The 108,331-nt window shown below is 41.1% G+C and overlaps 3 protein-coding genes across 22 annotated transcripts; 2 read left to right on the top strand and 1 right to left on the bottom strand.

The window, feature by feature from the left end:
* The first annotated feature begins 1,233 nt into the window (after positions 1-1,233).
* On the top strand, positions 1,234-18,927 carry THUMPD2 (THUMP domain 2 tRNA and snRNA guanosine methyltransferase). 14 transcript variants are annotated; one of them, XM_083831714.1, is made up of 12 exons: positions 2,866-3,117; positions 8,371-8,977; positions 9,076-9,172; positions 9,876-10,008; positions 11,270-11,685; positions 12,902-12,979; positions 13,459-13,511; positions 13,798-13,885; positions 14,517-14,588; positions 15,209-15,323; positions 16,407-16,524; positions 18,080-18,927. In XM_083831714.1, exons 5-12 carry the CDS (start codon positions 11,428-11,430, stop codon positions 18,393-18,395), a joined length of 1,098 nt encoding a protein of 365 aa, XP_083687840.1. In that variant the 5' UTR covers positions 2,866-3,117; positions 8,371-8,977; positions 9,076-9,172; positions 9,876-10,008; positions 11,270-11,427; the 3' UTR covers positions 18,396-18,927. The 14 variants fall into 14 exon arrangements, with proteins under 14 accessions (XP_083687827.1, XP_083687840.1, XP_083687838.1 ...); XM_083831712.1 differs by having other exon boundaries at positions 9,076-9,344; XM_083831705.1 differs by lacking the exon at positions 8,371-8,977.
* A 2,681-nt stretch (positions 18,928-21,608) lies between these two features.
* On the bottom strand, positions 21,609-23,883 carry TMEM178A (transmembrane protein 178A; the record flags this gene model as incomplete). Its single annotated transcript, XM_083827642.1, is given in 3 exon segments — positions 21,609-21,695; positions 21,699-21,856; positions 23,078-23,883. Coding segments are annotated over 3 exon segments (348 nt in total). The 5' UTR covers positions 23,181-23,883.
* A 1,706-nt stretch (positions 23,884-25,589) lies between these two features.
* On the top strand, positions 25,590-108,022 carry MAP4K3 (mitogen-activated protein kinase kinase kinase kinase 3). Of its 7 annotated transcripts, none has more exons than XM_083831694.1 (34): positions 25,590-25,832; positions 35,584-35,641; positions 38,817-38,907; positions 46,905-46,969; positions 49,098-49,153; positions 51,815-51,862; positions 53,995-54,037; positions 54,537-54,609; positions 57,131-57,262; positions 57,549-57,611; positions 57,695-57,776; positions 57,889-57,999; positions 62,996-63,071; positions 64,045-64,103; positions 66,619-66,681; positions 73,561-73,619; positions 74,745-74,783; positions 75,068-75,121; positions 78,224-78,266; positions 79,103-79,265; positions 80,287-80,396; positions 82,159-82,200; positions 85,979-86,063; positions 87,091-87,170; positions 89,775-89,835; positions 89,924-90,035; positions 92,618-92,676; positions 95,141-95,244; positions 96,088-96,259; positions 98,828-98,896; positions 99,015-99,107; positions 100,952-101,022; positions 103,966-104,021; positions 106,514-108,022. In XM_083831694.1, exons 1-34 carry the CDS (start codon positions 25,713-25,715, stop codon positions 106,599-106,601), a joined length of 2,700 nt encoding a protein of 899 aa, XP_083687820.1. In that variant the 5' UTR covers positions 25,590-25,712; the 3' UTR covers positions 106,602-108,022. The 7 variants fall into 7 exon arrangements, with proteins under 7 accessions (XP_083687820.1, XP_083687819.1, XP_083687821.1 ...); XM_083831693.1 differs by having other exon boundaries at positions 89,918-90,035; XM_083831695.1 differs by lacking the exon at positions 74,745-74,783 and having other exon boundaries at positions 89,918-90,035.
* The last annotated feature ends 309 nt before the right edge of the window (positions 108,023-108,331 follow it).

Below are 108,331 nucleotides of genomic sequence, written 5' to 3'. Positions count from 1 at the left end.
TGTGTACTATATTCTTTATATACAGTCATTGCTACTTAGAACTGATTGTACAAAGAGTAAAGCCATTACAGATACATGCTTGAGCCTGCACCACTGAGCAGTTTGGAACAAACAGCTTGTTTCAATTTGCCTTGTACATTTTAGTATTTAAAGTTTGTCCTGCACAAACAGCACAGTCATGATTAGGTATCTGGAAGCTGTCTTTTATTAAAAAAAAAAAAAAATTCCAAGTGAGTGAGTTGTCTTTTTGGGAAGGAGGGAGGGAAGGAGCTCTGAACCTGATTTTTGACATCAACAATGATCGCCTGCAGCTGTTACCTGATAGAGCAAGTCCAGATTCCTCACTTGTCAATGTGTGTGATTAATTCTTAGTAGTTTATAATTTGTGTACCCCTGAGAACTTCTTTTGAAGGGTTTTGAGGACTTTCCCAACTAAGTGGCTGTGGCAGCTGCTCTTTTCCTGCATGGTAGCAGGTCACTAAGGTAAGTGTATGCCTGGAAAGGCAGCTGTTAGTTTTCCATTGGGCCAGTGTGTAAATCAATCTGATTTATGTTGTTTTATGCTTCCAAGTCCTCCAAAAGCTTAATCCTTTTTGACTCTCCTGCAGTTCACAGACATCAAAACAAAAATAGGTGAAGATAGCAGCTTTGTTGGGAGCACCTCTGTTTTCCAGGGTGTTTGAGTGTGGACAACCGCCTTCAGACAAAAACATGCTCAGCACCCACTATTTCAATAACTGAACTTGCTCTCTGCTTCCAGAAGTGTTGGCCTTGACTACTGGAGTCATATTGACGCAGGCCATTGCTGGGCTGGTGCTGCAGTGTGTTCTGATAGTGTTTGCTGTTCCTTAGCTGTGCTCTTGGCCACCAAGAGAGGAATAAAAAGCAGGAAAATCCCTTCAAACGGAGGGAACGGAATTAAGCAGCAAACGTTTTTAAGTCTGGATTTTCTGCTGGCATGTGGTAACCTCTGGCTGGTTAGGATCTGGCTGTATCTTGAGTGCTTTCTGGAGCCCAGTGTGGGCTGGAGCATAGCTTGTTGTTCCAGAAAACAGACTGCTACATTTTTTAAAAGGAATTTTGTTTTTAAATTAATCCAGAATTCTGTAAACTGTGGTAGATGAAAGAATTTCACTCCTACCTTTGGAGTTTCTTGTCTTTTGGTCTCAAAGGCTGGACTACATGACTCCTGACAGCTGTGTTACTTTGTACTCTGGCTCGGTTCCCCTTAAATAAGAGAGAAGGGAGAATGATGATGAAATTGCCCAATATGACAGAGTAGTTGGGAGAGAAAAAGTTCCCTGCATGCGAGTGCTTGGACAAGATATTTAATTGCTGTGACAAACTTCTGGTAAGGTTGAGACAAGGACAGGTCTGGGGAAGGGAGCTAACTTGTGTGTTGGATGTGTGTGAGGAGTGAAGCGCACCCACCCTCACACTCAACTTTCCTCTTGGCCAGGAGGACAGGATTTGTCCTTTGCAAACCTCTGCTGCAGTAGCAGTGTAGCAGTAGATTTGTCCCTGGGACGGTGGTTTACCCAGCAGCTAATGATGCAGGTGTGTTACCTGCTGCTGACCGATGTATTGGTGCTTGCGCTGCGTGCAGATCCCCTGTATTTGCATTCCCATTGACTGTTCTTTGTATTTCAAACCACTGTCCCCCAAGTGAACTATTGCAGGTGCTTCTGGAAGTGACAACACATGCATCCCTTTCTTTGTCCTTTGTTGTTTGTACTCAGATGCCAACAAAACAGCGACCTCTCACGCAGTTCCTGTTTGTTTTGTATGGGTATGTGTGTAAGCAGTTAACGTGACATTTATTTTGGACCAGGCTCAGTATTTCAGCTGACGGAAGCAAAACTCTCTGCTTGCCAGTCTTGTGTGCACCTCTTTTGTAGCATTTCCCATGTGAGAGAGTCGGGGGCTTGGCTTGGTTTCTGGCTGCTGATTTAACAAATGAACAGAAATATTCACTGGCATAATATAAAATAACATAAGACAAATAGAACGTAGACAAAACGTTGAGTCCATCTCCTTATGTTACCACTCATAATGGGTTTGTCTGGCCCACTTTAAAAGCAGCTGTACTGGAGATACCAAACTCTCTTCATTTGATCTTCCCTAGTGCTTTTAGATTTTCCTGATTTTTAACCCGAATCCCCAGTGCTACACTTCAAGGCCATGATTTCCTAGTTTACTCCCTGGAACCAGGGACCGTGTTCCTGCTGTCCTCTTGCGGGCAGACATATTTTTCTTTTGATTTATTTTATTTAGACTACACAGCCTCCTGAAAGTGAAAGCAGTAGATCAGGGTTTGGTTCCTGCTCTGTAATACATCCCTCTTGCTTTGGACAGGCACAGCCCAAGGTCTTTCAATAGCATTTTAAACACTGGTGGCAGTAAGTCTGTTCCTGCTGATCCTCTTGTTAGTGTTGGGGAGAATCGAATGGATGTTTTACTAATGTCTCTTAGGTGATGGGACATACAGTATAATTAAGCATTGCCAAATGTACTTACATTATCAATTAATCTATGTACACTGGAAACTTAGGGAGTACACTGAACATTTAAAGGAATCGTTGAAGGGGAACCCTGGGAGGGAACAGGTACAACCTGACCTTGGATAAGGGCCTGGAAATGCTGAAATGAGTTGAAGCAGAACCAAGGAGCGGAGGGAGCATGCGTCGAGTGAGAAAGGTGAAAGAGTTTAGCGGAGAGGAAGACTCCTTACTTCATCTGGACGACCACCAGAGTGCGCCACGCATGTGCAAAGGGGAGGGGAGCTAATTAGAATGGAATGCGAGGCTGATGTTGCAACCTGTAATGAATATGTATACCTTACGTAATGTTGAATGTATAAATAATGGCTGGGAAGTAATGGGACTTGAAGCCAGATTTGGGCACCTGCCCCGGCTTCCAGCGCTGAATAAAGCACCTTCATATAATCACTTGGTGGTTATGTGGTTGCTACGCTAACATTTTGGCGACCCAGATGGGACAGCGTGGGCACTGCTGAGGCGGATCGTGTCTCGGTTTCGCTCCAGCCGGCACCGAGGGATTCTCGGGGAGCAGTCGACCGCGGCCGACCTCCACTGCTCACGACGTACCACTGGAGTGGTAAGCAAAGGTGCTTTCAACTTTGGGTATTCGGTACTGATTTGGTTGGGAAAGCCTGCCGGTCCGACGCGGCGAAAGCCACGCTCGGTTGGGCAGGGAGCTCCCGGGGTAAGCCTAGGCGCCATCCATTAGACAGAGCGAAAGCTCTGCAGGTTCGGCATTGGTGGTTTGGTATTGGTAATTGTATTGGTTTGTGCTGAAGGGTCAGCACCTGGTATTATTGGTATGTGGTAAGCACGCTGCTGCTCCGGCAGCTTCTGGGAGAGCGTGCTGCTGCTCCAGCAGCTTCTGGGGGAGTGTGCTGCTGCTCCGGCAGCTTTTGGGTTTGTATCGTAAGCTCAAAATGAAAAAGATTAAAGGAATTCTGGGAAAAGATGTACCTATCCCGCGGACATCCCCACTGGGGTGTTTGCTAGCACATTGGAAAGAGGGAGGTTTTGGTCAAGAAATGCGGAAAGGAAAGCTGATTGATTATTGTAATATTTGGTGGCCACAGTATAAACTAGAGGACCAAGAAACTTGGCCTGAGAATGGAACATTGCAATATAATACAATTTTACAATTAATGCTATTTTGCAAGCGGGAAGGAAAATATGATGAACTGCCGTATGTGGAATTATTCTTTTATTTGCGCCGAAAGCCTGAATGGCAGCATGCTTGTGGAATAATGGTGCTTGAAGTTTCAACTGAGGAACGTTGTTGTGCATGTACTAGGGAGGGACGCTGTATACAGCATCAGGCAATAGAGAATAATAAGTATTATGGGGAAATGAATAATGGAAATATTGATTTGGAAGTTGCGCCGTCGGCTCCGTCGGGAAGAGCCAGGACAGGGAGGGAAAAGAGAAAAGGAAGATAGCAGTAGTGATGGAGAATCCCCGACTTTAGTCTCCCCTGTGTCACATAGGACCCGGCAACAGCGAAGGGCAGGAGAAATTATAAATGAACAGAGAGGGAAAATAATCGCTCCCCTCAGGCAAGGAGTGGGGACAGAAGGACCGGTATATGTTAAGGTGCCTTTTTCAGCTGGGGACTTAATGATATGGAAACAAGCAGCCGGCACCTACAGGGAAAACCCAGATAAAGTAGCCAGGGTAATGAAAATGATAATTAAAACCCAAAATCCCAATTGGGATGATCTCCAGGTGATCCTGGATACTTTGATGGACTCGACAGAAAAAGACATGGTATTGCGGGCAGCCAGAGAGAGAGCCCGAGAAGATATACGAAATGGATTAGTGCTTGGAAATCTAGATCAAAACTTCCCCACCGAGGATCCCCAATGGGATTATAACACAGGGGATGGAATAAGGAGGCTGAAGAGATATCAAGATTGGGTACAAGTCGGGGTACAGAATGCCATGCCCCGGACCATAAATTGGTCAAAATTGTATAATGTCAGGCAAGAAAAAGCGGAATCACCTTCCGCCTTTTTAGAGAGATTGAAAGAAACTGCTAAGAAATATACAGATTTAGACGTAGAGACTGAGCAAGCTAAAGCTCAATTAGCACTCATTTTCCTGGGACAAGCCCAAGAGGATATTAGGAAGAAATTGCAAAAGTTGGAAGGTGCAGATTTGAGAAATTTGGATAGGCTGTTGGAAATAGCCTGGAAAGTGTATAATAACAGAGAAAAGGAAACGACAAAAAGGCAACAACAGAACTTATTAGCAGTAATTCAAGGGAGAGAACATGCAGGATTAAGGGGCAGGGGAAGAGGAAATATTAACGGTCGAGGTAGAGGAACAGGGAGAGGCTACCCGAGCTCAGGGGGAAACCGGCTGGGTCTTAACCAATGTGCCCATTGTAAGGGGGAGGGTCATTGGAAAAACAAGTGCCCTCTCCGTGGACAGCTGATCGTTGGTGGGGGAAATTCGTTCCGAAACCAAGAAGCAGCTAAGGCGATGGTTCTGGGGGAGTATAGTAGCTGATTAGGAGATCCGGTAGCAGAAACTAAAGAGCACTTGGTAAAAATTCAAATAGGAAATAAGGAAGTAAAATTTTTAATTGATACAGGGGCCACATATTCAGTACTCAATAGATTAAGTGGTAAGATAGGGGAAAGGAAAACTACTATTGTAGGTGCCACCGGGAAGGAGGAAATACGGCCGTTCTTACAACCCCTTGATTTACGGTTTGGAGGTAAAGAAATTACGCATGAATTTTTATATGTACCAGAATGCCCTATTCCTCTTTTGGGACGGGATTTGCTAACTAAACTAAACGCTACCATAACATTTGAAGATGGAGAATTGATTATGAGAATCCCGGAATCAAAAGTGGGACAAATATTAATGATTAAAGAGAAGGCTGTTCCTCATATACCAAAAGAGGTAGAAAATGCAGTAATGCCTACGATTTGGGAAACGGACGTGCCCGGAAAATCAAAAGTAGCCCAGCCAGTAAAAATTGAACTTAAGGAAGGGGCCCGACCGGTACGGATTAAACAGTACCCATTGAAGCTAGAAGCTAGGCTAGGAATAGTAAAGATTATAGATAAATTTCTTAGCTACCACATTCTGGAGGAATGCAAATCTGAATATAATACCCCAATTTTCCCAGTAAAGAAACCTAATGGGGAATACAGGCTAGTGCAGGACCTTAGGGCAATAAACGAAATAACAAAAGATATTCACCCAGTGGTGGCTAATCCTTATACATTGTTAACATCTGTAAAAGAGAAATATAAGTGGTTTACGGTAATTGATTTAAAAGATGCCTTCTTCTGCATACCCATTGACAAGGATAGTAGAAAACTTTTTGCTTTTGAATGGGAAAATCCACGGAACAGACGAAAGATGCAACTAACCTGGACAAGGTTGCCTCAAGGATTCAAGAATAGCCCGACCCTCTTCGGCTGTCAACTAGCTAAAGAAATAGAAGATTGGATTAACCAAGGACAGATTCAGGTACCAAAGGATCGATACCTGCTGTTACAATATGTGGACGATATATTAATAGCTACCAAAGGAGAGTCAGAATGTATTCAGGTAACTATTGATATTTTGAATCAATTGGGACTAAATGGGTACAAGGTTTCTAAACAAAAGGCACAAATCGCGTGCACAACAGTAATTTATTTGGGATGTGAAATTTCTCAAGGACAAAGAAAATTGGGAGTTAACCGAATACAAGCTATTTGTGAAATCCCCGAGCCACGAAATTTGCATGAACTACGGGCTTTCCTAGGTATGGCCGGGTGGTGTAGACTGTGGGTAATGGACTATGGACTCATAGCAAAGCCCCTCTATGAAACCCAAAAGGCCTGTACGTTTACCTGGGGAAAGCCACAACAAGAGGCCTTTAAGAAATTAAAAGAAGCCCTGATAAAGGCGCCTGCCTTGGGCTTGCCGGACTTATCAAAGGACTTCCAGCTGTTTGTGCATGAGAGACAACGATTGGCATTAGGAGTACTGACCCAGCGACTTGGGAGCTGGAAAAGACCTGTGGGGTATTTTTCTAAACAATTGGATGCAGTAAGTGCTGGATGGCCCTCGTGTTTAAGGGCCGTGGCAGCCACAGTCCTTTTGATACAGGAAGCCAGGAAGCTCACATTAGGGAAACGAATTGAGGTGTTCGTGCCACATATGGTGACTACGGTATTGGAGCAAAAGGGGGGCCATCGGCTGTCACCCAGCCGAATGATGAAATATCAAGCTATACTAACTGAGCAAGATGATGTATTCTTAAGAACTACTAACTTATTGAACCCAGCAGTGTTTCTAGGAACAATTACGGAGGAAGGAGACCTCAGTCATGATTGCGTGGAGATCATCGAACATACCTATGCCAGCAGAACAGACTTAAAGGATCAGCCTCTGGGGAGACCGGATTGGGAACTTTTCACGGATGGAAGCAGCTTTGTGGAAAATGGGACTCGTTATGTAGGATACGCGGTAACTACATCAAAGGTAGTGATTGAGGTAAATTCCCTACCTCCGGGGACTTCAGCCCAACGAGCAGAAATAGTCGCCCTGACACGAGCCCTGGAACTAAGCGAGGGTAAGAACGTGAATATTTGGACAGATTCAAAATATGCATTCGGGGTAGTTCATGTACATGGGGCATTATGGAAAGAAAGGGAAATGCTATCCTCACAAGGGACTAATATAAAATACCAGGAAGAAATATTGAAATTAATAACAGCTGTACAGAAACCCCAACAGGTGGCCATAATGCATTGTAAAGCCCATCAAGGAGGGGTGTCAGAGATTGCAGAAGGTAACAGACTGGCAGATTTGACGGCCTGGAAGGTTGCGCGTGAATTATGGAAAGTAATGGCTCTAATTCCATCAAAGGTAGGCCTCTCTTGTTTTAAATTACCTAAAGACCCAAAGTATTCAGCAGAAGATGAGAGACTTGCAAATTTGATGAAGGCCCAGAAGAATCCTGACGGATGGTATGTGACTACGACAGGACAACTTATAGTGCCTCCTATAGTAATGCGAGAAATCTTACAAATAAAACATAATGAATGTCACTGGGGTGCAGGAGCAATGGTGACCTATTTGAAACGAGGTGTCATCTCGGTACACATGTTAACAATGGCAAAGTCAGTAATGTCAAAATGTGAGCTTTGCTTAAAGAATAATCCGGTAGCAAGGAAACATGCTGAGATAGGAAGAACTAGAGCTGGGATAGAGCCTGGAGATTACTGGCAAATAGACTTCGTGGAGCTGCCTAAAGCAAGAGGTTATAAATACCTATTGGTAGGGGTTGATACTTTTTCAGGATGGCCGGAGGCCCTTCCCTGTCGCACCAAGCAAGCAAAGGAAACGGTAAAATGGTTACTACAGGAAATAATCCCTAGATTTGGTGTACCATTGGGTATTTCTTCAGACAGGGGACCACATTTCATTGCCAATGTGGTTAAGGAGGTTAGTAGGTTACTGGGAATCACCCAGAACACCCTATCCCACTTACTCCACCCCCATCCTATAGTACTAGCGTTAACAAGCAGGCATAGAGGAATCAATAAGATAGTAGACTAACGAAGATGCATTAAGATTATACTTACTAATCTCTATATCAAGTTATACTCACTAACCTCTACTAACCTGATTCAACCTAATAGTAATGAAAATACTTGCTCTTGGTATGAGTGAAGTATTTTCAAAGGGGGGAAATGTTAGTGTTGGGGAGAATCGAATGGATGTTTTACTAATGTCTCTTAGGTGATGGGACATACAGTATAATTAAGCATTGCCAAATGTACTTACATTATCAATTAATCTATGTACACTGGAAACCTAGGGAGTACACTGAACATTTAAAGGAATCGTTGAAGGGGAACCCTGGGAGGGAACAGGTACAACCTGACCTTGGATAAGGGCCTGGAAATGCTGAAATGAGTTGAAGCAGAACCAAGGAGCGGAGGGAGCATGCGTCGAGTGAGAAAGGTGAAAGAGTTTAGCGGAGAGGAAGACTCCTTACTTCATCTGGACGACCACCTGGACGACCACCAGAGTGCGCCACGCATGTGCAAAGGGGAGGGGAGCTAATTAGAATGGAATGCGAGGCTGATGTTGCAACCTGTAATGAATATGTATACCTTACGTAATGTTGAATGTATAAATAATGGCTGGGAAGTAACAGGACTTGAAGCCAGATTTGGGCACCTGCCCCAGCTTCCAGCGCTGAATAAAGCACCTTCATATAATCACTTGGTGGTTATGTGGTTGCTACGCTAACACTCTCTTTGCCTGCTCACTTCTACAGAAATATTTGGGTGGCTTTGGTGCTTTTGGACTGCAGAGATGTGAGGTCATGGATGCTGCAGCATGTAAGGTTGTCGGTGCTGGGCCTGAACTGACGTCTTGCCATTTGTTCCTGAGCTGTGGGTGCTGAGTCATCCCAGGGGGTATCAGCAAATTTTCTTCCTAAGTTGTGTGGGCGTAGATATTATTTTAACATCTGCAGAAGGAGGAACGCTGCTATAATTCTCCCTCTCTTCATCAGCCTGGGCTGAAGAGATCATACAGTCTTCTGCCGAAGTACATGGAGCAACAGCTGCACTGGAACATTTGATCATCTCACATTTGATCATCTCGCTGAGGCAAGGATCAAAAGGGAGATGACGCTCCAGTGATGTGCCCTGGTGGCACGGGGGTCACACCAGCTCTCAAGAACCCGGTGTTTATGATTACGTTGACATGAAAAACTGTTCTGCCCGCTGTCACGTGTCAACAGCGCTGGAATAAAAAACTTGAAACAACCCCACTTTCTCGGTACTTCTTCCCTCCCTTAGCCCGTGTTGCTGCTCCTTCAGCCTGCCCCCTGGGCGGGGGCGGCCCGAAATGGCGGCGGGGGCGGGACAAGATGGCGGCGGGCGGGCGGTACTTCTGCACGGCGGGCCGCGGCCTCGAGCCTTTCCTGGCCCGGGAGCTGCGAGCGAGGCTCGGAGCCACGGAGGTGAGAAGCAGGCCTCGTTCGCTGCGAGTCCGTGCTAATTTCAATATATCGTGCGGTAAAATTAAATATTTCTTGTTGCGTTCGCCAAGGAGGTTCTAGGGAGTAAAATCATGACAGGACACCAGGAAGAAGCCGGCTCGTAGAGGCACTAAAATGATTTATTTCGCGAAACCGCGCTCCGCAGCTCTGAGGGCTGTGCTGACCAACATCTCCGTCCCCTCGCCACCCCTGGTTAGCTGTGCTTTGCTGGGTTCTTCTCGGTGCGAAGACGTGGTAGGGCACACGGTGGTGCTGTTGAGCCGCTGAAGCGCTCACAGAAAATATTCTTTTTTCCCCTTCCCTTTAAGGTGGACTATATTTCGGGAAAAGTCTTCTTCACCACTGACGCGGAGCCGAGCGAACTGAAGAAAATCAAGTCTGGAGAGAGGTTGTTTTTGCTGATTAAGAAACACGACCCGCTTCCCGTTTCAGGAAATAAAGGTACTGCGCTGACTGTTCCCCTCGAGTCATCCTGTTCTTTTTGCATGCAGGACATGGGTTCAAAAACTTCAAGTGTAAGCTCATGTCCTATTTGTAAAATTAACATTCGATCAATTTCATCATCTGTAGCTCTAACTGAGAAGAATCAACTCTGAAGTTGTGGTTTTTGACTTTCTTTTTGTTGTTTTTTACCCAACTATGCTTTCAAATATGTTTTTCTGTGCTGAAAACAGCTTAAAAATGTTTGAAATACACGTCTTACCAGCTGACGTTCTGCTGGCATAGTACGCATGTATATATGTATAACACCACTCCCACACCAAAAAAATTAACAAAACTGAAGTCCAATTCTGGACCCCTTGTATGTGTTTTAACAGTGAGTCATTTTTTTTTTTAGGTGATGTGGATCCATACATATTCTGCATCACTTAACTGTTCAGTATGCAGATTTCTTGTGAATTTCAAGTACTCGTGTCACTTTATCAGTGTTGAAATAAGAATTTTGAGTAAGATGGATTGATATTTGTATGGGGGTAGGGTTTTATTTGAAAGATTACAAGAGGCCTTTGGCTCTAAGGATCAAATTTAACTATGATTATGAAATTTAAAATGAGAAATAGAAATACTTAAATGTTTTTCCCTGACCAGAGTCAAGACTTTTATATGAATTGGCCTCTGTATTTCTTGTGCCTCTCTTGTCATAGTTAAGTCAACAGGACACACTACAGGTAGGTGTAAGTTTAGGTGTGTATTGGAGACTTTGCAGGATTGAAGGAAGAGTAATTAATAGCAAGGAGATATTTTTTTTAATAAAAGAATAAACTTGTGACTTTTATTCTGAGCCGAATCAAAGCCGTTCATGTTCATGTCTGTCAGTCCTGGAAAGTGTCCTGGATATCTAATCCTGAACCAAATGTTTTTCTGGACTAAGAGGACGACGATATGGTAGGCTGGTGCTCCATCCCTGGGAATGACTCTGAGGTAGTCTGGTTTTCTAGAGCTGCTGAACTTCTGCAGAATTCAAGCCCTGCAAGTTATTCTTGGTTCTGCAAAGCTTGTAATCAGATGGATGTGTGGGTCTTCAGCTGATAGGGTTTGTGGGTGTTGAGAGCTTGGCTGTGTCTGTGATGTATGCTGCTGCAGTTCGTGGATTCACACGTTATGGAGATCTAAACAAAGTCCCTGACAGATGTTCTCATTCTGTGGGAACATCAAATGCTGAGATTGAACTACTTAACCTGAAACTAGCTTTTTCTTCCAGGGAAAATACTGCATGAAATTAGAAGTCTTGTCATTGAGGAACCAAAGGATTGGCTGGATGTTATCGCTACTTGGAAAAACCTTCGTGGTTGTGAGGGGAAAAAAGATGGTGTCTCTCAGGAAAACCCATCACCTTGCAAGAGAAAATCAGAAGAAGAGATGAATGTTGTAACTAAAAGACAGAAAACAGAGCGAGTAAGAGAGATTGTGTCTGAGGAATGTCAAGCAGGAGCTGGAGAGAATGGTGTGGTACCAGACAGGAAGAGTGATGAGGAAGGCCAAACTGAAACCAAGGCTTCTTTAGAAGACTCTTCCAAAAGCAGTGGAGAGAAACCTGTTGAGAATGAGAAGCATAGCTTTAGCTTCCGAGTTTCTTGTCGCTGTAGTGGAGCAATTGCCAAAATACTTACTTCACAGGTATGCTAAAGTATCTGTGTTTTAAAAGGATGTAGTGAAAGTGAAAGGAGGCGTGTGGTTTATTTGCAATTTAATTTGTGTTTTGTATGTTTTGGAATAACAAACTGGTCTGAACTTTTTCTGTATCTTCAAAAAAAATTTTTGAAAAAACTCATAAAACTTGCATTTATGTTAAGCAAGTGGAAATACAAGTGCTGTTATTAATTTCAAGGCATGATTAGCCTGAACAGCTTTTTGAATCAATGTCTTTTAATGAGAATAAGTGAAGGTAAGAGGTCGAGTGGCTGGGCAGGTGAAACCTAGTCAAGTCTGAAGAGCAATCTGTGAGTGGCTTGCAGCTACTTCAAGGGTCGTAGCAAGGATAGCGGAGCCACGCTCCTCTCAGTTGAGGCAGACTGCGTAACAAGGGGCAAAAGCCAGAATATGCAGCTTGGAAGGGTGCTCTTTTGGGTATCATGAAGAAATTCCCAGAAGGGTGGTGGGTGGTGCAGCCCTGGGACACATCCTGGAGAGTGCATCTTGGTCCTTGGGGTGTCAGCACTCAGCCTTGAAGAGCCCCAACCATTCTGAGAGAGGTGGTGTAGAGATCTGTAGAGGCCCCTTCTGTCCAACACTGTTCTCATCTGCATTGTATTTTCACCATACGAAATGGAAATTAATGTGTAGCTGCAGTTTATTTAGGTTTCTCCTACCTGAAAACAACAAGTTAGATTTTTTTTCTCTCTACTAAAGCTGGTATCTTGGGAAGATGGGACACATGAGCCTGCCAGCACCAGCGTTTGTTTGAATTGGTTCTGTGCATTTGAATTCTTATGCTGAAGGTACAACTTTCCAGAGGTGATAAAAGCATTAAAACTGAGAGTTGCAGTTATGCATTGACAGGTTCCTTCAGGTGATCTAATTTACAGTCATCAGAAATACTTCACATGTGATACATAGTTCTAAAATGACTACAGCTGTTTGTTTTACCTTGGGTAGGACTTGAACTTCAGCCTCCCACACTCAAGGTGAGCAACAGTCATGTTATCCTGAGGTGTGTTTCTATCGCTCTGTCCTGGTACACCTCTTCTGGTCTTTGTATAAATTGTTCTCTAGCAGTAAAGAAAGACTTTTTCTTTTCCCAGGTACTTATGAGGGTTGTGTAATCAAGGTTGTGATCTGTAGTTTTCTTAATTCTTTTATTTTTAATGTCTTTTACTGGTCTTTCCCTTCACAGGAGATTGGAAGAGCAATTGGCATAGCGCTCATGAAGCAGTTTAGGTGGCGGGCTGATCTGCGGAACCCCGATCTAGAGGTAGTGGCACTTGTCTGCCAGGTGGCCTGTTGCTACTTCCAGAATTGCCCCAAAATATATATATATTTATATATGTCTGCCTTCCATGTAAAACACTTATTAATGGCACTGCTTTTTCTAGAGAAAAAAAAAAAAAGCTGAATACAAGTATACAGTGAACAATCTTCTGTTTAGAGTAAGTGGTTTTATAGTTAAAAATGTCAAGAAAATACTTCGTGGAGAAATTGAAGTGCTTGCTGATGGATCCCTGACTGACAAATCCCTTCCTAGTTTGCGTAAATCTTAAATCATCTTTAAACTGGCATTCAGATTATCAAGTGTGATTTCTTCCAAATAATCATAAATTTGTAGAGCATGTATTTTTGTTCTTAAATGGTATGATCGGAAGTTCATAGAAATATCTTCTGTCTGGTTTAAATGAGTTTAAGCTATTGTCATCTCAAGTTGAGAAATTCTAATGTTACTTTTCCCTCTTTCAGATCTTCGTACATCTTAATGACATGCACTCAGTTGTGGGGATTCCTCTTTTCAGGTAGGTGTTCTCATCACCAGATCTGTTTTGGCAGTACCAGAACAGGCACAATTTCTATATAGTCTTGCTGTCCACTGTATTTATCTTCTGGATTAATATTCACTGGACTGTTGTATTCGTCTGAAGGTAACCTGAGCACGTGTTCCAGACTTTGCAGTGAGTGGCTAAAAGCAGACTGTGGTTTCTGATTACAGATCTGGAAAGTTCAGTTCTTTTTGTATTTTATATTATGTAGGCTTTTCTATGTTGTTGTACCATTGTCTTACACTGATTTTGCTGTCTACAGGCTTCCATTGGCAAACAGAGAGTATATCAAAACAGCAGGGCTGCGGTCAACAATTGCGTGGGCCATGGCATCTCTGGCTGAAATCAGTGTAAGTGAATGTTCATGGCAAAGGTGTAGAGTCCTGAGTGAGTCCTTTGCTGCTCATCAAGGCTGAAGCTGGAAGCTTTGAAGCAGCGTGGTGATTTTAATTCTTCATGCTTTAATCCACATGGACAGAGCTGGAAATTTTTGTGTGGTTAGACTGCACTGTCACCTGGTGTTCAACCTCATATCTTCTTTAGTCCAAGGGCCTTCTAAGGATAGTTATTACTCTCTGTACAGATATATGGTTAAATTGCAGGGGTTTTGTCACTGTCCAGATGTCAAAGCTTGTTTGGGGTTGTTCTCCCAAGTAAAAACGGAAGCCAGTGTGATGTTTTTCACAGGTTAATTTGATGCCAGTATCTGTCTGCAGTCTAGTCATGTTTTTTTCCTAAATGTCACCTCAAGACTAGATGCAGTGATGCATTGTCTCTAGTAAAGCCATTTATGCTTTTTACAGTATTGTCATACTTCTTTACTGTATCATCTGCAAGTTTGGCCTGATAAAGCAGTGACTGTTTTTACCTGCTCTGGAGTCAGCGGGACTGTGCAGGTGATCAGTCCATGACTGAGTATGCTTTGTGTTGAGGGAGAAGTCTTACCTTGTTTGGGATGCGATAACCCCTTTCTTTTTGTAGGCAGGTGACTTTGTGCTAGATCCCATGTGTGGGCTAGGAACAATTCTGCTGGAAGCTGCCGCTGAGTGGCCCGTAAGTATCGCGGTCGTAATAGGTAGGAGCTTTGCAAGACTTCTTGTAGTTGTGCCAAGAAAAACATCTATGCCACAGTTATGATGACGTCCATTAATGGAACGCTGGAACCAAAATGGTCTTTATAGACAGTTGTTTAAAGTGCTTTAGTTCAGACATTCCTCCACAGGAATGCAAAATAAAGTCCTACATACCTGTGTGAGTGGGTGCTGGGAGCCCTGTGTTGATAGTGCAGGGTTTGTGTGAGGCAACCTTGGGCTTTCTTTTAAAATCGCCTGGGCTTATCCGGGAAGTGGAGGTGTCAGTGTGACAGTACAGTGAATTTCAGTATTAGAAAATTATTAGGCAGTGAGGCTGTTTGTAGACATCTGGGATCGTCTGTGAGGACATAGCCTCAATATTTCTGTGAAATAAAGGTGTCTTGAGTAGCCCAGAACACGAAAGGAGTGAAGATAGCAGAAACTTCTCCATTGCTCTGTCGTCTTAATCTACGTATTGCTCTACGTAGATGTCAAAGCAAGTGGTTTGTTTTGGAAGAGCTGTGCAGCAAGGCAAGTCTGTGAAGGTTTTGTTAAATAAATACACGTTTGTTAACTATTTTTTTCTTTTTCTCTGAACAGGAAGCCTGTTACTGGGGAACAGATATAAGTGATTCACAATTAGAGGGTGCAGATGTGAATATTAAGACTGCAGGTTTGATGGATAAGATTGAGTTACTTAAAGCTTCTGTGAAAGGTATGTCTGTAAGCTTTCAAGGTGAGGCATGTTTGAAGCCTTCCGTGGTTATACAGGTAGCGTAGGTACTCTTGAGTGGTCTGTAATAGAACGAACTCTAAATAAATAGCTGGCTGGTGACCGGGTAAGTTTGTTCCTCTCCCCCTCTGAACTTCGGCAAGAATAAGTTCAGCAGAAGACAATGAAAACAATAATTTTCAGACTTGGGCAGTAACTCTGTCTTAATGTTAAATTTACAACCACAAAATGGTCCAAGAAGCATCTCAAGCCAGTTCTGGTAAGGCTGGCATAGAATCACAGCAGGGTTTAGGTGGGAAGAGACTGCTGGAGGTCTTTAGTCCTGTTAATCTGCTTGGAGCAGGGCTAACCTCAAAGCAGGGTTCAGGTTGCTCACCTTATCCAGTCAAGTTCTGAGCATCCTGAGGGATGAAAACCCCATGGTCTTTTCCTTTCACATGTTGGTTTTACTCGGGCCAAGCCAGCCTGGTGTGTGGTTGTTCTTCATCACCACAAGGGTGCACTGCTGTGTCATAGTCAAAAAATATATATTCCCAGGATGCAGCAATATCGCGGAAATACTTCAAAGACGTGAGTTCCAACAGAATCCAAGTGATTCTGGCTGAAAGTTAAGTAGATTCTTGGGAAAAAGAGGGGGTGGAGGGGAATTTAACATGTGGCTCCTTGCCATTAATGTGTGTTCGTTTGAACATCTGTGCTAAGCAAAGTGCTTGCGAGCTCAGCTCTTCGTTTGCATTTTGCTTATAAAGTTTCACTTGTGTTCAGAAGCAGCAGTTTGGAACCGTGCAGTGCCCTGCTAGGAGAGTTTTGCTGTTGGAGCAAGCACAACACCAGTAACAGGGAAGATCACAAGCTAAGCTATGCTCTTACGGGTTTGTCTGTACCCAGTCTGCATTGGATTGGTAGCTTTGTGGTGTTATTTGTGAGGATATAGAGAGAAGGAGCTGTGAATCTGGGTGTGTAACCTGTGAAAGAGCTGGCAGGCAGTTTGGTAAGGCGAACGATGCAATGGCTGCTGTTCATTTTTCAGATAGTCAGGTGTAAAGACCTCCCTTTATTCTGCAGCATTGCCGTTGCCTTCAGAAAGTTTTGACGCCGTGATTTCGGATATTCCATTTGGGAAGAAGTTCAAGATCACAAAAGACGTACGATTCCTGCCAGATATTCTCCAGGAGATGGAGAGGTATGTGTGGCCTTTGATGTAAACGTAACGATGGTTTGTGATCTTAAGCGCTCAGTCAGCTCCAGGTTTGTTTTATTTGAAACACTCTCCAGCTCTGTAATCTGATGCTGCGCAGGCTGTGGAAGTCTGAGTCCTTTACCCGCCGGTTAGTGGCTGTTGTGACTTGTTTCACAAGCTGTGGAAGCGCTGATGGGAGTGCAAGCCAGCAAGGAATGAGCTTGTTGGCTGAACCACACTCAAAAATATTCTTTCCACAGCACGATGGTGAGAGAAAGAAGAAAGAGAAGAGGGTAACCTAGCCAAACTGAAGGCGTAGATAGGCAAATAAAGCAATAATCCTTTCTCAGTTAAGGTCTGCGTAAAATCATAGGCTTTCATTTTGGGTTCACAACCAAGCTTTTACCAGCCTCCCTTGGCAGGAGAGATCTCAGATGGGAAAATGGTGAAAGGCGTTCTCCTTTCTGGCAGTGTGCTGCAATAATCCAGCTAGCCACCTGGTCATCTTTTAGATGTCTCCTTTCATATCTCACTCTGTCATTTTGTGGCGGAGTGAAACCAAGCTAATAGCAGGCTGCTTCTAACGGGTGGTTCAAACTGTCCGTCTCCTTATTTGAGTTCTTTGCTGAAAACAAACCCTTTCTGTAGGACTGGACTTCGGTGGGTGTTGATCACACTCAGTGCAGGAATGTGGTGAGAAGATGGTAAAGGCGGCGAGGTGGCTCCCCAGAATGGCAGGGTAGTCTTACGCTGACCATCCCTCCTTTTGGCCTTGTTTGACATTCTTACCTTCTGGTCTCGTTTCCTCTGCTGGGGCATCCTAGGCAAAATATCTCCTTGGGAAGGTGGAGGTGAGGCAGGGACCATTATCACGAGAGCCCCACCAGTAAGACCCTTCAATGCACTTGCTGTGAGCACAGCCAGGATGGTCTTTTTTTTCCCTCTCTCAAAGCCAAGTGTAGCATTTCCTCCTGTACTAAGAAAAACTGAGTTACAAACAATGGTTAACTTTCCTTGGTTTCCTGTATTTGAGAGATTTCAAGGGTCACTGCAACGTGGAAAGGACAGACTTCTTAAAGCTTTCAAAGGGAAAGGCCAGCTTCAGCATTGCCTTACCAATGTGAAAAGCGCTCTCTCTTGCTGTGATGGGAAGCTGTTCCTTTGCATGCTGGTGGAGGCTTAGGGCTTGCTTCTCAGAGTGAGACTCAAAAATGGGTTTTGAAGCTGATGGTGCCCCTGGTCCTTGGAACAACACAAAAAGCAAAAAAGCTGAGTCCATCCTCACTGCTCAACAAATGGAGAACTCCTGAGGTCAGAAATGCGTGGAAGTCAATAAAGGGCCCATTTTTCCCAGTCAGCAAGAGTTACAAAGACGGGGAATTTAAATTCCCTTCGGAAATGTAGCTTACTGAGTTGAGCCATTACCCTTAACATGCTTAGGCGTTATACTGCGTGCAATTGGCACCTGAAGTATTGCTATTGTCGAGTTGTGCACGGATGAATGAATCCAGGCGGGATGAACGCCTAACCTTTATTTTTTTTTTCCTGCAATTGCCAGAGTGCTTCGTGTTGGAGGGACTATTGTATTGCTCTTGAGTCAAGATCTCCATAAGCGCATGGACAGCATTACCAAGAGTGGTGAAAACGAACCTCCTAATGCCATTCCTGATGGTGCAGGTGAAACGACCGCTGTGGAGACCTCGAGTAGTGATGGGAATTCTTCCTCCGTGGTGAAAGGTGTTGAAGAACCCGTTCTCAGCAGCAGACAGCCATGTTTTGGGTCGCTGGTGCCGGATGGCGTCTATGAAGTTAGCCTTGGAAAGACAGTTGCTTTCATATACAAATACAGGAAGATCTCTGCTGCTGGGAATTAGTAGCTTACGTGCACTGTCTAAGGTGTACGTGAATCCTGATACACTTGAAAGCAGCATGGCGGTGAACTGGTGGAACCCCGCTGATCCAAACCCTGTGCCATTTGTTGGCTCACTTCGCTTCGTATGGGTGAACGACGCTGTTGCTTTGCTCTTCGGTTTTCAGGAGAGGTGGAAGATACCAGCTAGAGTTTCAAACGTTTTTAATGTAAAATACTGTAATGAGGAAGAGTCCTCAAATCCTTGTTTAGGCAAAGCCTCTCAATATCGTGAGGAGTTTATTCAGGAGAGAAAGACTTCATTTGCCATACTGCAAAGATGTATATGGTAGTACTACATGTGAATGGTTTTTCACCTTCAGCAATGTTTTTCAGAAACACTTGTGAAGAAGTCTCCACCTCTTCTTCAGGACCTGATGGAGGGCTTTCCTACGTGTCTTGCAGTCTTGTATTATTTTAAAGCTAGTTTGTGATGAATGCGAAATGTCGCTATTCAGATATTTTTGGAGTGGAAAATAAATTATTTTTCGTATTAATTCCTTGCGGAGTGAGCGTGTTTCAATCGGGTGAGCTTTAGCTTTTTAGTGTGAAGACTTCTTTCTATAAAAATAATACTTTTCCTTGCTTGATAATGCTGCTTGAAGGGCACAGTGTGGCAAAAGGAAAAACTTGCAGACTGAGTGAACAATTAGAGCTGACTTCTGTCTGCAGAGAATCATATGGAAAAATTTTCCTGAAGAGGGAGAGGTCTTAATTCTTTCGGTCTATGCAAAAGGTATTTTGGGGGTGATAGTCTAATTCAAAGCTTTCCCAGGGTTGCTGAGCTGACAGTGAAGTATTTCTGTAGAGAATTATTGTAAATTGCTTTCAGATGGTATTTTGGACAAGCACTTGCAACTTGGCAAGCTGGGATGGACTCATGCATTGTGTTCCTCTGCTGTGAGGAGTATGGAGATAGAATTAGAAGTGTCTGTCTGGGTTTTCTGTATTTTTTTTTTCTTTTTCTTCTGGTACATTGGCTGGGAAAGGGAAAAAACTTGACTCTTCATGGTTAATTGCACTTGAGGAGAATAAATCTTACTGCTGTTGAGAGCTGCCTGTGCAGCTCGTGTCTTGTCTCGGCTCAAACCTCCCAGCCTGGCTGAATGCATGGGGTTTGGTTACCCCACGAGCAGAACTCTGCTCAACTCCTCCTCGAACGCTGTGAGGTCCCGCTTCTCAAGTTGGCTGCCACCCTTCTGGGTGGAAGTTGTGCCTTCTACCATGGCAGCCACCCCCCAGTTCAGTGTCACCCATGGATGTTTGTGCTCTTCACCCAAGGTAGAAACAATTTTTTCGTTAAACCTTCTCAGTGTTATATTAGGTGCACAAACCATTTTGAGAGAGTATTTCTGCACTCATCTGCTTATGGCAAGACAAACATGCAAGCAGGTAAGATCTGGCTCTAGCAGAACCTGACAGTGTTTGCTGAGAAACTGCTCTGTGCTCAGCGGTACGGCCAGGCACAGAGATGTGGGCAAGACTACCCCCAAAGCTGCGCTTAGCGCTGATGCTGGTTTGTCTTGTCATTGCTCCTGGCATCTTGATTGCTCTCAGACCAATTTATTGATATTGTTGAGTGTTAGTCTCCTTTACATGGCTCTGTTTCTTTTCCTGATTTCCATTGACTGTTTCTGTTATCATTTAATTGATGGTTCCTGCATTAAGCTGATGATTCTCTGTTCCACCACTCTTCTCTTTCACTTCCCCTTCTTTCCTCTCCCACCCCTTCGCTCTTCAAACAACCTTTCCGTCTCTCTCTCTTTTCCCTTCTTCTCTTCCAAACCCTGTGCTTACAATATTCACCCCTATCGTTCCTTTTTGTGTTCATCTTGTATTACCCAGCCTTACTGCTTCTCTGATTGCTCAGCTCCTTCGGTAGAGTTTGCTCAGCTCCTTCAGCAGCATCTGCTCAGTTCCTGACAGCCTGTGCCCTCTGCGAGGCAGCCTGAGGGACCTTACAGGTTTCCAGCCCACTCTTTCCTGTGCCTGGCAGGTGTGAAACACCTCTTCAGCAATGAATGCGTGGATGCTATGTATCAAGGACAACGCTGTCTTTTAGGTGATGGCAGAGGACAGTAGTTTTTGGATGAGTTGTGACAGATGCATCAACGTAGCACCAAAGTCCCTTAATTATGGGGACTAGCACTGTCAGCTTGAACGTTGCCTGACAGATTAGCGTGGTGATCTCATCAGTTAACTTGCATGTCACTTCTATTAAGTGCTGGAAAATGCGAGGCTGCTGCCCTTCTAGCACTCACTGCCCCTCTGTTGCTGTGAGTGGCTTCTTTGCCCAGACAGAGAGGTTCTCTGGGCTCTGACTTCCTGCTGCTTTGCTTGGTGTAAGCGCCAGGCTGTAACCCTTCTGGTTTATGAACTTTCTCTGCCTTGCAAGAGTGACCATTTCCAAGCTGTGAAACTGCAGTTGATGCAAATGATTTTGACAGAGGTGGGTATTTTACTAGATGTTGTAGCTTGACAAAGAGGCTAATGCCTCAGAAGCAGGAACGGACAGGAGTGGTTTAATCCTTCCCACAGTGTGGCTTGGGGGATCAGAATGGAAATTGTGGTTATTTACAAATTACACGGGACCTTCATGTACAAAGATTACACAAGTACATGCTGGTTTAAAAGAAAAAGGTGTGTTTGGGCCTTCAGAAGAGAAGGGGGGCACCAAAGCCTACCTTTAAAATCAAATGCAAAAGGTACTGAATCATGTCATTACACATGATGCCCTGGGGAAAGAAGTATAATTCTGTCTAGGATTCATTTGGCAACAGTGACTGTTCTTTAATTCCTTTATGTACGGATCCTTGAAAAATAGGAATAGCCCTAAATTCTTACACCAGCTTTCTTCCCCCTTTAGCCTTCTGTTGCAGATGTCTTGCTCCTCACAGATGTAGCGTGTTGAGCTGAAGCATCTGATTCTGTGCCATCTCTGTCCTCTGAGAGCTGTCTCCTTTTCAAATCTCTGCTGGGCAGCGTGGGACAACAGCTTGCTGAACCGGTAAAACGCGATGGTTGGATTTTGAAGAATCAGGCTTTTGTGCTCGGAATCCTGAATTTCGTTTTCCCTTCACTTCTGTTTCTTTTAGTAAGTCCTGAGGATGTTTTTCAGCCATCACTGGATGGTGTTGGCAGTGGGTGAGCAGTCACACAGAGGAGTCTCTGGTGTACTTCAGCTCCTGCTAATGAAAGGGTAAGCTGTGCAAAGACACCTGCCTGCGACTATAAATCCCCGACTGCACCAGGCACAAAATACAGACTAGCTGTGTCCATGTTCTGTGTCATGAGGAAGGCTATAGATGAACTTGGGGAAGTAGTTCAGGTCATACGCAACGCTGGCTGCGTAAGGGCACAGAGATACAGTGCAAAATATGCTTGCAAATGAAATAATTGTATTGGTGTTTTGGGATGTAGCATAGCGTGAATAACAAATTAAATGTTAAGCCTTACTAATCAAATAACTTGCACCCAGCTTTGTTGATATAAGTTATCTCGGGTAGCACACAGGTTATAATTGCTCTTATTCATGGAGTTACAATGTGTTACCCAATTACGCAAGACGAAGCTGTAGCTCTGTGGCTGTGAGTTATAATCTGTTAACTTGGTTTCTACTTTTAAGACTGAGGGAGTCTCCTCTGTGACTTCAGTCAAGCCTGGCCTTACAAACCAGGCAAAGTAGCCAAAGCTTCCATCTGTGATCAAACCTGATCCAAGTGGCAAAATCGGATCGAGCAAGCTGGAGCTGTAATGTGGAATCCCCTCTGCAGGAGCAGAGCCTGCTGCATGCCTCAGGGGAGCCAGGAAAAATTGTTTTGCATGTGCTGCACATAATCTGATCTGAAGGTTATAGAGCAGGTAATCTACCTTTGTGGGTGGCCCTCGGCAGCCTCCCACGGTGTAACTCTGCAGAGAACCACTGGGGCTAAGTCAGTCCCCAGCTGTCTGCAGGCACCCGTCTCCCTGCCTCGGGTTTCTGTCGGGTCACTCTTCATTAGGCATTTTTCATTAGGCTATGTTTTTCATTAGGCAGCTACATTAGCCATGCACAATGAGCCTTTCCTCAGGCCTGTGCTTTCCAAACTCAAAAAAAAAAAGTATGCTGTGCATTACAACTACTCAAACCAAAGTATTTCCTTTGGTATGAGGGAAAGCATTGTGCATAGTGTTGTGAGTCGGGATGGTTAAAACTTGCGTTGGTTTCTTGTTGGGGGATTTTACCTTTCCCTCTTTAAACAACCTTTAACTTTACAACTAAGATTTTTTTGTGAAAGTCTTCCCCTTTCCTATTTCAGCATTAAGTATTTAGTACAACACCAAGGTCTGCAAGTTGCAGACTGTTCAGCTCTGGAGAAGAGAGATCATTTCATATGTAAAGGGGAGGGAATGGTTGTTTTACCCCCATGGTCCTGTCCTGCTGCTGCATGAGGTCTAGAACACTTTTCAGTTTTGTTCTTTTTTTTTTTTTAATTACTGGTTATTCCACTTGTACAAGTAAATGACTCGCTTCACGCAAGGCACAATAACTGGAGATGAGAAGGAAAGGCGTGCTCCACTTACTGGCGTTGCACGGTGCCTACCCAAGGGAAACCTGATGAAGTCTTCACCTGTAATTAGCTCACTAGAACGAAGCATTACCATTACCTGTCATCAGGAACAGACAACCTGTGACGTGCTGGGTGAGGCTTTTCTCCCAAAAGAAGCTGACTGTGGCCACAATGCACCTGCAGAGAACAGCTGCAGCCATGCCCAGGAAACTTCTCAAGTCTGTTCCCACCAAAACTGAGAAAGAAAAGGCGTGTGTTACTGCCGACGTTCCTTCCCTCACAGGAAAAAGGGGAGGAACACTTAAAAAACAGGCACAAGCACAGCTGGCCTGTGCCAGGCAGACCCACAGTAGGAGGTAACCCCAGACCTACAAGTGCCTCTAAGTAGAAAGTGATCTCGCCATGATCAAACCAGTGAGGCTGGTGGTTTTGTAGCTGTGCTGTGAACTTCCCAGTATTACACGAGCCATTTAATCATACGGCTTTGGCCATGTAAGATTCAGGATGTGGGTGCAGCGTGGATTTATGCAGACACACCGTGATACACTTTGTTCTCTATTTCCTCCTAGAGTTAAATTTAAAGTAAGTTGGACAGACAGAAATGCTCCAGTTTCTAAATGCCTGGGAGTTTCCATTCAGACAGGTTCTGCCATAATTGTCTAGCGTGTAGCTTCTGACGTCAGCTCCTGAAACATCTGCTGCTGGATGTCCTCCAGAGACACCAGAAAGCACGTTTCCAACCCTAGGTCCGCAGACCCTTGCAGAAGCTAGGGAAAAGGCAACCAGCTTACATTCAACAAGCTTAAAAACACTTGTGTGTGGCCTACAAGTAGAAATGAGGGTGAGCACTGCTGACGGTGGGGCCCTGCTGGGACCTTGCCTCCTCAGCAAACTAGTGTCTCATTCCTGCCTTTTTCTTGTGAAGTGGAGAGCGTGGGCTGTGCTGATCACTTCTGGAGCAGATGCCATTTATTCTGCTGGATCATCTTTGTCAGGTTGATGAGGATGTTATGTAAGTGTATTGGCTGGGAGAAGTGGTACTCGATAGCAACACATCTCTGAGTGATGCCTGCTGGAGAGGAAGGTGAGCTGTTCCCAAACCAGGTAACAAAACAGCACTGGTCCCCCCTCTCCTGGTGCTCACCCTTGTTACACACCTTTGTCCTTCCCATCTCTTTGACACATGCTTACCTCTTGCCCACTCTTTCTTCTCTGTCCTGCTCATCCCAATCTCCCACATCCAGAGTCAACTAGGCCCTTGAAATAGCTTTGCTCTCTGTGCTTCCTCTGGGGCATGAAGTAGTATTTTGGATCCAAGTGGCAGATGGATGGATGGGCTGTGAGCACACACAGCCCCAGTCAGGTATCTTCTGTGGCCGCAGGGTGCTGCTGGCAGCAGGGAGGACTGATGACCCCTGGGGGCACCACAGAGATTCAACTGGGATAACTCCCAATGTAAGAGCTGTTTCCGTGTCTCCTGGTGTGTGTGAGCTTGACTGAAGCTGGTGGACATTGCAGGCAGGTTCTCCTCTTCCCTCCAGAAGCGTGCCCAGAGAAGGGCTATGAAGCTGCGGAAGAGCCTGGAGCACAAGTCCTGTGAGGAGCAGCTGAGGGAACTGGGGTTGTTTGGTCTGGAGAAGAGGAGGCTCAGGGGAGACTTTACTGACCTACCAGAGGGTAGGCAGATGGGCATGGGTCGATGGGCAGAGGCCAATGGGATGAGGTTCAACACAGCTAAGTGCCAGATCCTGTACTTTGGCCACAACAACCCCATGCAGTGCTACAGGACTGGGGGAGAGGGGCTCAAAAGCTGTGCAGAGGAAAAGGATCTGAGGGGTGGTAATCAATGCTCATATGAACATGAGCTGGCTGTGTGCCCAGGTGGCCAAGAAGGTCAACAGCACTCTGGCTTATATCAGGAATAGTGCAGCCAGCAGGTCCAGTGAGGTGATTGTCCCCCTGTACTCTGCTCTGGTGAGGCTGCACCTCAAAGACTGTGTTCAGCTTTGGCCTCTCAGTACAGGAAGGACATCGAGGCCCTGGAGTGTGTCCAGAGCAGGGCTACGGAGCTGGTGAAGGGCCTGGAACACAAGTCCTGTGAGGGGTGGCTGAGGGAACTAGGGTTGTTTGGTCTGGAGAAGAGGAGGCTTAGGGGAGGTCTTACTGCTCTCTACAGGTACCTGAAAGGACGGTGTGGGGAGCTGGGGTTGGCTTCTTCTCACAGGTAACTTGCGATAGGACTAGAGGGAAGGGCCTCGAGTTGCGCCAGGGGAGGTTCAGTTTGGAAATGAGGAGACATTTCTCCTCAGAAAGAGCAGTCAGGCACTGGGACGGGTTGCCCAGGGAGGTGGTGGAGTCACCGTCCCTGGGGGTGTTCGAGGAAAGGCTGGACGTGGTGCTTAGGGACATGGTTTAGTGGGTGACACTGGTGGTAGGGCGGTGGTTGGACCAGATGATCTGGGAGGTCTTCTCCAACCCCAACGACGCCATGACAGGGTGACAGTGCCCCCACACCTCCTCAGGCACCAACCCCCCCCTCAGTAACCCCCTTTCCCCGCGCATGCGCCTCCCGCCGGGGAGGAGCGGGGCGGGCGGGGGCTCGAGGCGGGGCGGCACGCAGGCGCGGTGTGGCGGCGCGGCGCCATGTTGCCGGAGCGGGGCAGGGGGCGGCGGTGAGCGCTGCGCGCCGGGCACCTCCCTCCGCCCTCACCCCCCCGGGGCCCCCGGGCACCATGAGCGGCGGTGGCGGCGGCGGTGGCGGCCGAGTGTGCGACCTGTCCCGGCGCAACCCCCAGGAGGACTTCGAGCTCATCCAGCGCATCGGCAGCGGCACCTACGGCGACGTCTACAAGGTAGCGGGGCGGGGGGCTCCGCGCTGCCGCCCCCCGGGGTGCGAGCGGCGGGGTCGCCCCTTTAAAGTCCGTGTTATTTTGGGGGGGGGGGGGGCGTTGGCGAGTGTTGTCCTGTTCTCTGTCACCATCCCAGTCCCCTCAGGAGGGTCCCCGAGGCAGCCCCCCCCCCCAGCCCCTTTCTCCCGGGAGACTGGGAGACGTGTACCCAAAAACGAGCAGGGCCGTGCATCCCCGCTGTCACGCTAATCCTTTATTTTACCTCGAAATGCCGCTTGTTCCCGCTTGTACCCCTACAGAAGGTGAGGCTGGACAACCTGTGGTGTCAGGGAAGGCATTGCTGAGGCTGCCTGGCATCAGCTCCCTCCATAACCCTGATCTCACAAACGTCGGAAAAGCAGAGCTAAAGCAAAGCACCCCAACACAACTTCGTCTTTCTTATTTTCCTCATATTCCTTGGTTTCCACTCAGCGGTGGTGTACCTTGGGTGAACTCTCGGCGGAGAGGATGCAGCTCCCTTGGGTGCCGGTGGTTACCTCGGGTGGCAGGGCAGAGGGGAGGACTGAGGTTCGTCGCCTGTGCAATCCCTTGGAAGCCTTGCTTCAACCGGGTGCTTCCCCAGTGTCTCTTGGTCGGGTTTTGTAATCCCAGTTTGTTTGCTTAAGGAAATGGGTATGCGTAGGCAGGACTGTGACAAAAGGTTTAGAGGTATTCCACAATTTGAGGTTCCGCTGCGTATAAAAGTAGCGCCGACGTTACCTCTGATTTGGAGTGAATGTGCCCAGAATGAAACCTTGTTTGGGCTGGGGCAATTTGGGTTTAATCTCGGCTCGCTTGAATGCTGTGTGAGTTTCAGGACCTCAATCCTCTTGTTATTGTGCCCTTTGAGCACTTACTCCCTACTTTATTAATTGCTTAACTGAAAAGATTTATTGTTTTCCTTTCCCTACCTTGCCAGCTTGCTCTGAGTATTTGTGTACGATGCTGCTGTTCTAATTATCCACGTCTGCTTGCTCCACTCTCCGGCTCTTGTTTTTCTGCAAGCTGTTGTCTCGATGCACTCAGCTTTCTTGCGGTTTAAAACTGGCCTGTTGACTCTGTGCTGTCTTATTGATCGCATCTTTTCAGTGCTCTGCATGTGACTTTGATGGATGCGAGTTAACTGTCGTCCGTGATTACAGCTTAATTTTAAGGATGTTACTTCTAACCACAGACTGAATATCTCCATTTGCGGTACCAGTATACATACCAAACCTGTTAATTTCCAATGCAATTGACAAGGTTTTCTCAGTGATTATCGTACTTACCTTGCTGTCACCTTCAGTTCACCGCTCGTTTGGCATTTATAACTTCTTGTTGGGGGCACAGAACATACAGCTCACGGCTGCATGTGGCAGCTGAGATGGAGGGAAATATATCGGAACAAGGATACGCTAGGCCAGCATTATAGTTATTTACTTCTTGATGAGAGAAGCCCTTCCTAGCTTTCTGATCAGGTTGTGGGCAGCGTAGGGAAAATGGGATGTGCTTTTCTCCTGGATGAATTACTGTGTGTTTCGTTTTGAGGCAAGGTGTTGCCCAAGGTGCCTTCAAAGAGGAGCGTGGAATTAGCCTGAAAATAATAATGCAAGCTGGTTGCTGGTAATGTCACAAAGAGGAAGTAATACAGCCGTATGTGTCATCTGCATGTGAGCATACTTGGGCTTTATCCTAAATTTGTGAGGAGTTTAATAAAGCCTTTTTGATTTGCTTCATCCTATCTTCCATAGCTGAATTTAGTGGCTGATGAAATAATTGGTTGAAGCGGAGATTAGCCGTGTGAACGTGGCACTCATCGGTGGTGGGATTTCAGCAGGTCTGATCCAAGTACTGGACGTACTCTGGCAGCTTCAAACTATTCTTTGTAACTTGTGGTTTTGCCCCCTTAGCAGGGAGAGAGAGCCTTGTAGGGAGGCATTTCTGCTGTTGGTAGGTAGGGATTATTGCCTTAGTAAGATGACAATCTTGTTATGTTGACATTCTTACTAAATGCTGACCTTTCTGTAACCTGCTTTCCTGGCAAAGTTCGGAGGAGCTGAAAGCTGAGCAGACTGGCATCTACTTCCTTGATCCTTTTTCGTTGAACTGAGCTACAGCAGTGCGTGGGCCTGCTATTATCTAGGTGAAACGCTTGATCTGCTGAAAAAATAACAAAACAGGTAGAGTATCTACTCCGAGGGTTTCAGATTTTAAACTCAGAGTGGGTGGTGTGGACTGAACTAAGGAAATTCAGTGGGAACGAGGATGTGTCGGGTTGTTACCGCCCCACTGGTGTGAGTCCTGCTGTTTGGGTGGTACCTGGAAACGTGCTAGTGCACGGCAAGTAGTAGATTTTTGACTTAAAACAGTGCTTTATAATTATCTGCCCTCTCACCGAAGTTCAGGTTTCCAAGAGGACTTGGAGAAGGTGACAGTGAGTTCATAGTAAGAAAAGTAACGGGGAGCTTTTTTGCGTGGTTAGTTCTTTATCAGATATGCATAGTCAACAATCTCTCTTCTAACCAACTCAAATTCATTGCGGGAGATGAAGTTTTACCTAGATTCCTGAATTATTAGTGTATCGCAGGCATGTAAGCACTGGACACAAGACTTTCTCAGTGAGGGTCCGGAATAGATCTAGAAGATTTTCTTTTTCGAAGTTTTCAGTGAAGATAGGTTACCATGACAGACAGGTAAAACGCTAACGTTACAAGCTCTCATTAGGTGTCTAAGTAAAACATACGACTTAAAATCTGTTCTCTTGTCAACAGCTGTCTCCTGTCAGGATTGGTAAAAGAAGTCAATGGTGAAATCAAGTTAATACCTTGGAGTTGGTGCATTTGTAACATAGCATAGATGATCTGCTAATAGAGCTTTCTTGGAGCTGAGTAGTCTTTAGTTTTGCATATCACATTTTCACTTCTGGTTTTGTTTCCTATGCCTCAATAAACTCCCTTGTCAAGTAATTTAGCTTCCTATGAAATATGGCTTAGAGACTGGCAGCATAATTACTTTTCTGATTGCAGGTACGCGTCAGCAAAATTCTTGATTTTCATCTTCTGTTTCTGATGAATTTTCTCATCTGAAGTGAGACCTGCAAGAAGGGGTGAAAACTTGTTCTGGTGCCATACCAGTCATTTCTGCCTTCTGCGTTTGTTTTTCACTGTTAAGTACTGTTCCATTGCGTGGCATGGTCAGCACAATGTAAAAGAGGAGTTAGGCTTTTTCGGTTGTGAAAAAAATGCTATCCGACCCTGCTCAGTTGGAGGAAATATTTCTGGTATTGAATGAAGCAGTTGCGTAATTACTCTTTTATTTCATCTCTGATTTAGAAAGATTTTTATGTCTTGATATGAAAGTGCCAGTTTAATCACCCCTGTACCCAAGCCCTCTGTAGTTTATGATATTTTTGGTCTATGAGTGCTGTGTGCAGTGTTGGCCATGTTAATAATTTAAATGACTGTGCTGTAATTTGCTGATTTGCTCCTACCCTAACACCTTCGTGTTTGGTGGTAATTGCGTATTGATTTGAAGTGTATTCCGAGGCAATTGTAGGACCATTTCATTTGTTTATATCATTCATTTTTATCACAGCGTATCTTAAAAAAACAAACAAACAAACAAAACTGCTTCATTTGCCGTCTTACAGGTCATTCATCTCATGTCGGTAGACCTTTCCACAGTTTTTCAGCATCTTATGAAACGAAAGGCCCTTCTTTCCCCTTTACTGAAGCTCATGTAGCCTCATATGAGGCTCAGTGAGGCTGCTGTTTCTGCAAAGGTATCGGTTGTATCACGGCTGTGTTACTTCAGCTATTTGCATTATTTCTGGTTTCAACGAGTTGGCAGATGAAGGCGCAGAACTTTGTAGCGTTCGCTCTGTTTGACGTCTCATTTTAAATTGAGCCTGATTTTCTGTTCTCCGGTCCTTTGGCCTGGGTGTTTGTAGCGAGAGAAGTCGTGTATTTACCAGCTCGGCTATTGCACACTGAAACTCTCAGATTCTGTGAGTGTCTCTAGGAAATGCCTGAAGACTCTTTCTCTTTTCTGTTATCAACTGTGTTTCAGAGTCTCTGGTTTCTGATAGCTCCTCTGTGGTGCTTGAAGGGAGTATGTCCGCACTAGATTAACCTGAAGAGCCTTCCATTTTGCAGAGTCACACGCACAATTCCTTTCTCTCACGTGGGTGAGCGCCCTTGCTTCTCTTGCCCGGGGTGATGCAGTAAGCTATCAATTCTTGTACGTCTTCTCTCCTGAAATATTTAAACTGTGACTTTTAGTTGTGTGCTTTTGGATCCACATTTTAGCCTTCCTTTCTTCCTATGTACCTTGCAGCTGTTCAAGCTCCTTTTGACTTTGCTAGGAGTACATCTCTGTTTGGAAGGATCTCTGTTTCAGCTTTAGTAGCCTTTCGAAGCTTGTCAGGCAGGCAGAGAGGGTGGATGTCCTCCCAGCCATTTTTTTTACTGCATTGAGTACTATTGGGTTTGATTTCTGTGGCAGTGCTTTCCTTAACCAAGGAGCGCCCTGCTTAGGGATTTTGTTTGCTTTAGTTTAGGATCTCTTTGCTTAACAACATCACTTTCATCAGAGCATTGCTTTCTAAAACTGTAGCTCAGGCTTTGGTGTCGTGCCTCCTACCAGGATGTGGAACATTGTTTATTTTTATCGTAACTCTTAGCAGTTCAGTTTGGGTTAATTACAGCTGTGACTTCGTAAGATGGGCTGACCCGATGTAACAGCTTACGTTTTCCCAGGAGCTGGGGGATTTCCCTTCCCTATTCCCAGCTCTAGTCTCCGCTCCCACAACTTATCTTGCGCTGGAGCTCAGCGTGCTGCCTGAGCCGCTGCGATGAGCTAACCTGGCAGAAAAGCAACCAAAAAAAGAAAAGCAGGCAGGTAGGCTGCTGCTGGCTGAGAGCTGAATCAGCTCCTGGGACCGTGGCTGCAGGCAGCGGGGTCGGGGAGCTGTGAGGGTGCACTGTCCTGGGGAGCGGGGCCAGCCTGGGTCCTTCGGTGCTGTGCCCGAGTTACCCCGTGGCATAGAGACTTGTTCACAAACTGCTTGTCCGCGTCTTGTTCGGCAATCCTCACGTGAAGGAGTCAGAAGGAGAAGCACCCTGTTGTTGCTGTCTCAGACTGCTTTTTGGCCTAGTTTTTCTCACAGCATTGTATGCTTTATATTGCCAGCCTCCATTTGAAAGACAAATATAAACTTGGCAAGAGGTTTACCTCTTTGGACCTTGGATTTTATGTCTATACTGCACAGGCCTCTCCTTTTTATAAGTGTTGGGACACATATTAGGCGCAGTACTACATACTGGCCTTCCTCTTCCTTTTTCTGTTCCCCTCCTTTTCTTGTCAGACACGTACTGTGCACATCTTCTGCTTGGCTGCTGTTTCCTGCATAGAGCCCATCTGACGACTGCCCTATTTCATTGCTTTCCCATTCTCTGTTCTGGAGTCCTAAGGCCTTTCCAATTGTGAGGCATTTTGGATATCAAATTTTTGTATAATGCATTAAAAAAATAGGCTTTTCTAGCTTTTATTTATAGTGGGTGGCTGTTTTTTTTGTGCAGCGTTTTGATCTGACATCCTACCGCTGTCACAGAGACAGCAATTACCTCCTGTTTAAACAGTCAGTGCTCCTTCAGCTCGACGTAAGGGTTGCTTTTTCATCATTGCTTTTTGTTTTGTTTTTGTTTTATCCTCCCCAGATATGGCAGCCCAGCCTCTAGAAGAGCATCACTCTTTTAGGCACCGCTTAGGATAAGGAGCTCTGTATGGTTTTTCCAGAGCAGACGTTGTGTAAGCGCTGTATACACTGAGCAGTATGACTGCGCGTTGATGCCAGGCCAACAGCAGCGTCTTTGCTTTGGAAAACCCGTGTAATGCGTTCACCCTGGCTTAGCCCACTTCCGGAACCAGGCAGGTGAATTGTACACTGGTTTTGATTTCTAGATGGCCATCATTACCGCAGCGTGACCTAAGTAGGGGTTATATTTTGTGAAATCTGCATTTGCAGGAATTAGTTGCAGGCTCCTTCTCATAGAGATAGGGATGGGAGGAGGAACGGCCAGCTGCTGCTGTTACCTGATCATCACAAAGGCTAGGAGTTAGAGCACTTTGGGTGCAGGCGGAAACCCAAAATGAATGGGTGTTTTCTGACAGCATGAGGCTCTTTGAATTTTATTTTTTTTTTGCTTTTTCTGACTCAAAAATACTTGTTTGAAATTGTTCTTCAGCCAGCTATGCCTTATTTATGCTCTGATTTCAAAACCCGTAAGTAATTTGCAACTTCACTGTGATTATACTAAAAGAAGGCATAAGGCAGTGTCCTCAACACACTGAGCTGTTGTGTGGTACGTATACAAGCACCCTCCAAGTAGGAGTTGGAGCCAGCTGCCCTTTTTGGTGCATGTTGAGAAAATTTCATGTCATGTTTGTGGTTTTTGACCTCTCATTCAAGTGAATTTAGGCAAGGAATTCTCAACAGGTGTTTTCACAGGTATTTGATGAACTCAGGTAATACCTGTCAGGGTACCTAACCTTCATCTGTTGCAAGGAGCCCTTGTAGCACTGCAATCAGGATGATCACGCACTCAATATTAATAACCCAAATGGAGTAGGATACCAGCTGATAACTCATTCAGATTGTTGACTTCAAGTCATATTGTCTCAGGGAACAGTTCATGCCCTTAAGCAGCTGGTAGTCAGCCCTTTCTGAGGATGTCGGTGACATTAAATCAGATTTTGTTCCTCCTGTCTGGTTTTCAAGAGCCCAGGAGAGTATTGGTTGAGAGACTGGCCAGCTGGCCAAAGAGTATCATTACTGCTGGTGATAGAGAAAGGAGGAAATCTGAAACTGAAAAGACTCAGCATTTGCTCTTTCCTGCCCACAATTTGGAACAGCTCTTCGATGTCCTGTACTCAAAAGAAGAAAAATCTTTGCAACAGGAAGGGATGGTATAAGCCGCAGGGTGTGGAGAGTGCAGGTTTGGCGAGGCTGCCTGTTGCTCACAATTTATTCCTCTGGTTGGCATTATGTACGTCCTGCTATGGATATATCTGTATATCCATCTCTACTATCAATAGCTTTCCTGGCATCACCACCACATGGTGAGTAATGGCCAGTACGCTCATGTGTTTTATTTGGTCAGATTTGCTCCAAAATGTTCATTAGCTCCTACCCAACTTCTGTCTTGAGTGCCATGATGTTCTGCACAGCATAGTGACTTGGGGAGCCATAGTCAGAGAAAGAAATTCCTGACAGCTGAACGTAGCATGGGATGGGAGATGGAATTTACCAAACAGCTTATTTTTTCTGTTGGACTAGCAACATCCCTGAAGCCTCCGAAATGGGTTTCCTGCTTGGCTTGCACATCCCAGCTGAATGCAGGATGCATAACTACAGGATCTCATCATTTGTGTCCGCTACAGTTGTGTCTAATTGATTTATCATTCTAGCACAAGCTGCCCCAAAACGTGTCTTCTAGTATTAGCAAGGCCTGCAGATGATCTTATGTCTTTAAAGCTTAAGTCATCTTTCTTGTTAACCTTGGAGGTTTAAAAAAAAATCTGCCCTTCGATTCATGATCATCTTGTTTCTGTTTGTTTCTTGCTATGAAAAGAATGTGGTGGGGAAAACAACTAAGGAGTACAAAAAAAATCTTAGCTCGTGCTTCAGTGTTGCTACTTTCTCTCTTGCGTTGCCTTCATTCTGTGTTGCAGATGAAAGGGAACTCGTATTCTTGCTATTCTTAGTGTCTGTAGCATCTTTGTTCTACCACAAAGCGATGATTGGAGACACCGCTGGCATCCGTGGGGCGGGCAAGTAATGGCTTACAGGAAAGGCCGTCAGGCAGATTCTGTTTCTTAACTGTGTTCTTTCTATAATCTATCAAGTTCGGGCTACTCTCTGACTTGTATAGGATTCCACTGATCTCAGGATCTATTCATAACCATCTGCCTGCAAATTATTTATGAATGCTTGTACTCCCAGCTGAACAGAAGAGCATGGCCACAGCAAGGAACAAGGAGAGGTTTGAGGTCAGCTGTGCAAGGAACTACCTGGGCAGACCTCTAAAGACAGGAATGCACGCTGCGTTTATTTCCAGACTCTGTTGCTAGCTATTTTTCATAGCCTTTTGTTTTCTGTCTTGTTTCTTTTCCATCACATCAGCCAGCTCTCAAGCTGCTGTTCAGAGTAACTACCTTGCAGCGTTTGGTGAGACTTACGGCCTTGTAAAGCAGTACTGCAGATCAGTATTTGTTTTCTTTGTGGTGTTTTATGAAGTTATTTTTAAAATGTATACTGGAGGGGGGGGGGGGCTCAGTAAAAGCCTTGAGCTCCTAAATGACTTAAAAATGAGATCATTGGCAACTTAAAAGCTGGGTGCCTATCTGCATCATTAAATTCTTCAGTTCTACAGAACTGGCTTTTGTTGATTTGAAAGCAGATTGGGTAGGAAACAAAAATGGGACTGGCCTCAGTCTGTCACGCAGCTCCAGGCACCAGCGCTGCTCTGGAGCATCTTTCAGGAGCTGCTGCGTCGGGGCTGGGGGTGGCTTCGATGCCTTCTCATAGCTGGGTATGGGAGCATGGAAGCACAGGGCAGATGGCTCCCTGGTTTTCCATTAGGAGTCAAATGCAACAATTCCAAAAGATAAATCAGTATTGTCATTATTTATATTGATTCTTAATGGCTTTTAAAAAAAATAGCATCCTTGTTTACTCCGTAGAACACAGACTTTAGCATGACAGAGCCCTGTACAGAATGCAATTAAGCTGCTGAGTAATTGCTGCTGAAGTTGCATACACACAGCAGCTCAGTGGCCACAGGGAAGGCTGTTTAATTCTTTCTAGCTCCGTTTGCCAGCTTGTTTGCTTAGCACCCTTACAGAAAGGGCAGGATGCTGTCACTGGCTGAGAGTAAGGATCAAGGTGCAGGTAGGAAAACGAGCAGAAAGTGTTGCATTGCTCTCTTGGGAGCCTCACAAGCTGTCACAGACTCTGCATGGTAGAGCACGTGATGCTCCCCGGGCTCTGCTTTGAGATCTGTGTATATTACAATTACTTCTCAAGCAATAGCTCAGTGGCCAGCTAGTTATGGAATTTAACATGGAAGTACAGCATGAACAAGGACTTGCCTTATTGGGACTAGCATGTGCCACTGCAAAGTTTCCCGAGCGTGTTTATAGCTGCAGAGCTCACTGCCAGTGAGCTGCTTAATGTGTTTGTGAGATGGTTGGCTTTGTCATTAGATAAGAAACCCAGTATGAGAAGTTCTGTTGGAAGAATGCTTCCTACAAACTTGCATTAGAGAAGAGCTTGCTATCTTTAGAATGTTACTGTTTGGTTTGGTCGTGAAGTATTATAAAGAAGTATTCATGGATTATTTGAAATAAGCGTCTCAGATATAACAGAACTCAGTAACGAAGCTCACCTAATCGAAGTATATGCTGTAAGCCCAATAAAAATAAATGCATGGTGTATTTAGAAGAGAACTCTAACCTCACGTTCAACATAAATGTACAAGATGTTTTAATTTATTGGCTCCTCCTGAGGCTGTTTTGCTTCAAAATAACCCCAACAAATGATTTCATTGTTTCAGACCCTTGTGTATCTCAGTTGCTCTTTGACTCCGCATTGTCAGAGAATTTCAAGTGGAGAGTGCAGAAATGATTGCTGTGTTCTGCTCTCTAAATACTGGTTTTGTTTGTTTTTTCCTTGTAGGCTAGAAATGTCAACACGGGTGAACTAGCAGCAATCAAAGTAATAAAACTAGAACCAGGTAAGTGTTTCCTAAGTGAAATAATAGGCCACTGAGACTAAATATTTTCATGCTTGGAATACATTTTTGCAAAATCAGTTGACTTATTGAAAAAGTGGATAATTGCTGCTTTTTTTAAGTATAGAAGAAAATACACTGTTCCAAAAATAACAAACGTGGTGAGCAAGATGTGAGAGAAAAAAATGTAATATGTGGGGGAAAAAAAAAGTAATTGGAGAATGGTTAAAGGAAAGCTGATAAAAAAAAAAAATCAGGGTGAGTTGGGTTTTTGGTCTTAAGTACTGTATTTTTGACCCAAGTGGTACAAAAAACCTGCAGAGAACAAAAGAAATGAGGAAGGTAGCAAGACAGAAAAGAACTCACCTGGAGAAAGCATGGAGGGAGAAATTATAAGAAGGAAGGGTGAAATAATAATAATAGGTGAGCATTAGCTGATTATTGGGAATTGAGTAAACTCACTCAGTTTGGCATTGAGTAAATTTCTGGAAATTTTCTTGCAAACTCTGATTAAAAATTTATTATATGCTAGGTTTTTACTTGAGCCGTGTGTGTGTTGTGATTTTACATGTGCCTACCCCCAGCAGTTCAGTTGTAGGCCTGCAAGCACTGTTCCGTTAATACGGCTAGACATGTTGAACGTGAGTACAGTAATTTGGGAAGTAAAATGCCCAGCACTTTTCTGACTTCTTAACTATTGGTGTTCCATTTACAGATTAATGTTGGGGTGGGTGGTAGAATATTTGAAGTATTACCTGATTTTATCTTTAAGGTCTGTGCAGCCAAGAAGGGGAAGATGTCACTGCATTCTTCCATTTTTCTCTTAAACTCTGGGAACGATTAGAAGTGTGTGTGTATAATGCACACCCATTCAAAAATAAATAAGTTCAAGATTGGACAGTATGTTACAGTGTACTTCCAGAAGTGCATATTCATCACGCATCTCTTACTCAGACTGAAAGTCGTGGTCTCGGATTATCTCGTCAAGTTCTGCTACTTTAATGTTTCATGACAGTTCCCACCATTGGAGTACGTGGCTATGCGTAATGCGGGTTCTCAGTCCAGCTGAGACGAGCAGCCGTGCCGTGTCTCCCTATGGAACTATAAAGATAAAACAGGGAAGGAAACTTGCACAGTGCGGAAGGAATTGCAGGAGTTCAGACGAAAAACATGTCAACCTTTCAAATAATGCAACTTTTTACTCAAGTGCCTGCTTTCACTCTCTCAAAAGTGTAAACTGACTTGTTGCACTGAGTAGGGCTCGCTGAATCGCGCAGTGTGCGTGGTCTGAACAGCAGACTGTCTGAGGATGCACTGCAGCTGAGCGAACTTGCTCTCATGCTACACTGACAGGGACAGCAAGTGGCATCTTGCAACTGAATCAAGTAATCCTGGCAGCCTTTGGATACCGAGTGGTGCACAGAGTGAGCTCTAGTTGCCCTGTTTGCTTGGTGAGCTCGGTTTCGCTTTGTAATTGTCACTTCTGGTTGTGGTAGAGGATTGACTCACAGCTTCATGTGGGCAGCATCCGTGTTCCAGAAGTGTAGTACTGGCCTCCTTCCCAAGTTTTGCATGCGAAGATTAAGGGCTAATCGTTTTTAGGTGCTTACACTGCTTTAGTATTCTGAAAGCAAATCAAAGCACTAGTCAAATGCTGGAGGAGTCGCATCCTTTCATGGAGATAACTGTTTTTATGTGAAAACAGTTTCATGTTTGTATGGCTAAAGATAAACCCAGGATACAGTGAGCCATCAGCAATAAACCATGAATACTAAACAACTGACTGTGAAGTTAACTTAGAGCTTGTGATACCAAATTTGCTTTCAGTGAACAAAATACCCATGAACATTGGATTTGTGGTTAAGGAGTACCAAACTGTTAGATGACCCGTACATTAGTGTATGGGAAAACTTAACACATGTGCTTAGATAATAGTTTGGCCAGTTCTGTCAGAATTTGTGTGGCATTTGAAACTTAACAGCCATGATAAGTGATTCGGGTTTGTGACAACTGATAAATGTAAGCTTATTGTCTGTATTGAGCTTTTTAGACAAAAGCTTTGCCTCTGGTTTAGAAACCCTTTCATTTATCCTGAAGTGTACTACAGGAGTAGACTAAAAGAATTTTGATGTACTTTGAATTTTCATGTTTCTGCAATTTGCTTAAGGAGTTTAAGAAGTTGTTCAGGAAGTTAAATGATTATTTTAGGTCTTCAGGCTTATTTTGGGTACAAACTCCTTGAAGTTGGCAAGAATTAGTTGGTTTTGTACTGTGTATGTCCAGTAACTACGCAAACTTCAAAAGAACTTCTTTAGAAATAATGTAGCAGGCTAGCTATAATTTACTATGCCTTGAGACATTTCAGAGGAGGCCTAGTGCAAGATAATAAACTGCGAAGGAATGTATGACATTTATTTAAAGAAAATAAAATAAAAATTGAGAAGGCTATCAAATTTGTGTTATTGACATTGTCTTATATATTGATGTCTTTTCAACCTCTGTAACTTACCTATGAAATGCGTGCATAACACCACCAAAACAAAAACATCTCTGGGAAACAGAGTTTGGGATTTACAATTCCATACATGTCTGTCTCTGTCTATATCTGGTAAGAACCTTTTATAGAAAGACAGGTATAACCTAAGTACCAAATAGCAAGATAAATGAAACATTTATGTCAGTATTTTATCTGGACGTAAGTTATGTACAATCCATAAACTTACATGCTCACTGAGTTTACTGAGTAGTCACAGCAGTGCGCTATTGTTTTTTGTTCAGAAAGGTGATAGAATGAGTCTTGGACATGTGGCCAAAAATTGCATTGCTTTGTGATGTTTTAAGAACCTGGGATATTGGCAGGGCATGTGCAGATGGACACAGTGGGGCCTCAGGAGAATAGAGATTAGTAAGAGATGTGGCCCATATCTTAAGAGGTATCCACAGACGACAGTCCATCTGTCCTAGAATGAGACTTGTTTTTGTAAGAATATAACTACTTATTGCTAAAGCCTCTCTAATTATTATTGCTTTACAGCTGCAGTATGTTGCAGTATGTGAAACTGGTAGGCAATTAGTTTTAATTACTCAAAATGCTTATTTTATAAATGTGTACTGAAAGCCTAGTTGAGATGCGGGTATGGAGCAGGCCAATGAAAATATGCATTCTTCTGCTTTTTAGGAGAAGATTTTGCTGTTGTGCAGCAGGAAATCATTATGATGAAAGACTGTAAACATCCAAACATCGTTGCTTATTTTGGCAGCTATCTCAGGTACAGTTTGTTTCTTTTGTTCACTTTATAAAAATGCTTGTATATTGCCTTGAAAAGGACAGGTTCTTAGAGCGACTTAAGTAAAACATAACTTACCAAATAAATACCATCTATACTTGCATACTTTTTTGCCATTTACTTATTCCGCTTGCTGCAGTCTCCCTCTGTAAGTAATGTTTTCATGACAATGTAGTCACGTTTTCTTGGAAACAAGTTGCAATTTAAATGCTTTGAATTTAACGTTAAATGGAAAATTAAGCAGAAGTATGACAATGAGAAGAAAGAACACGTGTATGTAATGTCTTTTAAATGTTTCAGTGAAATGTCTCAAATTGGCAAAGCTTTGGGAAGTATATTGCGTAATACAGAGTTCTCAGAACTGTTTTGACTTCATTGGTCTTCACGTGTAAAATTGTCTATGAGGCCTTGAAATTAAATGCTATGGGGAAGTGAAGAATTGTTGTTTCTTTTCATTTTTTCTTTCCCGTGCTTACTGGTCCTATGTTAAGTTTTAAGGAGAGTCCCACTCCGAGGTACCTTAAAGTGTAAACTGTGCAGCCTTTAAAAAGCCCTCTGGTGCTCGTGTTCTGGATTTGATTTGAAATATAAACACGATTGATATTTTAGTTTTTATCTTTGCTTTTCTTTCTTGAGCTGCAGACTTGTTTAGGTTATTTATTATTGTGGTATATACAGTTGTTCTCTTTTAATATTCCTTTGTTTAATTCCTTTTGTGAGTTGTTATTTGAACTTGTTACAAGTACAATAAACTCATGATCCATAGAGGAAGTCTTAGAAGGTTGATAGCTTGCTCCTAAGAACACTTGCTATTATTTCTTAATACAGCCTGGTAAGTGGACTTTTTAATGGTGGATTTTTGTGAAACTAATATTGTCATAATTTTAGTTCATAGAATCGTTCAGGTTGAAGAAGACCTCTAACATCATCTAGTCCAACCTTTAACCTAGTACTAAAGTCCACCACTGAACCATGCTAGTAAGTTCTACATCCAAATGTTTCTTGAAGACCCCCAGGGAAGGTGACTCAACCACTTCCCTGGGCAACCTGTTCTAGTGCCGCACAACCCTTTCAGTAAAGAATTTTTTCCTAATACCCAACCTAAACCTCCCCTGGTGCAACTTGAGGCTATTATCCCCTTGTCTTACCACTGGGTACTTGGGAGAAGAGCCTGATCCACCTAGCTACAGCCTCCTTTAAGGTAATTCTGAAATACAGTGAGGTCTGCCCTGAGCCTTCTCTTCTCCAAGCTAAACAACCCCAGCTCCCTCAGCTGCTCCTCACAAGACTTGTTCTCTAGACCCTTCACCAGCTTCGTAGCCCTTCTCTGGACATGCTCCAGCGCCTCGATGTCCTTCTGGTAGTGAGGGGCCCAAAACCGAACACAGTATTCAAGGTGCAGCCTCACCAGAGCAAGGCACAGAGGGAGAATCACCTCCCTGGTCTTGCTGGCCACCCTATTTCTGATCCAACCCAGGATGCTGTTGGCCTTTTTGGCCACCTTAGCACACTGCTGGCTCGTATTCAGCCGACTATCGACCAGTAAGCCCAGGTCCCTTTATACTGGGTAGCTTTCCAGACACTCTGCCCCCAGCCTGTAGCACTATATGGAGTTCTTGTGCTTCAAGTGCAGGACCTGGCACTTGGCCTTGTTGAACCTCATACAGTTGGCCTCTGGCCATCAGTTCAGCCTATCCAGATCCCTCTGCAGAGCCCTCCTACCCTCCAGCAGATCAACACTTGTGCCTAACTTGGTGTCATCTGGTAGTAGTAACAAGCCTTGTAATAAAAAGCTATTAAAAGTCAATGAAAAGTTGTAATGCTCTGTAATGCAGAGGCTTCTCATTGCTTTCAGATATTTGCGTGTCTTCTGTCTGCTTGGGAACAGTCTATATTGGACATGATAGCTCTGCATGTTGTGAAGGTTGCTAGACCCTACTCCTAAGGGGAGGATGCCAGCTTGAGTATTTCATACATTTACCAGACTTCAGCAACTCTAGCTGAAATTTTCCATGATGGCTACCTGCTGCAGCCAAAAACTTCTGAGCAATTTTGGCCAAGTGCTTTAGAGATTGAAGGTGAGAAGATGCAGGTGTTTCCATATGAAAAGTCTGGGAACATGAAAGTCTTGCAACAAAAAATTACCATCTTTGAAGCAGGAATATTTGACAAGTTGGCTTTTGTATTTGGAGTGCACCTTTCCTGTTTAAAAATCCTTTCAATTTTGGCCAAATTATCTTCTGAAATACCGCATTTCTTTTACCTTCTTTCCAGATCTGTTAGGGCTTGGGAAATCCCAGTGAGTGTTTTCGTTGTAGCCAGCAGTTTGGTGCATGTTTGTAGTGCTACTGGAGAACTGAACACGTGTTCCCTGGCTTGCTCAGCCGTTCCCTGTTTTGCTGTGGGGTGAACTGGGGCAGGATGTTGAAATGGAGAGCGTGGAATGCTCGTTTCTGCTGCCGGTGACCTTGGCGCTGAACGTCTGTGTAGTTGGAGAAGACTAGGATTGGACAAGTCCAGTGTACTAGAACTTGGAGGCGGTTCTGGGGAAGAGAGAAAGCCCTGCCTACAGACCTCACAGGAGGAGGAGATGTCATGTGCTGAAGGCAGACTAATGGTGTCTTGAGGAGTTTATCCCTGCTTCTTGCGTTCAGTGCCCTGAATGGCCCTGGATGCTCCCTGAGAGCATGTGTTATCGCTGGTGGGGATTCATTGCATCGTTCTCAGCTTCATTATCTTTTTAGCTTTTTTGTCCAGTGAGGGATAAAGTGTTGCACGCTCCCAGGTGTCATTCGAGTCAGTAGGGTCTGTGTTTTGAATTACGTTCATTCTACAGGCACTTCAAAGGGCTGCAGTGGAGAACCTCGTCCTACTCGTCCTTCACAAAAATCATTTGGGATGGTGCATGAAGGCAATTTCCAAGAGAAAAAAATGAATCTTCACAATAAGGTTAAATAGAAATGCACTGAAAGTATGGGAACGAAGAGGAAAGCCAACCATCGATGAGCTCATTAGGGGAACCTCATCTGTGCTATACGCTGATTGAGGCAGGGGGTTGTATTAGCAAGAGCGTGCAGTTGTGTGCTCTTTGCGTTCTCATGTGCACGCAGGGAGCAAAGTCTGATTATAAAATCAACAAGCCATGCTGTTCTGGCATCCCATACCTTGGAGGGTGCTTGTCTTGGCAGCCTGAATGCTTTTTTTTTTAAAAAAAAAAAATTCAGAGCTGGTCTGTGAGCTGCATTATGCACAAGTTTGTGCGGTGTGCATGCAGATGGAGTGCAGGTACATGTAGGGACTTGGTTCTGTGAGCTTTCTCTGGGAGTGTCTGCGCTTCGGTTTTGACTCTTCAAGGTTAATTTGAAGGTTAATTGAGATTGTGTGTTACTCGCATTTGGGCCTTATGTTGTGCATGAGCAAGTCTTAGTACCGATGCATACCTTGGAGTCACATTAAGGATTAGAGAATTTGTGGAGTTTGTAGTCTGGTTGACAGCAGTTTACAGCTTGTTAGGTGGTAAAGTTGGCAGGGGGGTATCGTGACCTCTTGAGGGGGAGAGGATTTGAAAGCTCTGTGTTAAAGTGACGAAGGTTTTGAATAGATGGTGCACGTTCCAAAAGTTGTGTGGTTGGGACCAGGTGTGTCTCACCCTCCGGTCATACCTCCCCAGTCTTGCCAAGCTCAAAGCCTGCCCGTGTTTGGTAAGAGAGCACCTTTTTGTACATTAAGATGACCTCTGCTGCACGGCATGCCTCTTTGTGCCTTTCTGCAGTGCTGGAAAGGAAGCTGTACTGACGTTTTCCTTGATGTGAGATGTGAATCCTGCATGCTCCGCAAACATGAAAGTCATTGTTCTAAACCTTTCAAGAAGGAACATTTACAAGGAAGAGGTAATTGAGGAATCATAGAATCATAGAATATCCTGAGTTGGAAGGGACCCTTAAGGATCATCAAGTCCAACTCTTGACACCGCACAGGTCTACCCAAAAGTTCAGACCATGTGACTAAGTGCACAGTCCAATCTCTTCTTAAATTCAGACAGGCTCGGTGCAGTGACCACTTCCCTGGGGAGCCTGTTCCAGTGTGCAACCACCCTCTCTGTGAAGAACCCCCTCCTGATGTCAAGCCTAAATTTCCCCTGCCTCAGCTTAACCCCGTTCCCGCGGGTCCTGTCACTGGTGTTAATGGAGAAAAGGTCTCCTGCCTCTCGACACCCCCTTACGAGGAAGTTGTAGACTGTGATGAGGTCTCCCCTCAGCCTCCTCTTCTCCAGGCTGAACAGGCCCAGTGACCTCAGCCGTTCCTCGTACGTCTTCCCCTCCAGGCCTTTCACCATCTTCGTAGCCCTCCTCTGTACACTCTCCAACAGTTTCATGTCCTTTTTATACTGTGGTGCCCAGAACTGCACGCAGTACTCGAGGTGAGGCCGCACCAGCGCAGAGTAGAGCGGGACAATCACCTCCCTTGACCTACTAGCGATGCCGTGCTTGATGCACCCCAGGACACGGTTGGCCCTCCTGGCCGCCAGGGCACACTGCTGGCTCATATTCAACTTGCTGTCTACCACGACCCCCAGATCCCTCTCTTCTAGGCTGCTCTCTAGCGTCTCATCGCCCAGTCTGTATGTGCAGCCAGGGTTTCCCCGTCCCAGGTGCAGGACCCGGCACTTGCTCTTATTGAACTTCATGCGGTTGGTGATCGCCCAGCTCTCCAACCTATCCAGATCCCTCTGCAAGGCCTTTCCACCCTCATTCGAGTCCACAACTCCTCCAAGTTTGGTGTCATCAGCAAACTTGCTCAAAATACCTTCTATTCCTACATCCAGATCGTTTATAAAAATATTGAAAAGTAGCGGCCCTAAAATGGAGCCTTGAGGGACCCCACTGGTGACCGCCCGCCAGCCTGACGCAGCCCCATTTACCATAACACTTTGGGCCCTGCCCGTTAGCCAATTGCTCACCCATCGTATGATGTTTTTATTTAGCTGTATGGTGGACATTTTGTCCAGTAGGATCCTATGGGAAACCGTGTCAAAAACCTTGCTGAAGTCCAAAAAAATCACATCAGCTGGTTTCCCTTGGTCCATCATACGGGTGATCTTATCATAAAAGGAAATCAGGTTAGTTAGGCAGGACCTACCCTTCACAAACCCATGCTGGCTGGGACCAATGACTGCTTTGTCCCCCAGGTGTGCCTCAATAAGTTCGAGAACCATCTACTCCATGATTTTACCAGGCACTGACGTGAGACTGACAGGCCTGTAATTGCTAGGGTCTTCTTTCTGACCCTTCTTGTAAATTGGCACAACATTTGCCAGCTTCCAGTCTACCGGGACCTCTCCAAATTCCCAGGATCGTTGAAAAATAAGGGAAGAAGGGAGGGCTTGGGCTCTGTTGTGCTGCTAAAATTACCTTGAGTTGTTTTTCTAACACTTGAACTTCTGACGAGAATGTAATAACTGTTCCACTTGGGTTTGTTTCTGGAGGTGAGGTTGTTTGCTTTGTGGAGGCACTGACACATGCGTCCAGCTGTCTTACCAGCTGCTCTCTTTAACCAATCGTAGTGGGAACACGTTGCTTAGGATAACTAATAAGAAGCTGTTCATGGTGATTTTTGAGACTTCACATGAAAATGGACTGTAAACAGAATTGTTACGTTCCACTTCGATATAAGTCTTGAGATTGTGCAGATGCTGCTTCTCATCATACTGTGTTCAGGCTGGGGATGCTTCTGTGTAGAGGTGGGGGAAAGGGGAGTTTTCCTCTGGTCAGAGAATATCAAGATACACCTTGGCAGACCTAGAATGTAACACTGGCACAGACAATTTGTATTTTGGCACTCTCGTGTGTCTGCTTGGTCTCCTCCCCTTTCTTTGGCAGATGGTGCACTTACTGCTTCTCTTTCGTTTGGGCAGTCGAATGGCCGCCGTGGAGGCCTCTCATTGTCTGACCTTTTGTTTTGCAAGTACTTTCCAGTGCTAAGAACAATAGAAAAATACCATCGTATCCTATACCTGGCACCTTTCTGCACATTGCTCCCCAGGCTTTTCTTCTGCTTACATATGGATTTCCCAGGCAGCCCAATTTCTGCCTTGCTGTTAGCCTTGGTGTGAGGTTGCAGACACTAAGTGGTACTGTTGATGCTGTCAGGGTTTTGTTTGCTGTGCTTGCTGTGTGCTCTGCAGACCCAGACAACTGTGTACACTGTTGTTGTTGATTTATTTGGATCTTCACCTGTCTCAGCACTTAGGCACCGTAATAAACGGCTTGATAGTGAGTTAGAAATGCAGTCTCCTCTTTTGATGCTCTTACATTTTTTACTTTATAGTAGAGCCTTTCCCCATGGGGAAGCTAGTGCCTGGTGAGCGAAGGTGTGAATTAACAGCACTTACCTTTCACATTTCCTACCGTGTGGGTGCTTTGGTGCCGTCCTGAGGCTGCTAGGACTGACCTAGCTTTTCTCCACTTTGATGACAGCATCGAAACAGGATGTAGCCACATGGGAAAGGTTGGGTTTCATGAGCCCAGTGCTTCCCATTGTGTCCCCATCGGAGACCTGTATCAGTGTGGGGAACAAACAAGGGACTTGCAAATGCCTCTCTCTTCTTCAAGGTTTCTTTTTCACTCTTGCTCCCCTGCTGCCATTGCTAATTCGGATGTATTGCGGAAGTACTGGTATTGCTTCTGTGTCTGATTTTGATAATTTATTTCAGTGAAAAGTCTTATTTCAAAGTAGTAGCGCTTTAATTAACCACTCCAAATGTAGGGTGTAACAGTGACTTCCACTGCCTAAAACTTCCGTAACACCAGAACAACACCTTTCGCACCACTAGTGGAAGCAGCCACTTTGCTTTGAGGATCCTGTGGAGGATAGACTTAGGGAAGGAGGAGATCCCAAAAAAACAGTTCTTCCTTGGAACAGCAGCTGTTATTGCTGTTGCCTACTGGTGAGAATTCCTTGCAACTTGCAGCCCAAGGGATAAGCTCAGCATTTACACCTATACCCTGCAAAGCACTTCCATGAACATTGGCATTTCTCGCTAGAGTGTCTTAGCTATTCTCACAAAGTCTCATCAATGCAACAAACCCCAGACCAGGGGTCACAGCAAGCTGCAGAACAATCACCAGTCGGCCCTGAGGTGGTTGTTTTTTTCTCTCGTGTGTGTTTTGACGGCCAGGAATGACCAGGCGTGCCCCAGATTTTCTGATCTCCAGGCTGCGCTGCCCCTCTGCATTCACACTTGTGACGTCTGCCTCATCAGTGAAAAATACTAAGTGAAGATGGAAGATGAAAACCATAACAACACTTTTTGCACTCTGCTGTTTCTCTGAATCCTTCAGCCCATTGTCTGTTTTAGGAAAGCACCTTTCAGTGTGGCACAGTGAGTCAAACGAAATTGATTATCTCTGCCAGAGAAATCAAAGATACCCTGTGCCCCCTACCACCAAAAATATCCACAGGTATTTCTGAGGGAAAAGACGTCATCTGAGTAGTCGTCCATGATACGGGCTCCACTCTGCCTAGCTTTGACTACAGTACTAGTGTTTTACTCCATTTGTTTTGAAAGAAATTGAGTTGAAAGATATCCCTACGGATTTTCTATGTTTTGGGTTTGTTTCTTTGTTCTGTTTGGTTGGTTTATTTAATTGTTCTGCTCTGAAAGAGGTGGAGGAGAAGTGAAAATGAGGAAGAAATGAGAACCCACTATTATCTCTCTACTCTCAGTAAAAGTTTCATTTTCCTAGTACATCTTTAAGAAAATTTAGTGTGCACGTGTTTCAATTAATACAGCAAACCCTGGAATATTTTGGGTATTTCATTATCACCTGAAGATCAAATCATATTCATTATTTTGACTTGTACTTTTCGTAATACAGAGCTCATTATGTTGTGCTTTGTAATGCTTGAGTCCTCTGACTTGTGTTTTATAGGTACAATTCATTTCTGACAGCTAATGAATTCCTTTCTTCACTTTTTAGACGAGACAAGCTATGGATTTGCATGGAGTTTTGCGGAGGTGGCTCTTTACAAGATATTTATCATGGTATGTCAAGACTGTAATTCCTTAAAAGCTAAGTAAAGCTTGTTTTTAAAGAATGGAGATGATTACAGTGTTTCGAAATCAAAGAGGATGAATCTTAAATTTAGTATCCATAATAATCCACTGAAGGTCAGTTTTAGCTTACTTGGGTATTTACGTAATTGGTTGTTTTTGTGAAACACAATGAACTATAGTGGGGTGGATTTTTTGAGCAACAGAAGTTCCTTCCTTCCTTCATCAGATCATATACCAATCACTACTTTTCTAAGATTGTAAAATTAGACACTGTTGTGTAGTTAAAAAAAAAAAAAAGGCTTGTATCCCAATGCGCTGCCTTACTTCATAGCTGTTTTGCTTTTGAGCTTTTGAACTTTGCTTTAATAAAATCAATACCGCTGCCTACAGATACTTAGATAAATGGATTGATTAACATGGATGCTCTTGTCCTTTTGACCTGATGTATGTTTGTATTGCGGTATTGCCAAAAGGGCCTTTTTTATGCATGACCTGTGAAAAGCAGAGGTGACCTATATATTTGCTTTGGGCTTATGAGTGGTCAAAGAAACAAGGAGTGTGTCTAAATCTATTGCATAAAGTCAAGATCAGTCAGTTGATTGCTGGTTTTCAAGAGACAAAATCAGTTTTAAGGGATTTTTATTGCCCTGGCAATAAGACTTGTTTAGGAAAAGACTATGTCACAAACAAGTATTGGCTCCTGTGGTTTTCAGGTGATGTTTTTCAGACAGGAAATCCATCCAGATTCCAAATTGCGAAGATTTTCTATGTTAGGTTCTTCACATCCTCCTTGTGCATAAACAGCTTGCATGTGTTTTTATGTTTAACTTGGGTGCAATTAATGAGGCACCAATTCACAAATTCACGCTGCGTTTGTGGTGCAGTCATTTGAGTGTGGCCTTGTTGATCCCTGATACCTTAACCAGTGATGAACATCAGAGCACCGTGCCTGATAGGCTTTGTTTCTCGGAACACCTGTAGAGTAGGAAATGAGCTCATGTTGCTTAAATGCCTGAGCAGATGTTGTACAGGAGCCATTTCCTATTGCAGCTGATTTTTTGGCTTCTCTGCTAGTAGCTAGAGTGAAAGGTTCTTTTCCAATCTTAATCATGTTCCAATTTTTTATTCCAATTGAACCAATTAAATCTCAAGTAAAAAAAAGCTATTTAATTTAATTAGCATTCAGTTTCTCAAAATAAACATGGGTTTTGAAGAAGCTAAGTAGTTAGGTGCTTAAATCTTATTTAATTTTTAACTCCCTACTCCTTTGCGAAACCCCATCCAACTTTTCAGTTTGCAAGCTTCTCGTGTTTTGCAGAGAAAATAGTGAGGACCGCTGGTCTGGTCATAAAACCTTGTAATTTCGGGATCAAAGTCTGGTGGCTGGGGACGGTCACAGGCTGTTCCTTGCTTGTGGTTCAGTGTTTGGTTTATGTATTTGTTCCAAATGTAATTGTTTTCATTTAAGAGACTTGAGTGAACATGGGCTATGGAGGGAGGAGAGGAAGACTCTCGGAAAGCTCCTGAGAGTGCTCAGAGGAAGAGTGTGAGGAGGTGCCCAGTGTGGCAGGCCCAGGAGCAATAATGCTGGCAGCTCGTGCAGAAAAGGGATGAGGAGGTCGTGTGGCTGCAGGGAGGCCAGGAGCAGAGAGCAGGTCCCACAGCAGCAGGAAGGATGGGAGGAGAGAGCAGGTTGCAAAGGGTGGAAGGAACTTCGTGGAGCGCAGAGGGGCCGGAGCTCAGCTCTGAGTCACTCAGTTGGAAGTCCTGGACACAATGGGTTTGTGCAAGGGAAAGAGTTGTGCTTAAATCACTGCTTCTGTTTGTTGTTTGATTTTCTCCCTCCTAATTGCTGTGAGAAGTATACATGTACCAAGTAACTCATTTCCATTCCGATAGGGCTACACATTTCTTGAGCTTTAAAAACCTTCTGGTAGTATTTGGGATGCTCCACCTGAGGGAAAGCCTAAGCACTTTCACTTTGAGAATCTTACTGATGTAAGATCCTATCAGTGTGAATGGACATTAGTTGAGGTACGGGTTTGGGAAGGACAGTATGACAGTATCTTATCTGATTTTGAGCTTTATTCATTTTTTTTTTCCCCTTCCATTTCAGTGACTGGACCGCTCTCAGAACAGCAGATTGCATATGTTAGCAGAGAAACACTACAGGTAGTGTGTTCCAAGGTTCTTGTGGTTGTATACCGTTCACATTTAATGTAAAAATATTAAAAGCTAAAAGTAGAAGCTACAAAAACACATCATACCATGGAAGTGCAGTGTTTGGAGGGCTTAATGTTTTTCCCAGACTTCTGAGGAAGTCCTTTATTATAGCCTAGAACTGGTTCATGTAATTGCATAACCCCAAATTATCCTGGATCATTTGAGGGAAAATTGACATCTACTTTCTGCTGTTATTTTTTTCTAAGGGGTGTGGGGTGGGGGGAGGAGGAGTCTATTTGTCTATATTTGTAATACAAGCTAGTTATTGCAAGTTGGAAGGAAAACTTTTAAAGACAGTTTTGCATATCTGATTGTTGATCTGTGCCAAAAAGAAAATAGAAAAAAAAAATGCCTTTGTACTTGAGATGTTCCAATTAAGGTCATTAGCTTCTCCTCGTGGTCATGCTAGCTTTCATATTTCTTTCCTAAATTAAATATTAAGCTCACCAGTAAACCTTCATGAGGACCAGCTTTTTTTGTTGCATCTTGCCTCCATGTGAGAGAGCAGCTCTTGGCTTCCGCTGAATGCAGGGCTCTTGAATGCCATCAGTTGAGAGCTGTTGCTTCTCACAAACACTCTCTCAAGATAGCTCTGTCCCTGAGCCAGCTCTGTTGCATGCCACTGACCATTTCTCTGCACTATGCCAGAGGTTGCTGACTTTGAAGATGTGACTTCTTTTTTTCTTACAAGGAAGTCTTGGCTTACCTAGCATGTGGGAGTGTTTTGATAATTGAACTTTTAATCCCTCTTGTTCTTCTCAGAGTATGGAGAAATGGTTTAATAATCTAGAATTTAATTTGTGAATTTTTTTATTGTTTGGGAAGCCTTCTTGGCCAGTATGTGTAGATTGATTATGAGAAGGAAGTGTGCTACTTGGTGTTTATTTTCTAAGTGTTATCAATGAATACTTCTTTTGTGTATTTTACAGTTGTCTGTAACTGCATGCTTACACCACACTCTGACCAAATACAATGTTTGTAGTTTCTGGTATCTTGTAGTTAATAATCTAGCAGTCATTCTTCCTAGTGAAAAATCAAGGAATATAGTCCATCTGTCCAAGTGATTTGCCCAATGTTAATCTTGACATTAATTTCCTTCAGTCTGGAGTTTCATGTGAATGCCTGAAGTTAGCTTTTGATGTCCATATTTAGAAAGCCATTAAACGATATGAACACAAATCACTCACTGATGGTTCTGAAAATACAGGCCCTCTAAGTATGGACTTTGAAGTACCTCATTCTAGGCATTCAGTTTTGAAAAGGGTGGCCTCAGATTCTTTCTGGGTAGTGGTAAAGGTGAGTTGTTGGGCTTTTTGTGCCAGCGGCACCTTGAGATTTAAATGTAAGGAGTATACATGTGACTCTCCCAGCTAATGCCAGTTGTTGCAATGGTTGGGCAAATGCTTTAATTGCACTCTTTACTAAAAAAAAAAAAAAAAAGTCCACTTTTTATCTGCACACCTGCCTGCAGTGAGGACTCTTAAAATCTATTGGTCCAACTGTATCTTTAGTCATTTGCCCCAGAAAGCCTAGGTTAAAACATCAGCGATCAGGGCTTTTGTAGTCTGAGTTGAATTTCATCATTGGTTAGTACTTCAGCTATATTGCATCCAGGTTTTTGTGAACTGACTAAGAAAAAAAATCCCAAAACTATATTTTCAGTGGCACAGTTGTCAATATGAACAAAGAATATTTTGAAAATTTCACTTCAGCGTCTCAAGCACCAAGCCACGTAAGCAAGCGTTTCCCCATTTGGGTGTATTTAGGACCATCCATGAAAATGCTGATCATTGAAAACAATTCTAATTTCTTTTTGAAATCAACTATGTGATGTCTTGCATGAGCGGCCGGGGGGGAAACCAAGTTCGTCTTGACATGGATATCTGCAGTGAAATGTAGTCCTTGTGGAGGTTCATGACCGCACAGCCACACGGATGTTTACCTGCAGTTTGCCCTGTGGAAGAGAATTTTAAAGATAAGCCTGGGGCGTCAAAAGCAATGAGATCTGAATCCTCTTGCAGGGTTTCAGCTTCGTTAGTATTCTTCCAGATAATTTCAAGTTTCTAACTCATATCAAGGCACTGAGTCCTAAAATGCTTTGGTGCCCTGACAGAGACCTAGAAGGACAGCTGAATAATACTTCCTGCAGAAATGCATGAATTAGGGTTGAACTCTGGTGTTAGCCCTGGGGTGCTGCCTGCTAGCATGGTTCTGGAGTCAACTGAAGCCTGTAATGATCTAGGAGATCTCTGCATTAGGTATCTAGTGATCAGACTGTTGAATAGAGCAGTGTTAGGCAATTTAAAAGTAATTAACTTGGTCTAGAAAGGCGACAGCTAACATGTCCAGAGGAGAATTTGAATAGAAAATATTTGTCTCAATAGACTAGTAGCTGGTATTCTTTCCTTCCAGCCTGTGCTTAGATGTTACCCTACTATGTATACTGAATTTGCAAGTGCATTTAAGATACACTGAAGTAAAAGAATTTTCTTCAGTCAGAAAGTCATTTAGATGACTGAAATGGATCCTAAGTATGTTTGTTGGTTAAATATCAAATGCATATGAAGTGAAAAATGTTGGACTAAATTATTGTGTAAATATTTTATGCAGGGATTATATTACCTTCACAGTAAAGGAAAAATGCACAGAGACATAAAGGTAAGTAAAAACTGAATGGAATTTCGGTGTTTTTAAAGTAGTCTACGCTATCACCTCTTAAGGGTCTTCATGGTTACACAGCAGTTTTGGAAATCATCTTTATAAGGTTTTTCTGTTTATTAATATTATATATATATATTTTGCCCAGCAAAAGTAAAAATTTGAAAATACATAGAAACAGTTTGTTCTTTTGATTGGAGCCACACACACATTTAGTCCAGGGCTGTAGAATTCCGGCATTAGTCACCTTCCAGAAGGGCACATGTACAGATGGCCCTGAGCGTGTGCTTTGTGCAGAAGGAAAGGCTCGGTGTTTTCCCCACCTTTCCAAGAAGCTCGAAGTACCCTTCCGGCTGAACCAGCGAGTAAACAGCTGTTGCTTTGGCTTCTTGCCTCTTTTCTGGGGAGCAGATTGCAGGGCAGTGGCTGCCGTTCTGCCTGGTTCTTGCCGACTACTTGCGTCTCCTTCCTCATGTACTAAAATTAGAGAGGGTACCACGAATCAGGGCTCATAGCACTGACTTAGGTAAAACTTCATCTCAACAGAGTTGTATCAATAGTAGCTTGCTCATACTATTATACTCTCTGTTAATAGTTTCCTTCTGATACTTCCTGTTGACTTTTTGTCCTTGGAGTTTTATTACCTGCTGCTTGCCTTTCTAAACTCAGTCTCTGGCTTAAACTTGGCAGGCTTCCCTCCTGGAAATCAGACAGTAAATTACTGGACTCCTTTGTGTTGTGCATGTGATTTTTGTTGTTTAGTTGTGTTTTTTTTTTCCCGAACTAGGGATACAGTATACATAGTAGCTTTAACTGTAGGTGCGTTCTCACTGACTGCAGGAGGATATTTGGGTTTTGAGCAATGGTGAAAATGATTTCTGAATGAGAGATTAATTTGGGCACTAAACTTGAAAGTTTTTCATCATACTTTCCAAGCATCATTTCTCATCCTATAAGGATACAGTGGATATATATTAATTTCTAAACAGAACTGTGCTGATAAAATCCACTTGGAATGCTTACAGTGAGGTTTTTTATTGCTTTTTTTTACAAGCTGTTCTCATGAGCGTGGAAAAATACTATTTTCATCTGCAGTTCTCTTGACTACTGAGTTATGTTTGCTTTCCTCAGTAGTTATGTATTTAGAGTATCTGTCCTGTTAGTCTTGAAAGGTGGACAAGGTCAAGAGCATGTTAACTGGGCTGTTAGACTGTTTACCTAGCTCCATTTTTGAGGCTCATTAGCTGTGCTTGTGCAGGATTTGTCAAAATGAGTTGTGTGGCTGGAGTAGGACTGCAGGTCTGATTTGTTCCCTGTGAAAACCCACTGCCTATATATAAATGATGCTTGGAAAGCCCTCTGTGCTGCCTTTCTGCCCGGTTTATGGGCAGCACTGACATTCGTAGCTCTGTTCAGCTTTGCTTAGCCATCTCCAACCTTCGCTCAGTTCTGCTTGTAACTGGTTTCCTTCTTCCAATCAGGTTTGTTCACAGTCCTTTTGTGTGGTAATTTTATGGTATCAACTGTCGCTTGGGGTTGGTGCTGATTATTGAAGGGGTGCATATAGCCCCACAGCAGTGAACTCTTACAATCGAGCACTAACAGAATCTCTGCTGCAGAAAGATGGAAATAGTTTTGTAAAACACTTGAATATCAAGGGAGGTCCTTAAGGCTATAATTGTCATGGCTCTCAGATGAGACAAAACCAGCTCCTGCATATGAAAAGAAAATCAAATTACTTCCGCCGTGACATTTAGAGTTCTTATTTCCTTTCAATCACTCTAAATAGCAAAAAGAAAGTAAGAATTCATCCGCATAGGCAAATGATCATAATTCTGCTCTTTGAGAGGGCTTTGTGTACAATGGGAAACTTTGTAATACCATAGGCTAAAGAATATTAAACTTGAAATTCATGAGAAACCCTGTATATCTAAGTTCCTTTATATCACAGAATGGCAAGTAGATAATTTCAGAAACATTTCCTTGATAAAGCTACAGTTTCCTTGAACATGCTAATCCTTGATTTATCTTTTGACCCCTCGTTTGCCATTAGATCTCACATAAAGATTTTTTTTAATATACTATCAGGGAAATCTGCATATTCTAATTGAACTGCACTTTTTTCTTTTAAGGGAGCAAACATTCTTTTAACGGATAATGGACACGTAAAATTAGGTAAGTAAATAAAAATCTGTTAAGCTGTAAGTTGTGTGCAGGCTAAGCAGTCTTTTTGTTTAATTAGGTAAGGAATTAATGAATTTTAGATTTCATTTTCTCTTGCTGATAATATCTGACTCAGCACCATCACATAGATATCTTCGGAGTAATTGGAGTCTGGTTTTGGAACACTGAAGTGAAACTTTCTGATGTTGTACAGGAGATGTAAAAAATCAAATCATAGGCTTTTATAAAACTTAGCCTTTTTCTTTCTTGTGTTGATAAGAGGGACATGTTTGTGTGCAGCCTGCATATTTCTTAGGCGACTGAGAGGGGTTGACCAAAAGAATTTGAGAGTCACCAAGCTTCCATTATTTGCTTTTGTTACTTATTTTTTGTTAAATATTTCCAGTATGTGTAGCAAACTCTTAAAAGTGAAGAAACCAAACTGTCATGGTCATAAACAGTGAATTGCATCAGATCAGTTATTAACTCTTCATTATTTTTTTTTATATAGCTGATTTTGGAGTATCTGCACAGATAACAGCTACAATTGCCAAAAGGAAATCATTTATTGGCACCCCATATTGGTAACTATGTTTTTAATTGTTCATTGATCTAATAGTAATGAACATAATACTATTGAAAATCTTGTGTTAAAAGCGTGCTATGTCTTTCTGAGTAGACTAATCAGTAAAGGCTGTCCAGTTTTCATGGGATCATGTCTGTTTTTGTGCTACGTCCTGAATTAGCTGAGCATCAGAAGAAACGTTCAAATACCTTGAAAAACTTAAATATTGTCTGTGTTCTGCTATTACTATTGTCCAGTGTATCTCAGTTTAGTCTGATTTTAAATCTGTCTGCAGTCTTGCTTGTTTTTAACTCTGATCTTAAATTTTTTTCTTCCCCAATATCCATTTTGGTGTCTTGGGTTACTTCCCTTTTATGCCAGACCTGTTTTTTCTGCAACTCTTCAGCTGGTAATGAGTTTCATTTGTTTGTCTCTGCAGATTCTTTTGCCACTTGTGAAATGTTTTCTCTAAGACTTCTGTTTGTTTATTTTTAGGCATATAAGGCAAAAAAAAAACACCACCACAACAAAAAATGATAGAAAAAAACCTGAAGTTTGAGTTCAGTCTGTACTATATCTTATTCTTTCCTCAGTAAACTAGTTTGCATAATTTATCTTTTCTGAAGTTCAGGTTTTTCCTTTTTTTTCTCTCTCTTTGTACTGGACGTGGTTCCCTTTTTGCCTTGAAGTAAATGATGCACGTTCTTCACTGTAAGATAGCACTTTTGTACGTTTCCTAGACAGATACTGCAAGTTCTATTGTGTGACAGCATAGTATTTATGAGAAAAATGTATGTACAAAAAAAAAGCTACATTCAAATATGCAGTCTTGAAATAGACTCAAGCACAGCATTTTTAGCATTTTTCTGTAGTGTAAGTCACGCCAAGGCACAGATTCGCTTCCCTTCCTGAGCAGCGCAAACACCCATCGGTCATGATTGTGTAATTGGACTGTCACTCTGTTTCCTGACTGAGATGTCTGGGGTGACTTCAGTCCTGACCTGTATCGCTATGTAACTTCCAAACTGGGCCGTGCTTCTCAAATGACACGCCATAACCTTAAACAATAATTATGAAAGCATTACATGGGTTATATACTGACAAAAAGCATCAGGTTTTCTTTGAAAGTCATCTCAGATCTGGGGAGTAGAAGCGAGGAAGCAAAGCTTGAGGCTGTGGAGAAGAAAATTTAGCTGTAAGCAGTGTGAAGATTTGAGCAATCGTTAGAGGTATGGGCAGGGAAGGGCACCATGGTGGGATGGGAGAGAAATGAAAGGCAAAACTATTGTGCAGTAGCTTCAGTTCTAGAAGTCCCACTATTTACCCTTGTGTTCCTTATCCTCCACATCTTTGTAAAGTTAACATATTTCCCCTCTACACCAATAACTCCTTCCTCCCTTAGTATCTTCCTTTTTGATTATTTTTTTAATGAATTCTAATGGAAGTTTATGTAGATGTAGTTTACACCAACCGTGAAATAAATCATACCACAAAAATCTGATGTTATCTTCAAATATGCAGTTAGAAATATGTGTTTTAAATAGTACATCATTTGAAATGTCTCTTAAGTAATGCTGTCTGCTGCTTTACTGTAGCACTCATTAAGTGATGTTCTTCAGTCTTACCTATATTGTGCTGCATTTCCTATTGCAGTGGTCCTTTTCAGGTGATCTGGGCTAACTAAGTTCAAAGCTTAAAAACTTCAGCACTTCTGACATCTGATATGACTATATCAGACAATCAGATCCATGGTTTACTTTGGCAATCCAAAGCATGCCACAATTTCTAGAGAATTATTTTATTTAGGTATCCCTATTTGTGTTTATGTTTGTAAACATTTTTCCCCCTGAAGATCCGAAGCTACTTTGTAGACTTAAATGGGGTCCTTGACATAACAGTGAAGCAGGTTTTCCAAACAAGAAGTACTCTGCAGAACTGACAATAAGTCTTCAGGCCTTATGCTTTTAGGAGAAAAGAAAATTTGTCTTTTTTGTTGCATTTCTAGTTAGAGTTTTTCTCTTCAAAGTCATGTGATTACTTTCTTGGGCTTATATGTGTATTTGGGTGTTGTTTGGATTTTATTCTGGTTTGGTTGTCCACTGGTAGGTAGTTCCCTGTGCTCCTGCACAAGATTGTTTTCATCCACTTCCTTCCTGGTAGGTAATAGAGGAAAACTGCATCCTTGCTACAGTGAAGGAGGGATCCTAACGTGGGAATTGTTTGCCACTACTTTCAGATGAATAAACAAGTACCACGGTGTTTATTCATTTGGAAAAAAAGGAACTAGGGAAAAACTTGACACAGTTTTGTGGACTTCAGGTTGAAATTTAGAAGTTCAAAATCAAGAAATGTATATATGAAGTACCTTTTTACATGTACACGTATGCACGTGTGTGTATATATACACAGAAAAATATAAATATATATGCTGTGTATTAATTGAGAGCTATGGGGAAATGAAAAACGTGCTGCTGCATACAGAAGAATGTTTGATTTGTGATGAAAAGTGTATCTAAAACAAGACATCTTTCGTCATTTAGGATGGCACCAGAAGTTGCTGCAGTGGAAAGAAAAGGTGGCTATAACCAACTCTGTGATCTGTGGGCAGTTGGAATAACTGCTATAGAGCTTGCTGAACTTCAGCCTCCAATGTTTGACCTACATCCAATGAGGTTAGCAAGGGGTTAAAGCTTGGTGTATAAACACAGCTTTATAAATAATCTGTTTAGATTAGCTGGCTATGTGTGCTTGTGGTGTTTGGGGCTACTGCAAGCATGTTGGGTTGTAACAATCGTAAGAACTCTTTCTGGTGCATAAATATGTGGTATTGTCCTGGTAGCGTCTCTTAAACTGATGGACTTCTTACTGCCAACAAAATCATGTATTTACTAATCTGTCTCGTGTGTGCGTGCATGTATCCATCTCGCAATGCAAACCACCTAAATATTGTTTTTTCAGAGCACTTTTTCTAATGACGAAAAGCAACTTCCAGCCTCCTAAATTAAAGGACAAAATGAAATGGTAAGCACTTGAACATTTCAGTAGATAACGGTCATGTATTTTGCTGAACAATTAATTCTAATGTTTACCATTTCATTTTACAGGTCCAATAGTTTCCATCACTTTGTGAAAATGGCACTTACAAAAAATCCTAAGAAAAGGCCTACAGCTGAAAAGTTACTACAGGTATAATTTGTGTGTGTTTTTTTGATTTGTTTTGTTTTTGAAGGTGTAAAACTAAAATGTGTTTATTATGACTGATTGGTATTTTAATGCCTTTTTTCCTTCTGTCTTTCAGCATCCTTTTGTTACTCAGCCACTAAATCGAAGTCTTGCTATTGAACTTTTGGATAAAATGAATAATCCTGATCATTCCACTTACCATGACTTTGATGATGACGATCCTGAGGTAAGAATACGTTTTAACCATAGAATCAGCTTGAGTTTTTGTTTGCCAACAGAACTAAATGATTAGATACTTAATTATTATTTGTTGAGCCGCAGAAATGTGATCTCAGAATGGTCTGCAGGGTTCCGTTCACTTCAGTTTATTCTCTTGTTGCATGTGTAGACTTCTGACACTTATCAGACACTTACCAAAATTCATTGTATTTGAGGGAGAAAAGATTAAAGAGATTTAAACATTTTAGTTTTATTTGTTGTCCTTCCGCATTTTGTGGTGCTAAAGTACATGTGGACTCCTCCAGTCCTGCATTCTGTCATGGACCCTACTTTCTGTTTCTTCGTGAAAATATCTGTATCTGCAAAGAACGCATTCATAAAATCACTCTATATCCATATATAACTTGTTTCTTTGCTTTTAATCTACTGTCTCAGCAACTTTCTTACTTAGAAGATAATGATTCTGTAGTTGTTTTTGTCAGCTGTTTTGCTGTGTTTCTTGCAGATTTTATTTTCTATCTTAGAATATGAGACTTGATTTCCCTCGTGATTTTATCAAATGCAAAGTCTCTGATTTTCTACTTTTAACAGCAGGTTAAAAATATCATGCTTATGTAAGGTGATAAACAGAACAGGACTGAATTGATTCTTAAGACTTATTTTGTTATTGCATCCTATCATATTTAATTGTATCTTAGTGAAGACTTCCAAGATGTTTACAGTTCATTATTTAATTACCTCTTATGGGGAAGAGAAATCCTTTTGGCACAAATTGACTCATTTATTGCATAATTGTGCTTTGTGTGTATTGTGTGTGTGTGTTTGTTTTTTTTTTTAAATAGGGATAAACTAGTCTGAAAATGTCTTCAAATGAAAATAGGCTTAAAAAAGCATCTACTTCAAGATACCCGCTTTCAGATTTTGAAAGTTAAATGAGGTTTTGTACTTTCTGTAGAATCAAAGACAAGTTGACATGCACTGAATCTGCTTCTTTCTTCCTTAAAAGTTGAAATAAATAACTGGAAAGAAGCGAAAGTAAAATTTGTTTTTTATTGTGCAGTGCAATCTTCAAGTGGGGAAGGAGGGGAAGGCATAAAGATTGAATAGTCAATACTCTTAAAAGCAATTCCAAGTAGCCAAGCTGTGTAAAATAAATCTAACTAAATTATATTTAATTTAATTAAGTTAAACATGCAAGAAAACCCTTAATGTGTTTGACTTTCCCAAGAGAAGAGTTTCTGATCCTATATGTCTCCATCAGGAGACAGCACCGAAGAACTCAGTTCTGCTCTTTAACATAACCTGTGAGGATCAGGTGGTGTACTTTACCTTACTGTCTGTTCAGTGATGGTAGACAACTCTGAGGCCTCCCTTAAGCAGTATTTCTGTAGAAACCAGAAAAATAAGGTTTTCATAAACTGTCATAAGAAGTAAGATAGCTGTTTTCAGTGTGCCTTTTGTTAGGTAAGAGTTTGGGTCAGACTAGCTTGCACTGAGTAGCTTTCCTGGAAATTGTACTGAATCATTGATGTGCCATTTCCCCGTGTCACTTCTACATATTTTCCAGTAAGAATATGTCTTTATTTTGGGCCACTCGGCTGGAGAATCTCTCTTCTCTTTCTGTATGGAGTCACTTCAGCACACGTTTTAGTGACAGTTATCTGTGGCTTTCAAAATAGTAATCGTTCTTATGTCCATTCTGGTTTACCTTTAAGAAGTCTCTTCAGTTGTCCAATGTATATCACTTGTCAGTTATCCCGTAATAAAACCTGGTATCAGGAAAAAGTTATGCCTTGTCTGGGGAGAAAATACAATAAAAACTGTCTCACAACAGTGATCAGAGAAAAACGCATATTTTCATCATTTATAAAGGAGCTGTATGGGTTGACGGTATCGAGGGGATGAGCAACTTGTCTTGAACGTCTTTTCAGTTTGTTCTTCTGGATGCAAGTTCATTTGTTGTTCACCTTACGTGGTTTATGTGGGGTTTTTGCTGTGTTCATGGACTTCACAGCTAGACATAATCCAGTTCTCTGCGTTCATCACATGGCTTTGGTCTGTTCAGTGGGCTTCAAATACCATTACCTGTGGTGTTGGATCATCTTCATCAGATAGGCAACTTAGATGTCACTTCTCATGTCTGCCCAAACCTTGTTACCAGATAACTTTCCATCACTGCTTTTAATCTGCCTGCAAAATGAGATTGATAGGGACACTTGGGAAAATGTTTCCTTACAAAATAAACGAGTGTAGAAATCTGCCTCTGCGAATAAAGCAGATGATAAATTATCTGATGCATCTTGAGCAAGTTTTGTATTTCAGATATCCTATCACAGATAAAAGTTGTGGTTGACACTGCAGTCATTCTCGTGTGTCGAAGATGAGAAACGTCCATGTTCCTCATATACGTAGTTGAACATGCTCCAAGACCTGTCTGCTCACAGGCTGGCTGGAGATGTTCATCTGAACTTTGGGAATGACCACTCCTTTACTAGTAGCAGTCACCCGAATGCATCCACCAAAAACTGAAAGAAGCAACGTAGAATGGTACAAACAACCCTGGGGAGAATCCTGAACATTAGACCTGCACCCTGTTTTTTTTTTTTTTTTGCGTGTGTGGTAGTTGGTCACTTAGTTTTTTGTTGGCTTTTGGAGTTGCAGGAGCTTTTCTAGCTAGCAGTGGTGTTAGCAGGTCTGCTGCCCACTCATGTTAGCTCTTCACCTGGCCCATGGTGCTTTTATGGGAATACTATTTGTTACTTTTTGGGTAGGATAGTATGGAGCGTTGTCTTAAAGATGAAACAGTGTGTGGGGGGAAATGCAATCAGGTTGTTTGGATATAATCAGGAAGGTCTCCCGTGGATACAGTCAGTATTTGTTTGGCAGCAATATCTGTAATTGTGGCATTTTTGATGTTTTCCTTACTCCAACTAATGGAGTAGTACCTCAGTGGGTTTCTGATTCCAAGACAATTTCCATTTGGGACTCCCTTATGAATAAGGTATTGTAGCTGCTGGCAACTGCCTGTTCCCTATAATCCTATTTATTACGTTTGAGTCTTAGCACCCTCTCTGTTTTGGAGATGAGATTGTTTGTGAGATCTGTACCATGCTTAACGTTGTGCCCAAATGGCATTTTGTGTTGGGAAGTTAACCTACATTTCTTTGTCCTCGGGCACAATTTGGGTGTCAGCTGCTTCTGTTGTTTAGTTGTCAGCATAGGTCTTTCAAGGTGAATTGCAGACTCTGTCCTCATGACAGAGTGATGAGGATTTGACTACTTCCAGTAATTCTGTTAGCCGAGGAAAAGGAAGTGTGAGGGCGGGTTCTGCACGTAGTACAGTGTGAATATCTGTGAACATCTGTGGCAGGATACAGGGAACTTACAAAATAATGCTGCGAGGGCAAAAATGCTTTCTTCCCGCTCTAAACCTGGTTCCTGATGCTGGCATCACGAATGTGCATTTACCCTGTGCAGGTGGGCAGTGCCTCTCAACCAAGGACTAGACGTAAGCAACCTTTCAGTGCTTAGTGTTTGAAATATTCAAGTGGAAAAAAAGGTTGAACATTGAACTGCAAATGTTTTAAAGCTCAGAAGAATGCAAAATAGACAGACCAGAACTATAGAAGAGGAGGATTGTCACAAGCTCCAAAAATGCAAGCCTGACTGTGAGTTGCATTTTCTCTCGTGCACCCACAGTCTTGAAGCCTATCCAGTTTAAAAAAAAAAACGACCAAAGCAAACATAGAAGTGAGGTGAAGCACTCTGTACGTATGTTTGGCTTATAATATAAAACAAGGCAGTTGTGTGTGATGCAAAGACGACGGGAATAAAGCTTTCAGATAATAGTTGAGGATTAAACAGTAAACAGAGTTGCAGAGCGTTTGTGACTTCTTGTGGTATTATACCAGTTGAATTTCTCTAATGGTCATCGCTTCATAGTCAAAAGTTGCCGGGTGAAGATTATGATGAGTATTTGTAAAAGCAAACTTAACTTACAAGCATGTCAAATTTCTGACACTACAATGTCATGTTGCCTTCATTAAAAATTGTTTTGCTGGCATATATTCAACAGAAACATAGCAAACATACAATTTTCACAGATTACTTGGGAGAAAGTTTGGGAGTTTTTTTCTTGAGAGTAAGATTTCATAACGGCACATACTGAAAACACAATTAGGATTTCTGTTGCTGAGTTTGGGGCCTTATTGTACACATCAGTCAGTTGGTCTTGTATTCTTGGTAAGAAACCTTGTGTTATGGTTTCTTAGAAAACTTGCTGTAGTAGATGTGAAGGAAAAGCAAAAATCCAACAGGGTCAAGGAAAAGAAAGCTATGTCTTGAAGTTCATGATGCTTCATCTGGTATAGAAGTAAATGGAAATCCAGAGAAAAATAGAGATGGCCCATAAGTATGAAGGTGAACTTCTAGAAATGATGGCATCGCTCTTGCCATACAACACAAGGAACTTGCTACGTGGTACCAGGGATACTATCTCTTCTGTTCAGCTCTGAAAAACTCAGGCTAACTTGTCATCTATTGAAAGAAACTAACTGGTGACATTTTAGGAATTGGTTTAGATTAAAAACTGGGAAAATATGGTTGTCTAAACAAAGGAAAATCTGCTGGTAAGACTGAGTTAGTATCGCAGCTTACTTTGGAAACTGTCAATACTATTAAACTGAAAGGCACAGGAAGGAAATGTTACACGAGCAAAAGTGAATCATGGCCAGCATTATCGTCATTTGCTCAAATCCAGAGTTTAAAAACCCTTATACTGAACTTCATGACATTCTCAGAGTAATGTGGAGACATTGTAACTAAATAATTCTAACTTTAAATAAATATTTCTAACTTTAATGTACAAAAAAAGGACATCTTTATTTTTAGCTTCTGCTTGATTTCTTTTTGATAGTATGCTAAAGAAATATGCAAAAAAAATGCACAATACTGCCTTTTAAATGAGTATACTTGGATATTGAAGTATTGTTTTTTTCTTCCAGCCTCTTGTAGTGCCTCATAGAATTCATTCAACAAGTAGAAATGTGAGAGAAGAGAAGACACGCTCTGAAATAAACTGTAAGCATGTGTAGATGATAATATTAAATGTTCTTAAATTAATCATTAATATTCTCTTATGATTTCAACTGGTATTCTGGGTATTTGACACACAGAAACATTTTTATTGGTATGCAGCAAAATAAAAGCTTATGCTGTTTCACCTACAGGTACAGGTTCCGGAAGCAGAATAAATATTTGTTTAAAATACTTGAATGCACACTTTGTCAGCACTTCAGTAAATCTTACTTTTGCTTCATATTAATTGAGCAGTGCACAGCCTGAGATCTTTTGATAGCTGGGTGGTATAGCCCCATATCTCACTCTGGCAAGGATATTCAGAGTGATGCCAGATTGCGCTGGGTACCAGAATGGCAAGGAAAGCTTTTTCTTCCTTAATTTAGTATATTTGTCATGTTTGCTTTTGAATTGAAACATATACATAAAAATTGGGAAAAGAGAAGGTTGATCACCAGCCATTAAAAGCAGACTCCACCCCCAAATCCCCAAGTTTTAGTCATTCCTTTGCTTGAATTAAATCAGAGCATTACTTGCAGCTTTAGTTTTCTTTAACTAAAATAGAGGGGAGGTGTCTTAGAGTACCTGCCAAAGAGCTCTGAGAAGGTGTGATTAGTTTTCTCCAAACTGCATTCAAGGCTCTTTAGTGCTAATGAGTCTCCCAGAAGAACAGATCCAAGGGTGAATTCACGTTATAGATGTTTTTTGTATAAACTACAGCTGTGCTAGACCTTTAAAGAGGGCACTTCCATGACCTATTCACTGAATCCTTTTCTGGATTGTAGAGTGAGTAGGTAGGGTAAATGATGATTGTGCTGCCTTCTGCGACAGAATACTAGCATGTGTCAAAAGTTTCCATCAGTGGGCATAGAATACACTCATTAAACTGAATTTATTTCTTGTGTTAACCTTTGGAGGAAAGTTTTGTCTAATTGCTGCGTAACTTAAGTTGTTGTTTTCCTTTTCTCCTCTTCAGTTGGTCAAGTAAAATTTGATCCACCCTTGAGGAAAGAAACAGAGCCACATCATGAATTTGTGAGTAACAAGCAGCGCATGCAATGCACAATACGTTATTCCCTGCAAATATCAGTGGAGGAGGGGAAATATAAGATGCATAGCATATTTCCTTAGCACTACTAAAGTTAGTAGTCATTCTTCCAACAAGGGGGAACATATTGGTCCTGAATTATTTGGTGTCATTAGACTGTACGCATCAAGACCCCCTTCTTTGTGGGCTTTACCAGGTGTGATGTATGTGCTAAGCGACAGCTCTTTGTATTGTGGGTTTCCTCTATCCTTTATACCTCACTGCCAAATATATCATTCCCTTTGCTTACAGTTACAGTTTTAATTGTAGAGTTGCTCTGTGTGTACTCAGATGCTTCTCTCCCTCATGCTCATATTGATAATGATTGCTATTGGAAATAATCATAAAATTGAGAGCCTGGGAAGAAGCATGATGCGTTTGAAAATGGATTTTTGGGGGAGGTTTGTTTTCCCATGCAAACAAACTTTTTGTAGCCCTGAATCACACCTGAGCCACAGTGAGTCTGGAAGTTGGTGTATTGTGTACGATACAGTGCTGATATTTTCCTCCTATGGGTCCATCAGTACAAGGGCTACGAGAACTCAGGCAGTGGGGGAAAAGGTGTCTGTGCTGTCTCTCACATGCCACTGCAGTAACTTCTGTGACGGAGGCTGTTGCTATTCACATTTGTGCACTTGGGCAGTTTCTTCCTGTTCCTGGGAAGGTCAGCGTTTCTACCGTCAACTCACCAGTTACCTCAGAATCATTTTTGAACTAATTCCAAGTTATCAGGACTTTGTTTCTGTGCTGCATTGTCTGGATTGTTAAGAAAATTGGTGGCATCATATAATTCAAAGTATGATGCTTTTTAATAATTTTATTTTATATATAGAATCATAATTGCAAAAATATGTGAATGGAGAAGCTGAAGTTTTAAAATACTTCTTTTCACTTTTATTTTATCAGTCAGTCACTGTACAAACCAACTAGTGAGCTGGACAGCTTCACTGGGGCAGGGAGGTATTTTCATTGTACCATAGGAACCTGAATTGCTAAGTAGCAGAGAGAGATTTTCTGCAGGGGGTTAAAGCATGACTTCTGAGAGTACTTTTTTTGGCAGGTATGCTTGGAAAAGAGAAAGTGGGCCTTTTCCCACAGCATGTGTTAGCAATCAGGACCTTTGCACTTCAGAATCTTAGAAGCCCTTTCCCCTACAAGAAGGGACTTGAACTATCCAGATTAATTCTACTGATAAGGAAATATTTTAGTATTATGTATTCCTGTGAGCGTTTACATATTTCAAACCTGTCCAAAGAACTTGCCTTATTTCTCTGTAAAGATCTATAACTGCTTTCACGGATTTTTCTCAATAAAGAAATTAACTGCCCCAGTGCCCATAACAGAATGAAACATACAGACATGATTTGTCCTTTCAAGATATAAAAATCCTTTATTTTAGGACATCTTACATAATTTTCACCTTAAAAAGATTAATATATTCTTTCTGATTACCTGGCAGGATTTTTTTTTCTGTAGTGCTGGTCTAATTATTTGAGTTTGTTTTCAGTGTGAGCATGAATGGGAAAGAATGAAACAATCATCAGTTTGTCTGTCGCAGGATTACTGTGACGTACCTAAAAATCCAAGCAAGATAGATAGTTCTTGTAGGCTACCTACAGGTAACTGCAGTTACCTAACTGCTTACATGAAATTATTTGCATCCACGGTAGCTGTTTTTGTAATGTATTGCCACTGTAGACTGAATTAGAAGAGTTGTTATAATTCTTACAACTGCTGTTAGCCAAGAGAGAAGCATAACTGTTATTTTCCAAGTGATGATGCTGGGTCTAGAGACAAAAGAAAAAAATGCATTTTGTTGTTAGAAACCAACCATGGAACAAACGGACAATTGCAATTGGCATTTTCAAGGAATGGATGCTCTAGCAAAGAGCCTTAGTACAAAGTAGGCTAAAGGAGAAACTTGTAATAATCTACACCCTCTGGGGGGGGACTGGAGAGAGACTTTTAAATGGAAACAGGAGCAAGAGATGCTCTCTCTTTTTCCAACAACAATAATGTGAATCTATTTTCATTAAAGCAGTTCTTCCGACCCTTTTGCTTTTGTCTCGCTAAAGCATGTTTAAACTTCATGCTAATTTACTTAAGGGTATGAGCGCACAAGCCAAAGGTCTGGACCACTGCTGAATGATGAGTTATTGTTGGTGATGCCCTTATATTTTAAGGTGGTACATACATGCCTCTTACTGAGGCAGCTTGTCACCCATTACCACAGCTCAGGTGATGAACAATAAGTCATTATTTTGGTATGATTCAGTAGTATTTGGTGATGTGACAATACCCTTAGCTGTGTTCCTCCCTCCCGCCTGAACTGTTTTAACATGGTTTGAGCTTCAACTAACAACTCTTTTTTCCTTTTTAGTGAGAAAATTTCCCTTTATCTATACCTGGCTTTCAGTCACAATGTAAATAACTTGAGTTTCTTGATCTCTATCTAATGAACAGCCTGACAGTAGCGATTTTTTGGACAATTCAGAGGATATATACTACACTGCAAGATCTAACCTGGTATTTTTCATCTTATGCCTTTCTTTGTCAGTGTTGGTTTTGTCTTTGTTTTCCTTTTCCAAAGCTCATGTTTTGTCCTGTTGTTGTAGTGGTGTTTTCATCTGTGTAAAAGCCATTTGGTGCAAGGATTATTCCATATGTATGTTTCTGTAATGTAGGACGGAATTCTTCCAATGTGCAGTACTGAAAGTGTTTAACCCATATTCATGTTTCGTTGAATCACTTCTGTAGGAGGGGATCAGTATTACACGTTCATTCAAACTTATTTAACTGCTTTACAATGCATAACGTGTTAATTTTATGGAAGGTGATTAAAAAAGAAGATACATCCTCTTAGTATTTTTGTTTGGTAGTTCCTTTAAATAGTGCCATGAAAGACTATAAAATTATATAAATTTAAATATCCAAATTCTCCAGATAGTAGTTATATTACAGAATGAATATAAACTTAATAAAAATAACAGAAGGTAGGGTCGTAAGCGTTTTCAATGGCATTTGGCACCATGTATACTCTGATATATTTTCCAAATTTTCTGTTACCACACTGCTAAAGAATTCAGTTGTTAGCACTGCAGTGTGGAAATTACTGTAGAAAGCAAGTCTTCTTATTTCTTTAGTCTTTAGGCACAACGTAGTTAGGAAAGTAGCGCTTCTGACTCTTTGACATCTTCTTAAATGGTGGAAAAACTGAAGAAACTTTCTGTAGCAAATGAAAATTGTTTTAGTGGATTTCTTTGATTTGTGAGCTTTTTAGTATAAGTATACTTGGGGGGGGAAATGGAAAACTGAGGTGTTTGGGGATGTTTTTTGTTTGTGATTTGTTGTTGTTTTTGGCATCAGTTGGCTTGGTGCATCTTGAATCTTTCCGTACTGTAATTACTGAGAGCTTTGACTCATTTTTGGAAGGAACTTCATGTGGAATTCCTTGGTAGAAAAAATGTTTCACAAATTGTTTTGAGATTAGTAGCTTAGATTTCTCTATATGTGGTGGGAACAACTCATCCGGTGCAATTGCTCTGGTTTTGGGGATGGGTTTTTCTTGCTTTTATTTTTGTTTTGCCTTGTTTTGTTTTTCAGTTACTGCTTTTTTGATGTTTTTTCTTCAGATCTCGTTTGGCATTGTCACATATCCCATTAGCTTAAAATCTGTGGGTCTAAAGGGGAGATGAGAACACGTCTCCCAAGTGGACCATCCTTCTGTTGCATGAGGCCCTGGGCAACCTGGTCTAGTGGGTGGCATCCCTGCCTGTGGCGGGGCGGGGGGGGGGTGGAACTAGGTCATCTTTAAGGTCCCTTCCAACCCGAGCCATTCTATGAGTCTATGATGTGCTGTTTTGCACATTTTCAAAAATGATTACTATGATGACATTGATGAACTACTAATGTTGCAATCATGAGAGGGTATAGCAGGGCCAAATTTCTTTCAGTTAAAATATTTTTGCTGTATTTAAGCATTAGTTCAGAAATAGCCTCAGGTATGTAATATCTTGAGGAAAAATATTCTTTTCCTCAACCTGCAACTTCTTCTAGGTTATTTTTCCACCAGATGGGTTCTGGTGGAAAAATAGAGCTTACTGTTGACCTGTTTCAAATCAAAAAGTCATGTTGAGCAAATAGAAATATTTTAGTTTGGGCTATCCTGATCATCAATGAAATATTGTGTTGAAAATCTTTTTCATAGCTGAAAAATTGTTTTTGGATGCATCCACCCTGGTCTTGATAACTGATGGATAACACTGCAGTTGCTTTTTTTCTTTGTATTGGAGGAAAAATTAAATGATTATACATTGGACTTTATACAATTTAGTCTGGAGTATTCAATGTTCAGTGGAAAGTACTGAATTCTACTTTTTTAGAAAGTGGGGATGGAGGAGGTGAAAATGTCAAGTTTCACACTGAAATTGTTTTCAGTTGTTGTCAACTTAGCATTCACTTTAGATTTCTCTGGCAAAGTATTCAGTAAGGGATTTGTGGTTATCATGTAGTGCTTGCTGTTGTATTTGCCAGATGTATTTATACATTAGATCCTATTTTTTTTTCTTTTTTTGCTTATAAACATTCTGGTTTTAATAATTTTTAATAGTCTTTGGCAACAGTTAATTTTCAGAATGCAGCGTTTCAGCATAGCTTTTTGGTGTTAGTTATTTATTTGTGGCATAGAAATTGATGTATTTGTAGGAAAACCGTAAGTTAAAGAGAAGTGACTGACCTAGATGATAAACTTTGCCCAGAAGACTTATTCTTTGGTTTGTTTAGGTCATTTTTCTCCTCACTACAAATGCATATGTATGATTTTCACTTTGTTAAAAGCCACATATGCCCCTATTACTGCTTAGTTGTAGTATGTCTTTAGAGTTAGTTATCTATTAGCTGGATTTCAGAAGGTCTTCGTACTTTGCTCTGCTTTGGTTAATGAAATTGTGTGATCCTTAGAAGAAAATAAGTAAAAGTAGAGGGAAAAATATATAAGGGTTTGAAGTGTGTTTGGTTTTTGCTTTTTCTTTTCCTTCACTGTATGTTTTCAGTACTTTCTACCTCAGCAAAAGTAATCAAGATGAGATGCTGAATTTCGTTGCTAGGAGGCAGTTTAAAAATGTTGTGTAGAGGTGCCTGTTTGATTGAGACCTTACCATAGTTAATTAGGGTGGTGATGTTCTCTTACATGGATGTGAAATAGTGCTGTTTGTGCCAAGTGGACACTCATAGACAAGACATATAGAGAACTGAAATACAAGGAAGAGGGAAACAATAGCTACGTAGCAGTAATGCACAGGAAAACCTCAGTCAGTCACCAGGGAGGAATTACTTTTGCTCATGGTTAAAAATATATATAATTAGCTATTTCTGCTATTCACAGAAATTAAAGAATGTGATTTTTAATGAAGTAAAGGCATTGAAAGTATAGTATATTCATTAAGCAATATTAAGCTTATCTTAAACACTCTCTTTTATGGGGCAGCATGATAGGAACTGCTTAATCATTTGTCTTACTAAGAAATAGGGATGTGTATGTGCCTTCTTGTTTGGTAAGTTTGTAGTCAAAGGTTATAGGTAGTCTTCAAAATTTGGATTTACTTCCCCAGCAGTTTGTGGATTTAAAGCCTTAAGAAACAAGGTCACTTGAACTAAAAAAAATAATAGATAAAAGTTTCAGGATTAGAAGCTGTGGGAAGTAACTGTGAATTGCAGGTTAACTGTATACAGTTTTGCTTTTTGAAAGACTGAACACTTCAAATAAATTTTTCTGTATATCTCAGCCCTGGAGAACAAGTCTGTTGATGAGGAAAGAAGACTGTAGAATTTACAGTAATGCTTAATTCATCATGAAATTCTAGAGAAAATTCGATACCTTTTTTTTGAATCTTCAACTGCTGAAGATACTGTAGGTTTAATCATTCTCAGGGAATTTGTTTTATAGCATCGTTGATTTCTTTGAAAGGTGTAATTGGCCTTTTTACATGACTTCTTCCTTTAGTTATACCCAGAATGGCAAGAAGAACTGGTGATTATTCCCTGTATTCTCTCTTTTCCAAAGTGATTGTTGTCAGCAAATAGCCGCCTGTCTTGTACACAGTTATGTTGGTTCAGGAATGGGTCCTTAGTAACCTGAGTTTGAATGCAGAGTAATCTGGGGTTGCATCTTAGATTTAACAGCAAAGTTATTGACGGTTTTCTCATTCCTACTGGCTGCAGGTCTTGAGCTTCTTTTGGAAAATGTTAAGTCATTCAGATTCATTTAGTGTCAATGTTCTCTGATTGAAAAGAGTTTTAGTTAACTAATTGGCATGGTATGTATCTTAAATGAAAATATTCATGGAGATTAATAATGTTGTTGGGTCACTTTAAGGATGTGGGTGAGGTAATAGCCTTTATTAAACCAGATGTTGCATCATTTAGTAATTCATGCTAATTTGTTCTTCCCAGTGGGAATCCGTACCTGATAATATTTCTGTTTTGTTTAAGTATATTTACAATTGGCTTTAAAAATAAAAATCTACTTATACTTTTTGTTCTTATAAAGTATAATAGCTCTGTGGAGGGTTTACATGATAAATGCAGTAGTTACCTATGTTTGTGTATTAAATATATAGCTAGAAGGTCTATAAAGTCACAATTCCAGGATATATTTGAAATGGTAGAAAAGAAAAAAACGCACAAAAACTAGCACTTTCAAAAAGCTGACTAGCTCTCAACATATATCTGATAGTCAAGGGTGAAAAAGAGCAAGTTTCCCTAGCAGTGGGTTACTTGACCCCACATCCCCACATTTAGGTTGAAAACAGAAATATTTTTAAAGTTTGCAAGAATGGTAACAGGCTAGTCAAGGACAGGGAGTGAAAAATATATCTAATTATAATCATAGTGAAATAAATGCTAATAGCACAGTGGTAAACTGAATAAAAAATAAGCTTTTGTCCTTTTAAAGAATTTAAACATGAGTAATTCTGGCAGATGTCATTTTTCATAAAGAGAAATCCAGTGAAGCTTGTAAGGTCTGGTGACAGGTGAAGGCTCTTTGCTTATTTTCTCTTATTAATTTTCCTGTCGTTGCTGTTCAGTGTATATGGTCGTGCATTGCATGATGTGTAAATTAAAATGGACAAGCATTTTATGTCTGGCCAGCGTAAGATTTCTGTTTCCTGCTTTTGATTAATGTGATTGTGCAACATGCAGACAAAGCACTTGACACTTAAACCGAAAATCTCAGATTTCATTATACCGATCTGGCGTTATTTTTCTCCAACGATCCTTTTTCTGGCATCCTCTTACACAGTCTCACACTGCCTGTTTAACCTCGTTGTTTGTGAGTCTAGTGATCTGTTATGTTTCCAGTCTTGTTATTTTCTGCCGCAGGCCTGAATCCCCAAATACCTGTGCTTACATTTGGCTGCTGTGGAACTTTTTGAGATTGCTTAGAAATAATTACTGACTCACAGTCAGGAGAATTAAATCAGTGTATCTCTGGTGGACTGGAGTGTGTCAGCTGATGGTGAGGACCAGCAGAAAGAAATTGTCTGGGTAATGTTACAGCTACTGGGAATTACGAAGACTGAAATTGCAGAGGGCTTAGGATGGCCTTTCACAGGGGAGGGAGATTCACTGAGCGAGCTGTTGGGGTACAGGAATAGAATGAAACTGTGGAGAAGGAAGATAAGGATAGCAGAAAGCATCAATGATACCCATGACTGAGGTCTAACCCCTTCCACCTGCTACCTCATGGAGCCTGAGACATGGCCGTGGAGGAAGGCAAGCTTTCCACCTGCACGGCCATTTGAGAGCCCTTCGTTCCTGTCACCTCATTTTTCCATGGGAGTGGGTAGGGTTTGTTGGTGGTTCGGGGTTTCTTTAATTCTGGAAAGAGGTGTGTAATAAACTCATACTAAGGCTGACAAGTCAGTCTCTCCAAGGTTCAGGAAATGCCAGCTTCGGGCCTGCCATTGCAATTTTTGTACAACCCTCTGATCTCTACCTTTTTACATCGTATCAGTTACGTGTTGTTTGTTTCCACAATATCTCGCTTGTCTTGGGAAAATATGAAAGGTCATTGAAGCAATCAAATGGTACTGACAGCTGTGGTAGAAACACCCATGTGGAAACTACCACTTACCTTTACAGAGTAGAGTTGAGGGTGCAGTAAACAAAACCTGGAACTCCTTGCCAAGCAGAAAACAATCTTTTATAGCTTTGTGTGAAGTGATTGCCCTTCAGTCTGGGACTGAAAGCTTGTGGTGGCTTGTGCTTTGGTATCTGGGAGCGCTGGAAAATCATGTAGGAGACATCTCCCCCTTTCTCCCCTGATTCTTAAAAACAGCCTTTGTGAGATCAGCCCCATGAGTTGTCGTTGTCTAGTCCACGTTCCTGCAGCGTGGCTGTCTGGGCACTTTTCTGAAGGATGGCATGGTTTTGATACAGGCTGCAGCCAAAAGAGGCCTGTTCTACAGAAGATATTACAAGACCGTTAAAATGTTGCCTAGGGGGGAGCAGTGTAGCTTCACTTGTCACTAACTTAGGTGATAAACTACTAATTTCTCCTGGTGAACACGCACAGTATTTCGGGAAGCAAGTTTATGTGCAGATTTCTCAGATTGTGATCCATCTGAAGAAGCCAATACCATTTGATTATAGCAGTATCCTCCTGGCAGATACGGAGTTGTTGGTGCCTCAGTATGGTCTCTTTATTCCCATTAATGAATTAAATTTGTATGCCATACGGCATCCATTGAATAGTAGTGTCTGAGGCCTGTTGGCACTCCTTTTTCTGAGTAGCCAGCCCTCTGAGATAGCTTGAGTGCTTTACTTTGCCGCCTGTTCTGTTAATGCTGTATTTTTCTTTTTGATATAAAAGATATTGTTAAAATATACATAAGAACATAGAGTTATCCCTCAAATATATATTGGATAACCAGAGCTATAAAAAAACCTTTTAGTGTCTTCTCTGCTTATTTCTTTAACATCGCCATGTGCTAAAGGCATTTCAGGCTCTCTGCCAGAAGAACTCCCCATCTGAAAGGAATACTCTTAATGTGCCAAAGAGGGATGGCTAGCTTCTGTAAAAACTAGTGTGATCAATTTGATGGGGCTTGATCCATCACAAAGTCCTTTTTGTTTTTTTATTTCCTTTTCTGCAGCTGACTTATTTGAGGAAAGGATCTGTGAGGCTAAGGAAGAAGCTAATGACAGAGTTTTAAAAGGAATTAGAGGTGCAGCAAACTGGCAGAGGAGATTTTCAGGTGTGGTGGGCTTGAGAGTGGTGTTAGAGGCCAGAGGAACTAGTTTGTGCGGTAGCTCAGGTGTTACAGAGAGGGGTAACAGCAATTTGATGTGGGGTATGTGTTTGCTCACCTGTTCATCTTAAAGATTCATTCTCTTGTATTTTAGGATCTACAGCTAGAATATGGTCATGGTCCTCAGGGTGGCTACTTCTTGGGTGCAAATAAGTGAGTAAGCAATGGCATTTTCTGTCATGTATATTCACTCAAGGCTGTTTTAATATAAGTTCACAAATGTGTCTTTAAACACATCAATTGAAATGGATGTAGTAAAATGTCAAGCATATATCAGTTATGATTCCAAAGTCACTATTTATACAATATTAGTAATTGATACAGAATTACAGCACTTTTCAGTATTTGAGGCAATGTCGATAGTACTGTCTATATGGTGCTGTGAGTCTCCTTTCAAGAGCTGTTATCTTGGTCTGCTTGTTAACAAAATGTTCTGCATGGTATATGTTACAGAGCACAATTTTACCCCATCTAGTGAGTACCACTGCTCTTCTTTGAAGTTCCTATATGAAACCCTTCCTAGTGTTATAGGACATGAGGAGCGTTCAATTATAGAGGCTTTGAAAAGTAAAATGTAACTGTTTCAAAAACATTTAACTTTATAGATTTAATAATTTTCTTGTATTAGTCATGTGAAATAGTTTTCAAAGATATCATTCCTTTCCACCCAGTTTCTTAATTTCCATTTATGCATGTCAGAATTAGGATGCTTACCTTTGCATTGCTAAATCAAATCATATTTTAAAAATGCAGGAAATCTAAGCATAAAGCATGCTGGTTTTTTACTATCTTTTATAGATTAGGAAAATCTGTATACCAATATCTTTAGAAATCCTGTTGTTTCCTATTCCTGCATTTCACCTGTTATTCTTCTGTCTGTGTTTTCAAAGACACAAAACAATGAATCTATTCCAGCAGTAGTTGAATGCTCATGTTACTTCAGCTTTTTTTAATGCTGCTGATTTTCTTGATTAGTGTGGTTTTCTTTTAAATTTGATCAAGCTAAAAGAGCCCTTGTTATACAATACAAGGAACAAGGGCCACTGTGCTTAATAGCAATACATTAATAAATGCAAATGGAAGTGTACTGTGTAACTTGGAAAAATGCAGCGCTGTTTGTTTGTATGTAGATGTTTGATTCATGTTCTGAAAGCTAGCTAAAATAATATGCTTTACGTTATTTGCTGATAGAATCATGGGAGCATTTGCCTTGGCTTTTGATAATTAAGATTGTGTGCCACAATTAAACTGTCTTCTTATTCTTATTTAATGCTGAAGGAGTCTCTTAAAATCAGTTGAAGAAGAACTGCATCAGCGGTAATTCTATTCTTTTTTTCCTCTTGTGTGTTTCAAAGTCATTTGCACATTGATTTCTTCTGTCTGTCTCAACTAGTTCTTGTTTGCCCCTGTATGTGCCAAGATAAGGGAGAGGCCTAGTTGTCTGGAATACAGCTGTGCTTTAAAGAATAATAATGATGATAAAAAGCTAAAAGACAATAGTCTGTAAAAGGGGTAGTAGCCCTTTAATCTCTTTATTTTTTCAGTATCCAAATAATTTTATTACAACTCACTCAGCCATAGTACCTTGTTCATTTTCTTAGGGGACATGTGGCACATTTAGAAGATGATGATGATGCAGACGATGATGCTAAACAGTAAGTCCTCTTGTAAAAAAAAAAAATATATATATATATATAAAAAACCTGATACTTGAATAGAAGAAAAAATAATAAAATGCTGAATTCAACATACATGTTTAATGTTTTTCCTAGGTTACATCACCAAAATTTTGCTTATTGTGCTGATAAACTTGTAATAAATTAAGGGGAAAAATCTTGTTCCTCACATGATATAGTTGCCTTTTTGTTTTCTATTTTTGAACAAAATCTGTGTACTTCTATTGAGACAGTAAATTATCTCACCCCTGTCCTGGATATGTCTTTTAGAAGTGATGACTATGTAAAGCTCGTAAAGGAAAAAATACATAAGATATGTGTTACCATCCTCTCTAGATGACTTGAGTTTTTGTCCGCATTCTCAGCCAGGAGAATGCTTATTTAGGTGTTTGAGGATGTTGGAACAGAGAACACCAGCTTCTTGTGACTGCTAAGGCAGTGTTGATAGGCATAGGTTAAAGTAATTATGCTCAGATTTAATTCAACTGATACAAGTATTTGGGGGCGTTTTCACTTGACAGATGAGCACTGAAAAAATTTCCAACACACAGCAAGTATGTGGAAATTTACATTCTTAAATAAATCCGATGTAAAGACAGAAAAAAAAAGATGCCGTTGAGACAGATTCCTTGTTTAGTTTCCCGTTAATGGATAATTGAAAGCTGTTGCTTCATACCAGAAACCTGTAAAACATGCATTCTCTATCACTGGACTATTTACCCCTTTCCAGAGAAGCAAGTATCTTTGTATTTCTTTTCTTGAGGTATTTTACTCTTGTCCCCTTGTAACAAAGGTAGGACTTCTATCACCTCAGTGAACGTGAGGGACAGCCCTCTTGAAGAAGGGTAAGGCTACTGATCTTTATAGTGTCTGATGTCAGCTAGGTGACAGTACTGTAAACTTGCATCAATTAATGATCAACTTCTCAAAACACAAGTCTGTTTGCTGTTTGGTGCAAGTGACATTTACAGAAGAAAAATGATTTTAGTCAGTTTTAGCAGGCATTTTTCCCTTGCTAATTCCTGGAGAAATTCTTCATATTTCATTAAGTGGCTGTATAAAGACACGATCAATTACACTGTTTGTCAACAATATGAAACTTCCAAGTATTATCTTCAAGGGGAAGAGAGGGATAACACCACTCATTGATCTATTCTCCTGCGTTTGGACCAATCTAAGAGCCTCCTTTGCTCATAACTGCATAGACCTTGCTGATGATAAATCAGGCTTCCTTCACTGTAGGATGAAACGGTCCCCTATAGCTCCATACTGCCAGATCTACTCTGGTCTTCACCGAAGATACTCTGGATATCTGCACTGCTGTGAGCCAGTTCAGCTTGATTCTTCCATCTGTATTAATCTCTAGATGTTTCTTGTATACGGCTGTGTCCAAGTTCATTTTTGCTTTGTTTCTTCCCCCCCCCCCCCCCCCCCACTTCTTGCTCTGTTTGCAGCTAGTATCATCTACTTCAGTCATGTTCTGGGACCAAAAAAGCACCCCATAGCTTCCAGAGAGGTTCTGATTTGTCTGACCCTAAAGACAGTCACAGCTGGTGGTACGAAAATGTCTTGGGAGTTTTGTGTCTTCTCGCATTTTATCCCCAGTATTCTTTTTCTACTGAGAGGGCCTAAAATTTTCCTGTTAGCACAGCGATAAGCCTCAGATGCCTCAACCTTGACTCAGATGGGTTCTGCATGCGCCTGTCTTCTCTTGGTGTCTGTTCGAGCCCAAAGTTGAGAAGGCAGAAAATTTTGATGCACTGTCCTGTGTGATCAAAGTGCACATGCACTTTGCTGTCGAAACCAGGGCACAAGGTCCTTTGTACAAACATCTATCATATTTGGCAAAAGCTTTGACTTTTTTTTTTAAACTGGGTTTGACTGCCCAGTAACACTGTGGTGGCTGTCCGAAATGCAGAGAAGGATGTGAAAGAAACAGAGTGGAGCTTGGACACCTGTGACTCTGAAGATTTGAGCTTGGTCCCCTGCTCAAGGTGATAGCCACCTTCATTGTGACTGAAGTACCTGTCACAGGGTAGCCTGTTCTCAGAAGTCTCTTCCAGCTTCTCTAAAATAAAAGCAGGTGATAAGATGCTAGAACGGAAACTCCTGAGAAGAATAATGCAAAGCAGGCAAGCTGTTGAGCTGTAAACAAGCAAACTGATAATCTTACTACTTGGATATTCTCCTGAAACTTTGGAACGTAATTTAAAAATAGGCAAAATATTGTGCAAGAATGTCAAGTTTTCACAGCTGTGTTCCTGATTTATTTAATGGAAATAATTTTCTGTTCCAAAAGGTTAGGAAACAGGACAGTGCAAAAGTTTGTAAAAAAAAAAAAAAAAAAAACATCAAAATTCTAGGAAATTAAGATTTAAGAAAAATACAGCGTATTTTTTAAAATGCAAAACCAACAGAAGAATACTCCTGATGCTTCAGCTTTCTTGTTTCATGCTACCTTGTACTGTTGAGCCAACCTGCTGAATGATTAAGTTATATATATATTTCCCAAAAGACTTAACGTGAAAAAAGAAACTCTTGTAAGAAGGAGGGGAGCGGGGAAAGAAACAGTAGGTTAGCTGTACATTGCATTTTTTTCTTCACTTTCATTTGTAAGGCTGTTCTGAAAAGTTTGTGGTAATTTTTTTCAAGGAACAGTATTCATCAGTTTTAACTCCCTATTGCTTTAGGTATTTACAAATGGCTCTCTAGAAAAGCTTACTGATATCCCAAACTTTTTTCCTCTCAACAGAGTAAATATCTGGCCTGCTCTGCATCTCCTTGCTTTTTTCCACACAAGCATGTCCAACAAATCAGTTCATGTCATTTGTGCTCTCAAGGATCTGTGATGCTTGAGTTTTCTGGTAGTATACGTGGTACACACAACAATAAGAAACATGTTTGAAGGTATTCAAGTACAATGCAGTTATTTTGATATAATAGTGCTGTTTACAAGTTAATGGTGTATGTATAGGAGTTATTTGGGTAGAATTTATAGAATCCTGTATCCTAATCACTGCAATATGAAATTCAAAGAACTATACCAGACAGCGCAACCTGTCGTGTTTCTTTTCTTTACAGTGCCACTATGAAACCTAAAGTACCACCTCCTTTACCACCAAAGGTAAGTGAGGGGGATTTTGTTGCCCAGAATAAAAGGGAAGCCTTTAAAAATAAATAAATAAATAAATGAAGAAATGCTGATGGTTCTCTGAGGTGAACCGTGACTTGAGGACTAGAATCAAGTTTTAAGTCAAGTGTGTGTTCTTGGGGGGGGAGGGGGGGGCTGACCCATATGTTCACAGCCTAGCAAATGCGCATAAAGTCTTGCACTGTATGGTACACGAGTGGTGATCTTTAGAGGTGTGCCTAGAATTAAAAAATATTAATTAAATTAAAGAATTAAATTAAAGAATTAAAAAAGAAAAAAAAATTGTCAGATTGCTATCAGTTGGCTAGGCAAAAACTTCAGGTTTGATTACTCACTGTGCTTCCCTAATTATCTTTGTATAACTGAAAAGGATTTTACAAGCAGCTTTAGTGCAGCCAGTGTCTAAACAATGTTGTCCTTTGCGACTGCACTCCCTATTTGGGGTTCTTTACATAAATCTCTGGCTGTGTCATTGTACATTCCCTAGTTTCTACCTAGATGTCTGGTTTGGTTATCAGTAGTCATGAACAGTGACATTTCCGTATGTCCAATAATTGTTTAGTGCATAACTTGAATATAATTTTGAATTTGATTTTTTTGTCATGACAAGATTTTTCTTTATTACTATCCATTTCCTTTTAGTGTGTTTCTTTAAAAAAGAAATCTTTATAGCAAAACATGTTACTTAATCGATTTACTTGTGAAAATTCCAAGATCCTAATACTTAATGTCTTTCTCACCAGAAGTCTTTTTCTATTATGTATTTGAGTCTTTTTTATTATGTATTTATTACGACTATGTCTTTTCAGCCTAAATCCATCTTTATCCCCCAAGAAACTCACTCTTCTGAAAATGATAATCAAGGGACAATCAAGAGATGCCCAACGTCCGAGAGTCCAGCAAAATCTGCATCTCAGGTTCCACCCAGACCACCCCCACCACGGTTACCTCCACAGAAATCTAACGTTTTAGGTAAGAGTTACATCAAGAAGTGTACAGGAGGTATTGCTTAGATAATCTGATGTGATTTCATTTCTACATCTATGCACACATTAAAACATGCTGGGTGGGTGGGTGTTTTTGTAGTGGGTGAGTAACTGAAGGTGCATTAGAATTAAAAAAAAAAAAAGCACACAAACTCTTAGGAGGGTAAAATGTACTTACAAGTAAAGCCACTGACAGGATTCCTTGCTGATGTCAGTGGTGACATAGTTCCTTTTCTAAGCAACGTGCTCGTAATGTAGTATACCGAGATTGTCACAGGTAATAAAAACTTTTGTGTGTGTAAGTTTCAGATTCTTGCCCTGTGTGTCAACTGTTATGGTAATTTGGTATCTGTAAACATGTCAAGAATATAGTTTTGCTTTCAAAGTTCAATTTTTATATGTAGTGAACAGGGTTAGGCAGTATACCAGGTAATAGTGCTTATTTGCTGCTTGCTCAGGCTGTTCCTTTGATGCTTTTGTTAAGGTCTAATGCTTTGAGTGCTGTACTAGACTGGCTTGTTTTAAGCAAGTTTGCTGTCTGACTCTTATTTAATATCTCACTAGATCTTCCTTGCTATATCTTTATTACTGCAGTTGTTGTGTTAAGTCTTTCGCTGTAACACTCAAGTATCTAGTGCTGAGGAATGCCTTGAGGCTACTAACTAAAAGTCAGTAATTGAATTGTTAGCTATATCCAGGCTGCTTGTTCTTTAGATATTTTAAGAACATTTTTCCTTCTAACCACGACTGCATCCCTTTCTCTGTCCACACTGGCTTTGTTACCTTAATTACCAAACACCATGGGCTGAGATTGCATGTGGCTTTATAGATGGTTGTGTGTGCATGTGTGGGGAACATGTATGCTTTAGAAATACGGTATTGGACCATGTTCTTGCATTAATGGAAATGACACATCCAGAAATTTTGGCCCTTCAAAACTGTTCTTAGGCTAGACTACTCTTCAGTTTAAGGTAGAAGAACACATTTTTAAATCTGAATTTCTTTAGGTAATGGCTTCACTTCCGTACAATTAAATGGTGAAAGAGAGGGATCACCACATCAACAGAATGAAGATAGAGACACTAATTTTTCAAGGAAAGAAAAGAAAGAAATACTGGTGGGTATTTAAGCTTCTAGATGTTATTCTAATGTCTCAGCTGCTTTAAATGAGCAACGGAAAGGAGCAAGTATGCCTTTTAGAGTAGAAATAATGTTGGATGGCATCTTGTTTACTTGATTCAAAGCACATTTTTGCTAGATCATCTAGTTGTGATACAGTCTTATGCTGAAGTTTGAGTCAGTATTTGTCAATAGAAACTAAAATAATCGTGGGTATACAAGGCTTGCTTACATTCACATATTTGAGAGACGTGTAATGAGAGGGAGCTCTTGCAAGAGATGTAATGTGCTGTACTGAGTAATGACTACATAAGCAAATGAGGAAATTACGGAATATGCTGCCACCTGATGGCTTGCTGGAGGATTTGGCTGATCCCAGAAAGGAACAGCATCAGGGCTGTTCCCAAATGAGTTCTCCCAGTGCATGCATACAGCATTTTGGGTGTTCAGGGGGGAAAAGAAGAAGAACTTAAATCTGGAGAGGGTTGTACAGATACCTGAGCTGCTTGCCTACTGGCATTTGGAGCACTAAGTTTCAGGGTTTAGTAGCTTAGGTGCAGTGTCAAACTTGAGCTGTGTATATTCATGTGAAGTTGCCTTCTTGGAGAGAATGCGATTATATACCATCTGAACCAGCTGTGGGCTGAAGAAAGGGAATATTCCTCATCCCTTCCTCTTTTTCCAAGTGAGTTGTTTTTTTCTTTCGATCAAACCAGCACATGGCTTCCAGAGTGGTAGCTCCATTACTATTATGTAAAAGTGGAAGTGGGAATATGAGATAAAAGAGTGGGAAGCTTGTTCAGGTTTCCCTGTTTCAGAAAAACTGAAACTGCACCTTTTGGTGGCTTCTTCTGAGACTGAAATGTAGTGCTTTTGAGAGAAGTGAAGAAGAAATAGGTCAGAAACCTAGTGAACATTTTTGTTTTAAGGAACTGCTAGCAATACAGGTAATACTTCAGACAGTATAATTTCCTGAACTGCTTTGAACCTGGCCTTTTAAATTGGATGTTTAAAGTTTCCAGTGTTTTTGTAAAAACCTATGTCTTCAGAAGTGTTGTTACTAGAAGGAATTGATGTTAATACAGAACAATGAGTTTAGTACCAGTTGATAGAGCTTAACACTGCTTGAAGTATTGAACAGTTGAACAATTGCTAGAATATTGCTTAAATTACTGGATATAACATTCTTTCAAGCATCATAACGTGAGAATGCTGTGTAAGAGATTATGCAGACATTCAATGAGGAGATACTAAGGAATAATAGTAGAGGTTTTAACAAAGGGAGATGATACTCCCGGTTTGGGGTGTGTGGTCAGTAGGGGAGGTGTGGTTAGCAAAATTGTATGGAAATAAGGAAGTGTAGGTTAGAAGGAAAGTCTGTAGCCTAACGTCATGCTCAAAAACAGGAGTGTAGACAAAGCTCTGCCATGGATTTCAGCTCTGGTATGTGACACTGAACACAGTGATGTGTCCCAGAAGGTACCTGGTGCCTTCTGTTACAAATATGCAACAGAAATCTTTATTGTCTAAAAAAAATCTACGGGGAGGGCTTTATATGTATTTATGTAGATACAGATACAGGCTTTTTATTTTCTGTTAATGTAATTATGCTTGATTATTCACTAACTGCTTTTAAGAGCAGTGTACATCTTTAATATACATTTATATCATGGTTTTGCTGTAGTGTGGGGAGACAATATGCATGTCCATGCATATGTGCACTTGTGAGTTTAAACAGTTTTTTACCTTTTATTTTCTAGAAACCAATTAGTAATGGCCTTCCTCCCACACCTAAAGTACATGTGAGTATTACTGAGACATAGAAATGTATCTTTAAGGCAGGATGTGTTTTCTTACTAAAGCTGAGAAAGTATACTTTCTGAGTATTTGTTGTATTTAAAATTAAAAAAAAAAAGTGTAAAAATATCTCTTGGAAATGTTAATCCACAGGTATAGCATTTCAGAAGTCACAGCTGAGTTTGTGCTAAGTAAATTCTGGAAATTTTTTGGTTTGTTTGCAACATTTAAATATAAATGAGAGTTCTGTGACCATAAAATAATTTAAAGTTTACTGAAGGTACTTACTGATCAGTCTTTCCCTGTAGGATGTAAGGAGCTGATGCCTCTCAGGAACTGCAGACATAGCACTAAATTCATATTGTGCAGCTGTAGGTTTCGGAACTTCTGAACATAGCATTCATAGATGCCTTAGTGCTGGAAATAACTTGCTACAATCACATAAGTGCACCTTCATAATGTAAAGCAAAGTAGAATTTCATTGTAATACCTGTGTGGACTTGTCATTGTGCTTCTAGCCAGTTCTGCCATCAGAAGAGCTAGTCTCTCCCTTTTCTTGACCATTTGTTTCTGCCCTTACCACTCTCCTCCTCGGATGCTGGAGTGTGCATTCGTGTAGTTGTGCAGGGAGCCAGAGAAGGTGTTTTTAAACAAACCTTTTGGTACATTACTCCTAAGCCAGATCAGTTTCTCATCTTTACATAAGAAAATGAAATAGCTACAAGGATGCACAATGGTAGATAATATTATTTTTTGCTTCCTAACCATTTTAGGGGAGTAGGAATGGATAAGGCAGAAGTCCTGCCTCTTTTTCTTACTACTGTAATATCTTGCATAAATGCACGGGATTGTTCCCAAGCTCCAAATTCTTGATACGTTTAATATTGGTTATTGAGGTCAACCCTGTTTCAATAAACTCAGTGCTAAACTAAATACATGGCATAGATGTGTGTATGTGAGACTAGTGGATGATAGCAATTTTGAAATACTCCTGGCACTGAAAAGAACTGAATCGCATCATGGGGAGGGAGAGATGAGATAATTGGTGATGGGACTGAGAAAGAGAGTAGAAAGTCTAATAGCCCGAAGTGTCAAGTCATACATGTTGTACTCTTGCTACAAACTGCAGGGACAAGCCATCCAGAGACTGTCAGCTGCCAATATAGCAGAGCTGTAAAATAAACTAACTGAATACGAAAACTTCTGAAGCTGATCGGATGAGTCCTTGGTGTTTGACTGCCCTCTGCATGTTCTCTCATCTTTGTGGTATTAATTCTGTGGTTCTGCTGGGTCCTTTGTAGGGTTAGAAACTTTCCCCTCTCTTCTTCTTCCCTCATCATATCCTGCCTTTTATGTATAATCAGTTTTTTATAACCTTCCTGTTAAGTATTAGAGACTGATTTGGCACTTTCACACTCCTCTCCACCTCCTGTGTCCATCAGCTGCCAAATAATCAGTTGCAAATCTGTATGCTGCAGAGTGGCAGGAAGTGTTTTGCTTCTCGCTGCCCTCTAAAGTAGCGAGATGTTCTGGGTCTCTATAACGGTATCTATGCATGGCTGTCTGTGACTCGAGACACTTGGTTCAGATTTCTTAATAACCTGCTCTGGTTGTGCATGGGTTTTTTTATTGTTTTTTTTTTTTTTCTCCCCTTCCTGCCCCCTGCTATTTTTGGATGGCTTGCAGTTCAGGGGAGGTGCATTAGGTACTACCTCAGGGGGGGTGCCTTGCCTCCTGAATTTCCTTCCAGACTTGAATGCCTCCATGGCAGCAGGCAGTTCAAGCTGCCTTGCTTTGACCTTTTATTTTGTGTTTTTGTTTCCCCCTCAGCCCCACCAACTCAGTTTAATTATTTCTTCTGCTTGACTCTCAGCTGTATCCTTGGGATTTGTTTGCTATTTAGAGATGATACCCTCAGGCTCTGTTTACTGTTCTAAAGCATTTATAGCAGCATCTTGGCTCTGTAGGCTTCTCAGAGATCAAGGCTGAGAAAGGCCAGAGGAAGATGGTTGGTCTCGTTTGGTTTTTACCCATTCCTTCTTTCTTAGCCATCTTCATGCTGCAGAACTCAGCTAGGTCTTAGCAATGAGCAATGGCTTCCTCCACAGCATCTCTCTCCAGTGCTTGGAACAGGGTCAAGGAGAATTGCCTAGCTGCTGACCAGAGCAGCAGAAACGCTTCGTTTTCTCCAAGAGATCAGAGCCTCGAGTGTCATCTGATGAATTTCCAGTTGAGTGCCTTCAGTGTCGTGCGTGCTTGGAAGGAGGCTTCCATAAACAGTTCCAAAAATCCCTTTATTGTTTTTCTTCATATTCCCCTCTTCAAACTCCTTGATGCCAAGGGATTTGACACCATGGAAGCTGCGTGTACATTGAGGTCACTCTTTATCAGTATCTTCTCATTCTCCTGCATTGTCATCTGTGTTTTATCTCTTATTATGTTCTTATGTCTACAGAAGGATCAACTCATTGTCTAGTGAGCAACCAGCTCCCTCCTTGGTACTGAGACTTCTGCAGCAATACTAGCAGTGCTGAGGTCTTTCCACTTTTGTTTGTGCCATGGGGTCTTTCACATTTTGCTTTTCCCATTAATTGATTTGTTTTTTTTCTCTTGCACTAGTAAATACAGACCAAGTCATGGTCTTCATGATAGTGATGCAAGAGATGGATGTCCAAAGCCCAAAGAGGGGTCTAATTTCTGCTGCTTTTAATTTTAAACAGTTAATTCTGAATTATTTTCTTTGCTTTTTTACACTAAACTGCGTTCAGAAGGTACTGAAATTTGTGCAGACTTTCTTATTCAGCAGAAGTAAATTGTTCAAATGTTGACACGAGAGCTATTTGTTAATTCACTTACAGGTCAATAATTCACGAAGTATTGACAGAAAGTGAAAACGTCATTCCATAGCTCTGTTATAGAATATGCAGCTTTGCATAAAGGTGATGTCTGCTCATATTTGGATGGCAACACTTACTTAGGAGTGACTTTTATGTTTGCCCATCTTTTGGTAAATAGTTGCATTTCACTTTACTACTTGTTTCTACCGTATTGGTTCCTGTTATCTATTGTACTGTCAGTCAGGTCTGTTTCCTAACAAAATAGGATGGGTTGTTGTGATGTTCAGGGAAGAATGGAGAAAGCCCTGGCTTCTGCTTTTCAGTCATTGTGATAAGAATTTACTAATTATTCTTTATAAACATCCTCGAGTGCTAGTGCTTCATTAGGGGTAGGATGGAGAGATGGACTATAATATGCTATGCAAAACTCTTATTTAGCAGGCAAACTGAAGTTAATTGGATTATGCTAAACAAGGAATGGAATCTTCTACCAGAGGTTTTCCTATCAGTACTGTAAATAAATCAACTCAGAACAACAAATAGGAAATCCAAAACTAAGATTTTAATTGTAGCATGTCCTAGAGTTTTGTTTCATGTTTGTGAAATATGGCAAGAATAAAACTTCGCTTTTCAGACTGTTTCTAAAATCACAGAAACCAGGAACCCTTTTCAGGTTTCTCACATGTGTAGTAAGTACATGCGTAGACTAGTAATTTAAGAGCTACTTCAGAAATGCTCATTCTGGTATGTTTGTTCAGAAGGATCTTATAGACAGAGTATCACTTAAAAAAAATAAATAATAAATTCTATTTGCCAGCATATTGTCTGGATGAGATTATTTTCCATGTGGCAAATGAAGCTACTCTTAACTTGTTAATACTTCAAAATCAAAATAATCCCGTTGGAAATGTTGTAGATTTTTATTAATTTATTTTTACTTCTACAGATGGGTGCTTGCTTTTCAAAGGTTTTCAATGGCTGTCCATTAAAAATTCATTGTGCAACATCATGGATAAATCCAGATACAAGAGGTAGTATGTTACGTTGATTTTACCTATTTTGTCCTCTCATAGGCTTTCAGGAGTGTTTAGATAAGTATGACTATTCCCTTTAAAGTAACTTTATGTAAGCAGTTCTTTAATTATACCACTGTTGTCTCAAGTACAGTGTTTCTTTTTTAAGTTATATTGAAGTATATGGGGCACAATTCTCAGCTTTAATTAAAAAAGAATAAACTACATGCTAAATAAAGGCAAAGAAACATCTTTCTGGTTGTGACCCAACTCTTCTCAACATTGTAGTCCAAAATATACCACTCCTAATTTATTTTTAAAAATCTGACTTCCAGAGGTCCTACTTGAGATTTATTACTTCATCATTTTCTTATTGTTTGTTTTTCCCCTAAGTCTTCCTGGTTGTACAGGTTAGTTTGGTGCATCTCTCTTCATTTTCACATACGTTTTAGTGCTTCATTAAATTGCCTGATGAAAAGGATAATTGGTAACACTGTACTCATATTACCTGCAGTTTCACCTTCTGATTATAGGCTACATAGACGTGCTACTGAGCCAGTAAGCAAAAAAATACTTAGTGCTTTTTTAGAAACTGAAATTGTGAAAGTCAGTCTTTGCTGTTGACATCTTCTCAATATGAGATGCCTGCCTTGTTTGACTGTCCAAATGCAAACAAGGGTATTAATTAACTTCCATTGTAATTGCAATAAACAACAGGTGAATCATACTTAAGAAGTGATGCACCCCTCAAGTAGCGAGAAAACTTTCCGGTCAATACTTCAGTCAGTTCTTCCTTGTAGTTGTATTACTGCTGTTTTTTTTTCCCAGTTAGTCACAAAAAAACCTCTTTGAAGTCTTAAAACAGCTTCATAAATTTAAGCTTCCTTGGTGAGGTTGTATTTTCAGACACCATAACTGTCATATGTCAGTTGATTTCCACATGTGCAATTGTTTTAGTCTAGTTTTGATAAAGGTTTGGTAAAGTACTGCATACACTTAATTAAAAAAAAAAGATCAATATTGCTGGATTTGTTTGTGTTTGCAGATCAATACTTGATATTTGGTGCAGAAGAAGGTATTTACACACTGAACCTCAATGAACTTCATGAAACGTCAATGGAGCAGGTATGTTTCTGTTTAGATACTTTTGTAAAAACAAAAAAAGAAGCAAGAAAACCCACCACCATCTTTGACAGTTTTTAGCCACTCATATTAATGTAATATAGTGCTTCTAAAAGCTGTGTTTGCTGCAGTTACATAGACACTGGTTACACTGAGATTTAACTTGTTTACTATACATTTCAGTCATATATAGTTTTTTGTAGGTTAAACCATATTTAAGTAGTAGGCCTGCATATATTAATGCATTGAACTTCATTTTATTGCATTATCCTGGAGTTAAATGATTTGTTCAATAGTATGGGATTTCCTTGACATGTTATGTATGAAGGTCTCTTTTTTTTACTTATTTTACAAGATAGGATATTTACATCAAGTGTTATGTTTCAGCTACAAGGAAGCGAGAAGATCCTTTAAATGCTAGATTCCATTCTTTCAGTCTTAAAAACAGTTTTGCTGATGAAACTCAACTTACTGAATCCCAGTTAAAACTCTGTCTTTGCAGAATCTGATAAATAGTGATTTTTTGAGGGGATAGTGGGGAGGGGGAAATGCCAATTGCAGGTTTTTCTATATGGTGACTTCTCCAGCTCTTTGGTTAATCTCTAAGAGACTTGTTTTCTTTCCTGCCTTCTCCCTAACTTAGGGAGCTATGCATCTGCCATCAAGATGGAGGAATTTGCAAGGACAGCCTCCACACTGTAAGCTGGAGGCACTGGTGTTTGTTCATTTTCCAGGGTCCAGACTTTGTAGAGATGTCTGTTGTGTTGAGAAGAAGGCTTAGGTAGCTTGCACTGAGCTCCATGTAACCCATAATCATACTGGTGCTTGAGTTAGCTGGTTAAAACTTAGGTCAGGTACCTCTCTGCTGCTGCACTGCAGTTGTAAAACATGCCTTGAGGAATATCACTAATGCAATAATTCCCGCAGGCCGAACAGACCAACGAAGTTTTTGAAAAATGGCAAAAATTGAGAATAGTTAAAATGAAACTCATGCTCTCATATCCATCCATGTTTTCTTTAAGTACAATGTTCTGTAGTGCATTGTCAAATGATGTTTTAAGTATTTTAATAAGCACTTGCAGACACAAAGAGGTGCTAGTAAAAACAGCCAGTCGTGTCACTGGAGCAATGCGTGGCAGCCTAATCAACCTGCATATTTGAAGTACTGCTGTTCTTTTCTAATCCTCAGATCCAAACCCACTGAGTCACAGAATGCTTATGCAACTACAGAAGATCAATCAAATGTGCAAATTAAATTTAGATACTGTCGGGCTGTTAGAGTGTTGCTATTTTTTAATAGTCTTCAGGTTATGAGAGACTTCAGGAATAGAAGTGCACCCACTGTGCTGACCATTTGTTACATCCTTATTTATGATAACAGTCAATAGGGCTTTAACTCAAATAGTATTTTTGAATCCTGTGTTTCACTTTGTTGTTTACTTTCTAGGTCTGATACAATTCACTGTAAAAGCAAAAGTAGTATTCTTGGTTATTTTCCAGTTCATTTCACTCCGCTAATGGACGAAGCAGAAATAATACATGTTTCCAGAAGTCAGTACAGCTTCAGGATGATCTGTCACTCTTACAGAAAAATCTTCCAGTTAATCTACATGTCTGTTCAAATCTCTATAATACACCAGCAGGGAGATCAGTTTTTGTTTTTAAGAGTAATTTTATATGTATATATATCCTGCTGGGTGGTCTGTCTAGTGCAGTAGTCTGTTTCCTACAGCGGCAGTAGGAAACACCCATGAGCTCAGCCACTTTCTGATGTCCCCTCACAGTCAGTCCCCTTGGACTTCTCTACAGGCATTGAATCAGGCATGTTGGAGGGTACGTCCCTGCCTGTTTGCCTTTGTGTCCGTTTATGGGCCTGTTGGACACGAGTATGTCTAATCCCTCGTTTACACTGTTGATACTGGCCCTTTCCATGGCCACTTGTGGCAACAAGCTTCAGAAGTTATGTGAGAGGGAGGAAAAAAAGAAAAAACTGTTTTTTATTTGTCTTTTTTCTTAAAAGATGTCTTGATAGTTTCAGACCCTTCTTTCTATTAATTGTGTCTAGTGATATGACAAATAACAATTCTGCCTTGACCGTTTGTTGCATTCCTTGATCACTTCAGTGAAACGTGTAACCATATGCAGATGGAGAGTCGCTTCAAGTGCCAGTTCTAATTGTTTCAAGACATTTGGAATACTGATGGCTTTAGTTCATTGACCATGCTTTGTTTACTGAAGCTTATGTTGTTAAGTGTTTCTCCTTTGAAGGAGAAAGGCTGGTGGTTATTAAAATTTTTGACAAAGGATGAATTGATCTTTATAATGACACTGTGGGCTAATTATAGTATACTTGAAGACCTGAATATAAAATGTTCCAATTGTCTAAATGTTAATGTATATGTTAAATATAGTGTGTGTGCCAAAGATTTACTCTGAATTAACTCTGGAATCCAGGTAAATATTATTTGGCTTAAGCTAATTTCTGCTACAAAAAGCAAGTCAATATTAGTTTTGTCCTGTTGTCTATGCAGACATTAATTGATCAAGTTAGTGTGCTCATATTTTGTGTTCATTGAACTGAATGTATATTTTTTTCTTCCCTATCAGCTATTTCCTCGAAGGTGTACGTGGTTATATGTCATGAACAATTGTTTGTTATCAGTATCTGGTAAGTTGCTCTGCCACCTGTGAGTGGTAATATTGGTATACATTTGTTTTCGTATTTGAAGTGTTTTTTTTCTAATTTCCAGGTAAAGCTTCTCAGCTATATTCACATAATCTGCCAGGACTCTTTGATTATGCAAGGCAAATGCAAAAGTTACCTGTTGCTATTCCAGCACATAAACTCCCTGACCGAATACTTCCCAGGTAAGTATGCATCATCAGATAATATCAGAATATCTTAATTCTAAGAGTTCAGGGTATACCTGTGAAAGTCTGGGAATCCCAAATAATTTGGAACTCTGTTCACATGTTCACACATTTCCATAAATAACTCATATGGATGTTATAGACTTCTAAGTTTACGTGAATCAAGATGTGACTATACTCTTAACAGAGAACTGAGTTTCAGTACATTTTACCTTCTTGTCTGGAAGTCTCTTGTTTCTGGGTATGGCTCTTGTTGAGCGTAGCCTAGCATGGGAAGTCATGATTGTCCTTGTGAAACAATCTCAGATTAGTATTGTACCTGTGATATTTCAGGCAAGTAGAAATGGTGATCTTATGTTAGTTACTTGCTTGAGCTCTGGGCACTCTGTTTCCATTCTATTAAAAAAAAGTAGTTGCACTTAAATGCATTTCCCCACCTTACTGTGTTTAAAAAAAAAAAAAAAAAAGGAGGGGGGCAAGATGATTAAGGCAACCCTTACTGCAAAAGGAATGGGCTGATGGGTTGTTTTGAAAGCTGGGAAAAACAGAAGTGGAACACAGATTTGACACTCATCATTGGCAAGTCATTTGCAGGTGAGGGTGGAAGGTATTACAAGGAAATTTGTGTCCCCAGATGCCTTCAGTAATTGTACATGCAGTCCCTCCAACTTTATTTACCACGAAGAGCATGCAAAATCCCAGAGACTGAGTACAGTGTCTACCAAACAAGCCTTAGGAGCCCATTCAAATTCAAGAGGAAGAGATAGTAACATTAATCTAGTTTGCAGATAAACTTCTGGTTCTTAGAGGGCGTAGTTAATCATCTTCTTAAGTAATAGGCTTTTTTATTAGCGAATTGTGTTATAGACTTGATTCTCGACTACCTTTGGTTCTGCTGACAGCCTATTAACATTTAATTCTCAGATTCAGGAAAGGCTTCTCATTCAGTTGTCTACAAACATATAGGTGCAACACTTACCTAAAAATTGTGCTCTTCCTAGAGGCTAAATTCATATTACCTAAGAGATAATTTGTACTTTGAAATGTTGTCTTCTGTGTGCATGCACCACGGTTCTTCTCCTTTCTCTTCCAAACTAACTTTGTCGGGGTGGCTTTGGCTTGAGGATTTTAATAGCAGTGGACTGATGATCATAATTATTACAACGATCATGTGCGGAAAAAATTCAGACTATGTTCAGCCTGGAATGACTCCTCAGTTAAGTTCCAGAAGGCTCAGAAAATTTCCTGTCCAGTCCTGTCACATCCCAAGAAAAATGCAGCACAACCTGAATGTGCGAGTGCCAAGCTAGTCGTTCAAAGGCAGGACAGATTAATTTAGATAATCCATTTTGCTGCTTTATCCTTTGGCTGTAAGGCGTCAGGGTAGTAACATTAGCCAGGCAGACTACCAGAATTATATTTGAAGTGTGTAGAAAAGCATAATTTTTTTCCCCATCAGACCACGAAGTATATTCCGCAGCAAGTTCCTAGATAACACGGTGATGAGTACAACATGAATAATGTAGATAAAGTAAAAGCAAAGTTTTCTATAGAGAAAATGTAAAGCAAAGTAAAATTCCAAGTCATTATGCGAGGTTCAGTATGGTCGTCTGCCAAATGGTCTAAGCTCAATGTATGATATTTGGTAGACAAGCATTCAGAAGTAGAAAATAAGTCTGCTGTAAGTCTCCTGTCCAGCTTCTTTCTTTTGCATGTCCTTGAGTTGGTCCTTTCAAGATTTTCATAACTTCTCCAGCCAAAATGTGTGGCTAAGTGTTTTTACACTGCTCAGTCCTGCTGCATTACCAGTCATTTGTGGACAGCTTCATTTGAAATGCTATGCAAGTACTTTCCTATTTCATAGCTTTGACCACAGCATCTACCTATCACTTTGCTTATTCCCATCTTTTCTGCAGCATCAGTCAAACTAGTTATTTTTACCATCTAGGCTACTACTGTGAGCAATCTCCATACAATCTGTAGTCTTCTAGTCTGTTCAGAAGCATTGATTTCCACTTACAGCAAATAACACCATCTCCCCAGCTTACCTGATAATTTTTCAAGTGATTGTTTTCATCGTTTCTCAGGGAGTGTCCCCTGCACGAGAGATCTTGCAAAGCTGTCTTCCTGTCCTCCTTCAGACCTGCTCTTGAAACTCGTGCTGTGTTGCTTATGAAAAGCTTTCATAAAAAACTTAAGGTGTGAGTTTGCAAGGACAGTAGTCCAGCAAGCTATCCAGCCCAACATAGTTTTCCACATTCCAAGTCCCTATGTCTTGTCTTGAACTGTAATGTCCTCGGGACAAGAATGGATTTCGTTACCTGTATTAGCATCCAGCACAAGATGCAACAAGTTACAGGTTGACTTCTAACTGCATTCATAATGCTGGATAACTGAGCAGCATCTCAGTGCTTCATGGAGGGATCACGCTGTGTGTTCTAGGCATTTTGTTTTGAGAAGAGATAAATAAATGTGTAACTTTCCTGGGGGACAAGTACAATTTTCACAGCAACAACATTCTGAAAAGCAAATATATTCAGTTGCTTTAGTTGATTGATAATTCTGTGTTTATCTTGTAGGAAGTTTGCGGTGTCTACAAAAATTCCCGACACCAAATGGTGTCAGAAGTGTTGTGTTGGTAAGTAAAGATCTGCAGTTAATGCCAATAACCAGTACAAATGGTGGCAGTATTAAGATTTCTGTGTCGGTTTTTGGAGGTCAAGGGAGAAGAGGCTTTTCTGTAATTACGAAACTATGTATCTGCAGACAGTGACCTCATCACCTTAATCCTTGCATTTAGGCAATGAAAACTTGCCCATTTTTCTCTGTGTTTTTGAAGATAAAGATATTTCTCAAGAAAATGCAGAGAGGCAAAATGCATGTCAAATTTAAGCCAGCCCTCAGGAAGAACCTAATCTCCATGGATGGAGTGACTTAAAGATGTTACTGTCAGGTTAAGTAACCTGACTTCCTAGTGGAAGATCCAATGATTTATATTGGATGATAAATGCAAATAATGTTTTCAGTTCTTTGGGGACAGTCCCTGAAGACTTCATAGTGTCTTCAAAGTGCCAGCTACTGAAGAATTAAAGCTGCGGTGTGTTAAGAATGTTTTAAAGGGGGGAAAGGTAACTGTGGATGATCTCTTAAATTCTTATCCCTGGGAATGTTTCATCTGGTGTTCCATAATCCAGTCTTTGGTATGAGGAGTTATTCGGGAGATTTTCAGTGGTGGGTGAGCATCTGTTGCTTATCCTGATGAAAATCTCCCCAGGATTGCTGAAACATCCTATGTTTGTTATCACTTCTTTGCCCAGCTCACCTGTTAAAACTTGTCTCTTTCTGGGATACAAATCCTTCAGGGTGTGGTAGGGTGTTAATGATATGTACTGTGTACGTTCAGGCCTTGCCTTAATTGAGGCGTCTAGTCAAGCTGTGAATGTTAATGGATGCTGAAAGGAAAGCTTCCAGTCTCTCACTTCTCTGTGGTATGGATGTCATCTGGGGGGTGTGGAGAGGCAGGGATCAGAGCAGGTACAAGCGTTGGCTTTCTGACACTAAAGTTCGTTTCAGAGCCCCTTTGTTTTAAGATAACTCTTTGTTAAATGAGGGACATGGTGGTATGCTCCTCTGTAATCTTACGGTTTCTACAGTACCAGGCACAGAATTTAACAAGAGTGCTGTGGGAGTTGGCACGATGAGGGCAGGTTCATTGTGGTGCTCAGGGACAGCTTAACCTAATAAGCCTGGAGTGCTTCTTGCATGATGGGCACTGGGAATTTGTGGTTGTAACAGGGGCAGCTGCAAAAGGCAGGACCCCACCTACTGCCTTGCTTACTACGTGCAGCCTGAGTCTTCATTCCTGCTGGCAGCATAAGGATCCCTTTGGCCTGGGGAAAGCAGCAGTGCCATAGGAGGCAGAAAAAGACCAGAAGTTCTGGTCTTGTCTCTCCAGCTTACAGGTGTTGCTAATTGCCTGTTTTGTGGTTTCTGCTGCTGAGTTCAGCCTTACTGAGGGTGTTTGCTGCCTTTTGCAGTTGGCTTGACTTGATGGTGAAGGAGAACTTGGGGTAATGACATTGAGCTTTTGTGTTTCAGATGCCAGTGGATTGTGAGTGGATTTTCTTGGCAGCGGAGTAGCATGAGCATTTTTCATCTATGTAGATAGTGCTGCGTTAGATGCTTGTTATTTGAACTCTGTTGTTAATTGCCTGGTGGCTGGCTGATGGTTAGTTTACTGCAAGTTAACATCTGGTCTTTAGATGTAATTGTACAAGGTGCAAAGTAACGCTTGTTGTTCTTAAGCAGTGCCAGCATATCCATTAGGGAGTGAAATTTTGTCATTACTGTAGAATTAAAGTTGTAAAATTCCAGATTTCACGGTGCCTAATTTTTGCAACTTTATTGTCCTCTTTACAATTCTAAATTGATCTCTGATAAAAAATGGAAAAGGAGCAGTTGAATGGAAACTGATGCCACTTTAAAACTGTATTTCATGCTGGTCAAGAAGTGCTAATCAGAAATACAGTACATGGATTTCAGACTTAGCATTATGGTGCTTGAAAGGCAGCTGAGCAGTTCTCAAGTGACAGTGGCTGTTCAGTTCCTTCTGGGTAATTGTCCATGCCTCAAAGAGAAAGCCATTCCTTAATAGCTTCTCATGATAATTTAGAGAGAGTTTAAGCAAACCACCGTGCTAGAGCATGATACCTCAAATGTTTGTGCCCCCCCTTTTTTAAATTAATTGTCTAAAGTAGTAAATCCCATCTACTGTTTCAAAAAACAAAAATCAACTTTATTTCGAGCTGAAGCGGTGAAACATGCCGCAGCTCTCTTGCGAGAGTTGTGTATTATGGCTTATTTGGCACCAGCTTCTTGCTGTTCATGCCCAACGGAAAGGCAGCCCCCACTCCAGCGTACTCACTGCCACCATTTTCAAAGTATGGATGCTGACTTCTCAGCAGCTTCTCTTCTTGAAAGGTTAGGGTAGGGATGGTAGGGATATTTTCCAGAAATGTATGGGCTGTTATTTAGTTGAAAATTGTTTATGATTTATATTTGCTTAGTATACTAATGTACCTTATCTTTCCTTTTTTTGGCAGTGAGGAATCCCTACACAGGTCACAAGTACCTTTGTGGAGCACTACAGTCTAGCATTGTTTTGTTAGAATGGGTTGAACCAATGCAAAAATTCATGTTAATCAAGGTAATACTGCAATAAGATCAAATACTCCGATGTTCATTTCTATTTGTCTTGTAGTGATTTATGAATAAGTATTGGCTATTACCTGTGTTATTTAATAACATTATGTAAGTAAATAACTTAGTTATTACCATGCATTGACTTTTCTTACAATTTCTGTTAAATTACATTGCAGATATTTGAAAAGCTATTTTCAATATGCATTTACTGACTCAAAATGTATATAGGAATGTTGTTTTTTCTTTTGTGGTGCACTTCAGTTGAAGAACAAAGCCCTCTTTGCATGAGCATTGCCTTTTAGTTGCACAATAGAAAACTCTGGCTTGCAGACTGAGGCAAGGCCAAATGGACAGATAACAGGGGTTAGAAGTGGGCTTGCTTCCATACCAGAGAGAAGGTAGCCAAATGTTCTGTGCTTTGAGATGCTGTAGGTGCCCAGAAATGTTTGTTTTCTCCCCCTTTGACACCATCAGAAGAGATGGAACCAAGGTGCACTCCTTTATAAGACAGGCAGCTGCTATGACTTGATCAGCCTAGGAAGCAATGGCTTAGAGCCTCCATATCTAAGGGGGACAATCCTGGGTATAGCACTCTTGTCCTCTGTAAGCAGCAGCACAGAGTACACATGATGAAAGGCATCCCATCTCTTTTAACCAAATCAGCATGAAGACTTTCTAATCTTCTTAACTTGGGCGTTCTGTATCTGTCTAATACTGTTATCCAAAGAAGTAAACTAAGTCTTATAAAATATACAAAATAAAACTTACTATATGGTTTAAATAGCTAATAGCAACTTGAACTAAACTTGTTTCCCTTCTAATATATATTTTTTGTTTCTTAATCTAGCACATAGATTTTCCTGTACCTTGTCCACTGAGATTGTTTGAAATGCTGGTAGTCCCAGAGCAGGAATTCCCTTTAGTTTGTGTCGGTGTCAGTAGAGGAAGAGACTTCAATCAGGTGGTGAAGTTTGAGACTGTCAACCCAAATTCTACCTCTTCATGGTTTACAGAAACAGGTTTGTGCATGCTGTTGTGATTGCATTCAGAAGTGTTCCTTGCTTGTCTATTAGAGTTGAAGTACTAGAAAAGTAGTTTCCTTTGACAAAACTAATGGTTAAATCATTAAAGCGAAGTGATCATAAGTCTTTTTTTGTTTAAACGGGTATCTGGTTGTACCTGCTTGTATATGCACACTTGTTTTTGTTGTGTTTTTTTTAATGTTTCTACTGTTGAACCAATTGGACTTTTGTTACACTCAGTCTCAAGGATGGAGTTGTGGTTTCTTGCATTTCCATAAATAAGTCTGTAAATGACTTTTAGCCACTGTGCTGTTCTGTGCTTTACACTGGCACTACGACTTTTGTTTATTTAATAGATTTTAATAGAATTACTCTGAGCTGTTTCTTTCAAAATCACTGTAGGTGTGGTTTGGCTCTCCTGCAATAAGCTAGTAGGATCAGAAATGGTGTTGTCAGCCTCCTTTTGTGAGGGAGCGTTTTTCTGTTTTGATGTTTACGGAATGAGAAAAGAACTAGAACCACTGGTAGAAGAGAGCCAAGCACCTGTCCGCCACTGGTCTGGGTGCTGTAAAAGTAAGGAGGTCACCTTCGGTGTAACAGTAGAAACTCTTGCAAAGGAAATGGGCTAAGAATTATTTTTCTAGAGTTGCAAGGATCTCTCTAAACATAGGTACAGTAGTGAGCCAACCCGAGTTATGGCTTGCAGGTTTAGAAGCAGTAAATAACTTAGTTATTACTGGCCATAGAGTCCTTGTTGATCCACGGTGAATTTGTATGTTGCCCTGTGCTGGCATATATGTGTGTATCAATCTGGCTGATTGGATACTGTGGAATTCAGTAAGTAGTAGTTTCCATTGGAAAGATGCCTGCTGACTTTCTTGCTGCTGAAAAGGATATATCAGAGTGACACAGCTTAAAGAACTGGTACAAAACCAAAGTGATCAGTGGATGGCCAATTAATGCACTTACTATGTCAGAGTTGGTGCATTTTATTTTCAAGCTCATGTATATTTATGTGACTGACTCCAGCAGAGTCAATAAAAATAGCATGCTGAAGGGAAATTCTTTGAACTATAACATCTTGTTGTCATTCTTCTTTCAATATTGTCTGCATCACTATGTAAGTACAAGAATAGTAATCCTTTCCCAATTCCTTTTTTTTTTAATGTTGGTAATTTAACACTGCATTGTGCTTTCCAGAAATATTTCTTAAGCTTCCTTGAGTCAGTGGTGTCTTCCCGTATTGTGTCTATGTTTTCTTCTATTTAACACTAATTTAAACCCTCACGTTGTATTGGTTTTTTCCTGTCCTCTGCTGGCAGGAAGGTGATAATGCAATCAAAAAGACAGTTTTTTTTAATGAGGAAAGTGTTTACCACATGGTCACAAATATTTTTTTTTTGTTTGACATTTGGCATTTATTTGTGAATTCTTTCAAAAAAAAAAAGTCTTTTTCAGACAATTAGCTGTCAGAGGCTTGCTGCAGGGGCTTGCTTTCTTCCCTTCCCATCCCTCTCCTGTTAGCTTCAGCCAGCGAAGTGCATGTTTCCACATCACATGATGTGTTTGCACAGGTGTATTATATCCTCCAGTCTTTGTTGCATGCTTTCATCATGGCTATATCCACCGTTGGTTAAGATCACGCATTCGAAATTGGTTAAGGTCGTTTATGTATACCTTTCAAGACACCAAACAGCAAAAGAGAGATGGAGAGGCCATCTCAAGGAGCACACTTCTGCCATCATCCTTGAGTTTTTTACTTCTCAACAGCACCATGGAATTTATTATGTGTTTTAGGTAGCATGCTCTAATTTCTCAACTCTAACAGATGTATTGAGTTTCTGTTTTTTGTATGAAAGAATGCCTACAGAATCACTGGCAGCAATGCTGAGTTAGTAAGAGCTGCTTTTTATGTAATTCTAAAGTTAGCAAACAAATGGACCAAACTACACTTCTCTTTTGAGTTGACATGTCCACTGATCACTTGTGGGTCAGATCCCGCTGTTTGCTGTGATGAAGACTGCTGCAGTTGTAACCCAGAAGAAAGGAAGGTAACCTTTCCTTTGAATGTCTGGAGAAGGAAATTGTCCCACAGTTTCTCATATCTGGGGGTGGAAAGTCTAAAAAGAGCAGCAAGAATTAAGTTCTAATTATAAAGGTTCCTAGCAAGATTTAGAAATAACAGCAGAAGAAAAATGGACTGAAACAGCATTCAGATTTAGTGTGAACAGTCTCAGATGTATATGTTTTTTTGCAACAGCAATATTAAATGAGACGAATGGAGAACAAAAGAACAAAAATGTACACGGGTTTGCTTTTGTGACTTGGCTCAGAAAAGGCTGGATTAAGTCCATACTTTAATATTACAGCTTCAGTTTTCTCATCACAGTCAACAAGTTGGATCAGTGGACATGCCTTTCTAACAGAAGAGAAATGTCACTGGTAAGATGATTATTTTAAGTAGATAAAAACACACTAACCCATTAAATTGTCTCAACCTCTGGAACTTCAGTTTCAAATTCATGGTAATTTAGGTTACAAACTAACACTGTCATTTTTTTACAGACACTACAGAGACAAGTGTTGTACATGTAACACAGCTGGAGAGAGATACCATTTTGGTGTGTTTGGATTGTAAGTTTCAGTATCAACTAAGTATATACATATGCATGCCCATGCATACTGTGTGTCTTCAAATTAGGTCATATATTGAAGATTAATTGTTGGTTGATGTATTCTATTTGTTGTCTAGGCTGCATAAAAATAGTGAATCTGCAAGGCAGGTTAAAATCCAGCCGCAAGCTGTCATCAGAGCTCACATTTGACTTTCAAATTGAATCAATAGGTAAGTTGGTTTTCGTTGTTAGTATTGAATATTTGATTAGATTATTTACTATTACAACACAGAATTACTTGATAACTCAAGTCTTTTGGTATGCGAAACATCACATGCTCACTTTGAGCTCGAAGGCTTAGTAGAAGGCCGAGCATGCTGCATAACATGCTTCTCTGGGAGCAATAACTCCGGAGTCTTCCCTGATGAGACTAAATGGTCTGGCAATATGATGGAGACCTTCAGCATGGAAAACCTTAACACAGCCCGCTTAAACTCTGTGACTCACGCACGGCCAACTCATTCTGCATGTGTGTTCATGCAGTCCACTTTTATAAAGCAGCTCAAACAAAAAAATTGGGTACGTCACACTTAACAACTGGCATTGTTTATGTATTCTTGTAAAGAATCTGAATTCAGTTTGTGAAAGACAGAATACATACATTTTGATAGTTTTCAGGTGGTTACATACCTGAATTACATCACATGCTTTTGAAACCTTGAACTTGTGTAACTCTTGAGGAAGTTAACTCCCACAAACAGAGAAGCAAACGAGAGGGCAGCCCTTTCCGTGTTGAAGCCTCAAACCAAAAGGCTGGAAACTGCATTGCATGTGAGTTTTCATGGTCTCAGAAGCATCTACAGGATGCATAAGCTCACTGAATGGAGAGGGAGAAAATCCTCACCCTGCCCTAGCAAATCTCCCAGGGATTGTAAAGAGTTTTGAGGGATTAGGGTAGGGAAGAGATGAGGGCACCAGGGCAGGAGAAGGCTGAGTTTGAGCGGGGAAGCTCTGCAGAGGTGGGAGTGGGTTGAGGGTTAGATTGTTGGGAAGGCAAAGGCAGTTTCAATTCCAGTCTGTGGAGTGGATGAGAGGAGGGACCCAAGGTTAGGTGATCAGGGGAAGGAATTGTGTGGAAGAAATAGTTTGGAGCCCTGGTGGGCAGAGAGGGAAAAGGACGGATGTGTGCGCAGGTGGAGGGTAGCAGTGAGAACAAAAATAGTAGGGAGGTGGAGGGGTTTCTTTCTGAGGAGAAGCTTAAAAGTTTCAGGTAGTTCAAACACAAACTCAGAGGAAAGGACAAAAAACACTGTCACGGAAAACGTTTTTTTTATGTCTCATGTTGGTTAGGAATGGGGGAAAGGAAGGAGTAAATGGACTTGAAGCTGCTCTCTGTGAGTAGTACCTCTGCACATGCTGTAGCCCTGCCTCTGCTCATCACAAATGAGCTGCTGCTGTCCTGTTCTGGCCCAACAAGTGTCTCCAAAGAGCTCTGCTCTAGTTCCTGCATCCTGCCCTGATTGACAGAGGCAGGGTGCTGGATGCAGGTAGAAATGGATTGTTCCTAGGGACCTACATGCTTGTGCCTCTGTCTTTGAGGAAGGCCCTGGACCCATTTCCTTTCACAGGGTTCGAGTGCAGGTGTCTGTCGTGTGGTTCTGTTTGTGTGACAACGGGAAGGGCTGGGAAGTAGAGGTTTCCGTAAAGCTCTGCTTAGCTGTTGCGTAAAGACCCTATTAACCAACAGATGCTTGGTGACTGAAAAATATCACTGCAGTATCCCTGTAACTTTTATGCTAAAATTTGATGTATATTTTCAGCAAGTATTAGAATGGGAAGGTGTTTCCTTTTTCACGAGAGGACCATTTTTAGGGCTAAATACTAGACAGAAAGGCCTTTTCCTAGTTGAGTGAGAATATTTTTAAACCCTGCTCTTTAAATAAGTAGTCTGTGTGCATAAACATAATACAATAAAATATGTATATACAAATTTTGAAATTGCAGCCATATGCTTTTGGCCTTGGAAGTGTTGACATTATGCCTGAAAACTGATTCCAGTGTTCTTTGTTACTAGTCTGTCTACAGGACAGTGTGTTAGCGTTCTGGAAACATGGAATGCAAGGAAGGAGTTTTAGATCAAATGAGGTAAGTACTGTGTTTCGCTTCAAATTCTAGTTTCTAATATAAGTCAAGCGCAAGATAAGTGCATAAAGGTGTGGGATGAAAAGACTAAAATGTTTCAGTAACTTCCAAACATGAGACCTGGAAGCTGAAGTCTCATTCAAAGTCTATCTCGTAAGCTATAAACTAATTAGACTTGCTGTTCCAAAGAGGAAACCTTAAATGTTGGAATATTTGAGAACCAAGAACCTTTTATTCCTTACCTGGTGGAATGCTGTGTAAAGTAGCTGAGTTGGGGGTGCTGTCCTTGTAACGGGTGGGATAAGATGCTCACATTACACAGGTAGGGGGGAGCAGTGGAGAATCTAGCCAAACAAAGCAAATTGTCACGGGTCAAGATTTTTTTCTGCTAGGTGGGACACACATCTTTTAAAGGAAGCTTCATGAACTGATCAGAAATAATGGAGTGGTGCCTCTTCTCTAATTGGGAAGTGAGCTGACCTGGAATGTTGCAAGCCACGGCTGATACAGAGCTGTACGAGGAGTCACTGTCAAGTCTAATATACAAAGCAGAAAGCAATAAGAGACCTGGCGGTGACGCCATAAAATGTATCCAAGCCTAATTCTTGGTTTATGTTAGTCTTCTTCAGCTTAAATTGCTTGGAAGACCAACCTCAGTAGTCCCTTAGCATCTCAAGGTGGATACCAGAAATTGAGTTTTGCCAGTAGTTGCATGCTCCAGTGCTGAGCTTTAAGTGTTGAATGAGTTGCCCATTGTTTGTGGTGGGATTTTCTCTCCTCCATGTTTACTTGGCTTTGGTGTCCTTTGAAGGTTTTAGTGCTCATTTTCAGAAGGATTATTTTCCATCTAAAGAGATTAATGTAAAGGTTATTTTCTACAGTTTCAGTGCAGTCCCGTTTTTCAGCCACTTCAACAATGTCTAAAAATTGGGTCAAACCATTGTAAATACCTTTACGACTCCCTTTTTCCTGCTGCAAACTTTGTGCAACCAGGTGTTAGTAAAAACACTGTGCTTTGCAGGTTTTTCCTGAGTATTTTAGTTTGAGTATTAAAGACTGCTTACAGACTTAACCAGCTGTTTCATCAGTGTCACATTTGCTGAGAGATCGAGCTCATTATGACTAGTTGTATTTTAATGTACACGTACAGTCACACCATGCCAAACTTAGATACTCCACATTGTTACACAACTCCATTTATTTGCACAAAGCCACAGCTGACCTTATCTGTGCTGACAGTAGTTCTGCTCTTTGTGGCAAGTTGGACCAGGGACTGAAGTCAGACTGCTTCTTCATTTCCAAATTTACAAATGCTTTTTGTGGCATTTGTGCATGTTTGATCACCAGGCGTGATTGTCGTTTTCCCAAGAACTCGTAATGTTGAGCTGCAGCACCCCTGCTGTTAGCACAGACCGTGAGGAGGAGATGACGCTGCTAGGCACTTCTCCAACTCCAGACTGCTGCTAGCAGCATTCTGCAAGGCTCAGCGTATTACTCCACCCATTGGCACTCAGTAGCTCTGATCCAGTTGTGAGAGGACGTGCCCCAGAGTGCTGCAGCACAAATGGATGCTTTATATTGTTTATATAAACCATAAGGAACACTGTCATCTTGGTTTGTTGTTGTCAAGCCAAAGCCAGCACCTAAATGAAGAACAGACGGCAGAACTGAGCTGTTGTCAGAAGGAAAGCCACCCAAAACCTATTTTTTTCCATAGAACATACATAGGGTAAGCTCTCAAGCTTTTTTCAACTCCTTATCTCTCCTGGCTGTACTAGTACATTCATTACTTTGTGTGAATTTTTTGTGCTGTGTGCTAAGGTAATTAAAAAAAAAAGAATAAAAATGACCAACCTAACTTTGCAGCACATTTATCTTTGAAGACATTGTTAGTGGAGATGCTCTAGTCTGATATTAGCTGGTCTAATTGAGGATAATTTCACGTACTTGTAAAGTTGCTTCACCTTTTCGTTCCATGGCTGTGACATTCCACAGTGGCTTGATTTGATCGATTGGGAAGAATGAAACAACAAGGAACTGTCTGAATTCTGAGACAAGACTCTCAGCAAGCAGGAAGTAACTTTCTTAAAGTGGGGAACTTCGCTGATGTGAATTAAAATTCTTTTCTGAGTTTGCTGTGCCAGAAGTGAATTCACAAAGTCAGCTAATGCTGCTAGGACCTGGGAAGGAGAGAAAAATCTCTTCTATCCTCAAAAACATGAAATGTGGCTGTGTAGAAAGGGATCTTTGTAAACGCTGCTTCCCTTTCACAGTGCGACTTGATACCCTTTGGAGTATGCAGTGCGCTTTGGTTGACTTTAATTAATAACGTGCTATTTTCTTTGGTATTCATATCATTATAAAGATGCATCTCAAATACAATTCACCAGCAGTATACAAAGCCCTATTGCACTAGTCTGAATTGTCAAAACGCAATATTTTCTTTACACAGTGGGTGTAAGGGCCACAAGTTCAATTGTTTCCTTGTTCGGGTTTTCAGAAGATGAACTTCCTGCATCGCTATTATGATTCAGAATTTCAACAAAATGCATAGGTATTTCGTGTGTCACTTACCTGACCCATTTCAAATGTCTACTGTAGGGTGAGACAAATGACACCCTCACAGGTACCTATTTCAGTCATGGCTGTAAAGAGAAATGTACCAGTAGTAGCTCAGGTGCTGTGCTGAGCCTGTTGATTGCAGTTGCTACCAGAGGAACTTGCATAACATGGCAGGAATTAAAACAAGCAAACCACCACCACCACCAAAAACCACCTAGATCTCATTCAAGACTGCCGGTTGCATTGAACTCTCTAGCTACCTTAAATGAGCAATAAATGGGTAACGTCAGTCATAGTCAATTCTATTTTCTAGGTTGATTTAAAAAAATATTAAAAATAAAAATGTGCACTTAACATGTAAATACTTGTTTTATTTTTGTCTAGATCACACAAGAAATTTCTGATAATACAAGGATATTCAGGCTTCTGGGATCTGACAGGTATGAAGAGAAGTGAGCATGGCATGCTAAAATAGAAGAATGTTTTCCTCCTACCTTGTGGGAGGTCTTTCTGCTTGTTTCTTGCGATTCCTTTTCTATCCATCTTATTCGTTCCTTTGTGTACATGTCCACCTTTCAGCCTTTTAAATTTACTTCTTTCTTCCAAAAAAAAAAATCTCCTGAAAGTGTGGGCTTCTAGAAGTACTCAGCAGCAGTAGGAAGCTTGTACTTGGCTGCAGTTACAGTCTCCAGGAGTGTCTTCCTTTTTGCACCGTAATTCTTTTGTTTAACTTGTTGAAATCTTTACTTTCAGATGTTCTGCTGCAGTAGCTCATCAGTATCTACCTCTTGAGAAAAAAGCAATAAATAAATAAATAAATTTAGATGTCTTACTTTCTCCCTCAGGAAGGAGCTGTAATGGTTGTCTTCTCAACAAGACAGCCCAGGTCTTGAAGAGCTCTTCATAGTTTTTAGCGTAGCTGTTCTGTGGTGTTTCTTTTGCAGGACACAAATGCTGTGTCTGTCTGACCCATCAGATACAAGCTTGCCCAGTCAGTCACTGCTATTTTAGGAGTGTCACTGACTTCCTCAACTTTCTCTGCCCTGCTCTTGAACTTTGTACTTCATTAACAGCCATGAAAGCAGCAGATGTTCTGTCTTCTGGGGAGCGCGTGCTGACATGGTGGTTTCACCAGTTACATACTCGTGTGCAGTGCAAAGCCAGATTTTGATTTTGGAGAATTGCCTGTCTTATGCCACTTGCAGGAAACGCACTTTCTTGTTGCATCGTGGAACTACCAATAAGCTTCGCAGCAACCAGAGGCTTTCCTCGTGTTCTGTTTGCCCAAGCTTGATGCGCAGCCCTGTAATTACCTCGAACATCAGCGGCACTGAATGGTGCTGTGGCTTTGTCAGCTACCTACCTCATGGCAGTTTTTGCTGGCTGGGGGTTGAGTATTCTCCCTTACGTGCAATACCTGGTAGCTTTTTGGTAATGAGTAATTGTAAGCAATACTCATCTCTGACCTGAGGGTTTTACTCTCCCTGTGCCAGCGAGGTGTGCATGGAGCTCGGCTTTATTGTGTCACTTCTCAGTTGTTGAGAGACAGCACAGCTCAATTTAAAAACAAGCCCGGCTTCAGAATGGAACATGACATTGCAAATCATTGCCTTGGAGAAAAATGTCCTTTTCTCCAAGCACCGTTCCATCTATTTCCATCCTGCACTAATAGTCTCCCAAATCTGAGACAACGTTTGAAGACTTCACACTGCAATAAAGCCTAATTGCAAATTTTTCAGACCTCATTTTGGTTGCAGGTCTGTCACATCTTGTGCTTGAGCTGTGAAACCTTTGCCAGTAACACGTCATTTCCTAGGCAGTTCGTAGGAACTGGGGTTCTGAGAAGCCAAGAAACCTGGCATCGATGTGATGAAAGCTGGCATGTTATTTTCTCCCAGTGAGCCGGGAATCCCTTGTGGCATGAGGTGTCATTCCCTTTGTGGAGCACATTTGGCAGAGCATTAGTTTTGAAGCAAGCAACCTTTTTTTTGGGTGAATCCACAATAGCTAGATATGGATTTCTCACAGCCTACCTTCTCTTTGGGGGTTGTTTGTGGAGAAGAATTCAGTACACCCTGGTCCACTGAGCGGTTTTAGCAGTTCTTGCCTGATTAAACATCTCAAATAGTTTGTGAAACTGCCTTAGGATTGCTGACTTCTCTCCTTTGAAGAGAGTAGTCTGATGTAGGATATCCCTTAAGGCCTTTGCAGTGGTGGTAGAGATCCAGCTAGCTCTGTGTCCTGTCTCCAATGTTGGCCAAAAGTGGGTGGCAAGAAAAGTACAAGAGAAAATTCTGCATATAATGATGCATTCTTGAAGAATTCTCTCAGCTCACAAATTTTAGTGTCTCTGGGACTTGGAAGGAAGTTTCTGTGGATTTAGGGACCATTGATAGCTTACACGGGCTAAGGGAAAGGCTAAAATTGCTCACACAAGAGTGGACCTTGGTCATCTGTCGTATCCAATGGCAGGGGGCAGACTAAGAACTTCTTGAAGTGGAGCCTGTTTAAGGGGTTAGCTTTGCAAGACTCCAAGGAAGCACAAGCCCAAGCAGTAGGGAATGATGGAGCAGGACCTTCCTCAGAAGCCCCTGCTGAAAAGACAAGAAGTGAGAGGTATGCGTTGCAGCAAAGGAAGTTTCAACCGGATAAAAGTGGGGGTATAGTATCATGCTGAGAGTGGTAAAACACTGAGTAGCAGCCCAGAGAGACTGAGAGATCTGTGGAGGTGTTCAGACCTTGCCTGGTCAAGACTCTCGGCAACCTGACCTAGATTTGAGTGGGTTTTGGACTACAGGCCCTCCAGGGAAAGAGAAACAATCTCTGGTCAGGTGGACAAGTTGGTGCTGGGAAAGAATGTTTGCAGTTCTATCCAGGGCTGTTCTTAAGTGAAGGTTAACTTGACTTCGCTGCCGTTCTACTTTCATTTTAGGGTCGTGGTGCTGGAGAGTAGGCCGACAGACAACCCAACAGCCAACAGCAATTTATATATCCTGGCAGGGCATGAGAACAGTTACTGAGAACAGCGCACGGCAGCTCACCATGACAAGATAGCACTCCTGCTGCAGCGATCATGGCTGGCTGAAATTGCACAAAAGCTGCAGTAACCCGACTTCAGTTACTTTATAATTTATTGTGGCATGAGAGAAAGACGAGAGTTGTTTGTGGTATGGACACATAAGCATTAAGATACCACGGAAGTGCTTAATTTACTGTTATGTAATCTTTGTACATATGCAGTATTTTTCAGTGAAACTTCGTGCTGAAGACCTACACTGACTTTCTGTAGATAGTAGTCCTCCTGTTAAGTACAAGTGTCTTACCTGTACAGATGTAAAAGTCACTGAGGATGCAAAAATGAAATCGGGGTACTATTTTAAAGACTTGTCGTGTGTTTATTATAAAGTGGGATGCTAGCAACAAATATAATTCATTTAACAACACTATTGTATTTTATTATATGTAATTTACTAATACAAATAAATCCTAACTTTTAGAAATTGTAACCAAGGCTGTAATCAGATTACAATCTTGTTTTAATTTTGATGCAACACACTGGTGTTCATGTTTGCACAACGTATTGAGATGTGATGTATTTAGTCACAAAGGTAAGCTGTGACTTTGTGGATATGACTTGGGCTTCACAGTTCCCTTTTTTTTTTTCCTTAAGTTTACTCGGGTAGTTTTCTTTGTGAAACAAACCAGTTAAACACCTGTATTTTTATATTTAATTAAAACTCTTTACGATTACTTCTCTATGCTTGAAAACAATACTTCTTGGATGGGTGTCAATCCCAGACTAGTGGTACCTTCCTGTAACACTGCAATAGGTGTTTGAATTATTAGTGTATACAATGATAAAAATTAGTATTACTGTTCATCTTACTAAATAGTTTCATATCATAATGTAAAGCAGCAACATTCCACATTGTGGAAATGGCTCAAAGATGTTGTCATTTTTGACTTTTTTTGGCCTTATAACCATTTTCACACATTTTTTTTCAATTTAGGATGTTAACACATGGCCAAAATAATTTAGTTACTACCTCATTCAAACAATACAATGGTTACTACGCATCACAGGAACTTAGTTTTGATCAGAAGTATTTTTGATTGCTATTCTCCAATGGAGTATGTAAATGCCAAGTTTTAGCAAAATGCACACATTTGACTCCTTTTTTGTATATGTTCTTTATATTTTATTGTGATAATATACACTAAAACCAAACTAAATTTAAAGTGATTTATGGCCTGCATTATTGTTGTCATTGGTAATGCTTTGAAATATGTTCCCTAATGTATATAATGTAAAATAAACTTTTTTTAACATGTTGTTGTACAAGTAGATTACCACCTGCACTAATTTCCACATAAGACTAAAATCTGTTGATGGAACATACTCAGTCTTGATTTCTGCTATTAAATGTTTGTGCCAAACACAGACGCTGGGCATTTCTGAATGTATGAATGATCAAGCTGCTGGAGGTCTGCTGAATTTAGACTAGCACTTGAGGGTAGGTATTATTACTCTTGCTTCCCCTTAGGCAACAAATATCTGTGTTTTGGACACATCTTTCCAAATTCCAACTTACTTGTGTTTTTCTTTTTTCTTTACAGTAACTTGGCCCCTCCTCTCTTGGTTGCGAAATTTGATTTTTATTTTTTTCAGCAGGGTTGTTTTTTGTTTTTGTGCCTATGAGTTGTTGGCTCTGCTGGCCCCATGTCTCGCCTTGCACTGAACCTCAGTTAC

Source organism: Anser anser (assembly GCF_964211835.1).
Source record: "Anser anser genome assembly, chromosome: 3".
Classification (NCBI taxonomy): Eukaryota; Metazoa; Chordata; class Aves; order Anseriformes; family Anatidae; genus Anser; species Anser anser.
The sequence above is the reverse complement of the archived record's forward strand: the minus strand, read 5'-3'. Positions and strand labels throughout refer to the sequence as shown.

What these genes read in the sequence shown, in the direction of transcription:
- THUMPD2 (XM_083831701.1), top strand. Translation starts at nt 5,916, where the DNA reads ATGCAACTAACCTGGACAAGGTTGCCTCAAGGATTCAAGAATAGCCCG.
- MAP4K3 (XM_083831693.1), top strand. Translation starts at nt 25,713, where the DNA reads ATGAGCGGCGGTGGCGGCGGCGGTGGCGGCCGAGTGTGCGACCTGTCC. An exon ending in CAGCTGAAAAGTTACTACAG is followed by an intron (nt 57,777 to 57,888) that starts GTATAATTTGTG and finishes TCTGTCTTTCAG; the next exon opens with CATCCTTTTGTTACTCAGCC. An exon ending in AAAAATTCATGTTAATCAAG is followed by an intron (nt 95,245 to 96,087) that starts GTAATACTGCAA and finishes TTCTTAATCTAG; the next exon opens with CACATAGATTTTCCTGTACC.